Source organism: Typopeltis vanoorti, chromosome 20, assembly GCF_054136105.1.
Source record: "Typopeltis vanoorti isolate ZY-2024b chromosome 20, IOZ_Tvanoo_1.0, whole genome shotgun sequence".
NCBI classification, from domain to species: domain Eukaryota; kingdom Metazoa; phylum Arthropoda; class Arachnida; order Uropygi; family Thelyphonidae; genus Typopeltis; species Typopeltis vanoorti.
The window spans coordinates 42,988,119-43,101,424 of NC_143568.1; the positions used below are offsets into that span (position 1 = coordinate 42,988,119).

Here is a 113,306-nt window from a genome sequence, read left to right on the forward strand (position 1 = left end):
GGTTTTAATGTGGACAACACATTTACTTCAAATCTGACAAAACAGCAAGGGAAGGGGGAAGCAATAAAACCATATTGTTTTTCACTTCACCCCTCTTTTATTACTCATCATTCTGCCGCTACAAAGTAAAATAGTGGCAGAATGTTCATTCCATGAACATTCTGCCGCTATTTCTTTTCTTTTCTTTTTTTTTTTTTTTTTTGTAAGTATTCATTTTATTTTAGTAATTTTACTTACTTATTCAATTTTAATTTGTTTTCTTTGTATAATTAAAATATATAGATTTATTTGGTTAATTTAAGCCTGTGGACCACCTGTCCCATCGTCACAGACCACCTGTGGTCTGAGGACCATAGGTTGAGAAACACTGCTATAGGGTTCTCTCACCTTATGTGACCCCTAATTCATAAGTAGTATAGAAATAAAGACACGACACAACATAAATAAAAAATGAATTTTAATTATGAAAAATACTTTGGAAAATTTTCTAGTGTTTTTTAACTTTTTCTTTAGGGGGAGGGCAGGGCCCCTTGGCCCCCCTCACTGGGTGCGCCACTGCTTTTCAATATGAAATTCAATTTTATCCTGCTCAAGACTAAATAGCAATCACTTCCAATTTGGAGTTTTCCAGTACATAGATTGTCTCTTTGTTTCTGGATTGTACTGGAAAATTCAAGTCTCATCACATGTGGTGATCTTCTCCTGCAAGTTCAACTCTGCTGTCAGCCAGTCTGAGGTAAAGGAGAAAACAGCAGCACTACTGAAGCAGATAACACCTGATGACTTGCAGCACTGCTTCCAACAATGGAAAATTCGTATGCAACAGTGATAGATAGAGAGGAGTATGTTGAAGGGGATAATTGCAAAATTGACTATTGACAATTTTCAAAAACTTAATTGTCAAAAAATTGACAAGTTGTACAAATGTAATAATAAACCACATTTTTGCATCCAGTCTCGTTATTTAATAGCCACACCTTGTAAAATGCATATGATAACATTTTATCAAAAATTCTAATATATGCTGACTTCTTTCCTTATTATTCATGAATAATCTTACTGAACTTTGTTTTCTAAGCTGCCATGAATCAACATATTTTGCAAAATCTTAGCATATCTGCAGTAGCCCTACAATTTTAACAAACGGTAAAGAAAAAAATTATTAATCATTAGTGAGGTTATGGTTGGGATGACAAATTCATTTGTGAAAATTCTCATTGAAATTCATAGAGTTCATCAAATGTTTTCATTTCGCTAAACAGTCTTTTCAAGTGGTTATTTCCAAAATCCACAAATCACATCCCTTTCATTTAAGCAGAGGTGGCTCATTCATAAGGGCTGCAGCCCCTCCAGTATAAAATGAAAGTTCCTGTTTTTTTACTGCTGTTCTTAAATTTTTATATAAAAACTATTATTTTCTTGTAATACAATATTGCTCGACAGTATTTTATATAATTCATTTTGTAGCAATAGTTGTATTTTGCAATAGTCAATGTGCTGTGCAGGCTAGGGCTAGTATACTCGACGCTGGAGCTGCATTCAATGCAGACCGTACGAACCACTACGTAGTGGAGGTGACACGTGATTTGCGTGCAGTTTGGGCTGATAGCATTGCAGCCCAAGATACGGTGCTACTACACGAGCACAAACAATACAAATTAATGTCGTTGTTGGTAAAAACATTTTCTTGTTTGTAATACAATACCGCTTGATAGTATTTTATAATAGTCAATGTGCTGTGCAGGCTAGGGCTAGTATACTCAATGCTGGAGCTACATTCAGTGCACCAAACCGCTACCTAGTGGGGATAATGTATGATTTATTGCAGTTTGGGCTGGTAGCATTGCAGCCCCACCACTACAATTTCTTACAAGCAGCCACTGCATTTCAGTGAAGTATTTAGTAAATTCATCGTTTGCTCATTCCTAAGAAACCTTAGTCTTTATTTTCCATTCCAAGAGTTCCAATTTGTTTAAATAATGCACATCCATGTCTCTTAATTTGATAATTTAACCAGTTATATTTTACCCATTCATTCATTTTTTTTTTTTAATCAACAGTCTATCACAGGGGTATCAAACTCAATTGGTACCATGGACCATTCACTATAAAAGTGCATCTCAGGTGGGCCACAAAAAATTTTAGACTAAAAAAACTTTCACTAATTAGAATCGAAGGGAAGTGAAAATGAGTATAAATAAATTGGAAAATTAATAAGAAAATTTTATTTATTCTTAGTTATTACAAGACATAAAATAATAGTATAATGATTAAGACAACTAAAAAAAATAAAGAATATTTTTATTATATTTATATTATGGGAATAAAAGGTGTTAGCTGAATTTTTTTAAATTAATATTTACCATAGATGGCATTTAAACCATCTATGGTAAATTATTAAACCGAAATTAATTTTATTGTTGCTTTGCATTTGAGTTAGTGGGAGCACTCACACACACCTAACTGAAAACAATAATTTTTAGTTAGATACTGTGTTTGCCAGTGCAACATATGGTTTTCCTTGAGTCTCAACAGCATTAATGTGGGAAGAGATCCGATTCATTAATTAGTGGTGTTTATCCCAGTTGTCTCTAATTGCACTAAAGAAATATATTACACATGTTGAGAAATATTTCCTAGACATCAAATGCCTCTGTATTTATTCAGTGGTACAACAAAACTACTTTTCCTTACATCTGCAATATAGTGGCCGTTGGGGGGGGGGGCATGCTGTTTATCGCAGGGAGCGAGTTATCGCCCCGATTTAAGTGGTTAAACTTTATTTTCGTGTGCGATGTATATGCAAAACTTTTAAATTTATTTTTCTCATCTTCCTTATACCCTCTTTTACCTTGCGGTGTAGAGGGTCCATTGATCATCGGACCTCACTCTGTTTACAGGATAAGGTGGTCAGCCTTATGCCCCAGTGTATCCTATGGCCTGTAGTGTTGAGTTCTCAAGGCCAGTTTGCCTGCTTGCGGGATGAAAAACCCCAGAATAAACTGGGGAAAAAACCCTGCTGTCCACACCCAAGACTGGCTAACTTGGCTATGGCTGAGGAAGATCCTTCAGCTCCTCACGTCACCGACGGGAATCGAACCTAGGACACTCCTTCCCCAGGCATATGGTTGCGAAGTGCATAGCCACTAGGCTAACCGCGCGGACTAAATTTATTTTTTTGTAAAGTAAAATCATGGGTGCAAGGGCGAGTTATATTCGAGTAAATACGGTGTTTCTGTTTTATTATAAAAAGCAACCATCTTTTTTTTCATCTTTCCTTGAAGCAGCATGGGCCGCATGCGGCCAACCAGTTTGACACCCCTGGTCTAGCAAATTGGTCAGTCCTTTTTTGCTATTGGATTCGGGTACTATTCAAGAACAAAAACAGCATATGACAATCTTTGTGGTTAATTCTTTATTCATTTTCTCACTTGTTTTGAATTTCTTAGAAGGTGAAAAGGAACTAGTAATGATTTTCATTTTTTTACTTTAGGGTTTAAGACTATTTTGGTGTTACTTTTTAAAAAAAGATAAACAGAACATCTGCAAAAGTCAGATAAAACACAAAATAATTTATTTAACATGTTCACGATAAGCATGGACCAATCGTCCCCTCCTTCCTGTTTGCTTATCCAGTATATATTGGTAATTTATCCCTTACTGTTGGCACCATACTGCCCAGATGCAAACAAATACTTTAATTGTAGCACTAAATATGGTTCACAGCCAATGTACTATATTTAGTGAAAATTAGAGTATTTTGTTATTTCCAATTTAGTTAATTGGAAATAACTGGAATAAAAAGGACACTATATAGTAATGAACATACTGCATAGTCGCAAACCAAACAAAGTAAAGGTTTTAATGAAAAATACTACACAGTTCTTTATGAGGTGCAACTCCTGCGAGAAACAGCCTAGTGTGAATGTGCTAACATGGTATGCTGTTGCTACCACAAAAGGTTATTTGCAAACTTATAGTACATTTTGTGCTGTAGGTGGGCTAAGAATTTTTTTTCCTTCTCTTTTTATCAATTTGATATACAGGGTTAGCCTAAAAAAATAGACAGTTTAAACGCTTTATAAAGTGAAATTTGTTTGTTACATCAGAAAGCATTTAGTACTGTTTTATAGAAAAAGTACTGAGGTTTATGACCACCGCTTTTTGTTTGTCTTCGTGATGTCAGCATCACGTGAGCGCCCTTGACGTAAGTCGAGCAGTATTGCCCCCATCCAGGTAGAGAAAGCTTTCTGCGTGATTGAATTTGCATAAACAAATTTTGTTACTGTTGTGCAGCGTCGTTTCGCAACACAGTATGGTAAACAACCACCCACAAGGCAGTCAATCTACGATTGGAAAAAATTTAAGGAAACTGATTGTCTGTGCAAGGGGAAAAGTCCTGGGAGACCACCTGTATCCGAGGAAACAGTGACTCATGTTCGTGAGACTTACACGCACAGCCCAAAAAAGTCAACAACACGTGCAAGTTTAGAACCTCAAGTTCCACAAAAAGACTATGTGGAATACCTTGTGTAAACATGTACAAATGTTCCCTTACCAGTTGCAATTATTGCAGAACCTCAGTAAAAACAACAAAATCCCCATCACTCATTCTGTATGGACATGCAGCAACGGAGTGAAGAAAGTGATGATTTCTTTGACCGGCTAATTTTCAGTGACGAATCAACGTTCCACATTAGTGGTACAGTGAACAAACACAATGTTCGTATATGGGGAACTGAAAACCCAAGAGCTCTAGTGGAGCTTGTGAGGGATTCACCCAAAGTGAACGTTTTTTGTGCTGTATCCCATAAAAATGGCATATGGACCATTCTTTTTCAGGAAAAAACAGCGCATGGAATAACTTACCTAGAGATGTTACGTGAGTGGCTGATGCCTCAACTACAAGAAGACAATGAAAATTTCATATTTGTCCAAGATGGCACTCTGCCGCACTCGCACCTTGAAGTTAGAAATTACCTGGATGAAAATTTGTCTCGGCATTGGATTGGACGTTCACCCAGAACATGGCTCTTACATGTTGGCCACCAAGAAATCTGGATTTAACACCCTGTGACTACTTCTTATGAGGGTACATAAAGGACAGAGTTTTTGTTCCTCCCCTCCCTACAAGTGTGGACGATCTTAAACAACGCATCACAGTAGCTGCTGCGACTGTTCACATGGACACGCTGAGAAGTGTTTGGGAAGAACTGGACTAGCGCATTGATATTTGTTGTGTTACAAAAGGGTCACACATAGAACACTTGTAACTTACCCATGTAAACTTCAGGACGTACTCTTCAAACCAAGTAAGTATTTCAGCCATGCTATTAAAACTCTTCTTTGGGCAAGGGGCATCGTGCCACCTAACAAGTTGTGTTTGTAGCGATTATAAATTGGAGGAATGTGATGCCCCCGAGTCATTGCAACTTGTTAAGGTGAAATTGGCTGTAAGAAAGGAACTGATGGAGTTTGAAAATAAAATTATAATGTATTCAAATGAGATAAGTTCCTTCATTATGAATGACTTTTCCATTTATTTCACTAAACAAGGACTTCACCTTATCCTTGATTACTGCTTGAGTTACAGGAGTGTTATTATGATTCATACTGTCAATCCACAACACTAATAATTTTTCTGTTACATTACTCCTTGAATATCACGTTCCTGACACTTAGCATTAATAATTCCTGCATGTGAACGCTTCATTTTTATCTGCTTTGTACTAATGTTGAAACTGCAGACTGTGTCAACTTTAATACTTTTCACACATCAGAATAATGTTCACCTAATTCAATCTGTTAAATCATTTGCATTTTTATGCCAATGGAAAGCGATTTTCTGCTTTTTTTTTTTTAGCTGAGGAAAAAAAAAAAGCATAGAATCAGTTCTACATTTTTTTAATTTATCGTTTATATACTAATATTAGTAAAACTTTCACTTTTTAGCAGTCTTTACAAGATGGTTCATGGTGGACCAAAACACAATTTTATAATCTCTGCCCACAATGCCAAAAAATATTAAACAAAAGACAATCATGAACATTACCAACATACCACATTTATGCTTTTGTTTTCTTATGTTGGTTTTTAAATGTTTGTTAATTTGAATCTTCATAAATAGAGGAAATGTAAAATGAGGCCTTCCTGTATACAGTGAACCTTCACTTCCATCTAAGGTGACACTTCTTTTCACATTTATTGTCACGGCACCACTACTCTTTAATATGACTTTGTGCTTATTAGATTAAGTTAAGAATAAGCAGCCTTCAACCAATAAACAATTTTGTCACAGTATGAATTATGATGTGATCTGCAAGTAATTTACAATTTTCTACAGAAAATTTTTTTGAACTTTCACTTTTGTGACAGTAGCGAATAAAATCCAAGTGTAATCATTTATTATATAGCATTCTATGTCATCATTATAATACATCATTTTGTTACCAGTGTGCATATATTGAGTAAATAAAATTTCCACCAAACAGGTGGGATTACTGGTGACAACTTCACTACTTGTTTGATGTAAATCATTATGAAACCTTGCTGCATGTGCAAAATGACAGCACAATATCTAACCATAAGACATTAATATTTTGCATAAGTCAGTTAATGATATCTTTGAAGAGAGTAACATTATAGCTTGCAGATGTCTTGTGTAACATTTTCTGCTATTTAGTGAACTGAACTGCCAGAATACACTCTGTTGATGAATATATTTATTCAATCAATAACATGTTTTATTGTTCTTGCCTAGAAATACAGATGTTCCACAAGATGAAATTAAAACTTCAGTATAAAAATTAGTTGTCTGAAATCAAAACTAGAATCAGTTTCCATTGGTTTCAAAATTTTTGCTTAATCATGACATTGTTTTTAATGATCAGTATTGCTATATTATTTTTAGGGCAGTACTTTCATCAAAAGTACTACTCTAAAAAGTAGCTTATATTTTAATTTAACTTAAAAAAGTAGCTTATATTTTAATTTAACTTAACCATCTTTCAGTCACCAAACTTAGAATGACTGAATTTTTTTTTTTTTTTAACTAATTTGTCATACATGAAAAAGTATCGCAATTCCTATTAAGGTTTTTTTGTCGATTTCCTTTTAGCTGTTTCTAATCCATTTATATACTTTCTCGGTATCATGTATTTCTCTGCAAAATAAACAAAAAAAAATTATCAGTATAAAGCAAATGTAACGAATAAAAAATACTACTTTTTTAAAACTACACACACAACACACAGTGCTTGATTTGAAAAACCACAGGAGCTGGTATACATTTTATGTTGGCAGGAAAAGCTGAAAATTAAAATGATATCACATCCACGTATCACTGTTAATAAGGGTTGCCGGTATGCCAAACCACCGCATACTGTTCCCCCCCCCCAAAAAAAAAAAAAAACGTGTATTCACACACACACATACTGTACATATACACACACGTTACTAGATGTTTAAAAGAGATGCATGTTAGACATACTATATATTTAATAATAGTTTCACACATGTAAGAGAAAACTAAATAGAATTTATTACTCCTATATATTTTGTCCAGTATGTCATGAGCTTCATTCAGGAAAAGGCAGAAGAACCAGTAACAACATTTAAATTCTGAATACAAGAACAAGTCACATGGCATATGTATATCATGTGTCTTGGTTGCAGATGTACAGGAGGAGAAAACACTATTAGAGTTCAGAGATATGTAATTAATGAAAAAAATTAATAATTAACAGCAATCACTTCCCAAAACTTAGAGAGAGACATACAGTCTGTCTGATTAAAATTAGGATGGTGGCACTGGGCTTCACACAATTCGAAAAACAGATGCTCAAATTGAAATCTACTGTAGTGTACCATTTTGGTATGGTTCCAGTAAATGCTGTAGTGTTGATGGCATGAGAAGAAAGGGGCTGATGAACCTTCAGATTCCAAAAATCTTATATAATCTTGATGTTCTTGGTTTCTAATAGTAGTAATAGTGGCCAGTCTGTCCAAAGATGACATGAACAGAGTATTTGATAAACACCAGGCAAGGGGTGATAATGTATCTTTAATAGGTGGTAAGAAGATGGCAACCTCAGAGCTGGTTTGAAGGTGGCATACAAATCATATCTGTGAAGGATCCTTGCTGTTTGTTCAGATATTCCTTTAAGTAGGGTATGCCAATCCTTTTAACATCCGACTGAAATCTGGAAGAGATGCCAATATCAAATATTTTCTGTCAAAGTTTTACTGTATCCATTAAATAATAGAGTAAATGTCATTTTATTTAATTCTTCTAATAAAAGAGACTCAGAAGAACAAATTATGTGAGCTCAGTGTATGAGGCTTTTGATAATACATATTTTTGTAAGATGATGATGTAAAAATGGATGGATATATTTTCCTGTTAACCAAAAATTTAATATTGCCAGCAAAGTTACGATGTATTAAAGTATCCAGAAAGGGAAGACTGTTGTTTTTATGTTCAGTAGTGAACTTGATACAAGGGGTATAAGGAATTAATTTTATCCAGAAATTGAGTAGTTCTGTTTCAGAGTGAGATCAGATTGCAAAGATATCATCCACAAACCATAGTCAAATGCGAGGTCAAGGAAAAATGGTGTTAGAAATCTGATCCTCTAAATGCTCCATAAAATAATCAGCCAAAGGAGGATATAGGACTATCCATCACAGTACCCTCAATCATCGGAAATAATTTATTTCAGAAAATGATTTGGCACAATATGCAAAATAAAATAACCAGTATTGATAGTAAACTTGAATAATTTGACAATATCATCAGGGAAAACTACTTGTAAAAGCTGAAAAGTTTCATGAAATGGTATTTTTGTAAACAGTGAAACTACATCAGAAACCATCATTTCACTCTTGAAGATGATCTATTTTTTTTCTTTATAGTTAAAGCTATTTTGGATATAATAGGTGTTTTTTTCCAATAATGTTATGTAGGTCTTGAAAGATATTTTGCCAAATAATAAATAGGCAATCCTATGCAATCAATTATTGAGCATAACGGATAACTAGTTTTATGTATTTTAGGAAGGCCACACTCACACACATACTTATAAGAGGGTGGTCTGGAAATTTCTCGGCCTCGACCATAGATAGAACACTATTGGCAAGATTTTTTTTTTTTTCTTCCTAAGTTGGTACATCTGTCATAAGCATCCATTTGAAATTGTAAGTTATTCTATCAAGTAGTTTATTTTATACAGCTGCCTTGAAGCAAAAGTGTTGTCTTTATCCCTTGAAATGGATAAAATTGAGTATCGTGCAGTTATAAAATTCTTTGTAAAAGAAGGTTTAATGCCAAAAGAAATTCATTCGAAGTTCATAAAAGTTTATGGGCATTTTTCTCCTTCGTTTTCGACAATTAAGAAATGGGCTGCCGAGTTTAAACATGGCTGTACCAGCCTTGAAGATGATCCACAGGTGAAGGACGTCCAAAAAGTGTAACAACACCAAAAATCATTGATCAAGTGCACGATATAGTATTGGATGACTGGCAAGTCAAAGTGCGTGAAATTGATGAGACTATAGGTATCTCAAAAGAATATGTAGGATATATTTTGCATGAAGAATTGCAAATGAAAAAGCTTTGTGCAAGATGGGTGCCGCAGTTGCGCACAGCAGATCAAAAACGCACTCGCATGAAAATCTCTGAACAGTGATTGGAGTGTTTTAACAAGAATAAAACTGATTTTGTGCATCGATTTATTACTATGAATGAGACTTGGATTCACCATTACACACCAGAATCCAAACAGCAGTCAAAACAATGGACAGAAGCCAGCTGTTCAGCACCAAAGAAGACAGTTTCATCAGCAGGAAAGGTCATGGCCACTGGGGAATATTATTCCGATCTTTTAACCAGACCAGACGAAAAAATTCGTCAGAAAAGACCCGGTTTGCAGAAGAACAACATCCTCTGTCATCAGGACAATGCATCTGCCCACAAAAGTGTTTTAGTGATGGGAAAATTAAGGAATCTGCACTATGAATTGTTGGAACATCAACACCCTATTCCCCAGATTTGGCTCCCACTGACTTCTATCTTTTGCCAAAACTAAAATCTTCCTCACTGGTCAGTGTTTTTCTTCGAATCAAGAGGTGATTGCAGCTGTAGAGGTGTATTTTGCAGATCTTCCTGAGAACCACGGGATAATGGTGCTGGAGCATTGCTGGAATAAATGTATTAGTCTCAAGGGAGATTATGTTGAAAAATAAAAATAATTTAGAAAGTATAAATTCGTTTTTTCATTGTTAGGCCGAGAACTTTTCAGACCACCCTTGTATATGACTGCAAATGCAGTTACTGTTAAACTTCGGAGAAAATGGAGGACAGAACATAATTTCATTCTGGTGTGATATGACCATGATAAAATATTAACAACCATGCTTGTAGACTTACCAAGAAGAAGTCTACTTAAATATTTCAGCTGATTGCCCTGAACTGAAGCTTGCATTCCTTTTCCATTTGGTATTTGACATACAGTAGTACTTGCAGCAACTCCTAATTGAACTTCATGAGCAAATTTAACAGGATCAATTCCATATGTTTCCAAGTTATGAATAAGAGTCACCTATTACAAAATATAGTTCTTTTGATTAAAAGCAAATAAATCAGCATAATGAACTGTATGAAAGTTTAGAAATATAGCACAAAATAATTTATTATGCCCATAAATTATACTTAACATGTAAAAAATCTTATAAATTAACAAGGAATAGTGCTATTGCTGGAATCATGACTAATGACCTAAGATATATTTGACACTTTTACAATTTGGTATTTACCCTAAAGAAATACCACTGCAGGTCAGCCAGATTCAAAGAAAAATAGCATTTTAGTGAATGTACTGTATAAAAATTTCATAACTAATAAAAAAAAAAAAAAATCATATTTCAAATGAAATACTCTTTATTAATTACTTAATCTTTGAAGTGTTTTCCATTCTTGTATAATTTCCTTGTGTGGAATAATTAAAAACAGGGAATTTTATACAGTCTATCACTGACATGAAGACAAAATATAGATTTTCTTGCACAAACATGACATTTCCTCATGGGAAAAACTTTTCTCATGTTCTGGCAACTTTTCTGAAATTCTGTTTACTGGATTTTTAGGATCTAGTAAGCAAGGTTGGATCCTTTAGGAAGATGCGATGATTGATGACAGTGGCCATTATTTCTACTTTTACTGTAATCAGCCATAGCAGCAACATCAGTGTTTTGACTATAGCACTTCCATTATCATGGGAAACAGCTATATTGCTTTCACGTTCTTCACATTGCAAAGAATAAACTAAAAACAATTCGTGTTATGATGAAATGAAGTATCCTTAGTGTTTGTGGCCATTTTTATATCAGCAAACAGCAAAACCAAAGAGAACCCAAAAATGCAGAATATTCAAAGACATTATGAGAAAATGATGCTTACTTGATTCTGATTTAATCTAGATATACCCTTACACCCAAGACCACTTAGGTGATGTATGTCAACCAGTCACTATATTTAATATACTGACCTAAGATATCTATGATACCATTTAGAATCAATTTAAAGAAGTTCCATGTTTGATCTCAAAATCGGGACTTCTGAATCAATATAACCCTTGTCCACCCACAGTACAGTGTACAGCAGGTTTATATCCATCCATAGGTGGAGCATAAAAAAAAGTAATAACAATAACTGAATTAAATTTGTTAAATGTATGTATGTATTCACTGGCCAGTTTGCAGGAGAAAAAACCATACCATTTTTAGCTGAGAATGATTAACTAGCTTCCTCTGAATGTTTCACATGAATCCAACATATATTAAAGATGTTCTCAGTATGTGAACAGTTAGATGAATTAACCCTTTCTACACACTTCATAGTGCAAAACGAAATTTCAAGATTGTAATTCCTTACCTCTGAACTATGAAAGACCCACAACGTTCTTTGGCACTCAGTGTTCATCATCATACGTAGCAAGGATTTAGGCCTAGTATGGCCTGTTCTGGCCTTAGAAGTCATCGTTGAATCGTTTACGAGGACGTCCTGGTTTTCTTTTTCCTAATGGCTTGTACTTTAAGGCTTGTTTTGGTAATCTTTCTGTTTTCATTCTTTGAACGTGTTCCATCCATCTATGTTTATATTTTTTAATTTTTTCAATTACCGATTCTTGGCTTAATTCTTTCATAATATCTTCGTTTCTTTTGTGATCAAATAGGGTATACTTTGCAGTTTTTCTCATAAACTTCATTTCTGCTGTTGTTAATCTTTGTTTGTCTTTTTGTTTTATTGTCCAGATTTCGCTTCCATACATTAAGACTGGTAGGGCTAATGTATTGTATACTTTTAGCCTGGTTTGTTTTTGAACTAGGTTTGGTTTAAATATAGAGTTAATAACTCCTGTTATTTTTAAATATTTTGCAATTTTTATGTTTATATCTTTTTCATTTTCATAAGTGATCATACATCCTAGGTAGTTAAATGAATTCACCTGTTCTAACCTGGCACTCAGTGTTTGTTTTTGTAAATATAATGCACTCTGAAAACTGAAATCTTTTATGTGTTCAATAGCCACAATCTTATGGATAGTTTGTCTTCCTCCACTCAGGTGTTATTGCACAATGATGCGATTACTATGCTGTTCAGTTACATGTAAAATGTTAAGCATGCGATTAGTTTTGTATTTTTTTTTTTTTTTATAAGGGGAATAGGGATAGGTATTTAGATGAAAATTGAACTGAAAGATTTAGAATTATCAAAATATGCTATTAGAAAGTGTGAAATTCGTTTCTGAATTTTTAACATGGGGGATATCTATGAACATTACGAAAAAACCACAACTAGAAAATATATGAAAAGTAACTTCATGCTTTCTCTACATTGATGCTTTTATTTAAAGAGAGCGTCAAATTACTTTACATATATTTTCTGGTTGCATTTTTTATATAAATACCTATCTGCCCCCCCCCCCCCCCTCCAAATTTAAAATTCAAATAAATTCAAAAATTATTTGTAGCCATCCATTCCACTTTCAACATGAAACAGGAAAATTTAAGTGAAGAAACAAAATATCCTACCTTCCTGTAGTTGAGAATATACAAACACTGCTTCTAATCAAAATCATAATGGAAGTATACAGATTAGTTTCTTCTGTTCCAATCACCAACGACAGCAGAAATTACCAAACTTCACTCCATCAACTGAAACAGATTCCTGTAAGTTCTTCCTATGATATGTTCTCTTTCTCAGCTCCCCTGCTATTATTTTCTAACATTTTCTGTTTCTAGTCAAAACAAACATTGCATGACACATCATATGGATTGTGTCATTTACATCTAGGTTCTTCATACTATGCTTGGCAATATGGTTATCAACACGTGCCTTTTTCTAGAGTAAATATCTTCTAAATACTTTACTAAAATATTATTATCTACACTTTTCCTGTCATATTTTCTTTTCTATTCATCTGAAACTACACATTAAGGAATTAGTTTGTTTTATAACTGCTCTGCCGATGTCAACAACATAAGTGGTAAGTAAGTTATATCCATATGTATTCATTTTTGGCCAATTTGATACTATCAATATTTTAAGACACACACCTCACAAAAATATAATTATAAATAATTCTCTAATTATTTATGCTGTTCTTGACAATTCCAGAGCTTTAATCATGTTTGGCATCAAGGCCTGCTAAGCAAATAGAACAAGGATGGCCTAACTGCCACTTTCTGTAATTAGGTAGCCAGCTAGAAAGCTGGCTACCTAATTACTCTGGTCATTCACTGAATGTCATGGTGGATGCCCTCTCTCTTCAAGTTTCACCATGAATGCAAGAGTGCCTCATACTCTTTGTATTATACATAAATGCCCATGAATTTTATTCACAGCTTTCCTGATGATAATACTCTCCATTCATCCTACTTACTTGACAAACCATGCAATACTTCATACCAAACTATCCATACCATTCTTCAATAGGGTGAAGACAATCTGGTCACCTTCAATGCCATCAAAATGCAGGCTTGCTTTTTTTCTCATAAAAGGGATCTCTCAGCTAACCTACACTTACCCTTAATGAAACAAATTACCATATAGGATCAGATTCTTTGCTTGAACTAACATTTATTTCCAGCCCTCCTGGCATAAACACTTCACATCAATTGCTTCCTCAGCATCTAAAAAACTAAGCATTCTCATCCACTCAAGATGATATTTTTCATACATAAACTTCATACAAATCCCAAAATCCTTAGAATATGGCTCGCATGTGATGTACACAAAACCTTTCTAAAAATTCTCAATCCTGTCAAGAGCATTGCAAACACACCATACCTGATTCTCCTCTTCCTCCTTTATTCCATCTATTTCTGTCCTACAGAGCATCCTTCCTCACAAAATATTTCCAAACTACAACATGTAACACTTCAGAAAAAATGTCAAAAACCCTTTTCTTGATCTCATCTGCACACTACACAGCATTAATGTAAAAGGTCCTTTGGCCTCTGTGTGTGGGATCAATATAAAAAGTATGTCTGTCAGTTACATAACTTAAATTGCATGTGTTAAACTGTGAATGAAATTATTTTGTATGTTTTTATTCTTCATTCACATTTAACATAATCTACCATATCCTAAGCAAGACTTGTTATATATTATTTGTTAGTCTTTTACTTAAGATTTATTATTCATGTATTTTCCTTGAAAAATATCAGTTATTATATAATTTTAAGATATGTCATGATAATGGAAGGACTGTAGTGAATGCCATTTATTTTATTACTTGGTCCTTCAATAATATTATAAGATATTCTATGTATGTAACTTTTGCCTTATGTGAACTGTAACATATGTTTTATTTATTATAATTGTGAAGGAAAAATTAAGTAATTGTAATATTTTTTATTATTATATTTCATTACTGAGTGTAAAGGTATAATCTTATGTAATGCTTATGTTTACATTTTGTTTTGATCGTTGCCATGGAGACAGAAATAAAATAGAACGTGTGAGCTGTGGTAATTGGAAGTAAGGAATTAATATGAGTTGGATGAGTGAACAAGTTTAGGCGGAAAGAAGGAATGTATATAAACGGGGGTGAAAGTAAAGAAGGACACTCAAGGGCAGGACATTCAGAACACTACGAAGATGAGGAGAAAACTTATAGGTGGCTGAGAGTAAAGTCAGCGGTAACAGTAATAGGAATTTTAGTGCCTTAATAGGATTAACAAAAGACAGGAAGGTTAATAGGCAATCCAGAATAATTCCTATAAGTTCTAGAATTGCTACTTATTCCTTTGTCACTTTGAAGAAGGATTATGCAAATCTCAATTTGTTATGCAGTAGTAAACATGGAATAATTATTCTGTCTTATAGCAAGTCCGTCAAGATTTGAGCAGAGCGATAAATAATAATTCAGTTATCTCCGTGAAGAATTCTTTTGAATAGTGTTGCTTCGGAGTAATAAGTGAATATAGTTTTGAAATGTGCTCACATTGAATCTGATGTGCTAAGGATTAATCCCCGTAAGAACAGTCCTACTTTATTTTATTCCAGTGCGAAGATTTAAGTGATAGCTCCGTCTCGAATATCCTAACATTTACTGTGGTGTTTTGCTGAGTTTAGCCAAGTCAGAAGCTTAAAAGTAATTCCCCTTGAATTAATGACTGCTGCCATTAATAATTCAATAAGTGCAAAATTATAAAATGCAACTGAGTGATACTAGTAAATTTATTTACCAAGAAATTTTGAAGTTTTGAACTGTAAAAACAATTTTTATTATTAGGAGAACTATGAATTTAGTATCTGAAGATATGATGTTTGATTCTATGTGAATGTTCTGACCTGAAGAACTAAGTTAATTGTTTTTTTTTAAATAACGAAACCTGTGGTGCGATCATAATTAAAAGAAACACATGTATTAACCACAGTGAAAATTATTTAATTGTAAATATTTCATCCTAAGTATCCTAGGACATCATCAGTACAGTAGTTTTAAACAATAATAGGGATAACATACAGTTAGGGCACATGATTACAATAGAATTTCATTAAAAGTGCATAACGTGCTACAGAAGTAAAAAAAAAAAAAAAAAAAAAAAAAAAAAAAAAAAAATTATTTAACACAATTTTGTATGACAATTTCCCATACTTTAGGAATAGTAAGAACGTCGTTGCGGTTTAAGTTTGGTCTGTGTAGTAGGGCTTCAGAACTTTCATTGTATAAACGTTCATGTTTATACAGGGTGTCCCAAAATTCATGCAAGAAGTAATTTTGATAGAAAACACAGGTTTTTAATTAAAAATTATAATTTCTTATTGATTCATAAAGTATACAGTATAGGGTTATGCATGGAATAGCATATCGGGTAAATGGCCTCCACGGCTTTGCTGGCACATACGCACTCTTTTGTTGAAATTTTCCATGACCTTTTTGCATAAATGTGGCTGGATTTTGTTGATACAGCGCTCAATTTCCTCCTTCAAGGCATGGGTGGTCGTGGGCTTGTTGGCATAAACCTTAGACTTCAAAAAACCCCAATGGCGTTAAGTCACATGATCTGGGCGGCCAATTCTGATCACCAAAACGAGAAATTACATGAGCAGGAAATGACTCATGTAGTAATTGAATTGTTTCTTGGGCTGTATGGCATGTGGCACCGTCTTGTTGAAACCACATGTCGTCCACATCCATATCTTGCAATTTAGGCACAAAAAACTGGATTATCATGTCGCGATAGCGAGCACCATTAACTGTTTTTGCCTTACCAGCCGCATTTTCGAAGAAGAATGGACCGATGATGCCTCCAGCCCAAAATCCGCACCAAACAGTGACACGTTGTGGATGCATTTGTTTCTCAACAATCATTTGTGGATTTTCTGAACCCCAAATGCGACAATTCTGTCGATTAACGAAGCCATAAAGATGAAAATGAGCCTCATCACTGAAGATGATTTTATTTGAAAAATAAGCATTCACTTGTTGTTGTTCCATAATCCATTCAACAAGCTCTCTTCGCTGTGTGTGGTCAGTAGGCTTCAGTTCTTGAGTCAATTGAACTTTGTAAGCATACAGATGCAAATCTTTGTGAGAATACGCTGTAGAGAGCTTCTCGAAATACCCAATTCAAGACCACAGTGCCGAATTAATGTTCCTGGACTCTCAGCAACACTCTCACGAACTGCTTCGATGTTTTCTGTTGAACGACGGCCAGAGTGTATAAGATCACTAATTGATCCAGTTTCCTTGAATTTTTTAATTAATCTTTTCACAGTTGATGAAATTAAATCACCATATTTTGTACAAAAATGGCGAACTGTAGCTGCCAAACCTTCATTATTTTTAAAATATTGCTCAACAATGAAAATGCATTGTTCTTTCGTGTAGCGCTTCATTTTTAATAACCCTGAACTGTCAGCTGTCACGCTGTCTTTTTTTTCTCGTTGGCAACACTTTACCGCACAAATGGCGCTAAATTTAAATCTTGCATGAATTTTGGGACACCCTGTATAAAGATCTATGTAAAAGTTTAGACTTTTCCCAATGGATCCTATGGTTTTGGATTTTCAATTCCTTGTTGAGAGAGGCCAGAACGTTTATACAAAGAAAGTTCTGAAGCCCTACTACACGGACCAAACTTAAACCGCAACGACGTTCTTACTATTCCTAAAGTATGGGAAATTGTCATACAAAATTGTGTTAATTTTATTTTATTATTTTTATTTATTTTTTTTTTTTTACTTCTGTAGCACGTTATGCACGTTTAATGAAATTCTATTGTAATCATGCACCCTAACTGTATGTTATCCCTATTATTGTTTAAAACTACTGTACTGATGATGTCCTAGGATACTCAGGATGAAATATTTACAATTAAATAATTTTCACTGTGGTTAATACGTGTGTTTCTTTTAATTAAGTTAATTGTATTATCTTATTTTCGGAGTTATAATTTTATGTACTTGTCATATAACCTTGTATTATATGTTTTGTTTTATTAACTTCAATATTGTGTGTGCCTGATTCTTTTTCATTGCACCGTTCATAAAAAGTTCGGATCTTGAGGGAGCCTTAAGTGTAAAATATTAAATTCTGTCTATATGATTAATGAGACTGCTAAATTAATTGAAAATTGATTCTACTATTTTACATAAGCTAATCTAAATATAGGCTGGCACAGTATAAATATAAATTTCCCCCATATTTTGAATAGTAATCAAAATTGATTTTATTAAGAACAAACAACCTTACAACAAGATGGCGGATTCAAAACTAGGAAAAACAGTTCCAACATGTCATCATTCCATGATGAAAAGTGAGATTCTGGAAGAGAAAAACCTACTGCTTGAACCTGAGACCAGCTCACCTTTAATTTGAAAAACTTTTATAAATTATCCTCTCCAATGGAAATAAATCCAGGTCTCTCCAACCAAAGGGCATATCTCTAATACTTTATAATAAAAATACCATGCTACTGAGGCAGCATAAAAAAGATCCATTTTACACTGGAAAAAGCAAAGTAAAGGGAAACATAGAAGAAACATTTTCATCCTAGTATTTTTTAGGCACTGCATTACATCATCATGACCTTCAAAAGTTAAGCATTATCATGATTACAGAAATGGGCTAAAAGCAATTATGAGCAACTTTTTTTTTTCAGGTTGAATTAAAAAAAGGTTGTCCTTAGAGAAGATAAAGACAAAAATTATTACTAGAAACCAATTTTGGAAAGGTTATGAACTATGTAGTCATTAAGGGAACCAATTAAGTACCTTGTTTAGAAAATATTACATAAAATTGATTATTACTAATGAATTTATTACTAATAATAAAAATTGCATTCTAACCTGTTATTGTTTCTCCATCATTGGAGAAAAGATACCAGGGAAAGTGGTTCACTTCCATGTTGGTTGACTGCTGTTGGACACTTGCCAGAGATGATCCTGAGTAGCTATACAAGTGACAGGCAAAAAGCAATGTTGGACGTAGAAGCGGACATTTACCAGCATATGTGATAAGTATGTATTACTCTATTATATAAGAAACTATTGTGGATCTCTCACAAACCATAGCCAATTTTGTATTTTCATTGTCATATTTGTATTCAGCACCTCAAAAAAAGAAAAGGAAAAAAAAACCCTGTTATCAGTGATTATAATATTATGCTGTAAAAAGCATAATATTATAATCACCATCCTGTTCACAAAGCATTCACAAGTCTATTCACAAGACTTGATAATCTGCTGAGAAGCATGTATACATACATGCACACATAAAACTAACCTCCAAAATATACACAAACAATTGCACCCATTTAGAAAGTACCATAATGCCAACCTCCTGTACACCCTATTTTAAATGGGGTCTTAATAATTCCACAGTAATTCAGAGAACCCTAACTATATTAACCTAAGATGCAATATAATTTTAGATCCTAGGAGAACAATGGAAATTTTAAATTGCAAACTATCAGATAGATGAGGAATGCCTTTATCTTTCACAACTACTCAACAATGAATAATAATCTATGCAGCTGCATGATTCAGGCTCTGAGCAGCTCAAACCATGAATGAAAAGACTAACATTTATATTGTGCAACCTAGATGAAAAGATTAAAAAAAAAAAAAAAACTAATCCATTGTATATAATGCTAAATATATACCTTTTTATTTCCAGATCTTTGAACAACACTTAGGTTTATTGGTTCCAAATGTCCTTTCTTAAAAATAGGTACCTCTCCAGGAAATGTTATCTCATATGCTTTCTGCATTTTGGACAAGCAACTGAAAAGCAATGAGAAATATTAAACTTTTTAAAAACTAAACTGCAACCTAGATGAAAACTGGCATTAATTTCAAATAAGTGAAATATGAAAATTTATACTGCCTGGCAAAAAAAATCCTACTGTTACAGTAAAGTGTTTAAATGCAATGTGTAAAGAAACATATCACCACTCTACTCATTGAAAAGCATAAATATACATATTATGTCCACCTTATTTTTGGTGTCTAGTAAGGCAAAGACACTATGAAACTGCCATCAACAAAATGTTCAAGATCTATTAAAAGATACTTTTTCTTATATGACTCATATTCATTAATAATACTGTTGATAAGCAGATTTGTGAGTGTGTATGTGTAACCCACACATAAAAGGTTGCAAGACCTATAGCATATTAATGGCATGTGTGGATAAGAAGAAAGGAGTAATCTGTTAAATTTCTTTTCTTTTCTTTTTTTTTTTAAACAGCTGAAGGTTATATTCTTTTGGGGATGACGGAATGATAGAATGAAACAGGAGGCAGAGTGGTTGGCTTGGCAAGTCTCAAGCTGGACTGTAAATAGGAGCTGGTTAGCAGCATCTCTTGTTTTTATGATTTTGGAGGAAAGCAGAGGAATGACAGCAGCCAATTCAGCACAGCATTGTCGGAAGTATCTGCAGAACAAGCATAAGGAAGAAACAATATCCATGGAAGAGGGACTGAAGTGGATTCATGAGAGAAGAATCATTAATTAACCAAATCTCAATTTTGAATAACATTAAGAAATCTTAGTGTCTTAAATGGAAAAAAGTACACAGTTTTTTGGCAGCTGCAGAAGTTATGGTTGAGATATATTTTGTGCCAGAAGAGGTTGGAGATATAAGTCAGTCCAAGGAGGGAAATTATGAAGGTTAGGGGAAGGGATGTGAGGTTTTTCATGTGACAGATTAGACAGGACTGAGTTTTGGTAGCATTTAAGTCTACAGGATATGTTAGTTCTTGGGCACAGGTTTTTAACACAACAGATGGGATACCATCAGATCCAGATGCCTTGTATGTGTCAGGTTATTCAAGATTCTAAGGATTTCTTACTGGCAGAAGAATATGAATGACATGGAGTGAACAGTTATCAGTAAAGTGGGGGGAGGAGGATGCTTTGCCCTATTTATCAATGCAGGAATCGGAAGAAAATAGTGATGCCAGTAAGTTGACCCTTGTCAACTTAATGGCGTCACTATTCCCTTCCAAGAGCAGGTTAAGTGGCTATAGTATCAGCTGGATGTGAAAGTAAGGGAACATTGGTAGACAAAAATTGAGTCCAATGGTCTTGACAAGGGACCAGAAGGCATAGCTGCCATTTAGAAATAAGTTTTTGCTTTTGGCCATTTTGATTGGGATTTGTTGATGGTTCTTTTACAGCTGTTGCAAACTGTGATATAAGCGGAGTGAGCAGTTGGAGTTTTGGTCCTAAGCCACTTGTGGTATGCTGATTTTTTTTTTTTTTAAACTGTAATGGCACACTTTGAGGATCAAGCTTGGATGGTAACCAGGAATTGTGGGTGGAATGAGGAATGAAGGCCTTCATTCCTATGAGGATAATTTCTGTTCTTCAATCTGTGCAGATATTTGGATTGGGAGAATTGAAACAGTAGTCAGATTGTGGGAAGGAGGAGGAGTAAAAGACATGGAGATCATCCTTGTAGTGCAAAAAAGACACAAAAAACTGGAAATAATTGGAAGTTGTTTCATGGCAATTTATCCATCTGTTCATTGGACATCAACAGATGCTGTATGGTCACTCAATGCTCACTGATGTGCCACACCAGTTCTCGCCATAGGATCCTGTTGCACGCTTTTCTGGAGGTTTCAACTTTGAAGATCAGTCACTCCACACACATCATCCACCCATCTCATTGACAGTCTACCCCTTCCTCCTTTTCCAGGAACTTTACCTTCTATTACTGTTCTGAGAAGTCCTCCTCCTTCAATCCTTTCAATGTGTCCAAAATATTTTAACTCTCTTCTGTCAATATCCTTAAGGGAAGGAGTCAAGGTTATAATATAGGATACAGCCAAGAAGTATCTAAGCCCAATAAAAAGACCAAGAGATCCAATCAAAAGAAGGCATTTGAGTGGCTAAAGAATGTATTCAGGTGCACCACTCCAAATGTGAGAACAGCAGTCCAAGTTTGGCCAGATTAGGGATTTGTGCAAAGTAACTGGATAGATGAAAAGTAACATCTGGAATGAAAAGTGCAAATCACGTTTTTTTGAGAAGATAAGGAAATTGTCAAAGATAAGAGGAGGAGAATTAATTCATTTTATTACCTCATTTTATGATAAAAAAGAAAAACCATGTTTTGGAAGCATCAAAGGTGACTAGGTTGTTATCAAACCCATTAATGGATGTATGGAGATCAATGTTTAGGGTACTAATAGATGATATGGAAGTTTGAGATGTTTGAGCACTACAAGAGGGTGCAAACAGGGTGAGTAGAGACTGCTATTATCAGCAAACCTCTTAATAGGGTGAGGTCAGTGACAGCAGGTCGTTTATGTATACGAGGAAAAGGTGAAATAAGTTATGAAGAACACCTGCACTAATAGAAAAATCTGAAGAGATAAAGCACCACCACTACACATAGTGCATGACCTAAGAGAAAACTGACAATTCAACTCAAAATCTATACTGGTGGATTTTGATTTTTATTAGCAAATTCAAAATCCACAAGTACAGGATTTTGATTTTTATTAGCAAATTCAAAATCCACAAGTACAGATTTTGCTAATCAAAATCCATACTGGTGTTCACTGATTGAGTTCTCCAGATATTTATGAAACTGATTATGAATCCATTACTTTGCACAACACTAAGGCTAGAACAATAGGGTGATAATTTGATAGAAGATATTTCTTCCTCCTCCACCTTTCATGAATCCAGGTCAGGTGGCCAGTTTTGGTTGTAGTTGAACATTTCATTGGTCTGCCTCTGCTTCTTCGACCCCTTGGTTTGTAATCGTTTTCCCAAGTATCCTATCATCTGCCAATTGTTCTAAACGCTCTTTCCATTTGGTTCTGCATTTTTCTATTACTGGTATTGGTTTAGTTCTATTAGTATGTCTTCATTTATCTTTTGATGTAGTCATGTATAATCTGCTGTTCTCATTTTTCATTACTGCTAGTGATGCCTTTCATATCTCTTTCTTTTATTATCCATGTTTCACTACCATATAATAATGTTAGTTTTGAAAAAAATAATATAAAAAAATAAATATAAATATAAATATATATATATATATATATAATAATGGCATGGGAGGTGGCTAAGTTTATAAATGTTCCATTCAGAAAAGGTTACATGCTGAACTAAAAAGCAGGAAATTATGACAAACTGAGAAGAATGTTAGGTTCCGTCCCATGGTATCATTCCCAGATAGGAAGGATATTAGCAGTGATGCACTGAAAACATTTAAAAAATATTTAAATCATGCAACATCAGAATGTGTCCCTAGAATTCGAAGAATAAATAGGGAATGAATGAAATGGATGCATAATTTAATTAAACAAGAGATTCTCAAGAAAAAGATAATGTGGAAGGAATACTGTATGAACAGTGATGATAGCAGTTATAATAAAAATTATAATCAGTAGGCCATAACAGTTACAGCTGTTGTACAGACAGTCAAGTCAGAATATGAAAAGAAACTGGGTGCTTAAGGGTCAAAGCTATATAACTGACAGGAGACCTCCACATAGCCTTTAAATGAATGCAGAGAATCGACCAGGGCGTCTGACCTGATGTCCAATATTCACCTTCTCGTGGTTCACCCTGTTAGGTATCTACCTGAATACTGAACAAATGAGGATACAAAATGACAGAATTTCATGCCAGATGGGGTGTCGCCGATTAAACAAGGTTCACCCCCCCCCCCACACACACACACTGTTTTCACCAGGGGTGAACAGCAAAAAGTCAGCTACTGGAACAAATCCCAACTCAATATCACCACAGTTCAAGATTGGTATTATCAACACATGAAGCCTGAATGGCAAAGAAATAGAGCTAGCTCAGGAATTGGATAAGTACTAGATCGACATACTAGGGGTAACTGAAACAAAAAAGACAAAACTGGTGAGATCTTTCTGAGCAATAAATACAAAATGTTATACTCAAGCAATGATCAAAGAAAAGAAGGAGTAGCCATAGTATTCAACAATAAATAAGAGACTAATCTTTTTGAATGGCAGGAAATTTCAAGTAGAGTGATGTGGGCAAATATCAGAAGGGGGAACTGTAAAATGAGACATATGTGCCAATGGTCCCACAGATGGTTCTGCAAAGGTAGAAGTGGAGTAATTTTTTGAGACTTTAGAGAAAGCAACTGACACAATGAAAAAGAAAAAGTTGGTCTTTGTTGGGGATCTAAATAGCAGAGTAGGAAATGACTGTCAGACATACAAAAATATTTGGTAAAAATTTGGAGAAAAGTGCAAAGCTAATAATAATGGCAAATACTTGTTGGATTTCTGCTCAGGATATGGACTGGTTATTACTAACACTGTGTTCCAACAGAAAAATGTGCACAAATTCAAATGGAGAGAAGACACAAGGAATAAGAAAAGTCTAATCGACTCTGTTATTGTTGATAGTGATGTTTTCTCTCTGGTGCAGGACACTAGAGTGCAGAGAGGATTTGAAATTAGAAGTGATCACCATTTAGTCTTGAGCAGGATAAAATTGAATTTCATATTGAAAAGAAAGGCACGTACGAAGGTTTCAAAGCAAATAAAAGTTGAGCAGCTCTCAGATGTGAACTGTAGACTAAAATACACAAAGATTATTGAAGAAAAAATGAACGAGTTTGAGAAAAGGAACCAAACCTTGGAGGTTCAGTGGCAAGCCTTGAAGCAAATCCTGATTGATTCAACCAGAGAGGCATGTGGTGAGGTTGTCTGCAAGGATAGAAAAATCAGAATTTAATGGTGGACACAGGAAGTTAAAGAGACAATAAAGGAAAAGAAGAAAACATATCAACAGTTCCTAGCAAATAAGTTAGCTTGTGTCCCAAGAGAATATAGACGCAAATATAAGAAAGCTAAACACTTTGTAAAACTAGTTAAACAAAAGTCATGAGAGGATTTTGGTAAGAACATAGAAAATAAAAATCAAGAAGGTGGCAAGATATTCTGGAGGTTGTTAAAGAAGCTTAGAAATGGAGGAGAGAGTACTGTAAAAGGAATTCGAGATGATAAAGGTGACATGAAAACTGGAGAAAAAGATATCCTTGAAGTATGGAGTAATTACTTCAAAAAATTGCTAAATGAAACATGCGGTGATGACAGCACAGTAGTAAAAACTACTCAACAGACATGCAATCAGGAATACATATGATTACTTGAAGTAGAAAAAGCCACCAAAACCTGAAATATGGAAAGACAGCTGGAGTAGATGATATTCGACCAGAAATGCTGAAGTATGGAGGTATAAAAGTCTTACAGTGCATACTTCAGAAGGCCTGGACAGAGGGACGAATTCCAGATGGTTGGAGTAGAGCTCTCATAGTACCCAGATATAAAAAAGGGAAATAAAATTGAATGTGAGAATTACAGAGGTATTTCCCTACGGCTTGTTCCTAATAAGATTTATGCAAGTATACTTGAGAAAAAATGGTTGAGAAGAATAGTGGAAGAAAAGCTTGGTGAAGAACAAGCTGGATTCAGGCCAAATAGAGGCTGTCAGGAGCAGATTTTCACTTTACGACAAATTATTCAGAAATAACAGGAATATAACAAAGATCTGTATTTAAGTTTTGTAGACCTGCTAAAGACATATGACAAGATGCCAAGAGAGAAACTATTCAAAATGCTACAGTTGTATAGTGTTGGTGGGACATTATATCAAGCAATACTTAGTCTTTATTTGAGTAGTAAGTCAGCAGTTAGAATTGAAGTACAGGAAGAGAGTTTAATGTTACATCTAATGTCAAACAAGGATGTACATTATCTGCTCTGTTATTCATTATTTATATCAATGGGCCTTAACTTTTAAGTGATGGGCACCCCTTGAAACTAAAATACATCTATTGCAAGATAATTTATTTATTGAAAAATAAACATATACATTTACATATACATACAAAACAATATCTTAATTTTTAATGGCTATGTTGTTGTTGTTTATTAAATTAAAGAAAATTAGTATTCGTTTCTCTATCAAACAATTTTGATATTTATCAAACAAATATTTGCTAAGGCAAAGGTAGAGAGGGTAGGAGTGGGGGTCCCAAAAGTGGACGTAGCATTCACTAGTTTCTTACAGGAGGTAGTTTCCATCGAAAATTTAGAAACTTCTCTTGCACCCCTGGAAATGCTTTCCAGGGGTGCAAGAGAAGAACCACTGATCTATATGGATCATATTATGAAAGAAAGTGATGTTAAACCTGATATCAAAATTGGAGAAGTTAATGTCAGTTCTTTGCTTTATGTGGATGATTTTACTTCTAAATAAATCCACAACAAGTCTGCAAGATTCCCTGATTAAATTGAATAACTGTTGTAATAGATATGGTACGAAGGACAGTAATAACAAGACAAAGACAATGAAGATAGATAGAAGCATTGAAAATATCAACTGCATTGTGAATGGAGAACCTATTGAACAAGTAAAACATTTCAGCTATTTAGGCACAATTTTTAGTGAAGATGGTAATTAAATATGGAAATAGACAACAGAATCAGCAAAGCTGGTATGGGAGGAAATTAATTGAATAATTTTATTTGGAATAAGAGAGAATCAATCAAAGCACTAAATTAGCTGTATACAAGACGGTGTTCAAATCAATTTTAACTTATGGATCTGAGAGCTGGTTTACACGTAAAACACTTGACCAAAGACTGGAGACCACAGATATGAGAGTCCTGAGAAAGATTAGGGACATGAACAGATGGCAACAATGGCAATATCATATTAAAAACAAGGATATAGGAAACATCTTTACATTCATCACGAAGGTTATTTTCTTGATCATAAATTAGTAAATAATAATATTTGGTTTACCAAATATTATTATTTTTAATTATAATATTTATTATAATTAATTTATTTATTATAATAATTATTCAGTTAATAATTTATTAAATTATTAACTGAACCAACTAGTTTCGCCACACTTATCTGTTGGCATCTTCAGGGCACTCACATATAGGTTTAAACAATCTCACAATTATGCGTAACTGCAAAACTGACAAGAATAAAAAACTGACTAGAATAATTACAAATAAAATAGTATCGAATGTGAGTGAAACACGTATCGCGTGTACAAGATCAGCTAGCTGTTGCTGAGGAACTTTCTGTAGTTTGTATTAAAGTTCATTTCTTCTGTTTTTAAGGTTCTGATTAGGGTTTTCCATATCTCTGGGAGTATTAGGCCTTGATTTCTGTTAAGGTTGACAGTAGAATGGGCGACTGTGGCTGCTTCTTTGAAAATTCTTGAATGGTAATCTTCCTCTATTTAAGGGGAACAGCTTATGTCCCACTCGATGACATGGTTAGTTGTAGAGAAATGAGATGATAGGCCAGAAATGTCCTGTCTATTGTTTCTGACATAGCCAATGTGCTCCTTTTGCCTGATTTCGAGGCTTCTCGAAGTCTGTCCGATGTAACTAGAGTCACATGAGCATGGAATATTATAAACTCTAGCATATTTATAGAAAGGATGGTTGACTTTTGGAGATCTTAGTAGTTTATACGAATAGATCCTATTGGTTTAAATGTTACTCTTATTTTGTGTTGTTTAAGGAGATTGGCGAGCTTGTTGTAGATACCACTTACAAACAGAATTGCAATCGTTTTTATATACTGAATATCTTCTTGTTCTCTTTGTGGTGGTTCAGAGAAAAGGACTTTGTTGACTAGTCTTCTTGGATAGCCGTTCAAGTACAGATTGTTGGAAATAAATTTTAACTCATCTTGAAGGGTCTTGTTGTCCGTTGTGATGCGAATCGTTCTTTTCTTTAACATGTGTACAATGCTGAGTTTATGTGAGATGTGGTGAGAGGAGTTGAAATGTAGGCAGCGACCTGTATCGGTTGGTGTTCTGTACAGCGATAGATTTATACTGCCATCAATTTGTTTTTTGATTAAGATGTCTAAAAACGGAAGTTGTTTTTCTCTTTCAAGTTCCAGAGTGAATTTAATAGAATGATGGAAGGCATTGATCTTTTTGAGAAAATCATACATGTCACCTTTGTTATTGTTCCATACGATGAAGATATCGTCCACATATCTAAACCAAATTTTAGGTTTAGGAAAAATTTGCAATAAGATTTTGTTTTCTAAGTCTTCCTTAAAGAGGTCAGCACATGAAGGTGAGAGTGGGCTCCTCATTGCCAAGCCTGTTAATTGTCGATAGATCTTATTTTTCCAAGAAAAATAGTTGGAGTTTAGGCAGTGAACAAACAATGAAGTTATATCTTGTGGGAACAAGGTACTTAAGATGTCAATGACCTCTACTACATGAACGTTTGTAAAGAGAGAGGTGACATCTAAGCTGGCTAGAAGATCATTATCCGATATCTTGATGTTATTTTAGCTTTTCCACAAAATGTCCGGAGTTTTTAATGTAACTCTCTGAGTTGTGGATGTGTTGCTGTAAGAGTTTTGAGAGATGTTTTGACAATAAGTAGGTAGAAGAGTTGATTGTCAACGATTGTGCGTAAAGGAATACCATCTTTGTGCACTTTTGGCAAGGCCATAGCGTCTCGGAGTTAAAGGATGCATCGATTTTAGTTTTTTAATCAAGTCTGTTGGCCAGTTGGATAAATTACGTAGTAATTCATTGGTATCATTGTGGTTTTTTAAGGTTGGATCTTTTGTTAAAAGACGGTATACAGACAAATCAGATAGTAGATGGTTGACTTTGTCCTCTTAGTCCTTTGAGTTCAGTATTACAGTACTGTTTCCTTTATCTGTTTTAACTATTATGATGTCTTTGTTTTTTTTTAAATCAATTTAGTCTTAGATCATTTGCTGTGTGAGGCAGTAATAATGAGATTCCTTTTTCTAGACTACAGATGAAATCTACCTTAGGAATCTGTTGAGGAGCTATTGCATAGTTGAAACCCTTTTTGAATATCGATTTCAGGTTTCTTTAAGATGTGGTTTGAAAAATTAAGAATAACTTGGTTGTCTGGTAGAGAAGGTTTAGACTTATTGTGGGTGGCATAAAGGTGGTTAAATTTTTTAATCTGGGTCTGTCTGCTTTTGTTAAAAGCTTTGGTGAAACGGGTATTAATCATTTTATCTAAGACTTGCCGAATTTCCTCATTTAAAGAGCTGGAGTGATCCATGAACAGTTCATAACATTGTGAGTCAATTTGACTAAGCACAAATCTTGTGTGATGTAACCTTTCACGAATGAGTAACATCGATGTCTTGAAATAAATATTTTTAGCTTGTCTAGTATTGAAAAGAGGTTTAAGATGTAAAAACTTAGGAATTATGCAGTTATCTCGACAACGTTTTAAAAAAGAGTGGTTTAGTAACCTTGCCTTTTTACATTTTACGATTTCAAAATGGCGTACCGTGATTTTCGTATCACCATTGACTCTATTCATCATGAAGATTATTTTCTTGATCATAAATTAGTAAATAATAATATTTGGTTTACCAATCAAGTGTTGATAATTTTTTTTATTAACTGAACCAACTAGTTTCGCCACACTTATCTGTTGGCATCTTCAGGACACTCACATATAGGTTTAAACAATCTCACAATTATGCGTAACTGCAAAACTGACAAGAATAAAACAACTGACTAGAATAATTACAAATAAAATAGTATCGAACGTGAGTGAAACACGTATCGCATGTACAAGATCAGTTAGCTGGCTGAGGAACTTTCTGTAGTTTGTATTAAAGTTCATTTCTTCTGTTTTTAGGGTTCTGATTAGGGAATTCGATATCTCTGGGAGTATTAGGCCTTGATTTCTGTTAAGGTTGACAGTAGAACGGGCGACTGTGGCTGCTTCTTTGAAAATTCTTGAATGGTAATCTTCCTCTATGTAAGGGGAACAGCTTATGTCCCACTCGATGACATGGTTAGTTGTAGAGAAATGATATGATAGGCCAGAAATGTCCTGTCTGTTGTTTTTGACATAGCCAATCTGCTCCTTTTGCCTGATTTCGAGGCTTCTCGAAGTCTGTTCGATGTAACTAGAGCCACATGTGCATGGAATATTATAAACGCCAGCATATTTATAGAAAGGATGGTTGTCTTTTGGAGATCTTAGTAGTTTACGAATAGATTCTATTGGTTTAAATTTACTCTTATTTTGTGTTGTTTGAGGAGATTGGCGAGCTTGTTGGAGTTGCCACTACAAACGGCATTGCAATCGTTTTTATATATTGAATATCTTCTTGCTCTTTGTGGTGGTTCAGAGAAAAGGACTTTATTGACTAGTCTTCTTGGATAGCCTTTCAAGTACAGATTGTTCGAAATAAATTTTAACTCATCTTGAAGGGTCTTGTTGTCTGTTGTGATGCGAATCCCTCTTTTCTTTAACATGTGTACAATGCTGAGAGGAGTTGAAATGTAGGTAGCGACCTGTATTGGTCGGTTTTCTGTACAGCGATAGATTTATACTGCCATCAATTTGTTTTTTGATTAAGATGTCTAAAAACGGAAGAAGTTTTTCTCTTTCAAGTTCCAGAGTGAATTTAATAGAATGATGGAAGGCATTGATCTTTTTGAGAAAATCATTGATCAACACTTGATTGGTAAACCAAATATTATTATTTACTAATTTATGATCAAGAAAATAACCTTCATGATGAATAGAGTCAATGGTGATACGAAAATCAAAGTACGCGTTTTGAAATCCTAAAATGTATAAAGGCATGGTTACTAAACCATCTCACTTTTTTAAAACGTTGCCGAGATAACTGCATAATTCCTAAGTTTTTACATCTTAAACCTCTTTTTAATACTAGACAAGCTAAAAATATTTATTTCAAGACATCGATGTTACTCATTCGTGAAAGGTTACATCACACAAGATTTGTGCTTAGTCAAACTGACTCACAATTTTATGAACTGTTCATGGATCTCTCCAGCTCTTTAGATGAGGAAATTTGGCAAGTCTTAGAAAAATGATTAATACCAGTTTCACCAAAGCGTTTAACAAAAGCAGACAGACCCAGATTAAAAAATTTAACCACCTTTATACCACCCACAATGAGTCTAAACCTTCTCTACCAGACAACCAAGTTATTCTTAATTTTTCAAACCACATCTTAAAGAAACCTGAAATCGATATCCAAAAAGGGTTTCAACTATGCAATAGCTCCTCAACAGATTCCTAAGGTAGATTTCACCTGTAATCTAGTAAAAGGAATCTCATTATTACTGCCTCACACAGCAAATGATCTAAGACTAAAAAGTTGTATAATACTTTCCTCTCCCTATTCCACAAAACAAAACTTCTCATCATTAGATAAAAGAACTATTGTTGATTTAAAAACAACAAAGACATCATAATAGTTAAAACAGATAAAGGAAACAGTACTGTAATACTGAACTCAAAGGACTATGAAGACAAAGTCAACCATCTACTATCTGACTTGTCTGTATACCGTCTTTTAACAAAAGATTGAACATTAAAAAACCACAATAATACCAATGAATTACTACACAATTTATCCAGCTGGCCAACAGACTTGATTAAAAAACTAAAATCGATGCATCCTTTAACTCCGAGACGCTATGGCCTTGCCAAAAGTGCACAAAGATGGTATTCCTTTACGCACAATCGTTGACAATCAACTCTCCTACCTACTTATTGTCAAAACATTTCTCAAAACTCTTACAGCAACACATCCACAACTCAGAGAGTTACATTAAAAACTCCAGACATTTTGTGGAAAAGCTAAAAAACATCAAGATAAAGGATAATGATCTTCTAGCCAGCTTAGATGTCACCTCTCTCTTTACTAACGTTCTTGTAGTAGAGGTCATTGACGTCTTAAGTACCTTGTTCCCACAAGATATAACTTCATTGTTTGCTCACTGCCTAAACTCCAACTATTTTTCTCGGAAAAATAAGATCTATCAGCAATTAACAGGTTTGGCAATGGGGGGCCCACTGTCACCTTCATGTGCTGACCTCTTTGTGGAAGACTTAGAAAACAAAATCTTATCGCAAATTTTTCCTAAACCTAAAATTTAGTTTAGATATGTGGACGATATCTTCATCATATGGAACAATAACAAAGATGACATATATGATTTTCTCAAAAAGATCAACGCCTTCCATCATTCTATTAAATTCACTCTGGAACTTGAAAGAGAAAAACTTCTTCCGTTTTTAGACATCTTAATCAAAAAACAAATTGATGGCAGTATAAATCTATCGCTGTACAGAAAACCGACCAATACAGGTCGCTACCTACATTTCAACTCCTCTCAGCATTGTACACATGTTAAAGAAAAGAGGAATTCGCATCACAACGGACAACAAGACCCTTCAAGATGAGTTAAAATTTATTTCGAACAATCTATACTTGAACGGCTATCCAAGAAGACTAGTCAATAAAGTCCTTTTCTCTGAACCACCACAAAGAGTATTTTTCATCCCACTGCTTGTGGGATGAAAAACCCCAGATAAACTGGGGGGGGGGGGGGGACCCTGCTGTCCACGCCCAAGACCGGCTAACTTGGCTATGGCTGAGGAAGATCCTTAAGCTCCTCACGTCAGCGATGGGAATCAAACCCAGGACACTCCTTCCCCAGGCAAGTGGGCAATACTACCACGTAGAAGTTAAGAATGAATGCAAGGAAGAAGGGCGTGAGAGCTAGATTTTTCTCTCAGAGTAGTGTGTGATTAGAATGGATTGTCTTCGGAGGTTGTGAGTGCAGGTAGTGTGAATGAATTTAAGAAGAGACAGCTGCTGACACATATCACTTACACCAGCTGTCACTTTCTGTGACACTAACTGTATACAAGAGTGTTCAAAACTAATTTTATCATATGAATGTGAGAGCCTATAAAGCACTTGCTCAAAGAATAGAGACCATGGATACGAGTTCTGAGAAAGATTAGGGGAGTGAACAAATATCATCAATAGTAGTATCATATTAAAAACAAGGATATTACTCAATAATTTAACACTTCTAGCATTCAGTAATGGGTAAGCAGAGCTAATCTCAGTTGATATGGTCTCTTAAAACAGAAAATGAGAGATAGAAGATTAACAAAACAAGTGCTTTTTGTCAGGATAATAGGAAAAAAGACTGACCAAGAGAAAGACTAAGATCGAAAAAGTAAGAGGTGCCTTAAGAGACAAAAGATCTGACAATACCAGAGCCTTGACAGATAACAAATAAATTTGGAGGAAAATTGTTGATAGGAAGTTAGTAATGATGTTTGTTTTTCTTGAGAGATTTACATATTATATTGTGTTATTATTAAATTCAATTTGTATACATCTTTCTATAGATTGTCCTCAGTTGATTCACGTATCACTTAGTCACCTGCAAGGAGTAAGGTTTCTAAAATAAAATGAGTTTCTGTTTAGATTCCTTCTTTGTTTTATTCAAATACATTCCAAATAATACTGAGAATAGTGGCATCCTATTGCTTTTATTCAGGTTAGCTTAAAAGCACATTTCTTGAGGACAACTGGTGGGTTTATATCATAACCAGATGCCTTTTTTTTGGTAGTATCTAGTTTGTTAATGATACTTCTGTCTTTCTGGTATGCAATGCAATGTTCCAAGTAAAGAAGGAGGTGATTTCGCTTGATCATCTATGCAGGAGCTGGATGAGAAGAATAATGCTAGGAGGGCAGCTTTATCTTTGGGTGATGTTGCAACACTACCACATTTGGGAGATAAAGAGATTGAAGCATAAATGGACAAAAGTTGCAACCTGGAATTCACGTCTTCTAGTCTCTCACCTTTGCAAGAGACAAAAAGACATGAGTGTTACTGGCACAGGTGGGAAGTTTAGCTCTATAAAATTTACTCTTAATGATGGATTTGCAAGTGTTGCAGACTTCATTGTAAGCTGTAAATGAGGTTATAATTTTTGGCTCAAGCCATCCATGCAAAGTGAGTTTTTTCTTAGCAATCTAGCACACTTTTTTTTTTTTGAAAAACCACAGTTTAACAGTTTAGAGCAGTGCTTCCCAAACCATGGGTTTTGTTGAGGGGGGGGGGGGCATGAAATAATGAAAACAAATTAAAAATGTTTTAAGATTAAGTAGATTTTTTTTTATCTTAAAAGAAACAAATTCAATTTTTATTTATTATTTTTTTGTTATTTTTTTATATTTTATTTTAATGGAAGAAAATCACACATTGGTGCAGGCTCACAAATTTTGCTTCCTGCGTATTTCGGCGCTTAATGAATATTAGTAAATGCATGCTATTCATATAAGTTTCATTTCAAAGCAGAAATCTAAGAATTGCAGTTTCAAACATTTCACCTGATATTGATGTAGCAGTATTGAAACACATCCATCACATTAAATTGTTATTAAACTTCTTTTATGTTTTTAATTCTTTCTTTATTACTAATCTTTTAGGTTTCATGTGCTTATACTGCAAATGTACAATAACAATCTATCTATCTATATAAAAATATGAGATAATGTGCCATGTCAAATGTGTATGTAAGATGCTAAAAATGTAATATTTGTATTTGATTTTTGCAATATTCGCTGTGTATGTTTTGTATTGAATATAAACACAATAAATATTATAATAATATATGTATATATTATGATTTTTTTTCCGAGGGGGACTGTGAAATATTTTAATTTTTCCAAAGGGGGATCTGACATCCAGAAGTTTGGGAAGCACTGGTTTAGAGGACTGGTTTTCTCACTTCTGAACAGAGTGAGAAATAAATGCCTTCATTCCAACAGGAATAATTCCTGTAACATGATCACAAGTATCTGAATTGGTACTGAATCAGAAACAGCAGTCTGACCATGGAAAGGAGGAACAAAAATTTCCAAGTTCGTCCCACTTGAAACTGCTCTAGTTCCAAAGTGCATGAGGTTGTGAGTGGCTGAGAAGGTGGTGGTGTTCCACTAGAGATGAAACTTGAATGAAACCATAATCTGAATTAACAACAGGAGTGGTCACTTCTACTGGGGCAGGAGAAATGATTAAGAAAAGATCCAGCATGTTGGGAGTATGAAAAGAATTGTCAGGAATTCTGATCAGATGAACTTTAAAAAAAAAAAAAAAAATTAAAAAAAAAAAAAAATGGATTCTATACATGAGAGGTCAAAGGACCTATAAGCACATCAGTGCGATGTCTGGGGGTGCAGGTGAGGAGTCAGAGTCGGATAGAAGTTTAGTGACATTTTTTTTTTGAAGAGTTGCAGGTCGTAGTTGTTTGGAAATAATTCTTCAGTAGGTTGTTCTGAAGGATGGAGATAGATGGAATAAAAGAAGAGGAAAAGAAAGTTTGGTGTGTTTGCAGTTACACGGTAAAAGGGTGTTGGGCAGCTGCTGTTGTTTTTATATTACTTTTTTTATTGATGTATGTTTTAGGAAAAAGCATTCTACACAAAAGAACACTTTACATTTGCTGCATTTCTAAGCTGTCTGTTTACATCTTTTCATGACATATTCACATCCTTTCTCAGTTTGTGTTTTTTTATAGCACACAGTACATTTTCTGGCAGAGCCCATGTTCATGAGAGAACAAGTCACAGATGGAGACAGGAGCGATAGCACTGTAGTAGGTGTTTTATCTGTCTGGAGCAGTTTTAGGCAAGCTTGTTCATTAAATTTTGTGATCAAGATCTTTTTATTCACAACTTTTGTTCATACTTAAGGGGGGTATGATTTAGAGGTCATCATCCAGAACCACCCAAGGTCCAGTCCAGACACAACTAAATACTTGTGGAATGACAAAACACTCAATTCTTAGAAACAAATTCAATAAGTATGTTGTGAGTCACATGGCGTGCAATGTAAAAATTGATTCTAGCACCGCATGAGTTGCTTATAACTAACGCACATAAAACAATAAAAAAGAACAAATTTTTCATTAAATTAGAAAGGGTCGTTTTGTTTTTGAAGTTTTTATTCTATTTTCGTAAAAAAACACCATGGCCCCAAGGAAAAAAAAATTTATTTTTTCTAGTGTGGCAGTCTATGTGTTAAAGATATCAATTGTTTTGGATTTATTTCAGTTTACTAGTTTTTACAAATTCTTTGTTCTGCTTTTTCAGGATTAAATAACAAAAGACTTAAATTATGTTCAAAGTGCAATTTCTACATCATTCAAAAGATGAAGTCTGTAAGAAAAACTGTTTGTGAAGGATTTTACTTGAATGATGTAGATAATATTGTTCTTTGTATTTAACATTAGGTGTTTTGTTAATTTAATACTAAAGACAGGCTTATACGTTGGCTATGCATTACTAAGACACTTAAGGAATTGACAACGTAGATAAGAATATAAATTAAATTACTTGAATAAATATTTCTGATATTTCGGCAACGTCGCGTTGCCATCTTCAAAAGGAACTTACATGTAGGCACTACAACACAGTAACTGAGAATGAAGTGATGAAGCTATTGTTCTCCTAAAAGTCCTGATGGTTCCCCCTAGCAGGCTAAGTAGGTGTTCTTGGCCGTTGGGCTGAAGGTCTGCTGATGTAAGTCTTCCAAATTTGGAGAGTTTCTTAGGACTGAGGCTCATTCCATGAATAATCTTTCGAATTTGTATTTGCTACAGTGTATTATTGTAGCTTTCTTCCACTGTATTCTGTGGCGTGTATCCAGAGCATGGTTTGCAAGACCAGAGTGGCTGTACTTGTGAAAACAGATGTAGTCCTTGTGTTCCAAAATTCTGATATTTGCTGTCCTGCCTGTTTGACCAAAGTAAGACAGTTTACAGCTGCAAGGGATCTGGTATACACAAGGTAGGTCTAGGGGAAGTGGTTGGTCTTTGGTGGAGCGGATAAGGGATGCCAATTTTCTGTATGGTCTGTAACAGGAGGTCAAGTCATGTTTTTTTAAGATTTTGGTAATTTTTTCTGAGGTGCCTCGATTGTAGGGAATGGTGATGGATTTAGAGTAATCCTTGTTGTGAAGGGGGGGGGGGTTGTTGGTTTAAATTTTTTTGATTTTTTTTGGGGGGGGAGGTAGCCATTGGCTGAGAAAGTGTTAAGGATGTGATTTTGTTCAGTGTTTAGGGCCTTGTCATTAGAGCAGATTAGTTCAGCCCTGTTATATAGTGTTTTCACCACTCCATATTGTTGTGAGGAGGGGGGGTTTGTTGGTGAATGTACCTGCCTGTATGGGTTGGTTTTCTATAAACTGAGAAAACCAAGGTTCCATCAGGCTGGCAGGTGACTAATGTGTCTAGGAAAGGGAGGCTGTTGTTTTCTTCTTTTTCCAGGGTGAACTTGGTTTTGGGGTTGGTTGTTTAAGTGTGTTAAGAAGGAGAGGAGTGTATCAGCGCCATGTGGCCAAATAGCAAACATATCATCAATATAGCAAAGCCATATGGTTGGTTCTTGTGGGGCAGAGGCTAAAGCTTTCTCTTCAAAGGTCTCCATAAAGTAATTGGCCAAGGGTGGGAAGAGTGGTGAACCCATGGCTGTCCCCTCTATTTCTTTGTAGAATTTTTCCTGACAAACGAAATAGCCTGAGTTCATTGTGAACTGAAATAGGGCTGAGATATCGGGAGAAAATTTAGCTTGGATTAGCTCTAAAGTTTTCTTGAGAGTGACATTTGTAAATAAGGAGGAGACGTCAAAGCTGACCATTATGTCAGTATGTTGGAGCGTTAAAACCAAGGTTTCTATGCTGGCTTTGAAGTGGGCTGAGTTTTTTTTATGTGTGATGGTGTGCTGCCAGTATAGTGTGTGAGTGCTTTGGAACCTTGGTTTTCTCAGTTTATAGAAAACCAACCCATACAGGCAGGTACATTCACCAACAACTATCCCCTTCCTTCACAACAATATGGAGTAGTGAAAACACTATACAACAGGGCTAAACTAATCTGTTCTAATGACAAGGCCCTAAACACTGAACAAAATCACATCCTTAACACTTTCTCAGCCAATGGCTACCCCCCCCCCCCCAAAAAAAAAAAAAATTTAAACCAACAACCCCCCCCCCCCCTTCACAACAAGGATTACTCTAAATCCATCACCATTCCCTACAATCGAGGCACCTCAGAAAAAATTACCAAAATCTTAAAAAAACATGACTTGACCTCCTGTTACAGACCATACAGAAAATTGGCATCCCTTATCCGCTCCACTAAAGACCAACCACTTCCCTTAGACCTACCTGGTGTATACCAGGTTCCTTGCAGCGGTAAACTGTCTTACTTTGGCGAAACAGGCAGGACAGCGAATATCAGAATTTCTGAACACAAGGACTACATCCGTTTTCACAAGTATAGCCACTCTGGTCTTGCAAACCATGCTCTGGATACACGCCACAGAATATGGTGGAAGAAAGCTACAGTAATACAACATAGCAAATACAAATTCGAAAGACTATTCGTGAAATCGGCCTCAGCCCTAAGAAACTCTCCAAACCTTAACAAATTTGGTTGTATAAGACTGCCCCAAATTTGGGAGGCTTACATCAGCAAACCTTCAGCCCAACGGCCAACAGTAATACAACACAGCAAATACAAATTCGAAAAACTATTCATGGAATCAGCCTCAGCCCTAAGAAACTCTCCGAACCTTAACAAATTTGGTTGTATGAGACTGCCCCAAATTTGGGAGGCTTACATCAGCAAACCTTCAGCCCAACGGCCAAGAACAACTACTTAGCCTGCTAAAGGGTACCATCAGGACTTTTAGGAGAACAATAGCTTCATCACTTCATTCTCAATTACTGTGTTTGTAGTGCCTACGTGCACGTGCCTTTTTTGTAAGTTCCTTTTAAAGATGGCAATGTGACGTTGCCAAAATATTTATTAAAGTGCAATTTAATTTATATTCTTATCTACGTTGTCAATTCCTTAAGTGATTTAGTAATACTAAAGAAGTAGACCAACAGATTTGTGAATCCACTAAGTTGAGATAAAAAAAAACTTTCATTATCATTAATTTATACTATGACTTCTGCAATCTACAATGGCAATAATATTCTTACATTATGGGAAAAAATGTTTGGTTTAAAAATATCAACTAAGGATACTGTGGGAAAAAATAAAACTTATTTATCAAAGAGGATGTTCTCCTTACCGGGTGTGTAATTCCTCCCAAGGCAATGTACTAATGCATTCATTCTTGCTTAACAGGCAGTTTGTGAGTACTGGGTCCAGGAGAACTTCTCTATAAAAATATATCTAATGATCATGGTTGAAAATTAAGTAAATAAAATTTTTAACACTTCTACAAAGAGCAATGTTAATTATTTACTGAAAATGAGAGTAAATCTTAAAGAATTATATAACCACCAGTTTTCTTGCAGATTCAATAAACTGTTATTTAAAAAAACAGTATTCAGCAACTCATAAATCATAAAATCCTTTCAAGACTTGAATAGGTCAGATAAGGGGGTTAAACTTTGAATAACACTTCCTTGTAACACGTGCTTATATAACGAAAAAATCTGACTCAATAGAAGAAAATATTCTACGGGATGTCTGAAGTCCCTAGATAACTCCAAAACTGAATTAAAAAATGTAATTCATGATACGTCTCTTAGCAAGTTATTACATCTTTTAAAGCTTTTTTTGTTTTTCACCCTCTATACTACAGTGACAATACTCATCACATATTTGCTGTACCTTGTCTGCACTAACACTGTTGGCAACAAACATTATTCTTCAATGTTGTCCTTGTGTTTTGTACATTTCAAATGTTCTTTTACAAGCATTCCAAAAAATAACTCTAGTGTGACATCGTTTGAATTACCATGAAATTGAGCAATCTTGCCCCATTTACCTCTCAAGGAAGCAAAAACATTTGTAAAACACATGCCTGAGTCCATGTCCTAAGTTCAGTTGTGAGTGAGCATAACGTGGAGATGAAAATTTTCCATTTGGAGGATTATGGAATGCTTTAACATATTCCTATAGATGATAGAGGTTATCATTTTTTCAGAAAAAAATAGTGTAATGACAGAGCCATGAACTATATTAGACAATCTCAGGCTTCTCTCTTTCAACTTCATGGATTCATGTGGCTATCATGAGCACTACATTCTCATATTGTGCTGGGTGACTTTGCCTGATGCATGGAACACCAATTCATCAGAAAACACGAAACACACCCACTAAAGAAATTGTCAGTCAAAGTCTAGCATTGAAGCATAACCTTAGCAAACTGCATATGTTTAGGTTTAGCTACATTTTATAATGCTGGCAAGTAGACATGATAGAGTATAATATTTCTGTAGTTGACAAAGTGAGAGGTTACAGGTCAGGAGGAGATGAAAACCTGACATGGAGGAATGCTCAAGTTTGGTGCAGGTAATGTTTACAATATTCATTCCAATAGCTTCCATAATCTCTTTAATGCACATACCAGATGGACGTATGGCAGTCTGATGTATGTGATATTGAGCCTCCCAATGCAGAGAAAAGAGACTTAAGACCTGTAATCTTTTTTTGAACATATAAGCCCACAATGAAAGTCAATCCACCACCACCCCTTATTCAGCAGAGGATAGAATGCAAAGCAGATTCATTGCCTTCATGCACTTTTCTCTTAGTTGACAAATGTGTGCAAGGAATGAGTCCCATGAACTTGTCTTCTTGCTACAGGAATAACAGTCTATCCCATTCTTGATTCAAGATCCGGGTGAAGAATGCATTTGTCAAATATGTACACAGACACTTTTTTTGCAAGATCAGCTGCTTGCTGAAGGTCTTTCAATTACCCTCATGTTGACAGTAAATTGTAGTCATCATCATAGAGTGCATTGCATATAATGGGAGGAAGCTGTTCAGTGATTAAGTTAGCTTTCACAGCAAAAAGTGTCACATTTAAGACAGAGCCTTAGGGAATGCCTATTCTTGATGTTATAGTTAAGATAGTACTTTCTACTCGGACTTGGAAGACTCGGTAAACAGAAAGTTTTGATAAATATAGGAAAACTCTCTGAGACCTAGATTACAGAGGTGTTTTAATATGCTCTATATCCAAGCTGTGTCATAAGATTTTCCCATGTGAAAGAACATTGAAACCAGATGTTTCTGTTACACAAATGAATCTCTTATACATTGTTGTGTCCCTATTTACGATTATTAAACTTCCCTTTTCTCCTTTCAAGTGAATCTCTATATTTTCTTTAATTAAAACTTATCTATGCAGGAGATATTACAAATTCTAATATTCAAACTTTTTCTCACCTTAGTGTCCCTAAAATTTATATTATACTGCGCCTTTCAGGACATATTTAGTTTAAGATATATAATTCGAAAACAAGGAGCAAAATACAAAAATATGTCTGAGCGTGAAACTATTAAGCAGTCGTGACCCTCTATCTCGTAACTTAACACATTAATTTCCCGCATGATTAGGTTCATATATTTTTCAAGTGGTGCATTAGGCAGCAATTTCGGATAACTGTATTATTAGTGAACAAAAGTTTATTTAAAATCTCAAACATGGTACAATTCAATACTAAGAATAAAAATTACAAAATTACACAAGGAAAATACAAGGGCAAAATCCTATATGGGAATTTGCGATCATGCCGTCACAACAGACTTTATACATAAAAATATAGACATACAATCCTGGAACAAATTAACACTTTACTTAACCTTATACTAATCAGAATGCTCTATACTGCTATAATACCATGGACATTAATGTTTATTTTCAGTTTACTTTATCTAACTTACAAAACAATATAGGTTAAATTATTCTTTCGCTATACCCATACATACATTTGACCTTTAAGACACTCTCATATGAGATATCATGCGCATACATAAATCTCTAGCACATGAATGCTTATCAAATAATATAAACTAGTTTACTCTCATTCTACTCTGATTTGTACTAAAGTCCCTAGTATATCTTCGACTGTCCAGTCATTAACAATGATTGCAACTATATGCGATTTCAATTGATACAAGATTTTACAGTACCTGTCTAGGACGAACCCTGGTTTTCACAATCTATACCTTTCGTGCTTGAATTAAGGACACACACAGGATCTTCTATTCTATGACTATGGAACTCATCACGTGGGCACAGACTTCTGTATGGATTTTCTTTCCCTCGATACGAGTACTGGATGATGAGATACATAGACAAATTCTTCCTTCTTGTAACTATATGGCGTTCCTCGTCTCTTGCAATAGGAATACAGGATCGAATTCCCACACACTTTGTTTTTGCATCAGACGGAGATAACTCCTACGCCGTCACCCAGGAAAACCAGTGTTACGTATACAAAAATTTCGTGAAGAAACTCTGAGAAAAAAAAAGTCGTGTGTGTGTGTGGGGGGGGGTTCCCTAACCCTTTTATCTGCATGGCCCCTATCAGCACCTTCTTCAATTTCTCTCCCCCCCACTGGAGTCGATCTCACTCACCAATTAAAAGTCGTGTTTTTCTGCCCAAAACATGCTACGGTTCCTTGCACGCGATTCTCACATGACGTCTCACTTCGGGAGTTGACCTTGAGCGATCGTCATTTGTTTTAAGCTAGCCTCTATACTAAATTAATCCCCTTTTTAGAATTTACTTGAATATTTCAATCTCCTTTTTTCAAGTGTTAAACTAGTCTCTCACATACAAATTCTTATCTCTAATCTTCTTTGTCTTACTTAACCTATTTTTTCCATATCCTTCTTTTTTTAATAAGAATCCCTTTTTTATTATTTAGTTAAACAATTTCTGCTATAATTAATTTTCTTGGATGCAAGCATATTTTTTGTCTTTAAATATCTTGTATTATCTACTTACATAGGATTTTATATTTTTATTTTCTTGTTACACCATGATAACTGAAATTTTTACATTCTTGGTTATCAGAGTGTAACAACATGTTTCTAAAAGTTAAACAAATTCTAGGAAAGCCACAATGTATTAGAGAGAATATTGTTGCTTTCTAAATACCAGAAGTCTAGCATTAACCATTTTTTTCCAATACTGTACAAAGACAGCTGGTCAGTGCAATAGCCAGGTTATTGTTTTCTTATGTTAAATCCCTTCCTGGTTTTGGAAAAATGACACATATGCCAAGAATCCAGAAACTCTTCCTTTATATAGCTGGTTGGCTGAGTGGTTAGTATATCCACTTTACAGCCAAAAGGCTGCAGGTTCAATCCTGCCATAGGCATGAATGTTTGCGATTGTCTCTGGAAATACTAGTGGTGGTGGGCAGTAGATGACAATGGTGTAGTTGCGGTTAGTTGTAGTTGGTGGAATGAGTGGTGGAGACACAGAGTTATAGAGTAGGTGTCCTTCCTCGATGAGTCTTTTGTACTTCCTGGAGTGAAACATTTCACGTAATAATAATAATTATTAGACATAGGGGTTTGAGACATAGTGGTCATGTAATTTGGCACTTGTGTGAAATTAATGATTTTTATCTGTTTTATTGTGTTTTTTCATCAGAAAATTAGATTATTAGAGTGCATTAGTATATTTATAACATTTTTATTGTGATATTTTTGGCACGGCACTAATGCGATGAACAATGGCAGCAAGACCACGTTGTCGGGCTATTTGAATTTGCGGGATATTATTCAGGGCAGTGTAGGTGAAATGCATGCATCGAGATAATTAAAGATTATGTGGAAGGAAGTTGAAACTGGAGAGAGAATAAGTTTTAAGTGTTCTCAGACATAGCCAAATTAGCCGGTCTTGGGAGTGGAGAGCAGGGTTTTTCTCCGCAGTTACCTGGGGTTTTTCCTCCCGCAAGTAGGCAAACCGGCCCCGTGAATACACACAGCTACAGGCATGAGACACACCGGGAAGCACAGGACTAGCCACCTTATCCTCAGAAAGGGTACAGCCTAGAAGGGATAAAGATAGCTCCATAACAAGCCACTAGGCCTAATACCTGAAGGGAAAAAGAAGAAAAGTATCTATTAGATGACAAGAATGCAACAAATACTGATGATGAGATGGAAAACGATGTTAACAATGTCAAATATGCAGCCATGGCAACAGAGGAGAATGAAATGGATATAAATAAAGAAATAGTGTAGTGTGCTTAAATGTTATCCTTCATAGGACAAAGCGTAAAATTGAAAAACTGCAGAAGCAGTAAGAGTTAAGCAGGGCTGAAAAAAGAAAAAAATGAAGGTGACCGAAAGAAAAAGATCGACCAAACAAATAAGAAAAACAAGGAGAAAATTATGTATGGCAACTCACTAATCAGAGAAGTACTTAACAAAAATATGACAAAATCATGTCTCCTGGGTGCAAAAATTCACAATATTAGCCATGCCATCCGGATGGAAAAAGATAAGTTAAAGGAAATGATTGTCTTGATTACCAATGATTCGAGAGGCAAGAATTATTCTATGAGGGAGGATGTAAAGGAGTTGTTAGAAGAGGCAAAACTGAAGAGCGAGAAGGTTAAGACTAAGTCTCCTACCACATTATGATAGAAGCAAACTGAGGAGGGCCCATGATAGCCCATGAGTCTATACATAGATTGTGCAAAAGGAATGCAGAATTTGTGGATCTGGTCTCTGTTTGATGGAAAGAAGGATTTATACAATGTGGTTTTGGTATTGGATGAATGGAGAGAGCTTTGTTCACTGAGCATACCGGCATGCAAATCCAGGGAAACTTAAGCAATTAGGGTGGAAGTGAGTTTGTGTGAAGGTACCCATGAAGCAAGTGAATGTGAGAATGATTAAGTGAGGAATCTAATCTCTCAAGCAAAATTATTGAATAACGTAGTCAATTCAGAGTAAAGATGGGTGGGGGAATAAGGGATGTTACCGTTTCTATATACTAATGCCAGAAGTATCAGGAACAAGAGGGGATGAGTTCTTGCCATGATTAGTGTGACCTTGCCAAAACTTATAGGCATTAGTGTAACTCAGATAACAGCTGATGATGTAGTTACAGGAATTGAATGTGAAGGGTTTAGTATTTTCAGGGAAGATAGGATGGGGGAAGTAGTACTGTTGATGATACCAGACAAATTGCAACCAAAAAGAATAGGAGATAGGCAGGAGGGTGGCTGTTCGTTTGAAACAATCTGGTGTGAGAATAAGACCAGTAAGACAAAATATACAGCTGGTTATTGCTATAGGCCAAGGAGTCCCACAGATGATCTGGGAAGACATGCATCACCAAATTACTACAATGAGTAGAGGTCGAGTGATTATTATGGGGGACTTCAACTATGGAGATACAGACTGGAAGAAAAAAAGAGCACATGGCAGAAAGAAAATAGAATTTATACACCTGCAGAGAGAGAGAGAGAATTACTTAAGGTAGCATGTGATGGAGGGGACTAGGGGTGGGAGAGTATTGGACCTAGTCAAAAGAGCTATCCATAACCAAGTATAGTTCGCCCACCGATTTGAGGTCCCTCGACACTTCTGCGCATGTCAGAAAAAGGAGAATCCATTCCGATAATAGGGTAATCAGTCTGTCCTCTGGGATGTAATAATAAACAAACTGAGTTTTTTATTATTACAGGTCGGAAAATTTAGCTTTTCTTTTACGAACATTGCTGTTTTTAAAGTGTAACTATTTTGCTTGTATAACAGTTGGAAAAATGTACGTAGAGTGTTAATAAAATTAAAAAAGCTATAACATAAAACAAAAATGTAACTAAGTTTATTTTTAAGAAAGTTTTCTATAAAATAAAAAGAATTATACAGAAAAACAGAAATTATTTCAAATGAACTTAGATATTCCAAACTTACAGTTGAGAGAACTGAGGCACTTTAATGTCCTAAACTGATTAATTATTTATGAGTTGTTGTGACTCTCAATAGCATGCAAAAAAATGTTGGAAAAAATACCATTGTCAAATTCTTTTACTCTTCAGAGTCATCTGAATCGGTGTCTGAATCGCCATCACTTTCACTTAAACTGATCACCAAAGGTTCGCACAATTCTTCAATAATTCCGTCTCTATCCCAATATATATTTTCCAATGAGGTGACATGAGAGCAATATTTTCCCCACTTTTGAACTGTAATACTTTCAATCGCCTGTTCTGAAAACTTAAAAAGTTTCGACATGTCAATATCCCTAGTTACGTTGCGATGGCGAATGAAACTTTTCACTTCTGCCCAAACATACTCAATAGCATTAATATCGCAATGATATGGTGGTAGCCTCAAAGCTAGAAATCCATGCTCTTTGAGCATCGTGTCGAATTTAAATAGTTTAGTTGTGGGCGATTTTCTTTTGACCAAATTAAGCAATTCAATTTTTCGCATATCTGGGGAATGAGAAATGTTATTTGCAGAGAGCCAATCCATAAGAACTTGCTTCTTATTAGACCAATTTGGAACTTTGTTTAATCGAATAGAGTGATATGAAGCGTTATCAATTATAACAACAGCATTTTTAGGAAGGTTTGGAATCAGTTTTTCTTCTGCCCACTTTTCGAAAATCGTAGAATTCATTTGCCGATGGAAATCTCCAATAGTTGAATTGGCTTTGTATAGTAAGTTTGAATTCGCTAAAAAACCCATTTCTCCACCCGCACACAAAATTATTATGCGCCGCGAGGCATTTCAGGTTTGTAGCACTCCACATTCTTCTTTAGACTGCCAACATTTTCCATAAGTTAAATTATTATCAATCCAAGTTTCATCTAGATATACAATCGGTCTTTTCTCCTCCCTGAAACGTCTTATTGCTCTCAAATACTGCGTTCTAGATAAAACAATGTCACTTCGCTCCATGATAAGTTTCCTTTTATTCTGGGACTTTTTAAAACAAAATCCGATTTCATGAAGTATTTTCCTTAAAGTTTCTCTTTTCCAAGAAAAATTAATTTTTTCTTTAAGCACATGAATCAATTTCGGAACAGTTGGCACTCTTTTCTCGACCACGTAAAATTCGTGAATAGTTCTTCTTATAACGTCTACATCAAAATCATTCAAAGCTACGGTTTCGATGGTTTTCTTTCTCTGGCGCTTTTTTTTTAGGAGATTTAAATTTTGGCTTACCTTCACCTTTTGATTCCCTACGAATTCTTTTAACAGTTGACCCCGATACGCCCGCAATTGCACTTGCACGTTTTATGACTTGAGAAAGGGGAACAAGAAGACGGCCTTCTGACGATTCTTTTTCGCAGAATGTCAGCACATTATTCAATATTCTTTTGCAAGAGCTACTGAAACGTGTAACAATAGAACTTGTTGACTGTATACTGGATCCATCATATACAAATTAATAATAAAAAAATAATGCAAAAAGAGAACAAAAAAATCAAGCTAGTACAGCGACAGACAAGAAAGCACGTGATTTCACATGTTGGCGACCAATTCGTACATCCTTCATTTCTTTCTCCCCTTCAGCATGAATCGACTATTCTTGGCACAAAGCCAAGAAGGGACCTAGAAGTGGTGGGCGAACTATAAGCAACATTGCCTCCAATTGATGAAAGTGACCATGCAGTCTCGACTTGGGAAAATGTAAAACATGAGGGAATATTCTATCAAGAAGAGCTATTTGTGGAACTATGAGGAAGGTGTTTACGACATGCTTAGGAAGAAGCTTAAATCTGTACCACGGCATAAAACACTGCAGGGTAAGGATGTTAGTAGTTCATGGGATATAGTTAGGGTCATCTAGAGGAAGCAGTATTTAATTGCATACCTTGGTAAGGAGGGTTAATCAGGTAGGAGTTAGATGGATGAGTAATATCATTAAACAGGAGATGCAGAAGAAGAAAATGCTGAGAAGGTATATAATGAGAAAGGTGACCAGCAAACTCATGAACAGTACAAGGCTCAGGCAAGAAAGGTGACCATGGCAAGGAAAACAAAATCAGTTTATGAGAAGCATTCAGCTGAGCAGCCCAAAGGGTTCTTTGTTTTTGTGGAGTAAAAGGAATGACTATGGAAGATTAACCTTAATGACCGTTTTGTCAGCTGGGAAGGTGACGGCCACTGTTTTTTGGGATTCCCAAGGAATTATCTGATAGACTATTTGGAAAAGGGTAAGACAATAACAGGAGTCTATTATGCGTCATTGTTGGATCGTTTAAAAGAAGAACTGAAGGCAAAACGGCCAAGCTTGGCAGACAAAAAAGTGCTCTTTCATCAAGACAATGCACTGGCCCATAACTCGGCTGTCACAGTGACAAAATTGACAAACTGAGGTTCGAATTGGTTCCACATCCACCGTATTCGCTGGACTTGGTCCCGTGTGACTTCTTCTTGTTTCCATTATAATAAATTTAGTTTAATCCTTTATCCAAGTGTGAGCAAACAAAGTTTGAGCCTGAAAATATCTTCACTGAGAAAAGGTAGTGCAACACCAGGCAACTCAGAGCAAAGGTTGCACTACCTTTCCTCAATCCTGAAGATATTTTCAGGTGCAGACTTTGTTTGCTCACACTTGGATAAAGGATTAAACTAAATTTATTATAGTCCAACCAAGTGCAAAATAAACTTTCAACTTCTTGTTCCCAAACTTAAAAATTTGGTTGAATGGGAAAAAATTTCTTTGAACGAGGATGTCATCAAGGCTGTAAATGATTTTTTGTACAATTTGACAAATCCTACTTTTTTAGATGGGATGAAAAAATTGGAAACTCACTGGACCAAACGTGTAGATCTCGATGGAGACTATGTTGAGAAATAAAGGTGAATTTTTCCAAAAAAAATGCTTAACTTATTTTTTTTTTTTACCAAACTTTTCAAACAACCTTTATAATTTGTACATAAATGATACAGGAATAACCTGAAAGGAAATATTCAGTTGTTTGCTGATGAAAGTAGAGTAATGGTTAATGAAGGCGATGTGGAGAGCTTGTAGGACGTTTTAAATAGGCTGTCAGTATGGGCCAAAGTTAATTGGTGTCAGTTTCACGTTGAGAAATGTAAAGTTATGAGCTTTGGGATAAACAGATTATAAGCTGTTTATCACACCGATGGCACTGTACTCCAGGAAATAGATGAAGCTAGAGAATTAGGGGTGGTGGTAGACAGAGAGTTAAAGTTCAGATTATTGCTAAGATAACACATAAGATTACTTAGCTAGTAAAGAACACATTAACAGTGTGGGTCTTGTGGTTATCATTCAGTAATATCCTTGCCATAATTTTTTTGACAAATGAATTCTCATTGAATGGTGCCATTTTTGGAAATGTTTTGGGAGTGAGACCACAAGATGTATGACTGATGTTCTCCACAGAGAAGCACTCACAACTGTAAAATTCAGGTATAGAGCCTCAATAGATCTTTCAGTATTTACTGAAAGATCTATGGAGCCCTTTGGTCAGAAAGACCTGAGTTTGATTTCTATCTATGACATGAGAAACCATTATTACCTGGTCTCTTTCAACTAAAGGTGAATTAGCGGTCTCATATAAAGATAGAAGGTTTTTCGCCTGGAAACTCTCGGGTTTTTCATCCCTTAAACCAGGTAAACCAGCCTCATGATCACACACAGATTTACAGCCATAAAATATATATACCTAATCGCTCATCAGAAGGGCATGACCCCCCCCCCCAAAAAAAAGAGAGAAAGTGGAGGAAACCCCATATGAACACATACATAAATAAATTCAGGTATAATGAAATTATCAGATGGTAGAATAGACATATGATGAATTTTTGTGAATATTTTCTTAAATGTTGCCTTCTCAGCATAAGATAATTCCAGGACAAGTGTGATGATGGCTAACTTCTTTTTGCATTCTGATATATTTTGTTCAGTTTTAATTTTTTGAATCCTTCCACCTCTGACATGCTAGGGAGTAGGATGAATGATTTCCTTGACAGTTGACACATTTAGCTGTCTTTGCAGAGCAAGATTTATTATCATACTCTTTACTATCATACAGGCATAGGTGGTAGAGCCATGACAGGCAGTTTAGGCATGGCCACATTTCTGACATTTACAGCATCTCAGAGTATTGGGGACATACAGCCTAATAGGACAGTTGAGGCACTCTGCTTTTACAGATGATGTTCCTAGTCAGAAACAGGTGTCCATTAGTATGTATCAGGATGGATCTCACACCTGTCACTTCTATCTTTAAGCTATGAACATATCTTCTCATCAGAAACATTAAAGAGACCCCATTCTAATATCACACCTCTACAAGAATTGGGTGTTTTATGGGATGTTACCGTGATTGGTATTCCACCCATTAATGTTGCCGTTAGTAATTTTTCTGAGTTTTGCCGACTAGACGTTTCCATAAGGAGATCACCAGCATGTAGTTTTTTGACAGTTTGGGGAGATCCTGCCAGCCCTAAATCCTTCTGAATGAAGGAGGGTGACATTTTCCCTACTGGCTTTTCACCTGTTGCACAAATGATGAGAAACACTAGTACATTACATCTGATAATCCCATTGCACAAGCATGGTACAAAGACTGATATTTAACTACTAACTTATCACAGTATCTCTAGAGTGGTGGTGAAGATTTTAGAGAAGTTACAGAACTGGATTGACAGACAAGCTACACTATGCAAGGAACAGCATGGATTTACTAACATGTTTTAGCAATTTGCTCATATTTTATAACAATGTTACACCCAAGCTGGATAAAGAGAGTGGATACACCATGATATTGTTGGCCCTTGTTAAGGCAGCTGGTAGAATACCACATGAAAGGCTGTTGCATAAACTAGACAATATGGGATTGGAATATACACCATCGATCAACATTAAGGTGACCAATGGTGTACCTCAGGGTTCAGTCCTTGGGCCACTGTTGTTCAATTTATATATTGGTGACATTAGGAAGTGCAACCAATGTATAAATTGAACAGCAGTGGTCCAAGTGTTTGCTGATGATGCAGAGATATGCAGGCCAATCTGGGCCTGCAATCTGCTCTTGTTATCTGGCATTTACAGAATGATTTGATCAACTGATGATAATGGCTATCAATTCAATGTTAGTAAGTTTAAAGTTATGCACTTTGGCATGAGATTTCTAATGACATATTAGTAGGGTTATGCTACAAGAAATTGATGAGGGATCTTGGCATTATGGTGGATGGAATTTGAAGTTCAAAGGTTTGGTCGCCTGAGTTCAAATATTATAAAGAAGCTGTGGAAAGGATGCAGAAAGAATTACAAGTTGTGATTATTGAATGTACATTATGAGGAGTATGTAGACTGCAGACTTGTTAATAAGAGAAAGAGGATGTGATATCATAGAGGTCTATAAACTTCTTAATGGGGTTACAGGATATAATCTGATGAAATTTTTCGTTATATGTGAGAAGGGAGAAAAACACAAGGGCATCCAAGGAAGTTTTTGCAGTTAAGAAAGGGATAAGAGCTAAATTTTTCTCAAACAGAGCAGTGAGCAAGGGAAACAGTTTGTCTCTCGAAGTAGTAAATGCATCTAGTATGAATGAGTTTAAGAGAAGGCATGACATCTGGTTTGGGTAATGTATAGCTTCTCTTAATGAATCGCTGACTCCTTGAAGGTCTCTGATAGTAATAATGATAATGCAATTCATGAACACTAATATTCAACACACACACTAAAAAGCAAGAATTTCCTACTAAATGCTTAAAAGAAGACAGTATTACTTATAGCAGATAGTAACAACTTATGAGGAAGACCAAATAAACAGCACTAGAACTGGTGAGGAATCCTACCTTACTAATCAACCAGAAAAAAAATTACATTGCAGTTAACTCATTTATACACAGTCTATCTGGATGTGTTCACATCCAGCTTACAACCACTTACAGACAATACAAAAAATTGGCATCCCTTATTTGATGTACCAAACAACAGCTGCACTCACTAGACCTGCCAGGTTCCTTGCAGGTGCAAACCATCCAAATAGGAAGGACAGATAACATTAGAATTGCTGAACACATGAACTACATCCATTCATTGCTATGTCTATTCAGGACTTGCTGACCATGCTTTGAACATCCACCAGAAGAAATCCTGAAGGTCATTCTACTCCATTGCAACAAATGCGAGAGGTTATTCCTAAAATCTGCCTCAACATTAAGAAACTTCTTGAATCTTAACAAATTTGGATGCATGAAACTTCCCCCCCCCAGGGGTGCTTAAAGGTCAAAACTGTATAATTGAGAGGAGACCTCCACATAGCCTTTAAAGGAATGTGGAGAACCTACCAGGGCTTCTGACCTAATGTCCAATCCTCACCTTCTCGTGGTGCATCCTGTTGGGTACTTACTTGGATACTGAACGAACGAGGATGGGCTGGCAATTTGGGATTTAGTCGATCAAATTGTATTCTTATTGGCTTAAATCAAAATACACAACGATGGTACAACATGACAAAATTTCATGCCGGTAAAACAAGGCCCCTGTTGTTTTTGCCAGGAAACTAGGGCAAACAGCGAAAAGTCAACTACTGGAACAAATCCTAAAACACACCCCAACTCAATATCACCAGAGTTGTAGATCGGTACTACCAACATAAGAAGCCTGAATGGCAAAGAAATGGATCTAGCTGAGGAATTAGATAAGTACCAGACCGATATAATAGGAGTGACTGAAACAAAAAAGACAAAAACTGGTGAGATCTTTCTGAGCAATAAATACAAAATGTTATATTCAGGCAATGACAATCAACGAAAAGAAGGAGTAGTCTTAGTATTCAACACTAAATACGAGGCTAATCTTGAATGGGTGGTAGAGTGATGTGGGCAAATATCAGAATGGGGAACTGGACAATGAGACTTATTTGTGCCTATGGTCCCACAGAAGGCTCTACCTTAGTAGAGCCTTCTGTGGGACCTTGGAGAATTCTTGTAGAATTTTGTGGGACTTTGGAGAATTTTTTGAGGCTCTAGAGAACGTTACTGACACAATGAAAAAGGAAAACTTGGTCTTTGTTGGGGATCTAAATAGCAGAGTAGGAAGTGATTGTGAGACATACAAAAATATTTTGGGAAAATTTGGAGAAAAGAGCAAAGCTAATAATAATGGCAAATATCTGTTGGATTTCTGCTCAGGCCATGGCCTGGTTATTACTGATACCATGTTCCAACATAAAAATGTGCACAAATTCACATGGAGAGAATAAGTAAGTAATAAGAAAAGTCTCATTGACTATGCTACTGTTGATAGTGATGTTTTCTCCCTGGTGCAGAATACCAGAGTGTACAGAGGATTTGAAATTGGAAGTGATCACTATTTAATCTTGATCAGGATAAAACTGAATTTCATAATGAAAAGAATGACATGTAAGAAAGTTTTAAACTGAATAAAAGTCAAGCAGCTCTCACATGTGAACTGTAGACTAAAATACACAAAGATTATTGAAGAAAAAATGAAAGAGTTTGAGAACAGGAACCAAACCTTGGAGAAAACCTTGATTGATTCAGCCAGAGAGGCATGTGGTGAGGTTGTCTACAAGGATAGAAAAATGAGAATTGGATGGTGGACACAGGAAGTAAAAGAGGCAGTGAAGGAAAAGAAGAAAGCATATCGAAAGTGCCTGGCAAATAAGTCAGCTTGTGCTCTTAAAGAATACAGAAACAAATGTAAGAAAGCTAAACACTGTGTAAAACTAGGTAAACAAAAGTCATGGGAGGACTTTGGCAAGAACATAGAAAATAAATATCAAGAAGGTGGCAAAATATTCTGCAGGTTGTTGAAGAAGCTCAGAAATGGAGCAAAGAGTGCTGTAAAAGGAATTAGAGATGATAAAGGTGACATGAAAACAGAAGAAAAAGATATCCTTGAAGTATGGAGTAATTACTTCGAAAAATTGCTAAATGAAACAAGCAGTGACAGCACAGTAGTAAAAAATACTCAACAGGAATACATATCCATACTTGAAGTAGAAAAAGCCATCAAAGGCATAAAATGTGGAAAGGCAGCAGGATATCGACCAGAAATGCTTAAGTATGGTGGTATAAAAGTCTTACAGTGGCTGCACTGCATAGTTCAGAAGCAGTGGAAAGAGGGACGAATTCCCGATGATTGGAGTAGAGCACTCATAGTATCCAGATATAAAAAAGGGAAATAAAACTGAATGTGAGAATTACAGAGGTATTTCCCTACTGAGTGTTCCTGGTAAGATTTATGCCAGTATACTTGAGAAACAGTTGAGAAGAATTGGGGAAGAAAAGCTTGGTGAAAAAACAAGCTCGATTCAGGCCAAATAGAAGGTATGAGGATCAGATCTACACTTTACAACAAATAGTCGAGAAATCATAGGAATATAACAAAGATCTGTATTTAAGTTTTGTCGATCTGGTAAAGGCATATGACAAGGTGCCAAGAAGAAGCTATTCAATATGCTACAGTTATATGGTGTCAATGTGGCATTATATCAAGCAATACTTAGTCTTAATTTGAGTTGCAAGTCAGCAGTTAGAATTGAAAGAAGTACAGGAAGATGGTTTAATGTTAAATCTCGCGTGAGACAAGGATGCACATTATCGCCTCTGTTATTCATTATCTATATGGATCACATTATGAAGGAAAGTGGTATTAAACATGATATCAAAATTGGAGATGTTAATGTCAGCTCTTTGCTTTATGCAGACGATGTTATACTTCTAAATAAATATGCTAAAGTCTGCAATATTACCAGACTAAATTGAATAACTGTTGTAATAGATATAATATGAAGGTCAGCAATAAAAAGACAAAGACAATGAAAATAGGCAGAATCGTTGAAAATGTCAACGGCAATGTGAATTGAGAACCTACATAACAAGTAAAACATTTCAGCTACTTAGGCACGATTTTTAGTGAAGATGGTAAATTAAATATGGAAATAGACAACAGAATCAACAAAGCTAGTATGGTAGGAAGTCAATTGAATAAATTCATGTGGAATAATAGAGAAATTAGTCAGAACACTAAATTAGCTGTATACAAGACAGTGTTCAAACCAGTTTTAACTTATGGATCTGAGAGCTGGGTCAGAAGTAAAGCACTTATCCAAAGACTAGAGACTGCAGATATGAGAGTCCTGAGAAAGATTAAAGGCGTGAATAGATGGCGTGAATGGCAATATCATATTAAAATCGAGGATATTAGGAAAGAACTTGACATTGTCAGCATCCAGAAATGCATCAGCTCTGCTAAAGCATTACTCAGGTGGTATTGTCACTTAAACAGAATGTGCAAGGAAAGATTAGCAAAACAAGTGTTCTCAGCCAGGTTGGCAGGAAAACAACCCCAGAGGAAGTATGGTGGTATAAAAGTCTTACAGTGGCTGCACTACATAATTCAGAAGGCCTGGACAGAGGGACGAATTTCTGATGATTGGAGTAGAGCTCTAATAGTACCCATTAATAAAAAGGGAAATAAAACTGAATGTGAGAATTAGAGAGGTATTTCCCTAATGAGTGTTCCTGGGAAGATTTATGCCAGCATGCTTGAGAAAGGTAGAGAAGAATTGTGGAAGAAAAGCTTGGTGAAGATCAAGTTTGATTCAGGCCAAATAGAGACTGTCAGGATCAGATCTTCACTTTACGACAAATGGTTGAGAAAGCATGGGAATATAACTAAGTTCTGTATTTAAGTTTTGTCGATCTGGAAAAGGCATATGACAAGGTGCCAAGAGAGAAGCTATTCAATACGTTACAGTTATATGGTGTCAATGCAGCATTATATCAAGCAATACTTAGTCTGTATTTGAGTTGTAATTCTGCAGTTAGAATTGAAGGATGTACAGGAAGATGGTTTAATGTTAAATCTGGTGTGAGACAAGGATGTACCTTATCTCTTCTTCTTCTACAGCTTCTCCCACTTAAGTGGGGTCACTGTTTGTTATGAGTCTCCTCCACACCTTCCTGTCTTGGGCTGTCACCACATCCAAGTTCTTCATCTTCAAGTCCTCTTCTACCAGCTCCCTCCATCTCTTCTTTGGCCGCCCACGCTTCCGCCTTCCTTGCACATCCATCTGCATGACCCTTCTTCCCACATATTCGTCCTCCCTCCTCATCACATGACCAAACCATCTCAACCTTGCCTCCTGTATTTTCGCTCCTAAGTTCATAACTTTCACTGTTCCCCTGACATAGTCATTTCTCAGACGATCCTTTCTGGTCACACCGCACATCCACCTAAGCATTCTCATCTCTGCTACTTCCATCCTGCTGATGTTATTTTTACATTATCCCCTCTGTTATTCATTATCTATATGGATCACATTATGAAAGAAAGTTGTATTAAACCTGATATCAAAATTGGAGATGTTAACGTCAGCTCTTTGCTTTATGCGGACAATGTTATACTTCTAAATAAATCTGCTACAAGTTTGCAAGATTCCCTGACTAAATTACAACCAATAACTGTTGTAATAGATATAGTATGAAGGTCAGCAATAAAAAGACAAAGACAATGAAAATAGGTAGAATAATTGAAAATGTCAACTGTGTTTTGAATGGAGAACCTGTGGAACAAGTAAAACATTTCAGCTACTTAGGCACGATTTTTAGTGACGATGGTAAATTAAATATGGAAACAGACAACAGAATCAACAAAGCTGGTATGGTAGGAAGTTTTCTCTTATGGAATAAGAGAAAAATTAGTTGGGTCTAATTTCTCTCTTATTCTAACCCAGCTCTCAGATCCAGTTTTAACTTATGGATCTGAGAGCTGGGTCAGAAGTAAAACACTTGACCAAAGACTAGAGACCGCAGATATGAGAGTCCTGAGAAAGATTAGAGGCGTGAACAGATGGCATCAATGGCAATATCATATTAAAAACGAGAATATTAGGAAAGAACTTGGCATTGTCAGCATCCAGGAATGCGTTAGCAGAGCTAATCTCAGGTGGTATGGTCACTTAAACAGAATGGGCGAAGAAAGATTAGCAAAACAAGTGTTCTCTGCCAGGTTGGCAGCAAAATGACCCAGAGGAAGACCAAGATATAGGTGGATTGATACGGTACAAAGTGCCTTAGACGATAGAAATATAAGACCTGATAATGTTGGAGTCTGACAAGTAATAGACTGATTTGGAGAAAAATTGTAGATAGGAAGTTATTTTTCATGTAATATCTATCACTATCATATCCTGTACACTCCTTGAGGGTACATGTCAGGAATTTGGCGGCGATGAACTTTTGGCTTCTCATATATAAAAATATGACTTCTGCATTACTTTAATGTTGGTATCAAACTAAGTCTGGCTCACACTGATAAGACTGATAAAGGTCAAAACCAGTCTAGGTGGTGACCCTTCGCCTAATGCAGAGTATTTATACATGTCCATAAGAATGTGTTTTGCATTATGGGATACTAAGGCAAGTGATGTGAAGTCATTAGTCTCTATATACGAGTTGACCAGTTATGAAATTACTTCATGCACAAACTTTGTCTGCTTATACTTGGATAAACAATTAAACCAAGAGTATAATTTCTTGGCATCTTTAATTTATAGCAAATATCTTGTATTTCTTCCTGCTTGATTACTGGAATTGGAGAAGAAAAGTAGAAGTAACTGAAGTCCACAGTCTTGCAAGATGAAAACTCAAGTTTCCATGAAAAACCTCTGTCCCCACAATGCAGGAACAGCTTTTATATTTTATATATGTGATCCACACACAAAAGGTCACAAGACTCATAGCATATTAGTACCATGTGTGTGTGTGCATGTACAAGAGGAACAGAAAAAATAAATAAGAAGAATCTGTTCACATTTTGCTTGAACAGCTGAGGGTTGTAATCTTTGGGGAAGGCAGAGAAAGTGGGAGAGACTGTTCCATTTGCAGATGGAATGAAAAAGCAGGCAGTGAATTTGGTTAGGCGAGTTTCAGGACAGACTGTAAAAGGATGTTGCTTAGCAGTGGCTCTTGTTTTAATGATTTTGGAGGAGAGCAGAGGAATAATAGTGGCTAATTTAGCAGAACACTATCCGTGAATGTATCTGTAGAAGAGATATGACACAGAAATGGAGTGTCTGCGAGAGAGGGGTTGAGGTGGATTTGTGTGAGCAATTGGTGTACCACCCCAAATATGGGAGCAGTATTCCATGGCTGGGCAGATTTGGGATTAGTATAAAGTTAGCAGGTGGGAAAGTGTCATGTAGTCTGTTATGTGAAAAGTACACCAAGTTCAAGTGGCTGCAAAAGCTATAGCTAAAATGTGGTTATGCCAGGAAAAATCAGTCTTAGAAGAGAAATCTGATCATGTTTGGATATCTCAGTATTACTGAAGGTAAGAGGGAGGGAAGCAAGCGCTTTCTTGTGAGAGATCAGACAAGACTGAGTTTTGGTGGCTTTAAGTTTACGAGGTTGTCCCACTGGGATATAGTGAGGAGAACTAACTTAAGGTCACTGGTCATGATAGATCTTGAGGATTCTAATACTTGAGCACTAGAAAGTTTGTCAAAAGAAAAGGAGAAATGGAGTGCACTGTTATCAGCAAAGCTATGGATAGGATTGGAAGTCTGTGAAAGCAGGTTATTTACCTAGGGTACTCCTGCATTGTTGGGGAAATCTGAGAAGAGGAAACTATCCACCATGACACAGTGAGCGACCAGTGACAAAGTTGGCAATCCAGTTACAGAGTGTGGAAGGCAGACTGTAGGAAGCAGTTTGTTAAGTAGGCACCTGTGCCACATCTGATCAAATGCTGTGAAATGTTGAGGGCAACCAGGTGAGTTTCTCCAAATTTTTCTATGGCTTCTAACTCACCTTGAGCTTAAAGTTTTTCTAAAATTCTTTATGTTTAAAGAAGAATTTGAATCCAAGTCATTATAACCAAAGGGTGCTGCTGTACATGGTCTTTAAATAACACTTTTTGTATTCTCGCTTTGTTCTGAAAACTGCTTTTTAAAGGATACAAAAGCATGGCATCAAATCGATTTTCTGTAGCAGAAGCTACTTTATGGGATCTGATGATTTCTAATTTTTTATATAATTAGATTTTTTGATTTTTTTTTTATATAATTCATTACTAGTATGCAATATTCATCACATACTAATAATGAATTATGGAACTTCCATAGCTCAGTCAGTTTCATTAAAGGGGAGTTAGCCAGTCTCATACAGAGGGGGATGGGAGAAATATTTTAAACCAGAAACTCAAGTTTTTTCATCCCTCAAAACAGTCAAACTGGTCCTACACCTACATGTACAGACTTACCCTTAAATGGATGGCAGAGGAATAGAAAGCCAGGTGAATTAAATTGCGTAAATTCCTAATTCAGGGAAGTTTACCCAACTTAGGAAAGACAACAAAATGGACTGAATAAATTAAAACATGATTTAATATTTCTAAGAAGTATGTAATTCAAGTGATTTACCTCTGGTTTGTAGCACTCTGAAGACAGTTTTCTTTAACATAGTCTTTCAAGATAACACGAACATCTGAAGATGAAAGAGCTGCACCTTTGCTTGAAAAAAAAAAAGTGTCTAAAATTTAACTAATTCATTTTAAAATATATTCATTATTTGTGTAAATTTATCTTTTAAATTAATGACCTATTTCTATAAATGAATGAATGTAGAGAATATTCACTTTGTATGTTAAAATGACCAATTATCATGTATGCTTCAATTAACCATAAACAATTATGTCAATCTACTATGATGGTTATTTATTTTTCCTTCTACAGTCTTCATATACACAGAATTTCATACAATGAGATGTTTCTATGCTTATATACAAAATACACATCTAGTTTTAAAAATTTTATTAATAGTTGAACTCCATTTTTTATGGCTAATATGTTCATACTAGTAGTTAACTCAGTTAACTTTTTAGTTAACAAAAGCTAATTACATATATAAATACATATACTTTTGCAAATTTGTATATTTCATATTATTTACAAATAATATACTTCAGTCAAATATTTTAAATTATTTACAAATAATGTAATTTAGTCAAACATTTTAAAAATTCTTTATTTAGATTAAAAAATATTCTTTAAACAATATTTTTGGTTGCTATTTTTGTTCTATTAGTATTACCTTCTAGATAATACTAACCCCCCCCCCCAATAAAAAAAAAATGCTCAAATACAAAATATAATAAGCCGCAAGATTTTCAAAAACAAATTAATTGAAAGAAATAATGCCATAATTTTCGCATTTATTATTATTTATTCCCAAAGCATTAATACTTTGGGAAGAAAGAATCAGAAAAGCAAATGCAGTAAATATGCTTGAACTAATGAAAAAGTGCAAACTGAAAAGTGTACTGAATGAAAATCTAATAGAGCTAATTTTACAAACCTTAAGATGCTTCTTCTTCTTCTGCAGCTTCTCCCACTTAAGTGGGGTCACTGTTTGTAATGAGTCTCCTCCACACCTTCCTGTCTTGGGCTGTCACCACATCCAAGTTCTTCATCTTTAAGTCCTCTTCTACCAGTTCCCTCCATCTCTTCTTTGGCCGCTCACACTTCCGCCTTCCTTGCACATCCATCTGCATGACCCTTCTTCCCACATATTCGTCCTCCCTCCTCATCACATGACCAAACCATCTCAACCTTGCCGCCTGTATTTTCGCTCCTAAGTTCGTAACTTTCACTGTTCCCCTCACATAGTCATTTCTCAGACGATCCTTTCTGGTCACACTGCACATCCACCTAAGCATTCTCATCTCTGCTACTTCCATCCTGCTGATGTTATTTTTCCTCAGGGCCACAGTTTCTATAGCATATGTCATAGCTGGCCTCACTACTGTCCTATAAATTTTGCCTTTCAGGTTGATCGGCATCCTCTTATCGCATAACACTCCAGCCATCTCCCTCCAGTTCCTCCAACCTGCTTGTATCCTGCATCCCACTTCCTTCTCAGCTCCTCCATCTTCTTCCACTGTTGAACCTAAGTATCTAAAGTCTCTCACCTTCCTGATGACATTTCCTTCCAGCTCCAGATCTGTCCACTGTGCAACATATATACTCTGTCTTACATCTGCTCAGTCTCATACCTCTCTCTTCCAGTACTTTCTCCATCTTTCCAGTTTAGTTCCCACCTCTTCTCTTGAATCTGCACAGCAAGATGTCATCTGCATACAACATTGTCCAAGGCGCATCTTCTCTCACCTCCTCTGTTACCACCTCCATTACAATATTAAACAGAAATGGACTTAATGCTGACCCTTGATGCAAGCCAACTGTTACTCGAAAACTTTCTGTCTGTCTATCCCAGAGAGGTCTGAACACTCGTCTTCACATTTCTGTACATTTCCCGCAACAACCTGACATATTTCTCCAGCACCTTCTTCTCCCTCAAACACCTCCAGACTTCTTGCCTTGGCACTCTATCGTATGCTTTCTCCAGATCAATAAATGCCAGATGTAGCTCCCTTTGTTTCTCTCGATACTTTTCCATCATCTGCCATAACCCAAAGATAGCATCTGTTGTTGATTTACCAGGCATGAAGCCAAATTGTTCCTTTGCAATTTCCACCTCCTTCCTCAATCTTCCATCAAGAACCCTTTCTAGGATTTTCATTGTGTGGGACATCAACTTTATTCCTCTGTAATTTTTACAGTCTTGTGCATCCCCTTTACCCTTGTAGATGGGAACAAGAGTACTCTCCCTCCATTTCTCAGGTATATTTTCCTGTTGGCAAACTTTCATGAACAGGTCCCACAGCAGGTCAATTCCCTCTTCCCCCAGTGTCTTCCATGCCTCCATTGGAATCCTGTCCGGGCCCACTGATTTTCCATTCCTCATCCTCTTCATGACCTCCATCACTTCCACTCTACTGATGTTCTGCACCATCCCCTCAGAAGGCTGCCCATCTTCTCTGTGAGTCCTTGCATTTTCCTCATTCAAAAGTCCCTCAACGTATATTTTCCATCTGTTTCTTATGTCCACATCCCTCCATAATACTCTTCCTTCAGCATCTTTGATCTGCCTCACATGTAAGATGTCGTTTGCTGCTTTATTTCTACATTTCGCTAGTTGGTAAATTTTTCTCTGTCCTTCCTTTGTTTCTAATTGATCATACAGATCTTGATATGCCATGGCCTTTGCCTGTGCCACAACTCTCTTGGCTTCTCGCTTTCTCTCTCTGTACACCTCTCTGTCCTCTTCTACTCTTGACTCATCCCACTTCTGCTTTGCCTTCCTCTTAGCTGTCACTGCAAAAACCTTAAGATTACTAAGATTACTAAATATAAATATTGAAAAATATTTTCCCTCACTTGACACATCATCCTTCGATTGGGATAAGAGATCCATTTGTCTTAAGCTTGTGTAAATTGGGAAATTTAAAGATTACAGAAGAGGACGAATTAACAGATATAAGAAATGACAGAACTTTAAAACTAAAACATTCAACAATAGATACTACTTCATTTTGATTATCTCTAAGAAGTGAATTTCCCAATATTACCAAAAAAAGCAATAGAAGTTACTTAAGTATAAAGAGCTAATAAGCTTCATTTCGGCAATGAAAACATTATTTAAATTAAGGGAATATTAAATCCCACATAGTTTTAAAACCGAATAAGAAACTCAAAGATTGGAATCAGAGAGTTTCTTGCCGAATATAGTAAACTATAAAGTATCGGCGACCACTGGCATGAGCAAATGCAAGTGACCCTAGCATGTAGTGCAATACCGGAAGACTCGCAGCAAAGTCGGTAAATTCTGATTGCTATTCTTAGGTATTTTCCATAATGTAAAAACACATTTCCTAGGAAATGTATGCTGTTATTACATTATGGAAGGGAGGTCACTACCCAGACCGGTTTCAGCCTTTTTTGAGGCTTCATCAGTGAGTAGCTAGACCTAATACCAAAGTGTACAGCGAAAAGAACTCAAAAAAGGCTGAAACAGGTCTGGGTAGTGACCAAACTTATTACGTGCCGCAACTGCAAAACTGGTGTCACAAATAGAAAAAAGGGTATATTCTATGAGTTCTGTTGCGACTGGCTGCACACTTCCAGCACCGAAATAGGCGAATCTGCACAAAAGCTATTTATCGAACTTAACCAGCCGTTTTTCTGTTTGTTATGCCTCCCTTCAGTAAAACAACTTCTGAACATAGGTAAAGGTGTCAAAAACCTCGAACAGCACATCAATGCTTTGAACAAAACTTTTACCTCCAAAATACAGGCAGTGGAAGCTAAGCTCGAACAAATTGACAACCAGCACAACATAAGCTCACCTTTGCAAGTGAATGAACTCTGTGACATAATCTCATTAATGGTAAACGACTTGATGATGGCAAAAAGCAAAAAATTCAATGCCATTATTTTGAACTTTCCAACAGAAAATGGAAAATTATTAAACGGGAACATCAACAAACTAAGTCAAGGATGCAACATCGATTCTAATACCATCAGGTGCCATCGTTTCGGGCCTATAAATAAAAGAAAGGACGGAACGAACTTTCCGCACCTAGTAAAAGTGACTTGCGACATGCCGACAAGCACATCAAAACAGCGATCAACAAGTTCAAAGACACTTGTCCCCAATCGCGCATGGTGCTCGACCAGATTTATCATTTACACAAAGGGAACAAGCCAGCTTTGAAGACCACTCAAAGAAGAACGTCAAAATGGTGACAACAGTTGGATCATCGACTACAGAAAAGTTAAATTGGTGCAAAAACCAAGTGATGCCACTAGCAGCCACCATGGAGATTGGTATGCAGGCACCGCATAGGAAACGTGCAAGACCTTGCAGTCAAACATACATATGACCCACAAAACCCTATTAATCCACTTCACCAACATCCGTGGCCTAAACTCCAACCTTAGTGCCCACTACCACCTTCAGTTTACCAAACCCAACCTACTTATTCTGGCAGAAACTCAAATCTCACCTCTCCCCAGCATTATTTATCTCAACCTTCCAAGATACTCACTCTTCAACAACTTCTGTCACAAGGGTGTCTTGTGCATACATCCAATCTGACATACCTTGCCAGAGAGCACCCAACTTTGACCTTCTTTGGTTGAAAATATCTCTTCCCCACTCAGTCAAATTCATTTGCTGTCTCTATCACTCCCCGAATGCAACCAACCACTCTGAGCTCTTTAACTTCCTCTCTTTAAAAATTGATTTTCTCAAATCCCACTTTTGCAACAGCAAAATTATCCTCCTAGGAGATTTTAATGTCCACAACACCAGCTGGCTTTCTTCCTCCAGTTGTACAGATCTTGCAGGCAGAAATGCTGAAACATTTGCCATCACTAACGACCTTACATAAGTTGTTCAGATGCCAACCAGAATACAGATAACCCGAACCACTGCCCAAACACCCCAGATCTCTTCCTTACCAATAACCCCTCCAAATACGCAGTGAAAGTAGTGAGGCCTATACTGCACTGGGATCTATTCCACAAACTGGAAATTGGCCTATATTCAACCCATTCCCAAGAAGGGCAACAAGCAGTAGTAAGCTATGGAAATTTTAACAAAGAGCTCGCATCGTCAAACAAAAAAAAATCCGTATTTCACACAAAAACATTTATTAATACAGCTTGTGTACAAATGCCAATCAAAAAGTATGAGGGGACAATCAACCTGTAAAGGCTATCATTTTTAAACAAATATTTCATGATCGAAACATAAAATATTTGCACATAATCATCTGTGTTAATTTATCTTACATAAGAAAAACATTTTTGAACTATCAAAATATAACAAGAATAAAATCTTTTATAATCGCACATATGAAATAGTCTGCATTTTTTATAAACAAAATAAATTTCTTTTGTTTGCAATAGAAGTTTTTATGACAAACAATCTATAAATAATATTATCTAAACGCAATAATAGTGAAGTACATAATATTTCTCTTTTGTTTTTATACTTCAAGTGATAATCAACGATACCAATCAAGGGGCATTATTTTATAGTCCTATTTATTTATATGCAATTACCAAAAGTGAATTCCTACTTGTAAAATGATAGTAACAGTAACTATAATATTTTATTTAATAAAATTACTTTGTTAGGTTACCGTACGAGTTTTTCACTTAATATATTTCAAAAAATTATGTTTTTTTTTCTTTTTTTTTGAAAAAATAAAAAAGTAAACAAGAACCCTTTATAGCTCACCACTGATGACAAGTCACTGCCATCCGACTACCACCCCATCAACTTCCCCCCCTCTGGGTAATTCTGACCACAATCAAGTGCTCATCTCCTCCCCCGTGCATTGTTGCATGGGGGAGGAGATGAGCACTACTACTCCCATACACAAGAGTAGTTTGGCATTATAACAGTGTTCAGTGGGACAGCCTCTGCAACATTTCTATGCCGCATTCCCATGGTTGGACTATTGCTTCTGGCCTTCCAACCCAAACTTCTGGTTCACCAAAAGATGTGCCAAGGCTGTGCAGATGAAACACCAGACATATGGTAACTGGCTGAAATCAAGAACCTCATCCTCCAAAGCTTGAAACAGATGCAAAAAAAACAATCAATGCTTCCAAAACAGAGTTTGAAAGAGCAAAAAAGCAGGAAACTAGTAGCCTGTCCAAATGGCAGCCGAGCCTTTTGGTCTCTTGCCAAATCATTTGGCCATAACTTCTGCCCAACACTATTCCCACCCTCATCATCACCCACAGAAAAAGCCAATCTTTTGGCTTCATGCTCTTGCTTCCACTACATGCGTAACTGACGATGGTAAATGTCCCCCAACCATTCCAGACACCCAACATACCATGCCCCCTATACCCTATGGCGAACATATGATCAGAAAAATACTGTCCAAATTAGACACAAAAAAAGTCTCCTGGTGCTGATGGCATTTCCCCCAATTGTCCTGAAAGTTTGTGCACCAGAACCGACTCCTATCCTTTGTCGTCTATATATATATATACACACACTCTCTTACTCCACTGGAATCTATCCCACAAACTGGAAATTGGCCTATATTCAACCCATTCCCAAGAAGGGTGATGAGTCACTGCTGTCCTACTACCACCCTATCTCACTTACCTCAGTCCTATCTAAAGTAATGGAAAAAAATCATCAATTCCCAACTCCTACACTACCTTGAAGACACCCACCTAATAAACGACCGCCGGTATGGATTCAACAGGAGATCTGCTCACATATGTCACCCATCTCTGGACAAATGCCATGCAGAAGTTTGGAAAATCTCAAGTGGTTACACTTGATATCTCCAAAGCCTTTGACGAGGTGTGACACAAAGGCTTACTAAGCAAACTACCATCATTTGGTCTAATCCAGAATTTCTGTAGTTGGATTGCTAGCTTTCTGTCTGGATGTACACTGTGTGTGATGGTGGATGGCTCCCTATCCTCTCACCATTCAATTAATGCTGAGGTTCCACAAGGTTCTGTCCTCTCACCAACACTCTTCCTGCTATATATCAATGACCTACTTCATTTGACCTCCAACCCAATACACACTTTTGCAGACGACAGCACACTACACTCCTTGCTTTCATTTGATAAACCTTACCCTACACAACTCAATTCAACCTATAGAATATCAACCACCACCACAATTCCGATCTCCAAGCCATCCTACAATGGAGTTGTAGGATGGCTTGGAGATCGGATAATAATAAAACTTTTATTATCATCCGATAATAATAAAAATAAAACCCAGTTCTGTTTCCAATAAAAAAGAACCATTTTTTTCCCCCAGTATCCTTTTTGATGATACCCAAATTTCCAGACAGTCTGATATCTCTCTTCATGGAATTACCCTCACATCAAACCTCTCCTGGCATAAACACATCACAACCATTGCATCCTCAGCTTCAAAAAAACTAGGATTTCTCTTTCACTCAAGACTTCACTTCACCCCTGAACAGCTGTTAACATTACACAAATCAAAAATCTGCCGAGCTATTGAATACTGCTCCCACATATGGGGTGAGACCCCTAAAAGCTCTCTCAAAATGCATGACTCAATACAGAGGAGAGCAATTATTTATCAATGACCCATCTCTTACCAACTCTCCCCCTCCCCCACTTTCGCACAGACATTCGGTTTTTGCAATATGTATATTCTACAAATATTTCCATGGGAAATGCTCATCTGAAATAACATCAATAATTCCTCTACTCAGTACTAAGCTTGTTGGAACATGTGCAGCGCTGCTCAACATCCCTTCACAGTATACCTAGAAACAAACAGAACAAGTTTCTTTTCCTCCTCCATCATTACAACTGCTGCACTATGGAACAGTCCCCCCATGTGTTTCCCAAGGAATACAATTTACAGTCATTTAAATCAAATGCAAACAAGTTCCTCCTTTCCCAACCCACTACCCATAAACGGTACTAATGCACTATAGCAGTGGTCTCCAAACTTTTTGCTGTGAGGACCACATTGGTTATTTCAGTACTGTTCAACGGGTCGAAGTAATAAAAAAACTCTAAACTAGATATATGAGTTTTATTGTAAGCAGATAAAAACTGATTACAGACTATGTGAGATTAAATTATCGTATATTAATGACAACGAATGCTATCAGCAAATTTTTGCTAGCTGTTAGTTTTTCAACCGAATATACACCGACAATTTACATGTATAATTTCGTATAACTTCGAGTTTTTTGTCAATGAATACAGATTGGGAAATTTTGTTTTTATTTTGTTTTTGCTCATTAGTTCATTTTAACTGTGTTTTTTCTGACTTTTTAAAGTGTTCTTATTTCGTGCAACAAAAATTTTTTTGTTGATAAAAAAGTTTATTCGGATGTAACTTTTTTATTTCATCTTGAATTCTTTAAAATTTTTTTCTTCGTTAGTCCATTTTAACCGACCTTTTACAGTCAGAAAGACCGTAACTTGGTCTATGGTTACTTTTTGCTATTCAGGAGTTGCCCAGTGTTGTACCACTTTACCCCAGTCCTGAAGATACTTTCAGGCGCAAACTTTGTTTGCACACACTTGGATAAAGGATTAAACTAAATTTATTATAGTCTGACCAAGTAAAAAATAAACTTTCAACATCTTTCTCTAAATCCAGAGTAATTTAATAAAAAGGTGGCATACCATTTGGCAGCTCCTATAGGAGGAGATGACCTTGCTAATGCTTCTGCCTGGCTCCCACTGAAGAGACCTCAATAAAGGTCGAAACTAGTCTGGGTAGTAGCCCTTCCCTTAATGCATAACATTATACATATCTGCAAGGAGATGTGTTTTGCATTATGGGAGATACTGAGATAGGATCTTTGGTAGCTTGCTCCACCTTTGCAAGGAGTTGCACCACTTTATCCCAGTCCTGAAGATACTTTCAGGCGCAAACTTTGTTTGCACACACTTGGATAAAGGATTAAACTAAATTTATTATAGTCTGATCAAGTGAAAAATAAACTTTCAACATAAATGAAATTGATATTGATTTTAAGATGACAAACTTTATAAAAATCACTGGAGTAATTAACAGAACCTTTAAACCTAACTACGTACAGAAACACACAAGACTCAGGCTATTTAACTACATGATAAATAATAAAAACAACAAAAAATTAAAATAAGAAAATCAGATATCCACATCATCATCAACCATGGGTTCAGTGCCCGTAGGTGTCTGCTGCCATCTTGATATGATTCTTCCATTATATTCTGTTTTGTGCAAGATGACTCAATTTGTGTATAGAGTTTCCACACCATTTGACAATGTCATCGCCCCATTCTCCGTTTGGTCTTCCTCTTTTGTTCTTTCCTTCAATCATTCCAAACAGCAACGTTTTTAATTTTCTCTCATCGTTCATTCTACATATATGGCCAAATAGACGTAGTTTCCTTTTGATTATTTTCTGGATCAGGTTTTCTTTTGGTTGCATTCATCTGTAGATTTCCTCATTGCTCACTTTCTGTATCTAGCTTATTCTCAAGATCTTTCTATAGCACTTCCTCTCAAATGCCAATATCCTCCTTTCAGATTCTCTCAGGAGTACCTAGGCCTCACATCCATAGAGCATGCTGCTGAAGATACAGGTTTCTACAAGTTAGTTTGCATCTTTACAGCTCGGCTCTTCCATATTTTGTCCATGGCTTTTAAAATAGTTGTTGCTCTGGCTATTCTAATTTTTATCTCTTTTTTGGGATCCAAGTCATGCATCATGTGGCAGATATCCTATAAGATCTTTTTTAAGTAACAAATACTCCTCTTTCTTTCTAACGTGGATTTTAGCCAGGTGGCCTGTTCCAGTCTCATGCCATCTCTTTCTGGTTTTCCAATTCTTCTTTTTCTACTTATTTTATATCTATATAATATTTTTGGTAGTCCGCTATTGTCCTGATTTATATGTTGTCTGATTTACATGTTCTATCCTTTTTTGTTTATACTGTTTATACTATGTTATGTAGTAATTAACTGGTTTTATATTCAGGGATTGTAAAATTTCTTCATTTGTTTTATGGTCCCACTTGGTATATCCAGCTGTTTTTCTGAGAAATTTAATTTCTGCTGTTTGAATTAGTTTTTCATCTTTCCTTTTTATGGTCCATGTTTCACTTCCATATAGTAGAGTTAGTTTTGACAAGACATTATATAGTATGATTCTAGTGTGCTTTTGCTAGGGTTGGCTGAAATATATTATTTATTATGCCATTAACAAATACAAAATGTTATATTCAGGCAATAACAGTCAGAGAAAAGACACGACGATAATCTTGAACGGCAAGTTGTGGACAAATATCAAATGGGGAACCAGACGATATGACTTTGTTGTGTCTATAGTCCCACAGAAAAAAAGGTTCTACTAATGAAGAAAACAAACTTTTTGAAGTATCAGAGAAGTCAGCTGACAACAATAAAGGAACAGTTTGTCCTTGTTGGAGATCGAGACAGTAGAGCAGGAAATGATTACCAGACATAGAGAAATGTTTGGGGGAATTTTGGAGAAAATAGGAAAACTACTAATAATGATATGTACCAACTGCATTACTGTTCTTGACATGGACTAGTCAGTAATAACACCATGCTTCAATGTAAAAAGATGAGAAATTCCCATGGAGAGAATATGCAAGAATTATATCTGGTTTGTGAGGCTCATATACCAACTACAAGTATACACACGTTCGCTGCTACGCTCCACACACCAAGCATTTTCACTTCTTCAATGTCAGTATGAGTAATCCCGTTACCGGCAGTAATCGACACAAGTATATTCGTAGTTGGCAGCGAACATGTTAAGCAAAAATGAAAGAGTTTGAAATCAAGAATGAAATCTTGAACATTAGGTGCCAAACTCTGGAAAAAACAGTGATTCAGCCAGAGAAGTTATCTGTAAGGATAGAAAAAAATCAAAACTCAATGGTCAAGTCAAAGAGGCAGTCAAGGAAAAGGAAGAAAGCATACCAAAAGTTCTTGGCAAGTAAGTCAAGCCTGTACTCAAAGAATACAAAGAAAAATGTAAGAAAGCAAAGCACTGTGTAAAACAAACTAAACAAGTAATGGAAAAATTTTGTAAAGAACATGGAAAATGAATATCAGCAAGGTGGCAAAATATTCTGCAGACTATTGAAAAAGTTTAGAAATAGAAGAAAGAATACTGTAAAAGGAATCAGAGATGGTCAAGGTGACAATGACAGCATAGTGATAGGAAATCAGGAGTACATATGAATACTTCAAGTGGAGAAAGCCATCAAAAACTTGAAATGTGAGAAGGAAGATGGAGTAGATATTTGACTCAAAATGCTCAAATATGAAGATATAAAAGTTTATAAAAACGATGCATAATTCAAGCCTGGTCACAGGGCCGAATTTCAGATGATTGGTGTAAAGCTCTAATTGTACCCATCTATAAAAAAAAAAAAAGGAAATAAAACTGAATGTGAGAATTACAGAGATATTTCCCTACTGACTGTTCCTGGAAGATATATGCAAGTATATTTGAGAAACAGCTAAGAAAAGCTGTGAAAGTGAAGCTTAATAAAGAACAAGCTGGATTTAGATCTAATTATTATTACATGGCACCTCCAAGGAGTCCAAAGATTCATCAAGGGAGGGCGCCTACTCTACAGCTCTGTCTCCACAACTCAATTCACCAATGCCATCTACTGCCCCCACCACCATTGTCGAGACCAATTTTCAATTCAAGCAAATAGTTGAGAAATCACGGGAAAATAACATGGATCTGTATTTAAGTTTCGTAGATATGGAAAAGGTGCCAAAAGAAAAGCTGTTCAAAATGCTACAGTTATATGGTGTAAATTAGACATTATATCAAGAAATACTTAGTCTATATTTGAGTTGTAAGTTAGCCGAGGAAATTACAAGAAGATGGTTCGATGTTAACTCAGGTGTGAGACAGAGATGTACATTATCCCCAGTGTTATTCATCATCTATATGGATCACATTATGAAGGAAAGTGGTATTAAACCTGATATCAAAATTGGAGATGTTAATCTCAGCTCTTTACTTTATGCAGATGACATTTTTAAATAAATCAGTCACAAGTCTTCAGGATTCCTGACTAGATTGAATAACAGCTGTAATAAATTTAGTATGAAAATCAACAATAAAAGGCACAAACAATGAAAATATTTTACTTGCTCAATAGGTTCTCCATTCAGGAGAACCCATCATAATACTATACATTATGAGAAGGGCCACTACTCAGACCAGTTTTCGACCTTCATCGAGGTATGTTAAAGTGCACAGATACCTCTCCAAAAATTCTGAGTGAACCACAAAATCACTCTGAATATCACTGAGTGACCCTAAAGGATCACTACTAAACTCATCATATCTAAAGTTAATTGATATCCAATAATATTCGTCACTTAAGGCATCATCCACAAGCAATTTGTCTACATCATTCTGGCTAAATGTATCAAACCCTTCTCCACCAATTTCATGTGCCAAAGTAATGATTTCAACTGATAATGTAGACGCTTGAATGGTTGCACTGTTTGCAACACATCCGAGGCCAAGCTGCTTTCCAGCAGGCATTTAAAGTTTGTGGTCTTATTTCAGCGATAGCAGATGCAACATGATTTAAGAAGTCCAAAATAAAAAATTTTTTCCAAGCGCCAGTTACTGTTAATGATTCATTTTATAGTTTATCCAATATAAATTGAAAAGTGTGCTTAACGTAATATTTTTTTAAAAGTTGCAATTATGCCTTGATCTAATGGCTGAATAATGCTTGTTGTATTGGGTGGAAAAAACATTAAGTGCACATTTGGATGTTCTAAATGCGGATGACTTGTGCATTGTCAACAATTAATAAAACTTTAAAAGTGAGAGCTTTTGGCTTCATATATGTTTCCACTTCTGGTGCAAAGCAATTATTGAACCCTTCAGTAAATACAGCAGTTGTTACCCAGGCCTTTGTATTAGCCATCCAATGTATTCATAGCTGTTTCAGATCTTTGCCTTTCAGAGCAAGTGGTCTTAGAGATCGATTTACTAGGAGAGGTTTCAACATTCGATTTCCTGATGCATTGCTACAAAGTAACGTTACTCCATCTTTGCTTGCATTCAACCCACTTGCTTTTTTCTCAGACTTTGTGATGTAAGTTCGACTAGGCATTTTCTTCCAAAACAATCTTGTTTTGTCAGCGTTAAACACTTGATCAGGACAATATCCACCATCTTCAATAATTTTGGCTAACTTCTCTTGAAAATTTTTGGCTGCTTCTTCATCTGCTGCTGCAACCTCGCCTGTAATCTTCACATTATGAAGTTCCTTTTCAAAAACCTGGTTAGCCATCCTTTGCTAGCCAAAAATTCTTTATCAGCCTGGGAAGCGGAAGTAGGTGGCTCCAGTTGCTTCATCTGTTCATAAAACTGAAGAGCTTTTTGTTTAATTAAATAACCACTTATAGGAATTCTTCTTTGAATTAATTCTTCAATCCAAATTATGAACGTTCGTTCTATTTTTTCTAATAAAGCATCTCTTGAGTACAATGATAATTCGGCACTTAGTTTTGTGCCAGAAATGATAGATTTTCTTATTGCGACTTCATTCTTTTTAATTGCTCTTATAGTAGATTTGCCTAAATTAAAATGTTTACCAATTGCCGTAGATCCCTCTCCTTTTGCTAAGCGATCTGAAATTGCAATTTTCATTTCCAAAGAAACTGTTTTTCTTTGGTGCTTTTTCTTTTCCATTGGGCCAAATTAAATCTTTAAAATAAAAATTAGCAAAATTTAGACTTACGATAATGAAAACACAAACACTTACTCACATGCAAAATTAAACTTCACAGACGCTCACCACTTACATGTTACTCACATTACGTCAGAATGTGCTGCAACATGCTGTTCATTATGTACAACAGTACATAAGTTTAGAAGTTATGTACTGCATAACTTCAAAACTGCATAAAAAGAAACGAGTGTAACTGTATTTGTAACACAACATGAATAAACTTAAAGCAGTGGAGTTATAAACACCCAAGGGTTTTGAAATTTTACATTAAAATCATAAATTCCTTACCTTATTTTCTGAAAGGAGAAAAGTGGAAACACACAAGCAGTTACAGTATGGAGTTCTTTAATGTCTGGAAGCTGGTAACTATTTTGAGAATTATTTGCAGAAGACTTACTCGCTGTGGTGGATTCTATTTGGCCTTTTAGCTGAAGCACAACAGAAGGATCAGGAATATATGACATCAAATCACCATGCACACTGTCAATAAAAACAATACTTTCAACACCCTTAGTTAATTCTTCCACTTTTATAATCCCTGTTTTTTGTACTGTTTCCAAAAACGTAGAAAGTTTTTTATAACTAGTTTTTTTAATGTCCAACTTTTCACCATGAGGACAACAAGTCAGTACATAAGATCGGTAAAATGTACTTGTCAACATGGGAATTTCAAGTTTTTTGCCCATAACTTTCAATGTTGTCATAAAACATTTCATCAACAGATTATCCATATCTGATTTTGAACTTTCTTTAAAATCTGTTTCAGCTATTTGTACCTCATCTTCTACATCACTGTGTTCTGTAGTGATCTCTTCTATTTCATGGCAGTTTTCTGCTAGTTCAACAGTTTCACATAAATCAATTTCAGAAAGATTTTCTTCATTTCCAAAACAGCCATTACTAGTATCTACTTCATCACCATCCTCCTGTACACTGAATTCTGAACATGATTCTAGAAGGGGAAGTTGTGACTTATCACCAGATGCCCAAAGATAATCTTTATAAACATGACTAATTAGGACAGCTTTACCTTTTCTTTCTTCAGACAAGAAGGTTGCTTGATCTACAACAGCAGTCCCAACAGCAATCGGTACTCTACTGTCAATTAACTTTACTGCACATGTGTCACCCTGTTTCAAGTTTTGTATTTGACATGATTTTAGAACTACTCCAGGAAGCATTAAGTCAGCTCCACTGGATAATTTCTCAAACACTGGTGGCCATGTAGCCACAACAGGTAGCAAATCTGGAAACTGCCACAAAAAATATACAGTAGGAAAATACTTGCCATCAACTACAAAAAAATATGGATTCTGCCCAAAATAATAAACTAACACAGAGTTACCATTATGGCATACCAGTTTTGCTTGATTCAAGTTGGCAGCATTTGATAACAGACTACTTAGATCATCATCAGATAATAAGGGAAAATGGCTTTGCAACACAATTTTTAGTCGTTTCCTGAAAGGAGAGAAAAAAAATAAAAAAACATGCATGATGTGCATAAATATACAAAACTTTCCAAAAGAAGAAAGCTAGAAATAACAAAAATTCAGAGGTTTTTAAGATTAAAATATTTACTAAGTTATTTTCACTGATATATCTTCAGCACAAAGAGTTCACACTAATTACAAACAAATGAAACCCAAAATCAGCTAGAGAAATTTATAGTATTTTGAGGCAGTTTAATGCATTAGACAGGCTCATTTTTATGAATTAATTAACATTTTTGGAACGTCATTTTTTAAAATTTGGTAGAAGTGATAAACAAGTATCTTCCCCAGTAACGAATGATGGCGGATTCAGCTGCAGTCGCAAATGGTGTGTCGCCAAGTCCTCCGCCATTTAAGCACTCCATTATAAGGGAGTTTGTGGCATGCAGTACTCGCGGCATGTATGCGTCTCAGGAATTGGATATCTGGCTTCAGAGAGGGGGGGGGTGCGTGTGTGCATAAAGTGCAGGCAGTGGGAGAAAATAAATGTAGTAGATATCTCAATAATCGACCTTGTTGCTCCAGGAATGGGAAATGAATACAGGAAGACGAGTAGTGTAACAGGAGAGAATGAAGAAAAAAATATGAATGAGAAAATAATAGTTGATAGTGTAGAAAGCGTGAGTGACTGTGAAAGTTTAGGAGATGGTTTTGTTTGGGAGAGTGAATTTCGATTAAGAGTGACTGACCTGCAGAGGGGGATAGAGGAGCTGAAATGTCTTGGGAGAAGTATGAAAGATGAGATTAGGAGAATGGAAAAGATAAATGCAAGGCAGATCGGAGAAGGGGGGGGGAGAGTGTTTTGGGAATGATAGGAGAGAAATTTGGGCATGATAAAAGAGTAGAGAATGAAATTGGATGTGGAAATGGAAAGAATGGAAACAGCAGGAGAGAGGGAATGAGAGAGAGAGGTATGGGAGTACTAGAAGAGGAGAGAATGGAAACAGAAGGAGAGAGAGGCATGGGAGTGCTAGAAGAGAGGGAATGAGACAGAGGTATGGGAATGCTAGAAGAGGAGAGAATGGAAACAGTATGAGAGACGGAATGAGAGTGCTAGAAGAGGAGAGAATGAAAACAGTAGAAGAGAGGGAATGAGACAGAAGTATGGGAATGCTAGAAGAGGAGAGAATGGAAACAGTACGAGAGACGGAATGAGAGAGGGGCATGGGAGTGCTAGAAGAGAAGAGAATGGAAACAGTAGAAGAGAGGGAGTAATAGAGAGGTATAAGCATGAAAGAAGAGGAGAAAATGGAAACAATAGGAGAGAGGGAATGGTAAGAGGTATAATGTATGGGACTCAATGATCTGTGGTGTTCAAGATAGGATGCATGAGGAGCGTTTGCCAGGAGGAAATAGAAAGTGTAGCTTTGGCAGTTAAGAGAGGTGAAAGGGTGGATGAGATGATTGTGATGGTGGGAACAAATGACTTGAGTGGTGGTGTAAATAGGGCAGCGAGAGAGATATGAGATTCTTGCTTGAGGTGGTACAAAAGAAGACATAGAGAGGAAAGATAGTGCATGTGTTTTGCCTAGGTATGATAATGATGAGCTGAGCAGAAGAGCAGTGATATTGAATGACATAATAGCTAGAATGTGTGACAAGACCGGGAATTGTATGCGAGAGAATGTTTACATTTGAATGAGGAAGGATGTAAGCATCTGGAGAGATTGCTGTTCTGAACAACTTAGTGTGTCCCAGGGAGGATGGTAGCAGGGGTGGCCTCTTTTGGGAATGGGTACTTGGGAGAAGGGGGACGACATCAGGTAATACTGAGCCCAGTGGGGTCTAGAGGGGATAATGCTGGGTATAGAAACAACAGCATTTATATGCTTTATACTAATGCCAGTAGTATCCAGAATAAGGGAGAGGAATTGGTGGCACAGATAGCATCAGCCTGGCCAAAAATTATTGGGATCACTGAGACGTGGTTGACAGAAGGGGATATAATAACAGCAATAGAAGTCGCTGGGTACAGCATTTTTCGGCAGGATAGGAAGGGAAAGCGTGGTGGTGGAGTATTGCTTAATAAGTGATGACCTATGTCCTCTAAGAGTGGAGACTTTGGAAGGCAGTGACACTAAAGATTTTGAAAGCATATGGTGTGAGGTAGAGGTTGGCAAGACAGGATATTTAGTGGGGTGTTACTACAGACCCAGGAGCACAGAGAGTGGGGACCAGGAAATGTTTAGACAGTTGAGTTTGGCAAGTGCAAGAAGAATGATTGTTATGGGAGATTTTAACTACAGTAGTATAAATTGGAGAGAGGAAGATGCATGTAGTAATAAGGGAATGGAATTTCTAGAATTCTTGAGGGACAAATGTCTTAGGCAACATGTAATAGAGGGAACAAGAGGTTCAAGAGTTTTGGATTTGGTTATAGCATCAGAAGAGTTGACAATAACTCAAATGACATCTCTCCCACCAGTTGAAGAGAGTGACCATATGGTTTTGACTTGGAAATGAATAGACATGCAGGAGTCTCAAAGAGACGGGAACGTATGTGGAATTATAAGGCAGGTGATTATAATAGTCTAAGACCTCAACTTGGGGAAGTTTCATGGAGGGAGGAATTGGAAGGCCAGGATATCATTAGTATGTGGAAAATTATGAAAGAATATTTGTTAGCAGCAATGGTAAGTTGTATACCACAATTGAACAAGAGGACACAATCTGGAGTAAAGTGGATGACAAACGATATTAAACAGGAATTGCATGCAAAAAAGAGGCTATGGAAGAGATATACGGAAACAGGTGAAGAGAACATGCATGAAAAGTATAAGATACAGGCCAGAAGAGTGACTAATATGCTAAGGAAGACAAAACTGGAATATGAGAGGCGATTAGCCCCAAGATCCAAAGAAAATCCTAGTGAATTTTTTAGATATGTGGCCAGTAGGAGGAGAAATGACTGTGGAAGAATGATATTATGGAATAAAAATGGGAATAGAGTGACTGATGCAGAGGACATAGTGGAATTGTTCAATGAACACTTTTTTATTGGAGTATTTCATCCTGGAGGAGTCAGTTTTAATGCTAGAGGGATTGCGCAGGTTCGAGGTTTAGAGATACAGGAAGAGAGTGCGTTTCAAATACTGAGTACTCTGGATGTGAATAAAGCTGTGGGACTGGATGGTATTTCACCACAAGTTTTGAGAGAATGTGCTAGGGAATTGACAGCCTTTGACCTGGCTTTTCAATGAAAGTCTGGCTGCAGGAAAGGTGCCAATGGAATGGAAGGAAGGTAAGATAGCGCCATTGCATTAGGGCGGTAGCAGACTGGAAGTGTCTAATTATAGGCCATTTTGTGTGTCATCAGTAGTTAATAAGATCTTGTAGAAAGTAATGAAGGACCTTATACAGCATTGGGCAGATGAGGGTAATGTTATCTGTGAGAGTCAACATGGATTTGCGGAGGGGCGCTCCTGTTTTAGCAATATGCTAGCCTTTTATGATAAAGTTCCAAGAGCATTAGATGAGGGAAAGGCATATACTGCTATTTTCTTAGACTTAGCGAAGGCATTTGACAGGGTGCTACATGATAAGCTGATATTTAAGTTGCAGCACATGGGTCTGGATGTCAGATTTGTCAACTGGATTCAGAATTGACTGTCCGATAGGTATCAGAGTTGTGTATGGTGGGGCAGTTTCAAGGAAGCAGAGGGTTATAAGTGGGGTCCCACAGGGTTCAGTACTGGGACCTATATTGTTTAACCTTTATATCAATGACATTGTCAGTGGATTGCAAGGGGATATTCAGTTGTTTGCGGATTATGAATATTCTTTGCGGATGATGCAAAGCTGGGAAAGATTATTAGTAATAGTACAGATGTGGCAGTCCTGCAAGAGGATTTGAATAAGCTAGATAGATGGGCAAATGAGTGGGGGTTCGGTTTAATGCAACAAAATGTAAGGTCTTGAGGTTTGGGAAACATCGATGGGACACTGCATACTCTATGGGAGGGGTTATACTTTAGGAAGTAGAGGAGACAAGAGATCTGGGGTTGATGATTGATCGAAACCTGGAATTTAGAGGACATATTACAAAGGTGGAGAAGGTAACACAGAGGATTGCTGCAATAATGAGAAGGACACTGACCTGCAGAGATAAAACAGTTATCATTCCGTTGTATAAGACCCTGATCAGACCACACTTGGACTATTGTTTTCAGATTTGGTCCCCAGGATTTGAAGGGGGTAAATTAACTGTGGAAAGGGTACAAAGGCAGATAACAAAGATGGTTTCAGGACTGTACAATGATAGTTATAAGGATCAGCTGAGGGAATGTGGACTGCAGAGTTTGGTGGATAGGAGGAGGAGAGGTGATATGATTGAGACATTTAAACTGTTGAGAGGTGGTTACAGGGTTGACACTGGGGAGTTCTTTCGCTTGGTTGAACAGCGGGAAGGAGTGATGACAAGAGGCCATCCCTGGAAGTTACGAAAGGAAACTGTGAGCAATAGGGTGCAGAGTGGTTTCTTTGCACGGAGGGTGGTTGAACCATGGAATGCGTTGCCTGATGGAGTGGTGAGAGCGAGAACAGTCAATGAGTTTAAGGAGTGGTATGATAGACTTTGTGTTTCTTAGGAGGGGGGGGCCTCCCCTCGATGAGTCTTGATAGACTTTATGTTCTTAGGAAGGGCCTCCCACGATGAGCCTTTTGACTTCATGGAGGCCTGAATAATAATCTCACTGATGTACTTTTGCATAAAACTGTCAAAAACAAAAATAATGTTCTAATACAAATGTATGAAGCAATTAAAACATTACGTAAATAAAATAAAACGTCCAGCTATTATTAACAAAGTGAACATTCAGAAAACTTCTTTTAATCTCAGGAAGAGTTTATATGTCACAATACTTTTTTTTTTCTCTAGCTGTTTGTACTCCCCTTCTTATCATCCTTGAGGATGGGTAGAGTCTCCTATGAGGGAGTTTATGAATTAATGCAGCCAGCTCATCACTCCTCTGTTGCATCCCCTAAGAGATAGTATATATGACTGCAGATCCATGTGTTTACAGAGCCAGTTTGCCTGTTCTGAAGGAAGAAAAACCCGAGTTTCCAGGTGAAAAAATCCTCTACCTCTGTATGAGACTGGCTAACTCACCTTTATTCAAAACAAACCAGATAAAGTTTTCTCATGTCATCTGTTTGTATTATGACTGCAAATAAATTCTCTGCCATTTCTGGCCAGGTATTAAGTGCAAAAGTAAATATAAATAAGTAGGAATAAAAATAACAGTAAGATAAAATTCTATAAGAAAAAAATCTTATGCCACCAAGTGAAATTATTTTTTATACATGAATATCTTCTGAAATTAACTATAATAATAATTTAAAAAAAAAAAGGATATCCATTATATTTAGTAAAGTCTACACAAAGACAGTACTAAATATAAGGATTAGTTTATGGTCAGTTTATGGGAGGAAACATTCCAAGCTGCATGGTGAAAATAAAATTATTTTTACCTTTGCCTAAAGATGGTCTGGAAGTTTGATCCTATTAGAAAAGGGTTTTGAAGATAAGTCTTCTATGCACATGATATCCGAATAAGATAGCTCTAAACATTAATTGAAACAATGTGCATATTTCTAGAACCAAATATCACGGAGAGCTATTTCATACTGGGTGGTTGTCTTCTTATTATTACACCTCCAGGGAGTTCAAGGACTCATCAAGGGAGGGCACCTACTCTACAACTCTCCGTCTCCACTACTCACTCAATTCCACCAACTACAGAGAACTGCATCATCCACACCAACCCCATCTACTGCCCGCCACCACCACTAGCATTTTAACAGACAATCACAAACATCCATGCCCACTGCAGGATTCTAACCAGCAGCCTTTTAGCTGGAGAGTGGATATGCTAACCACTCGGCCAACCAGGGCAGCAATACTAAATACTTAGGAGATAAGTCTTAGTATTTAAAAGAATGGGGCAATTATTATAACGCATTGAAAACTGACCATTTTAGCAACACATTTGTGTTTGAAATAATAATCTAGACATCAAGAATTTGGTTTTTAGAAATAAGTCAGGAAATGACTGCAGACAATCACAGAAAGACAAGTTTCATAACAGCATTAATGTACAGTGACACCATTCAGTCATAATATCTGAACTCAGAGCCATTTCAGTATATGCGCCATAAACAGAATTCTATTCTGCATAATTCATCATCATCATCAAATTCCTGTCATGTACTCTCAAGGGGTGTACAGGATATGATAGTACTACATGAAAAATTTACATAATTACTAACTTCCTATCTATATGATAACTAATATTTAAGGAATTGACAGCGTATACTAGAAATATAGATTAAACTTTAATTTATACTTTCCGATATTTCGGCGAACGTCACGTTGCCATCTTCTTGGGAACTTACTACTAAGACACGTGCACACAAGTACTAATAACAGCAAATGAGACTAAAGCTAGGAAGCTAGCGTTTTCCTAAAGTCCTGATGGTGCCCCCTGGCAGGCTATATTGGTAGTTCTTGGCCTTTGGGCTGAAGTTCTTCTGATAAACGTTTCCCAAATTTGGGGCAGTCTCATGCATCCAAATTTGTTGAGGTTTGGCATGTTCCTAAGGGCCGAGGCTGATTCCATGAATAGTCTTTCATACCTGAACTTGCTGCGGTGTATTACTGTGGCTTTCTTCCATCTTATTCTGTGGCGAGTATCCAAAGCGTGGTCTGCAAGCCCAGAGTGGCTGTACTGGTGAAATCGGATGTAATCCTTGTGTTCTGAGATTCTGATATTTGCTGTCCTGCCTGTTTGGCCAAAGTAGGACAGTTTACAGCTGCAAGGGATCGGAAAGTATAAATTAAAGTTTATTTAATCTATATTTCTAGTATACGCTGTCAATTCCTTAAATATTAGTTATCATGTTTAACCAGCATATAAGCCTCTCAACAAGAATTCCTATCTACAATTTTCCTTCAAATCAGTCTATTACTTGTCAAGACTAAAATATTATCATTATCAATGTTATATTTCTATCATCTAAGGCACATTATACCGTATCAATCCACCTATATCTTGGTCTTCCTCTGGGTCGTTTTCCTGCAAACCTGGCAGAGAACACTTGTTTTGCTAATCTTTCTTCGCCCATTCTGTTTAAGTGACCATACCACCTGAGATTAGCTCTGCTAACGCATTCCTGGATGCTGACAATGTCAAGTTCTTTCCTAATGTCCTCGTTTTAATATGATATTGCCATTGATGCCACCTGTTCACGCCTCTAATCTTTCTCAGGACACTCATATCTGCTGTCTCTAGTCTTTGGTCAAGTGTTTTACTTCTGACCCAGCTCTCAGATCCATTAGTTAAAACTGGTTTTAACACCATCTTGTATACAGCTAATTTCGTGTTCCGACTAATTTCCTTTTATTCCACGTGAATTTATTCAATTGACTTCCTACCATACCAGCTTTGTTGATTCTGTTGTCTATTTCCATATTTAATTTACCATCTTCACTAAAAATCGTGCCTAAGTAGCTGAAATGTTTTACTTGTTCCACGGGTTCTCCGTTCAAAACACAGTTGAAATTTTCAAGGATTCTACCTATTTTCATTGTGTTTGTCTTTTTATTGCTGACCTTCATACCATATCTATTACAACAGCTATTCAATTTAGTCAGATATCTTGCAAACTTGTAGTGGATTTATTTAGAAGTATAACATCGTCCGCATAAAGCAAAGAGCTGACATTAACATCTCCAATTCTGATATCATGTTTAATACCACTTTCCTTCATAATGTGATCCATATAGATAATGAATAACAGAGGGGATAATGTACATCCTTGTCTCACACCAGATTTAACATTAAACCATCTTCCTGTACATCCTTCAATTCTAACTGCAAACTTACAACTCAAATACAGACTAAGTATTGTTTGATATAATGCCGCATTGACACCATATAACTGTAACGTATTGAATAGCTTCTCTCTTGGCACCTTGTCATATGCCTTTTCCAGATCGACAAAACTTAAATACAGATCTTTGTTATATTCCCATGCTTTCTCGACTATTTGTCATAAAGTGAAGATCTGATCCTGACAGCCTCTATTTGGTCTGAATCCAGCTTGTTCTTCACCAAGCTTTTCTTCCACAATTCTTCTCAACTGTTTCTCAAGTATACTCGCATAGATCTTGCCAGGAACACTCAGTAGGGAATTACCTCTGTAATGCTCACATTCAGTTTTATTTCCCTTTTTATATATGGGCACTATTAGAGCTCTATTCCAATCATCGAGAATTCGTCCCTCTGTCCAGGCTTTCTGAACTATGCAGTGCAGCCACTGTAAGACTTTTATATCACCATACTTCAGCATTTCTGGTTGAATATCATCTACTACTGCTGCCTTTCTAAATTTCAAGCCTTTGATGGGTTTTTCTACTTCAAGAATGGATATGTATTCCTGACTGCATGCCTGGTCAGTGTTTTTTATCACTGTGCTGTCATTACTGCTTGTTTCATTTAGCAATTTTTCGAAGTAATTACTCCATACTTCAAGGATATCTTTTTCTCCTGTGTTCATGTCACCTTTATCATCTCTAACTCCTAATACAGCACTCTTTCCTGCATTTCTAAGCTTCTTCAACAACCTCCAGAATATCTTTCCACCTTCTTGATATTTATTTTCTATGTTCTTGCCAAAGTCCTCCCATGACTTTTGTTTAGCTAGTTTTACACAGTGTTTAGCTTTCTTACATTTGTCTCTATATTCTCTAACAGCAAAAGCTGACTTATTTGCCAGGAACTTTTGATATGATTTCTTCTTTTCCTTCACTGCCTCGTTAACTTCCTGTGTCCACCACGGAGTCCTGATTTTTCTATCCTTGCAGACAACCTCACCACATGCCTCTCTGGCTGAATCAATCAGGGTTTTCTTCAAGGCTTGCCACTGAATCTCCAAGGTTTGGTCCCTGTTCTCAAACTCTTTCATTTTTTCTTCAATAATCTTTGTATATGTTAGTCTACAGTTCACATCTGAGAGCTGCTCAACTTTTATTCGCTTTAAAACTTTCTTACATGTTATTCTTTTCAATATGAAATTCAATTTTATCCTGCTCAAGACTAAATAGTGATCGCTTCCAATTTCAAATCCTCTGTACACTATGGTGTCCTGCACCCAGGGAGAAAACATCACTATCAACAATAACATAGTCAATGAGACTTTTCTTATTCCTTGCCTCTTCTCTCCATGTGAATTTGTGCATATTTTTATGTTGGAACATGTGTCCTGAGCAGAAATCGAACAGGAATTTGCCATTATTATTAGTTTTGCACTTTTGTCCAAATTTTCCCAAAATCTTTTTGTATGTCTGACAATGATTTTCTACTCTGCTATTCAGATCCCCAACAAGGACCAACTTTTCCTAGTATGTAGTACAATACCGGGCAACTCGCAGCAAAGGTGGTGAAGTTCTGATTGCTGATTTTACATAATGTAAAAACACATTTTCTAGGAAATGTATGCTGTTATTAAATTATGGCAGGAGGTCACTACCCAGACCGCTTTCAGCCTTTTTTGAGGCTTCATCAGTGAGTAGCTAAATAAATACCAAAGGGTATTAGCGAAAAGAACTTATATACTCTGCTATACGAGTTGTCAAAAAGGTGCAGCACCCATTAAGTTACTTACATATAAAGAGCCAATAGGCTTCATTTCGGCGATATAAACATTATTTAAATTAAGGGGATATTAAATCCCACATTGTTTTAAAACCGAATAAGAAACTCAAAGATTGGAATCTGAGAGTTTCATGCTGAATATAGTAAACTATAAAAATATCGGCGATTAGTAGTGTGAGCTAATGCAAGTAGTCCTAGTACGTAGTACAATACCGGGCAACTCGCAGCAAAGGTTGTGAAGTTCTGATCGCTATTCTTGGTATTTTCCATAATGTAAAAACACATTTCCTAAATAATGTATAGTGTTATTACATTATGGCAGGAGGTCACTCCCAGACCGGTTTCAGCCTTTTTTGAGGCTTCATCAGTGAGTAGCTAGACCAAATTAATACCAAAGGATATTAATTTATTAAGTATTAATTTAGTATTTACTTGTACTACGTACTAGGACTACTTGCATTAGTTCACGCTAGTAATCGCTGATATTTTTATAGTTTACTATATTCGGCATGAAACTCTGATTCCAAACTTTGAGATTCTTATTCGGTTTTAAAACAATGTGGGATTTAATATCCCCTTAATTTAAATAATGTTTATATCACCGTAATGAAGCCTATTGGCTCTTTATATTTAAGTAACCAACTTTTCCTTTTTCATTGTGTCAGTTGCTTTTTCTAAAGCATCAAAAAATTCCTCCACTTCTACCTTAGTAGAACCTTCTGTGGGACCATAGGCACAAATAAGTCTCATTGTCCAGTTTCCCATTCTGATATTTGCCCACATCACTCTACTCGAGACTGCCTGCCTTTCAAGAAGATTAGCCTCGTATTTTGTGTTGAATATTATGGCTACTCCTTTTCCTTGATTGTCATTGCCTGAATATAACATTTTGTATTTTGTGATCAAAAAGATCTCACCAGTTTTTGTCTTTTTTGTTTCAGTCGCCCCTATTATGTCGGTCAGGTACTTATCTAATTCCTCAGCTAGCTCCATTTCTTTGCCATTCAGGCTTCTTATGTTGATAGTACCGACCTTTAACTATGGTGATGTTGAGTTGGGGGTGTGTTTTCAGATTTGTTCCAGTAGCTGACTTTTCGCTGTCTGCCCTGGTTCCCTGGCGAAAACAATGGAGCCTTGTTTAACCAGGCAATGCCCCAGCCGGCATGAAATTTTGTCATGTTGTACAATCATTTTTTATTTTGGTTTAACTAATAAGAATACAATTTGGTCAGCTAAATCACAAATTGCCAGCCCATCCTCGTTCGTTCAGTATCCAGGTAGATACCCAACAGGGTGCACCACGAGAAGGTGAGGATTGGATGTTAGGTCAGAAGCTCTGGTCGGTTCTGCACATTCCTTTAAAGGCTATGTGGAGGTCTCATCTGAGTTGTACAACTTTGACCCTTAAGCACCCCTTTTGCATAATTGTGTTTTTAAAATGAATCAAGTGAAATGACAATTTAATAATGATTTTAAAAACCAGATTAAATTAAATAAAGGCAGAGAAGATTGTATCATTTTGAAAAAAAAAAAAGTTTCTGCAACTAGTTTCAAGCCTAGAATTAGTTCAAAAAATTGCACAGCAGCATACCAATATTGCTAAACATGCAATGACAGTTACAAGCTAAAATTGAACCATAGTTACATAGTTACAACTGAACCTAAATCCTCCATTATTTTAATTACCAGCCATCAGAGAAGAGTTATTACAATTATAATATCATAACAGACAAGATATGTATTCTTGTTTCATCAGAGTAAAAAATACTTTATGTGTGAAGTATCATTAAATGTCTTCATGACTAAGCGCTTCCGTAGCGCAATTGGTAGGATGACGGTATGTTGCGCCCTTCAATTAGAAAAGGCATAAGTTCGATTCTCGTCATGACGGGAGGAATCTTTATATGGACTTTTTCAATCAAAGGTGAGTTAACCGATCTCATACGGAGGTAGCAGGATTTTTTCTCCCGGAAACTCGGGTTTTTCACCCCGTATACGGACAAAATCAGCCCTTCAGAACACACACAATTTACAGACAAAAAATACTAGCTGTGGTGGTGGTTGTGGCCAGTAGATGGCATTGATGTAGGTGATTGGTAGTAGAGGTTCTGCATAATAGTGAAGACGGAGAGTTGTACAGTAGCTGTCCTCCCACGATGTCTTCGGACTCCTTGGATGTGTCACGAATAATAATAATGACTAGACTACTTATATAGAGAGGCCACAGATCAAGTACTTCGGTATCATATCATGCAATGACTGCAACATTCCTAAGGTGCATACTTTCCACAAGTGTATGATATCAGTCAATGGGAATTTTGGACCATGCTTCCTATAGGCAAGTAATGAGGTCCTGATTATTGCAGGATGGACATCTCTTCAACTTACCTGATGCTCCAGTACATCCCACAGATGTTGAATAGAGTTGAGATCAAAGCTCTGTGGAACTTGCTAACTTGCTTTCATCAAAATACAAAATTTGTAGCCCCAATTTAATTTTTATTTGTTAGATCAGATATTTCATGCCAGAGATTACTGAAACCTAGATTTTTCTTTTTATGATTTGCTCTAGCTCAAAATTTCCTTACCACACCTTTGTTAGTGGCCATTACTACTCTAATTCAGATAACCACTTAGACCACACTGGTTATTTATCACTAAAGTTTGTTTTTCTACTATATTCCGGTTCCCCAAATAGTGAATCTTCTTGGAGTTCAATGTTCATAATTCTAGCTGGCTTTTCTAATTTTATATAAAGCTGAAAGAGATGAAGAATTGATGTCAGCAACATGCAAACAAACTATCTATCAACCAGAATACCAGATAACCATTATAAATCTTCCAACGCCATGAACATTCCCTTAAGCAGCTTTCCAAACAGATTCATCTTTTCTCTTGGAAACTACAACCACTATAACCTAACCTTGTCCACACTTCCTTTTCTACTGACTCAATGTCACCCAACTAATTTCAGTCTTGTGTCCTTTGGCAATACACTGGGATGCCATCCATGATTTCTATCTATTTTATCAATGGTATGACTACTTCAAGAATAACTGAAATAATCCCTGCTGGATTGAAGGCCCTCAAATCCACTCACAACTCTCCATGTAAAAAAAATCAAACTTCTCACCCTCTTCACCACATGTTTATATGTGTAGGGATGATCTCTCATTCTTCCCATCTTAACATCAACTCTTTTTATAATTTTTTCTGTATTAATCTGATAGAATCTCTTAACTAACTTCAAGGTCTATCATATCTCCTCTTTTCCTCCTATCCACCAATCTCTATAATCCACATTCTCTCAAATGCTCTTCATAACCAACACTTCGGAGTTCTGATATCACTTTGGTTATTCATCTTTGGACTCTCTCTAGTGTATCCACATCGCAATGAAAACCAGGTGACCAAATCTGAGCACAAAAGTCTACATGTAGTCTGATCAATGCCCTATATAAAGGCACCACCAACTCTTCATCTCTACATGTGAATGTCTTTTTATCATAGCAATACGATGTGCAGTCTTTGCAACAACACAAGTGATGTGCCCCCAGAACTTCAGTCCACTGTCTACCATCATTCCAAGATTCCGAATCTCATCGACTTCCTGAAGTACAGCTCCACCGATAGAATATGTAACCTTATATCCCTGTATCCCAAAGTGTAACACCTTGCATTTATTAATATTAAAACTGCAACCCCACTCATTAGTCTAAACTAAAAATCTATTCAAATCTTCCTGCAGAGAATTAACATTACCACTACTCCTGATAATTCTACCTAACTTTGCATCATCAGCAAACATTTGAAGATTCCCAGTCCATCCACATGAAATATTATTAACAAATAACTTAAACAGTAGGGGCACAAGAACAGAACCCAGAGGAAACCACTAGTCTCATTTCCTTTTCTGAGACATGGATCCATCATACACAACTTGCTGGTATCGTTCAAAATGCTAATCTCTTATCCATCTAACCAATATAATATCTATTCCTATCCTCTGCAACTTGTGCACCAAATTATCATGTGGTAATCTATCAAATGCTTTTGCAAAGTCCAAGCTATCACTGTATATGATTTTCCCCTAATCCAACACATTTGTCACCTTATCATAAAGCATAAACTGATTGCTAAAACAAGACCTGCTCTTCACAAATTCATGCTGACCACCATAGAGAATCTTATGTCAATCAACACATTCCTGTATTCTATTTCTAACCAATTTTTCCAAAACTTTGATCACAACTGCAGGTATATAGACTGGTCTATAATTGGAAAGTTGTACAATTGGTCTATAATAAGTCTATAATTGGAAAGTTTTGTTCTCAAACCATGTTTGTGGAGAGGTATTATTTTGTCTTCTTACCACTCCTTAGGAACCTCCCCCACTGCAAGACTTTCATTAAATAACCAGGACAAGGGCATCACTAACTCTTTTGCACATTCTTTAAAAATATGTGTTAATGTGTCATACATTCCCACAGCCTTATTAACAACTAACCAAAGTATAACACTTGATTCTTTTACTTTTAATTCGACTAATTCTTACCTCCTGTCTATATGTTCACAGCATCATATAGACATGAAATAATTCCACTATATCATTTGCTATGATTACTCTGCTACCATAACTATCCATCAGTATCAACCTGCCATAATTATTTTTCCCTCTTGTTTGCCACATAGCAGAAAAATTTCCTTGGATTAGCTTTGACATGATTGGCCAATCTCCTCTCATATCCTACTTTTTTCTTTTTTAACCAGGCTTGTCACTTTTCTGGCCTGCACTTTATATTCTTCACGCATCTCTTCATCACTGCAAACTGTCTTGTACTTCCTCCATAACTTCTTTTGTAACACTACTTGCTTGATTTAATCTTTTGTCCACCTCACTCCTACTCTTTTTCCAAACGATCTTTTGGGTTGCATCCTAGACTTGGTCAGCCAGGTCCTGACTGACCATAGTCATGGTTGCAGATGTATGACCTGTGTTCTTCTAAGTGGATGGTTGCTGATCTACCTGTTGGTCCAAAGTACGCCAGCTTACAGGAACATGGTACTTTATAAACTCCAGGCACTGAGAGAGGAGGGAGCTGATCTTTTGTAGAACAGATAAGGGTAGCAAGTTTGCTGTTGGGCTTAAATGCTATGTGAAGTTGCCCTTTTTTTAAACCATGTAAATCCAAACCATAACCACAAATTCAACTACTCCAGACAGTAGTTAATCTATCTTCCAAAAGGCTCAACGACGATGCTAACAGTGCCCTAAGCCTTGGCCACAATTTCGGCATTTCACCGAAAGAAGTACCAGTGCTAGATGTAATGTATAACATCGAACGTGGGATCTGTCGCTTAGCGCCTGAGATAGCAAATAACATCAGACTTGACATCGCCAACATCCTCTCCCAGTCGTCACCTCCAAAAAGTAATTTATTTTTCTGGCCAATACACTGCTCTCGGGAAATTATGAAAAGACAAAAGTATTGTCATCACCAGAGAGGATAAGGGTAATGCCACAGTCATCCTTATTGCCACGGAATATAATTGAAAAATGGAGATTATCCTCCAAGATCACTCTACATACATTCTACTAGAACGCGATCCCACAAAAACAGAAGTTAAAAAAATTAAAAACCTCACTTAAAAAAAGTATCTTCCTGGCCTCCGCACATTATGCAGAAACTCAAACTTTTCTGTTCCCGCCCCCCACAAATATACGGTTTACCAAAAATCCACAAACCTAATTCCCCCCTAAGACCTTTATTAAATGCCACTAATGCACCTTGCTACAAACTCAAAACAGCTGGCCAACTCTCTGACCCCCCCCCCCCTCACTGGATTTTCCACATCCTATATAAAAAAACTCTACCCATTTTAAAATCCTAATAGAAAAGCTAACTTTAAATAACACAGTTATATTGGTAAGCTTTGCCATTGCTTCACTGTTTACCAATATTCCCTTAATTGATACCTTAACACGCTTAAAAAATGCTCTTCCTTCTGACATCTTAGATCACTTTTCCTTTGCCATCAATTCTGGTTAATTTTTTTGGAAGAACAAAATTGACAAACTGAAACCTAGATTTTTTACTTTTATTGAGAAACTCAGAGAAACAGCAGGTTGGACGGACTTTCAGTTGTTGATATTACTTAGAAACAAGCTAATTGGTAAAGCTAAAACATATTTTTTCTCATCTCCTATACTTAGAGAAACATTTGAGTACAAGAAATTTAAAGAAGCCTTACTATCTCAATTTTGTAAACGGAGGAGTGTTGGACCAAATTTATGGAAGCTACAGAGGATTATACAGAAGGACAAAGAAAGTATTGCTGATTTCTACAATCGTTTACTAACTCTCTCTAATAGTTTAAATGTATCCAATGAAGACAAACCTCATTTGGATTGGGCAGTTTATCAACAATTTAGACAGGGTATTAGACAAGAACTGAGCGAGACAGCCTACAAGAAGAAGATAACCTCACTAGAGGAATGTCTTGTAGCTGTCAAGGAAAAGGAACAGATGATTGGAGACCTCTGTCCCTCATCCAATATAGGCCTTGTAAACATAGTAGAAAGAACTGATTGTTCCCTAGGTTTAAATAAATCTTCAAAAGAGAATAGAAGGAAAGAAGATGAAAGGAAAATTATTAAAGAGAATTCTATTAATTATAACTGCATGTCTGAGACAAATGAGCAAACCAACAAGAAGTTGTTCAAGGAAGTACAAGACTTTGTTCACCAGGAGGTAGAAAAGTTACAACAGCCAATGAAAAATAAGTTAGATGAAGTAATGAAAAAATTGACAGAAATAACTATAGGATTTCAAGAGAACTTCAATCCCACAGCAGATTATGCTAGCGAAGTAGTCAAACTGGAAGTTGAGAGGCAAAATAAGCCAATTTTGATTAAGTTGGATAGAGTGGTGGAAGCCCTGGAGAATGTTAGACAGAAAATTCCCATTGATTCTCAACCTCAGACAAGGAGAAAAATTCTCACAGATGGTGGAGATCCTCCTAAGTGTTTTAATTGCAACAAGATTGGTCACATTGCTAGGAATTGCTACTTTAATAAAAGAAACTACACTGACAGCAGATGGAACTCTAGTTTTGGACATATTTCTCACAGAGCGTATAATAAGTCTCAAAATTTCCCTAGATCAAGAGAATCAATGATGAGGATTACAGGATGTGTCAAAGGTCATAAATGTAACATTCTATTTGACACAGGTTGTAATGCCTCAACCATCAGTAAGTATTATTTCCTAAAATTAAGAGATAAATTAAGGAAAAATGTTACCAATTTAAGGAGACCCGTGAAGATTACCACTCTCTCAATTTGAACTCTACAGCATATGAGAAAGTTTGCACAAAAATTTATATAGCAGACAACCTGTGTGTATATCAAGATCTACTTATAGTTCCTTTCTCTCCTAACTTGAACACTCACATAATATTAGGAACAAATTTTATGGAGAAACATCACTTCTCTTGTGACTTTTCCAAAGGTGAAATATCCTTAAGAAACAGAAGGATACAAGTTAAAAGAAACAATAAGTCTGCATGCACAAGAACAAAGCAAGTAACAAGAAGATTTTTTTGTACCTAATGAGGAAGAACCACTTGATAAAGTGCAATCATCTATAAATAATCTAACTGAGAAAGATACTGATTCAAGCTCTATTGTAATTGATCAAATTGTAACACAACCTGACACTGACTTGATATCAAAACTTCAAGTGTCTGATTCTAAGCAACAAATTGGTGATAAAAATCAAATACCAGATAAGATTAATTTTACTCATGTATCTGCTTTGCATATCAGAACAAAATATATGAGAAGAGGAAAGAATTACAAGGGTTTGAGTGATCGCAGAAGGAAGACTAAAAGAATGGATTACCAAGATGGAAGACAACTTAGGTTGGATATTAGTGACAAAAAACAGAGGTTCTACCCTGAAAGAAGATTACCACACTATAGGCTTAGAAAACAATTGTTTCCTTATTTTAAGAGCAGCAAAGATACAAGAGCAAGTACAGAAAGAAATAAATGTATAAAACATGAAAGCAATTCAGATTTGATTCAAACTAGGAATTGTTTAAGAGTTCAAAAAGGTAGTAGAAGTCTGATTCCTCCACCAATGAGTCTAGTGTGAAAAATTTTTCTTTAAAGAAAAATTTTTCAAAGGAAGAGTAAGCCTTTGTTGGATTCTGATAATATAGAGATTTAAGTAATTATTATTCGCTTCAGAATCAAACATGATCCTCCATCACAAAGGCTAGACTTGTAAATATTATTTAATGTGAATTACTTATTTATAATTTAATATTCATATAACTACCTTTAATTTTGTCTAATATTTAATTATTTAATCACAGATATATGTATTAATAATGAAAAGACTGTATTAAATATTATTAAGCTATTTTATTTATTACTATGTTAATATTATAAGAATTTGTATTTGATAATTTAACTGTGCATTAATTGAAATGTAGATATTCTCTATTCCTATTTGTAGAAGTTAACGTTATGCAATAGCTCAATTTTATTATGTTTTGTATTGTTGTCATGGAGACGCAAGTAAGCGAGCGCAAGTTTGGAACAGAACGTGAGGGAAAAAGCTGAAAGTTTAGTTAAAGAGATCACGAGAACAATTTAAGCGGGAAGAATGGATATAAAAAGGAAGAACGCTGAAAATATAGATGGAATGAGATAGATTAGAAAGGAAACAGAGAGAGAGAGAGAGGATTGTCATTGGGTTGGAATCGGAGCATTGGGCATTCAGGAATCAGAGTGTAATAATAGCGAGTCACTCAAGCAGCTAATTTAAGTCTACTAGTCGAGAAGCAGTTAGCTAATAAGTTGTAGAATAACAATTATAGCCACGGAAAACAGCTGAGAGACTATTAAATAGACTAGCGATACTTGAGTTGGGATTTAATTTCAGCGCCGACCTTTCAAGGACATATGGAACCTTGAAGCAAAGCACGAAGTTACTAAAGAATAGTAGAGACTGTAAAGTTGAAGTTTACCGTTAGCTGTGTTTAGAATTATAGTGCCTAAAGAATTATTTGAATGCAGGAGGAATGAACAACTGTGCATATAAAATCTCAAGTTAAAGAATTATTGTGTATTGCCTTAACTCATGAGTGATCAGTAGTACTTCAAGCAAGGACATTTGTTTATGTGTATTGTGACCGATGATTAATTCAGTTATTGCTTATAAGATTTATTTTAATTAGTGCCGTATACTGCTCAAGGTGTTTACAGTTATAAAGAAAATGTTTGTGTGTAAGTTTATGAAGAAAGAAGATTATCGGAAAGATTATTCCAACCATTAATATTCCTTTGCAGAAAAATGTGCGAGTTTCATCCTAGAATTTCCTTATACTAACAGTAACTATTGCAGAAATTAGCTGAAGTGTAAATTTAAAAGTGTTTGTTTGTGAAGAGGTGTTACTGTAATTTTTGTCGTATTTGGAACTTAAAGAACTGTGAGAAGACTGTGTTATAGAGATAACAGATTTACCGTTGTCTGAGTTGTATGATTGAATTTATCAGAAGTTAAAATGTTTGTGATATCTTAATTACTGATTTGAACTTAAGTGTAAAATTTGTGATTCTAAAATTAAAATGTTTGTTTTTGTTAATCAAAAGTTGTATTTTGCCTGAATCTCTTTTACTGCACCATTCATTAAATATTCGAACCAAAGCGGGTAAAATAAGTAAGTTAAATATACTCGGCCAGTATATATAATAACAACATATAAAGGAACGGTAGTTGAGAGTTGGTTTATCTTCAATTCTTGAACTAATTCAGATATAAAGTGGCGCAGTCTTTAAATATAAATTTTCTTTATATTTGAATTAGAAATCAACTTACAACTTATCAATTAGTTAAGAACATTGTAATAGTAATCATGTCAGATCCAAGGTATAGATTATGACGAAGTAGGATCCAACAATTGGTAAGCTTTGACATTGCCTCACTGTTTACCAATATTCCAATTTTTATATGGAAAATTTTGAAAAACAAGCCATAGACTCAGCCTCTCTCAAACCTTCTATCTGGCTAAGATATGTAGATGATCAGTTCTCTATTTGGCCTCATGGCCCAGACACATTAGACTCCTTCCTCAGTCACCTCAACAGCCTACATCCAAGAATCCAGTTCACGATGGAAAAGAACAACAGTTTACCCTTCCTAGACACCTTAGTTACACGCCTTCCTAATGGTACAATTTCCTTCACTGTATATAGAAAAACTACGCACACAGGCAGATACACCCATAAACTCTCCCACCACCCCACTCAACAATATGGCATTATTAAAACTCTAACCAAGAGAGCCCACAATCTTCATTCCAGTGGAACTGCCCTTACAACTGAGCTTGACCACATACACAACACTTTCCTCTCCAATGGCTACAGCGATCACAGTATTAAAAAATTAATCAGGTCCTCCTCCATTCCCCGGTCTTCACAAAGAGTTTAGAAATGCCATCACCTCACCATACCCTACATCCGTGGCACATCGGAAAAAATAGCCAAGATTTTAAAAAAGTACAACCTACGCACAGCATTTAAGCTCCACCGCAAACTTGCTACCCTTATCTGTTCTACAAAAGATCAGCTCCCTCCTCTCTCAGTGCCTGGAGTTTATAAAGTACCCTGTTCCTGTAAGCTGGCGTACTTTGGACAGACAGGTGGCTTAGAACAGTGCTTCCCAAACTTCTAGATGTCAGGGCCCCCTTTGCAAAAATTAAAATATTTCACGGCCCCCCTAAAAAAAAAATCGTAATAGAGAGATATATTATTATAATATTTATTGTATTTATATTCAATACTAAACATACATAGCGAATATTGCAAAAATCAAATGCATATGTTACATTTTTTGCCTCTTACCGTTTGGTTCTGAAGACGATGCAGGCTATTCTGGTAAAATATGAAATACTGTCCTTTTTTTTGAGTCTGTTTCTGCTTCTTCTGATTGTTCGCAGGAATTTTTTTATATTTTTTATCAGCCACTTATCCGTCTCAGGGTTAAATTTTTTAACGTAGAATAGATCAAATAATATCACCACTTACCGATACTGGCACACCACAGACTGATAACATGAAATTAGTAAATATTACCTGAATAAGGGAATCCCCGGACCAGGAACATTTTTCTCTTTTGTGACTTTTCTCCCTTTACGGTAATTAAGCCTAACGTGAAACAGACAGCAAAGGCAGGTTATTAAAACGTGCATATGATTGGTGCGGTATTAACAAAAGATCGCGCAACTGGAAGATAAAAGCATAGCTGACAATTGAGTTGAAATGCTAACTCTCTTCAACCGAATTCCGTATGTGAAACTGCCATAACATTCATTATATATATATATATATATATATATATATATATATAATTACTTAATTTTAACACTTTTACAAATTTTAACACATTCGGTTGAATTTTATTGCTGCCTTGGGAAATCGAACTCACACACATATAATTAATAACAATAGTTTTTAGTTAGATACTGTGTTTGCCCATGCAACATATGGTTTTGTTTCAGTCTATGCAGCATAGTTTCTGTATGAGGGGACATGTGATTCATTAATTAGTCTGTTTTTATCCCAGTTGTCTCTAATTGCACTATTTGTTGAGAAATATATTACACAGACTCCTCATACCTTATTCACTGGAATAATAAAAGTACTTGTTTTTATTGCCTCTGCAGTATAGTGGCTGTTAGGGAGAGCGTGTTGTTTACCACTGCAAGTGAGTTACTATCTCCCCATATGAACTTGTTTAAGCTTTTTTTTCATGTGTGAAGTATATGCAAAACTTTTATTGGTAACAGAAAACTAGCTTGGATGACAGTGATAATATAAAACGAGTTTTGATATGTATATAAAGTCAATATCAACAGTCCCTGATTACGAACGTGTGATGAAAAGGATAGGAAGATTTGGAGCTTCCCTGGAGAGCATTCAAAGTAAATACAATTAACCACTGCTTTGAAATGAAACATATGAATAAGCAATATTTACTAATATTCACTAAGCGCCGAAATACGCAGGAAACAAAGTTTGTGAACCAACACCAATGTGTGAATTTTTCCATTAAAATATAAAAAATAACAAAAAAGAAATTATAAATAATAAAAGTTAAATATGTTTCTTTTAAAATAAAAAAATCTACTTAGTCTTAAAACATTTTAAATTTGTTTTCATTATTTCATGCCCCCCCCCCAACAAAACCTAAGGCCCTCAAGGGGGCTGCAGCCCACAGTTTGGGAAGCGCTGGCTTAGAAGAACACAAGTCACACACCTGCAACCACGACTATGGTCAGTCAGGCCTGGCTGATCATGTCTTGGATACAACCCAAAGGATCTCTAGGGAAAAAACCACCATGCTCCACCAGAGTAAATTCAAAAAAGAGAGACTATTTTTAGATTCTGCAGCAGCTCTCAGAAATCAACCAAATCTAAATAAATACAGTTGCATTAAACTTCAGAAGATTTGGGAAACATTAATCATCAGAGATCCCACCTTACATTCTAGACCACCTACAACCACCCATAGATGGTGCACCACCTAGACAGGACTTTAGAGTCACCCATGTGGTTAGCTTAGTATCGTGTGGTATTTGTTTATATGTTACATTAGTTTTTTTTTTTAATCCCTGAAGATGTCTCAGTGACAGACAAAATATAGGAAGTATTAAAATCTGTTTTAATCCTTTCCGAGTGCTGTATACAATCCATTAAGCCTCCAACATGATGTCCTCACAGCACTTAAGCCTCAACACATGGATAAAGAATATGGGTTTATCTGGAGAACCTGCTATCCCTAGTTAAAATAATCATCAGTTAGATAACCAGAAACCACAGTTAGAGGTACCAGTAAAAGGCATTTGGAAGGAGTCTGATGCTTGTAAAGAGAGGAAAGAAGCCTCCACACTCAAGAGCCGATCAGTTCTAGTCCCAGTTCTGAGGACCAGGATGAAGCAGTGTTACACCAGTTATCCATCTAATACTGATAGTGCTAAATGTCTAACTTATGCTGCAGATTACAGTCCTATGAAAATGGCCTACCATTTATTCTGGAACTACAATGTCTGAACTGCAATGCTTGGAAAGAGAAATTAAGGTAGTCAGAAAGGAAGAAGAATGTATGAAAGCTGAACTGAGAATATATGAAAGCTGAACTGAAAGATTAGGACTCTTGAGAATAGTTTAGTTCATGCAACAAGAACAAAAACGGGAAGAGTCGTGTGAATACGAGAGTAAAGGAGAGAGTGGAAGTGACAGGAAGTTGAGAGTATGCAAGAATAATAGAAAGAGGTAATGAGAGGATGCCGTGAGAGTGTGGAAAAAAGGGAAAGCATGACAAGGAGAAGGAATGAACTTGCAAAAGTAATGCAAGAGAATATGGGAAGGGAGAGTGAAAGATGCTAGTGTGAGTAGTAATGAAGCCATGACAAGTCTAATATATGGCAATTCAATAATTTAGGGTATGCAGAGTAACATGTTTGAAAAGTGCTTTCATGGTGAAACAATGGAGAGGGTGACTTTAGCAATAAAAAGAGTAAAAAAAGTGGAGAAGATGATAGTAATGGTTGGTACTAATGACTTGAGAGACACCGTTAATTGGGTGGCAAAGGATTTGAAAGCAACGTTAGACTGCAGCAGAAAAGCATGAAAGGTAGTGAGTGTACTTCCTTGCTTTGAAAGGGCAGAGTTAATAAAGAACAGTGATAATAAATGACAAGATTGCAAGAATGTGTAGGAAGAGAAGTCTAGAATACATTGATATTTGGAGTACATTTGATGGTAGATGAGACGAAGAACACTGTATGCAAAAGATGGGTTACATCTGAATCGGTAGGGACACAAGCTTTTGGAAAGGCTGCTGTTCTATGAGCAAGTGGAAGTGTTTGGACAGGGAAACTAGAATTAATAGGGTTGATAGCAGGAAGTATAGCAGGTATCAAATTGATTACATTATAGTAAAGCAAAGATACAAGAATAGTGTAAACAATGCATGCCCATATCCTGGAGCTGATATTTACTCTGATCACAACCTACTATTCATAGAAATAAATGTGAAACTAAAGAAAATAAAAGAAGCTATGAAACAGAAAAAATGGAACTTAGAGAAATTAAAAAATACCAAGGAATTTGGAAATAGATTGGAGAAAGAATTAGAGGAAACAAGTTTTATCAAAACTGAAGATCCAGAAAAGAAATGGGTACAAGTTAAAGAGAAAATAAAGAATATTGCAAAAGAAGAAACTGGATATGTAAGAGCTAAAAGAATAAAAAAAAACCTTGGTTAACTAATGAGATGATTTCTCTAATGGAAAAAAGAAGAAAATGGAAAAATAAAGACACCCAAGAAGGGAAAATACAATATAGAACCCTGAATGACAGATTAAGAAAGAAAGCAGAAAGAAGTAGAGAAGATTGGCTTAAAAAACAATGTGAAGAAATGGAAAATTATGAGAGAGTGGGAAGGTATGATCTTTTATATGAAAAAAGCAAGAAGCATGAATCACAAGAGAAATGGAATTCGAGCTAGAGGCATACAAAATAAGAAATGGAGAAATCATAACTGAAGAAGATAAAATCCTAATGAGATGGAAGGAATACATTGAAGAACTATATGACAAGGAAAATAGACCAAATGAGTTGCCATTAGAAGACATAAAGAAGGTAAATGAAGATGATCTAGGCCCAGATATTTTGAAGACAGAAGTAGAAATGGCCATTAAAGAACTAAAATGTGGAAAGGTGGAAGGAATAGATGAAATAAACAAAATAATAAATTTAATTTATAACAAAGGAGAACGACCAAAAGATTTTATGACCTTAATATTTATACCTATACCAAAGAAAAGTAATGCAGTGAACTGCAAGGATTTTAGAACAATAAGCCTCATTTCCCATACATCAAAAATACTTATGAGAATCTTAACATGAAGAATTGCATCTAAAGTGGAAGAATTTCTTGGAGAAGATTAGTTTGGTTTCAGGAAGGATAGGGGAACAGGAGATGCGATTGGACTGTTAAGAATAGTAAGTGAAAGAAGTCTAGAAGTGAATAAAGAAGTTAACATCTGTTATATAGATTTCGAGAAAGCTTTTAACTGTAAAATGGGATAAGATGGTGGAAGTAATGGAAAAGATTGGTATAGATTGGAAAGACAGAAGGCTAATTATCTCACTATATATGGGGCAAACTGCCATGGTGAGAAACATATATGGTACAACAGAACCAGGTATCATTGGATGAGGAGTAAGACAAGGCTGTTCTCTGTCACCAATTTTGTTCAACATGTATTCCGAAGCAATGCTAAAACACTGGAGAATTTGGAAGAAGGAATAAAGATGGGAGGTAGACAGATATTTGCAATAAGATACACAGACAACATCTGTTGAACAGATTACTGGAATCCTGTATCAATTATGGAATGAAAATTAACATCAGAAAAACAAAGGTGATGAAAATAGCAAGGAAAGAGGCAAATATGGATATCAGAATAAATGGGGAAAAACTGAATCAAGTAAAGACATTTAAATATCTAGGAAGTGTTATTAGCAGTGATGGAAGATGTAAAAGTGACATAAAAGCAAGAATAGCGATGGGAAGAGATGCCTTTAATAGAAAATGAAATTTATTCAGAAGTAAAATGGATAGAAACCTAAAGAAAAGACTAATAAAATGTTGTGTGGAGTGTTGCCCTCTATGCAGCTGAAACTTGGACATTGAACAAAGAAGAAATTAAGATTTTGGAAAGCTTTGAGATGTGGATTTGGAGAAGGATGGAAAAAATCAAATGGACAGATAAAATAACTAATGAAGAGGTCTTAAAAAGAGTAGAAGAAGAAAGAAGTCTGTTAAGGAGGTTAAAAAGAAGCAAGGGAAACTGGATCGGACATATTCTGAGAGGGAATGGAATCATCAGAGATGCCATCAAAGGAAAAATAGATGGAAAAAGACCCAGAGGAAGAGTAAGAAAAACAATACTAGATGACATGCTGAATGGAGACAGGTACACAACCTTGAAAGAGAAGGCTCAGAAAAGAAGAGAGTGGAAGGAAAGTTTCTGCTACTAAAAGAAGAACCTGCTCAATTGCAGAATACTAAAGAAGCAGCAGGAAGTATGGTCTCATGTGGGGAAGATGGTTCAGGAAATATGATAAGATTAAGTGAATTGGAGATTACAAACAATAATAGATATTGGGCCAAGAGTAATGACTTAGCTGGCATACAGAGGACCAGGAAGAAACTTTTTTTTCTATATACTAATGTCAAAAGCATTAGGAATGAAGGGAATGAATTAGTAGGACTGATTGATTTAATCTCTCCTAAAATTATTTTTATTAGTGAATAGCATGGTTAACAGAGGATGATGTCTTGACATTAATAGATGTAGAAGGATATACTATTTTCCAGCAGGTTAGGGAGGAGAAACGAGGTAGTGAGGTATTCCTTATGGCAGTTTATGAGATGCATCCTCTAAGGAAAGAGAACCAAGAGGAATATAATGCACACTGCTTTGAGAGTGCATGGTGTGAATTAGAGGTTGGCAGGCTAAGAAATGTAGAGAGAGAATGAACAGATGTTCAGACAAATTGGCTTGGTGAATAGGAAGTGGGTGATCATTATGGATGATTTCAATTATGCAAATAAAGATTGGACAGAAGAAGCAGAGGATAATAAGGATACTCAATTTCTGGAATTCTTGAGAAACAAATGTCTTAAAAAAGCAGGGATTGGAGGGAAAGCAAGGATCAAGAGTTTTTACTGCATCAGCGAATTTGATATCAACTAAAATGCCATGTCTTCACTTGGTGAAATTGATATTGATCAGGTGGGGGTTTGCACAGGCATATGAAAGTCTTAAAGAGAAAAAAAATTATGTGAAATTATAAGGCAGGTAATTTTAATAGCCTTAGAAACCAACTTAGGGCAGTGCCATGAATGGAGGAATTAGAAAATAAAGAGATCAGTGGTGCATGGAAACTAGTTAAAGACCGTTTGTTAACAGCAGAAGCAAAGTGTATACCACAAGTGGGAAAAAAAAAAAAAAAAAAAAAAAAAAAATTAAATTTCGGGTAAAATGAATGACAAATGAGATTAAGAAAGAAAGATAAAAAAGTGATACTGGAAAAAGTATAGAATGAGTGGTGGTGAACAGTTTCATGAGAAATACAAAATTCAAGCAAAAGAATACACGAATGGTATTAATTCTTTAGCACATTCCCTTAAGACTTGCAGCTCCCTTGACTCAGCTATTTAATGAAAACCTTGCAAAAGTCCTTGGAGAGTGGAAGGTAATATAGTGCCACTGCATAAGGGTGGTGGAAAAATGAAGGCATCAAATTATAGCCAGTTTGTGTTACTTCTGGGATAGTTAATGCATTAGAAAAATTGGTAGGGGCTTGTATACAAAACTGGGCAGATGAAAATTATCTGTGAAGGTCAGCACCAATTTTTAAGGGGCGTTCTTATTTTAGTAATCTCATTAACATTTATGATGAGAGGTAAAGAAGTAACATGAGTGATTGATGAAGGAAATGCATATGCTGTAATTTTTTTTTAATTTTACAAAGGCACATGATAAACTGATATTAAAGCTGCAATGTATAGGTTTGGATATTAAGTTGGAGTGGATTGGCAAATGGTTCTCTGATAGTCATCAAATGATTGTGTGTGGAGGAGCAATATCAGGGATAAGGAAAGTTACAAGTTGAGATCCACGAAACTATGTACTGGGACAACTACTTTTCATCCTTTATATCAATGACACTGTCACTGAAATTCAAGGAGATATTTCAGTTGTGGATGACGTGAAGCTGGGGAAAGTTATTGAGAATAATATAAGTATATGTAATAGTGGAAAAATGAATGGGGATTTTAGTTTAATGTTGCTAAATGTGAAGTTTTAAATTTTGGGATCTGCAGATGCTTCTTCTGTACTTCTGCATATAGAGTATGCAGAAGAATAGTGGAAAAAGTTAAGGAAACACGAGGTCTTGGGATTATGTTGGATCAAAATTTGAAATGTAAAGGGAATGTGTTGCAAAGGTGATTAAGACAACAGAAGTTTGCCTCAATATTAAAACGAACAATAATCAGCAAAGATAAAATGATAGTAATTCCATTGTACAAGGCCCTGATCAGGCCACATCTGGACTACTGTGCTCAAATCTGGTCACCGGGGATGAAGATACTTTGGAGAGGGAGAAGAGGCGGTTGTCAAAAATGATTTCAGCACTGAAAAATGTTAGCTATAAGGATAGATTAAAGTCATGCAATCTGCAGAATTTGGCTGATAGAATGTTAAGGGGTGATATGATTGAGACATTTAAGCTCTTGAGAGAGATTTACCAGATCGATACGAGAGAGATTTTTCAGATAGTGGAAAATAAGGAAGGGGGCAAGAATTAGCAGCCATCTCTGGAAATTGTACAAGGAAGTGATGAATAAGAAGGTGAGAAGTATTTTTTTTACATGGAGAGTGGTGGGTGAGTGGAATGCATTGGCTGAGTATGTTGTGAATGAGTTTAAGCTTCAATATGATAGATATGTTACAGGAGAGATTTTCCCTTTCTTATATACAAGTATATGTAATTGTTAACTATATAAACCTATCACTCTCTCTCTCCCCCCTTCAATGAGTCTTTCATTCCAGGAGAATTTATGTAATAATAATAATAATAAAGTAAACTGTGCTAAACAAAGTACTGCTACACAATGTATTAAGTAGCCAGGATTATCTAGCATAAAAAACTGGGCAGATGTTCCACATGAATGGAAGCAAACACAAATTATCAGTTAACAATACACTAGTGATACTTAAGTAAAATCAACAGTAAAACAAAAAGATATGACTGACTGATAACAACAAAAATTAAATTCACAAAAATACAGTGTATAACTAGTTGATCATACAAAAAATATTTCTTCATTCAAGAAATTAAGAATTCTATAAAGGAAACCAAGAAAATAAAGAAATATAAACACTGCCGAATGGTAAATATCAAGGATGCCAACAGAAAGACTTCAAGATGAACTAGTCTGCAAAAGAATCGAAACCACTCTTTGAAGCGACTTGACTGACGACTTCAGAAGCCCTTTGATAACCTCTGAACTTCATATTTAGAACTACTATCAGGTCATCCCAAAAGTAATGTCATTTTTTTTATACTATACTTATTCAAACATGTCTCAGCTTGTGTAAACATGAATTTTTAAATCTCTGTAAGTATCACTAAGCTGAGGCAGCCTCATTCTAAGGAATTCCACCTTGCAAGAACATCATATATAAGTTATTGTTTAAATAACCCTTTATTACTATGGAGGTCTCAAGAGCACATTAGACACATCATGCTTTATGAGTTCCAAAAAAAAGCAATAGTACTGCTAACACTGTAAAAGTGTGCAAGAAGTGTATGCTGATAATGTTTTGGATGTGCAAAAGTACCAGTGATGGTTCCAAAAATTTCAGCAAGGGGACTTTAGCTTGAAAGATTCTCCTCAGTCTGGGCACCATGTCTCTCTCTCGCTAATGATGCTGGAAGCTGCTATTGCAAGAAATACCAATGTAGTTGTTGAGATGTACTGCAAAACTGTTAAAGATTTAGCAAAAGATCTTAATTGATCGTCATCAACCATCCATCGCTATTTGTAAGAACTGGGAATAGTGTCTAAACTTGACAAGTGGGTTCCTCATGAACTAATGAACAACAATTGAAGTGCATGAACATCTGCAATGCACTGCTCTTCATTCTCAAGAGGTTTGATCTCCATTTTTGAGTTGTGTAGTCACCAGCGATGTAAAGTGGATACTTTACAAAAAAGGGTAAGTGCCAAAGGCAAGTAGGTTCATTCAGGGGCTAAACAGGCTAAACTTCATCCAAAACAAAACCTTCATCCTCAGAAGGTTTTGTTAAACATTTGGTGGGATATGGCTGTCATTGTACACTTTCAACTCCTGCCAAAAAACCACAACATAAGTATATTGTGAACAACTCGATCAATTGAATGAAAAACTGAAAGAAAAAGAGGTGTTCTCTGATCAATTGAAAGGGTGTTGATTTTCACCATGATAATGCACGGCCTCACAGTGCAAGAATCACCTGTACCAAGATTGAGGTACTCGGCTGATTAAAGCTTCCACATCCTCCATATTCTCCTAATCATGCACCGTTTGCAAGATTTCATTAATGAAAAACAATACAACATTAGAGGAATTGAAATTGATCCTATACGACTTCTTTGGGTCCAAACATTAATTCTATAGAAATGTCATTATGAAGCTTTCACAATGTTTGAAGCGCATTACTGATTCAAATGGAGAATATATACCTGATTAAATTAGCAAGTGATTTATCTTTTATATCCTTTCAAAACTTAATGCTAAAAACATTACTTTTTGAAGATGACCTGATATACAAATGACGTAGTTCCAAATCATGAATGGGTAACTTAGCAATTAATGACACCTAAACATGAGTATAAGAAATAGCTTGCGTGAATATCTTAAATAAATATCTCACCTTTCAGATCCTTTGATCTGAGAATTCGACTTGACTTTAAAAGGCTTACGAAACATAATCACTTTGTTCTTGGTTTACATCGGCATTATTTAATATTTTACTTATACACGAATATAAAATTTTTCTGATGAAAAATTTTAAAATTAACGAATATCACAATTTCTTCCTGCTACTAATAACTTTCTCTAATCCAGTATACATCGCCTCGACAAACATCACATACAATACTTTTCCATTCAGTTTCGCATTTTTCTCCACGGAATTACTGAGGGCGCTAAAACAAGTCATAAATGATAACTCATATAACGTGATGACCAGATGTCGTTAGCACGGAACTTGAATCATAATTCATCGTACGATTTGTAATTGGATTCATGCAATATAAAAAAAAATACAATAAATTTATTAAAATTATATTTATTTAATGTCTGACGGAGTGATTTAGACAAGTATCGTTTTCTTTTAGGTATCCACATTGAGGGAGATTGCATTTATACACTCTCTCTCACACACAAAGTGAGATGCATACACAAATTCACCTTAAGCCATCAATGATCGCTGGACCAAGACAATCAATGATCAAATGCATCTGAAAGAATTGTGTGATGACAACTGTGGTCTTTCACCCTAACACTGTACATTGTTGTGTGAAAAAATACGTGTTTCTACAGCCAGAATTCACTTCTTGCTGGATTAAAAACCAGAATTTCCAGAACAAAAATACGAAACTCCTGTACCATAGTTATATGAACTCTGGAAACTGCTTCCTCTAGTTAGCAACTTAAATATAACTAAAACTGCCTTCATACGGTGGTCAGATATGAAAGCAGACCATTTCCACAGGAGCATCAACGAAGGTAACAGAGAACAAATTTTATAGAAATAGCAAAAGAAAGGGTATATTTAGGAACAGTGGCGCAACCAGAGGGGGGGGAAGGACCCCCCAAAAGAAAAAGGAAAAAACACTAGAAAATTTTCCAAAAATCTTTTCCTAATTAAAATTCTTTTTTTTTTATTTATGTTGTGTCGTGTGTTCTATTTCTATACTATTTATGAATTGACGATCATTGCAGATGCTCAGTCATAGGTCGTATGCAATTCGTAGTGTGTATTCTCAAATCGTCTACTCAACTCGCCCACCACCACCCCCAAGATTAAATACTGAGTGCATTACTGTTTAGGAATATATATATAATACATAGGTGCTTCCTCGACGGGGAATATCCATCCATTTGGCTGCCGTAGGAAGTTCGTTATATGTTCTCTGGTCGTACATATGACAAATTTTAAGAAATCTTTCTTTGGCTGGCTACCGCTTTTGTACATTATTTGGTACTGACGAGTAGGGTTTCCATCCGATAATCTTTTGTTGTAAACTCTGCATATAAAAAATCGCGTGCACAAATCACATCATTAGACAATAATTTGAGTGACACAGTTTTAGAATAAGATATATCATTAACTGCCTGCGGTATTCTCACTCTCTCTCGAAAAGACTGTAAGATTGTGTGTGTGTGTGTGTGTGTGTGTGTGTGTGTGTGTGTGTGTGTGTGTGTGTGTGTGTGTGTGTGTGTGTGTGTGTGTGTGTGTGTGCGTGCGTGCGTGCGTGCGTGCGTGTGTGTGCGTGTGTGTAGAAAAATTTGACTGTTAGGATTATGTCAGGTGAAGAGAAGGATTACTTTTCTATACTCTCTTCAACGGGCTTGATTCATTCATATATATATATATATATATATATATATATATATATTTAACTGCCTACGGTATTCTCTCTCTCTATCTCTCTCGAAAAGACTGCAAGATTGTGTGTGTGTGTGCGTGTGTGTGAAACCAGGAAACCGCCACCTCCGAATTTCATAGCTGAGCTTACTCACCCTAGTAAGAGATGTTCGTCGGTGATCTGACATGCCCACACCCATCTGTCTGCTTGGTAAAGGGCAAATCGTGATTCTTGGCTACATAACACAGTTTTGCAAGCATCCACGGTCACTGTGCACGTTCTTTCAGCATTGAAGATCACGCTGCATGTTGGTTCTTGTAATTCGAGGCTTGAGTATTGCATTCATACTATTGAAATCTATTTCGTGACCCCTCGGATCGAAGTTCCAGGCATCCAGTAGATGCCTGGAACTTCGTCTTCGACATGTCTTCCGACGAATGGCAATTTTTTGCATATTATCTTTCTTAGCACACTACGTTCACGTTCGTTTTATGCGGCGGTCGTTCCAAATGGGAAACACTTTTAGGTGACGCATTGCACTACCATTTCAGAATTGTTTTACTAACTGTTGACCTCGGATGTCCCAATTTCTCAATAGATTTCTGCACAGGTGGACTGCAACATGTTATTCCATCACAATGCCTCTTTCCAATTCCGTCAGTTCCCACCTTGCAGCCAATTCACCCTGTCACAATTTTAGTCACATGTTCCTCCAATTTATACAGGCTGCAGATACGTTACTGGTTACATGACACGATGCATCCAACCCGTGGGGTTGTCCTTTAATTTCTTTCTTAGTAAAGAATATTAACAGGCTAAAGGCATCCTCAAAAATTTACCTTTATGCCTGCAGTTAGAAGAGAAAAAATGTGGAGGAAAGCCATTACTAAATGCAGGATATACGTTTGTATATGAAACCAATACGAATTTCAAATATCCAGCGTTCACTTAACTGCCATCGTTCAACGTGGAACAGGCAACTTGATAAAACGTGCTCCCATTTTATAAAGACGCGTAAGAACGCTAATGATAAGATTATGGACATATGTGTCATATCTTAGAAAATACCCCATATGAACAGAAATAATGATTGGATGATGATGAGAAGAGATTAATCGACCGTGAGATGCGGTGATTACGGTGATTATATAGCGCCTCCGTAGCGAAATTGGAAGAACGACGGTACATTGCGCCCTTCGATTGGAATAGGCCTAAGTTCGATTCTCGTCGCGACGGGAGGAATCTTTATCTGGTCGATTTCAATCGATGGTGAGTTAGCCGATCTCATACGGAGGTAGCAGGGTTTTTTCTCCCGGAAACTCGGGTTTTTCATCCCGCATACATACAAATCGGCCCTTCAGAACACACGTAATTTACAGACAAAAATTACTAGTTGTGGTAGTGTTGGAGGTGGGCGGTAGATGGCGTTGATTCGTAGTAGAGGTAAGATGTAGAGACAGTTGAAGATGTCCTCCCGCGATGAGTCTTCGGACTCCTTGGAGGTATCAGGAATAATAATAATAATAATAATTTGCTGAATAATTTTTATGTTAATCTTGTGGAAAAGGATGAAGCAAACACTAGTGTGTCTAACTATAAACTCCCTCAGTAATTTTGAAACAAACTACACTTTGCAAGGAACAGAATGTGTTTATTGAACGGATTTTATGATCTCTCAATTTGCTCATATTTTATTTTATAATAATATTACCAGTTGAATATTCGCAACAGATTCACTATAATTTTGTACTTTGTTTATGCATTTGACTGGATACCAAATGAAAGTCTGTTGCAGAAACTGAAGGCTTTGTCATTGGAATTTAAACATCTGAATTGGATATGTGGGTAATTGATGACTTGGTATCGTAAACGACATATACTGCTTGGATAGAGTTGAATGGACACCCCATGGGCAAGGTGCATCGTAGTAACTCCATCCTCAGCTGCAATTCAGTGAACGAATTCCCGTGCAATGTTATATATGGAGTTTTCTAAATGAAGGTGAATTTAGCCAATTTCATACATAGATACTAGTGGATTTTTTTGTACTTTTCATATTCTAAAGGTTTTTCTAGAACACTCATAGTCAACAGACAGATACAATTGGTACTTGGTATGTGCTGTTTGGTATCCATGGATGTTTCCTATAATAGTAATAATAGCTGTAATTTAATTATAATAGTTATGGAAACATTTCCGTCTGGCATCTTTAAAATTTTCCTGAAGGGACTTGAAAAGTTTATTTTAAACTCAGCACTGAAAATTGTGTTTTCAAGAAAATGATTATTATTATTATTATTTTAACGGTGTCTTCATGGAGTCAAAAGACTCATCGCTGGAGACCGACATTGACACACTAACCATTATTTATAGAATACCTGTCATACCTCTCCTTAAATTCATTCGCAGTTAAAGCATTCATAACCACCTTTCAAAGCATTCCACCCATTCCCAACCCTCCAAGTAAAAAATCTAGTCCTAACACCCTTGTTAACCACACTCTTACACAATCTCCAGGGATTTCCCCTCGTTCTCTCACATCCTGCACTGGTCTTAAAAATATCATCAGTATCAATCCTGTAAAATCCCTTTAACAATTTAAATACCTCTATCATATCTCCTCTCGTACGTCTATCAGCTAGTTTTTGGAGTCCACAGATCATCAATCTATTTTAATAGGGAATATCCCACAGACCTGCAACAATCTTTGTAACCCACCTCAGAATCCTCTCCACCGCTTCCGCATCACCAAGAAATCCTGGCGACCAGATCTGTCCACAATAGTCCAAATGCAGCCTTATTAATGCCTTATAGAGTGGAACAATAACTTCCCTATCCCTGCTTGTTAGTGTGTTCCTCAACAACCATATAATTTGATGTGATGTTTTGCAATCTTTGCAATATGCCCATTAAACTTAAGTTCTCTGTTTACAATAACTCCCAAGTCTCTTGTCTCATCAACTTCCTGCAGTTCAGTTCCGTTAATATAGTAAACAGCATGCGATGTCATCCTCCCGAAGTGCATCACCTTACACATAGCCACGATGAACTGACAGCCATTTACCTCAGTCCATACCGTCAGCCTATTTAAGTCATCCTGTAAAATATTCACATAATTAGAATTGATTATCGCTCTTCCCAATTTTGCATCATCAGCAAACAAGTGGATATTTCCTTTCAAGGTATTTCCAATATCATTGATGTACAAATTAAACAATAGAGGACCAAGCACTGAGCCTTAAGGTACACCACTAGTCACTTGCCTTTTCCTGGACTCAGCTCCTCCGTAAACCACTCTTTGATATCTGTCCGCCAGCCATCCTTTAATCCAAATTACCATCTTCGGATCCATACCCATTTGTTCTAATTTATGTAACAGAGTTCCATGTGGAATCCTGTCGAAAGCCTTTGCAAAGTCAAGCAGTATCACTGAGTAAGGATTTCCTTTATCCAACTCCACTGTTACTTTATTATAGAAAGTAAGCAAATTACTTAGGCAAGACCTACCCTTCACAAAACCAAGTTGCCCCTTATAAAGTATCATATTACTGTCCACCAAGTCCTGAATTCTAATTTTAGCCAATTTCTCCAAAATCTTAACCACCACTCCAGATATATTGATTAGTCTATAATTTGCAACCTCAGTCTTAGAGCATCCTATGTACAATGGAACTATTTTCCCTTCTTTCCACTCTATTGGCACTTTACCAGACCTGAGGCTTAAATTAAACATTTTAGTTAGAGGAGGTGCTAATTCTCTTGCACATTCTCGTAACACATGGGCCGATATGCCATATAACCCAATGGCAGTTAAGCATTAAGGTTCTTTAATATATTAAGCACCTCAATTTCATCTATCTCTATACTCTCATCAGTCAAAGGCACATTTGACACTGCACTATCAGTACGAAGATGGTACACGTTTGCGAAATGATCACTAAGTAACTCAACTATTTGATTAGCTTCAGTAATTTCCCTACCATCAACACTTATTAAAGTAATCTTTCCATGGATATTCTTCTTTTTACTAGCCACATAGCGAAAGAACTCTTTAGTTTCCTTTAGGTTTCTTTTGGATTCATCAGCTAGCTTCCTCTCATAATTAGCTTTGGCTTTCCTTACCATACAGGTTACTCTCTTTGCCTGTACCTTATATTGCTCATTGGAACGCTCATCACCTTTTTCTTTATATGTCCTCCACAATCATTTCTTTATCTGCAACTCCTGTTTAATAGTATTATTCATCCATTTTATTCCTACTTGATTTCTTCTTCTGACTCTGGGAATACAATCTGATAAAGCTTTCTTCACATACTCTTTGAGAATCTCCCACCCACCATCAACATCTCCCCCCTTGAATTTCTCATGCCATTGTACAGCTGAAAGCCGACTTCTCAGCTTGTCATAATCACCAGCTTTGTAATTCCACATATGCCCATTCTTAATAGAATATTCAGCACGTCTTTCAATCTCCCAGGTCAAGACCACATGATCGCTTTCTCCAAGTGGAGACATTGTAACTAAATTACTTATTGATATGTTCTTTGATGTTATGACCAGATCTAACACTCTAGAATCTCTTGTCCCTTCCATCACATGATGTCTCAGGTAATTATCTCTTAACAACTGTATAAACTCCATTTCCTTTGTTCCTTATGACCATTCCTTTCCCCAATCTATGGGGTTAATGTTACCCCATATATTGTTATAAATAAAGTTAAAACTTTATGATTGTTTGTTCTCCTTTTATGAAAATTTTCAGACAAAAAACATACTGTTATTAATTTTTGTGGATAGTCGTTACTGATTGACAACAATCAGTAACGACAATTTACCTACGTATATTATTTGTGGGTAAATGGATACTTACTTTCGTAGTTTGGGTGATTACCTTCATGGACGTGTGGTTTCAGTCAGGATTTCTCCATGACTGCAGGTCGAAAAGAGTCCATCTATTCCTATCTTGGGCCTTTCTTCTCCATTTTCTTCCACCTTTCTTAATCACTGGGTCTTCCAAGTTTCCTTTTGGTATCTCTCGGATACCCGTTTGTAACTCTGAGTGTCCATCTGTTGTCTCTCATTCTGGCGATTGTCCTGCCCATCTTCTTTTGCTGTTGTAGATTGTTTTTATTATATCTGTAAGTCCAGACTTCCTCTTGATTTCTGTGTGTCTTACGTGATCTGTTTATTTATATTGCATATTCTTCTTTCTATTTGCACGTTGAGTTCCATGTTTCACTGCCATAAGTTAATGCTGGTAAAATGTGACTATTGAAAAGATGGTCTCTTATGTCTATGTCTATGTTTTGGTTGGTAATTGTTGATTTCATTTTGCTGAAGGCTATCTAAGCAGCTCTTTTTCTCCTTGCTATTCCATTTGGTATATCATTATTCATTTTTATGGACTGGTGGTGGTAGATGTATTCTTCAACTTTTTCGACGGTGTGAGATTCTAGAGTGATTGTATGATCTTTACAGTCTGTGTTTTTCATCCATCTTGTTTTGTCAGTGTGTATTTACAATCCAATTTTTTGGCAGTTTTGGCTTGTGTTATTCAGCATTGATTCTAAGAGTTTAGGTGAGTGAGATATTAATACCACATCAACGGTGAATAATAGGATATTGAATATTTCACCATCAATGTTTATTCCATCTTTCATGTCAATTTTTCTGATGATGCTGTCCAGAGTAGATGTGAAGAGATTAGGTGAGAAGACATTACCCTGACGTACTCCTCTACTTAAGTTAATTTTAATCGGGTGATTGAAAAGGGTGATATTTGTTGTGCTTTCTTTGTAGATATCTTTTATGTGTTGGATGTATGCTTTTTTTTTTCTACGCCTCGTCTATTAAAGCTTGAAATATTGCGCTATGCTCAACAGTGTCAAATGCGTTTTTAAAATCTATAAAAAGAAGAAAAAGTGGGATCTGGTATTCTCTGCATCTTTCTGTTAGCTGAGTAATAGTTTGAATGTGATCTATTGTTGAAAAGCCTTTTTTGAAATCAGCCTGTTCTTTGCAGCTATTTTCGTTGATGAAGGTTTGTATTCGGTTTAGGATGATTCTGGCGAATATCTTACATGTGTGTGCTAATAGACAGATAGGTCTGTAGTTACTGATGTCTTCTTTATTACCTTTTTTATGCAGAATTATGGTCTTTGATGTTTTCCATTTTGTTGGTACTTTCCTTAATTGTATATATCGGTAAACCTTTCTGCTAGAGCTTTAAAGTGTATTTGTCCATCCATTTTTAATTCATCAGATTTTATACCGTCAATTCTTGGTGATCGGTTATATTTCATATGGTGGATAGCCATTTTTATTTCTTCAGGTAGGACAGATGGTATTTCCAGATTTTCAAAATTTTCGTCTGGTACTGGAGCTGTGATTAACTTGTTTAGATGAGTAAAGGTTCTCATAAAACGATTTTACTATTTTTTTCTATTTCACCTTTGTTTGTGTGTCTGTTTCCTTGATTTTCTATGAAGGCTGATTGTAGTGGTTGCTTTAGATTTATTTTTTTTTCTACTTTTTTTTAGGCTACTGCAGATCCTAGCTGCTTCTGCTAATTTTGTTGTTTTATATATGTTATAGTCGTCTTTGATATTCTGCCTCAGTTGTTTACAAATAATTTTATATTCTAGACGATCTTTTCCTGAATCTTTCAGAGTTTTATTTTTCTTTACTTCAATAGTTCTATGGTTCTTGCTGATAGGCGTTCCCTGGTCTTAGGAGGAAGTTCTTACGATGTTCTCTGTTTGCAGTTCATTAATTTATTGTTAAAGTTTGTTAAATCTTCGTCGATGTCATTTTTTAATTTGCAATCGGTTTCTTCCACCTTTTTTCTAAATTCTTCAGGGTTTATCTGTTTTGAGCGTTTTTTTTATGATTGGACTGTGTTCGTATGCGTTCTTCACTTTTTTTTAATATATTTTGAGAGTGGCTCTTATTGGACATTGGTTTGAATGAATGTCGCAGTAAGTTTTCCCAATGACTCTTT

General features: G+C 36.1%; 1 protein-coding gene across 2 annotated transcripts; it reads right to left on the reverse strand.

The window, feature by feature from the left end:
• Positions 1–6,702: 6,702 nt before the first annotated feature.
• On the reverse strand, positions 6,703–104,832 carry eIF2D (eukaryotic translation initiation factor 2D). 2 transcript variants are annotated; one of them, XM_090409817.1, is made up of 7 exons: positions 104,587–104,832; positions 73,160–74,332; positions 59,111–59,200; positions 39,011–39,100; positions 19,675–19,795; positions 10,427–10,598; positions 6,703–7,162 (listed from the first exon to the last, which is right to left on the reverse strand). In XM_090409817.1, the coding sequence occupies exons 1-7, from the start codon at positions 104,640–104,642 to the stop codon at positions 7,089–7,091; spliced, it is 1,776 nt and encodes a 591-aa protein (XP_090265943.1). In that variant the 5' UTR covers positions 104,643–104,832; the 3' UTR covers positions 6,703–7,088. The 2 variants fall into 2 exon arrangements, with proteins under 2 accessions (XP_090265943.1, XP_090265944.1); XM_090409818.1 differs by lacking the exon at positions 6,703–7,162 and adding an exon at positions 7,518–8,201.
• Between the last annotated feature and the right edge of the window lie 8,474 nt (positions 104,833–113,306).

Bases quoted from the DNA above. Each gene is read 5' to 3' on its own strand.
- eIF2D (XM_090409817.1), bottom strand. From the start codon at position 104,642: ATGTTTCGTAAGCCTTTTAAAGTCAAGTCGAATTCTCAGATCAAAGGA. The intron at 59,201-73,159 runs GTAAGGAATTTA...TTTTTTTTCAAG, and splicing joins TTCTCCTTTCAGAAAATAAG to CAAAGGTGCAGCTCTTTCAT. The intron at 19,796-39,010 runs GTAAGGAGAACA...ATTGCTTTTCAG, and splicing joins TGGGAGGAATTACACACCCG to TTGCTTGTCCAAAATGCAGA.